This window comes from Zeugodacus cucurbitae, chromosome 6 (genome assembly GCF_028554725.1).
Source record: "Zeugodacus cucurbitae isolate PBARC_wt_2022May chromosome 6, idZeuCucr1.2, whole genome shotgun sequence".
Classification (NCBI taxonomy): domain Eukaryota; kingdom Metazoa; phylum Arthropoda; class Insecta; order Diptera; family Tephritidae; genus Zeugodacus; species Zeugodacus cucurbitae.
In genome coordinates this window covers 54,166,873-54,305,436 of record NC_071671.1, presented here as the reverse complement: position 1 = coordinate 54,305,436, position 138,564 = coordinate 54,166,873, and the positions used below count along the sequence as shown (strand labels likewise).

Genomic DNA, 138,564 nt, shown 5'->3' with positions numbered 1-138,564 from the left:
CTCTGGTTTGTGGTTAGGCTTTCCTTCTCACAATCTTCATTTTGTATTGGCCATTTGTTTTAACGCATAGTTAATTTCGATATTTAAATGGTAATTTAAAGCGTTTACTTAATAATATTAATGAACTGAAATAATTTTTATTAGTAAATTTAAGAATCGAGCGTAAAATGAGTCACTTAGTTATAACCACAAATTTTGGTTTTTATAGGAGAATAGGAATTAATTTTATTTCCAGGTTACACCTAGAAGTCTTTGGTGTTCCCAACCAAGTTCCATATAGTCCGATGGGCGTCTTTATTGACCTCTTTACTAATTTAAAAGAGGAACCGATTTTCTCTATCTATCAGTTTTTAACTTCCCAAGTAGACCCAATGTAGTTTAGAAAATCCTCTACACTATGGTCATCTTGTTTCTTGGGAAAACGAGGAACCCTTGGAAGTCTTAGGTCCAGAAAAGCTTTACAAAGATCGAACATATTAACACGCTGGAGCATTTCTGTTCCTGACGTAGTTGTTCATATAATTCTGGTATATTCGGGAACTTCGTGAGCGTCAATCATACACTGAAGATTGCGCATTGTAAGCTTCTTACTAGCCATGACATAGGAACTTTTAGTCTACCTCTTATTAAACAAAAAGCAGTTGATAACTGTAACCCAGCTGCTTGCGCGAGTTCTAATGATATTTAGGTTAATTATACAAGGTACATTTCTTTCGTTTAGGATATGATTGTTTTAATATTTGGGAAATAAGCAGAACTGTAAGACTAACCCACACGTACCATCGTCTAATGTGGAAGAGGTCACTTCAAAGTCCCTAAAACTAAATGATGACCAGTGAATTCTCGAGCGAATTAGTGAATTTCGACAAAAACAAAGGAAAACAAAGAGATTGCAACTTTAGGCATTAATAGGGGCCATAGAGTCCGCCTTCAGGTGACCACAATTAATCTTTCTCAAATGGTATATATAAGAAGACTCTGTGAAATCACTTAACACCACACTGAATAATGATTAGACAGAACGAACTTGAGATTTAAAACGCCCTTTTTATAGTTCACAAAATTTTTAATATAATTCTCCGTTCATGGAATGAGGAATCTCAAATTTATTTACTTTTTTGTTGCAATTACTTCACTGAACTCTGTACTTTGAATGCAAAAAACTCAGAAGAGTATTTGTATGTATGTTTGCATATTTTAAAGTCGAATAAATTTAATATTCGAAATCAATTGAATGCAGAGCGTCAAATTCACATTGTTGAGGTAGGTACAATGTAACACCTCTGAGAAACGACAAGTGTTTCAGCCACTTACCGCCATTCCAGCAGTGAATCACTTTATAACGAATACCTGACAGTATTGGATATTAGTAAGGCTGGTAGTTTTCCACCATTGTTACTACATTGCCGGTGAATCCGTAATATTCGCTAAATGCATACGGTGCTAAATATGTACGGTGAACTATGTATGTACAGTGTGTAGTACATATGTTCACAGCGAAGTTAAATAAACTCCCTGCATTTGTATATAGGGAAAACCTGGTTATGAAATTCATATGTAAATAATGTATGAACGGCATAATTGTTGAACTATGTATTGAATTGTTATAAGCTATGAATATGTAGACATTTGTATATATTCTATTTATACAGTAGTGAGCAAAAAATTAAAAATTCGTGTTTCCAGAGAATTTTAAAACTGCTATTCGTTGGCTGGTAAAATTACTCATAGAATAAAAATCACACGATTGCATGAATTGAAATGCTGTTTAGAAATCGTTGTACCAGGTTATGCCATGTACCTTTGTCCATGCATTACATATTTATATAGCTATTCATATGTGTATAGTAAATTTCGAAGAAAGATGTTTTAATACGAACTTACACATTTAATTGATTCTCTCTGCGTATAGTGTAAGTGTGCAGTCGATTTACTTATATATCTTCCATTCTCAAAGTTAATCTCATCTAATAATCATGTATTACTAGGTAACACTAAAATGGGTATGAAGAGGAAGCGTCATTAGATCTCATATTAATCAGAAATAACGCTACTTTTCTCGACCACCTATAAGAGATTAGAAACATTCTGTGGATCCAGTTTGTTTTCTCAAAAATGGAACAGCTGTAGAACGGAAAAGGTTGGTCCTTAAGCAACCCATTCGGCAGAGAGCACATCCATCTCGATAGATTACTGTTCTTTTAACCAGTTCTAGACATAATGTCGATTGATCAAAAGATTCGTAACGTTTGTCCCCTAAAGTTTATTATTATACCGCTTCGGATTCGTAAGAATCGCACTTGAGCAGCCAAAAACACCGCATGGATCAAGGAGAGTCTTATATATCGACAAAGCCACAAAATTTGTTGAAGTGGCTATTATCAATTTGAGCAAATTCGATTGGTACACCGATGGTATGACTACCGAGCTATTTCAACTAGAGTCTCCAAAAAGTTGGACAACGAACGTAAAAGCTTTATTTAATCACTTCCACTTTTAAGATATTTTTCAAGATAGAGTATCGTTTGGGGTCTAATAAAAGTTAGTTAGTTATTCAACAACAGGCTGATTTGTATCAAATTTTCATGGTCATATAACCATCGCTAAGATTTAAGAGCTAATAACTGAGCCGTCAATTTCGGTAACGGTATCTTCGTTCAAACAATTAAACGGTAGCAGTAATTTCGCCATTTTATTTTTAATTTTCGATTGTTTTCACCCAGTTTCCGTTGAATACTGCTTTGAAATGATTATTTTCTCATACTACTTGTATTGAATTAAATAATTGTTCAATTATCCATTTGATCTCTGAGCACACACAGAGTATACGCCACTTGAACGATGGTTACACGCATTGTTTGCGAAATTTTCCCACCAGATTGAAGGCATCTTTTGTTACATTAAGTGGTTATATAAGCGTTTTGATTTTCGCATTCGCCTCATCTATCATCTTTGTGGGAGCGGTAACAATACTTAAGTGAGCTTAGAAAGATAGGCCTTTTTTACCAAAGCAAGACTTTTAAGGCTTACAAAGTGTACTTACAGGTAGATATAACAGTGTCTCATAGATTATATTTATAATCTTATGCTCAAGAAATTGTAGAACATTTTTTTGTTATCCATGGTCTATATTGTGTTAAAGCACACAAACTTGCTTTCAAATTTGGCACATTTACAGCTATGCGCTCAACGTTTTCCGCTAAACATTTCACCCAAATAAACTCAAAATAAATTGAATGAGCACACAAACGGTTCTATTTATGTACAAAATAAAAGCGTTAGTTCGAGAATTTAGCCAAGAGACACTTTAGCGGTTTGTAATTGCTCAAAAGCACCAAAGAGACGCTTGATAAACATATTTTTCTCTGCAGACAGTACAACAAAAATAAGTCGCGAAAATAAATCACTGGAAGCAGTAAGCAAAATAGTTTATTAATATTGATGTTGTGCCAGGCAGTACAAAGCCCTAATCTTAGGAAGTTGGCCCTCGTAAAGTAACACCAAGTTAAGTGACCAAAAACATAACATAAAGTCATCAAGACGATCCGAGCCAGTTTTACTGCAGCGAACCGTCAAAGTGAAAAATAAAATCATAAAAAACGATTTTCTACCAAAATTAGCAACTTGCCCATTGGCAAGTTTACATAATTAAAATTGATATGGCTCACAGTTCAACGCAAGCCGGCAAATAAAACTCATAAAAAATCACTTTTTGGTAATTTTATAAACGGAAAAGTGTTATAAAATTAATATAACCGTAAATGTTATATTCACTCTCGTGATAAAACGCCGAATTTCGGGTCACAGTGGTGGATTTTGAAATATAAGTGGTTATTTGTTTATTTTTAAAGTAAAACTCATTGTTGGCGAAAAAATAACTTACGGTACGGAAATTATTTTCAATTAAGAGGTTAAGAGTAGTCAGAGAAACGAAAAAATGAGAATATTGAATAGTAATATGGCATTATTACACAATGTTTTGACTTGAAGTCGCGAAAATTGGAAAAAATATATAATTTCCAAAGTTATTGCTCTTTGTGTTGACCCAGTTCTAAAAAAAGGTCCTTGCGGTGACTACCATAAGTCCTTGGAGATTCATCTAAAATCAATGGGATAGGAAAAATAAGTTTTATAAATAGATAATCCTGGGCCCGATCGAAGATTTTTTGTTTTATTCAAAAATTAACAAAATGGCGGCCTTAGGAAAATTTTTTCTAGATTTTCGGGAAAAAATCAACAGTTAATTGGTCTTAAAAAATCGTAATTTTTGAGAAAAGCTTTGATCCGGCCCAACAGTTAATTGGTTCTATGAGTCGAATTTTTTGAAAAAAAACCTTCGTTCCGGCCCATGATAATTATGTATTCTAAAACCTATATAAATTTCATTAAAATCTACTGAGCGGTTTTCGAGTTACTGACTACCCCTAACCCCTTAATCGGAATTTTGAAATCAAAAAATCTATTAATTTTATTATCTTACTAAATTCAACAACATCTCTAGAACGCAGAATGAAGAAGTTGTTCACTGCAGGAAAACTGGGCTGTCATTCAAAACTCTAAACGCGCTTTTCTCAAAACTTTGTTTTCAAAATCGGTTGTCAAAATTTCCCGAAAACTACATCTGTCTTCTAGATACAATTTACAAGGACTTGGTATATGTACTATTCAAATATTATATTATTATTTCGGATAAAAGAGCTGGAAAAGTAGCGTCCTCACTTATTTTACATAGGGGTCATAAGCTGTTGGCTAGAGAAATTCTGTACTATAGTTCACCTTCAGAGACTTTATTGTCTTCTCCATCGAAATAAGGTTTGAGAAATCGCCTCGACAGCTTTATAATAAAAAGGCGCTTTCCGAAACACGATTTGTTGAGACGCGAAATAAGATACTGTTCGGATCTAATACAAAGGAAACGAAGTGTCAACGATTTGGACGGCCGATTGAATTACTTTCAACAAATCGATAGATCAAAATCTGAAATCATCAATTTTTGACGACAATTAAAGTTATCCTTACTCAATACTACAAGATAAGGAATTTTTAGGACCCAGCCGATGAAAATTCTACTAAAATAGTACTAGTTCTGTCGAAACAGTTCTTTATATGAGCGAAGAATCTTCAGATTTCGAACTTGTAGGATTCTTTCAAATTCTATAAAATATAAAATTAGATTACCACTTGCTAATAATGAATTAGAAACAAATAAAATACTACAATTGGTAGAAAAATACAATTGAATACATTTGTAAATATTCATATCTATGCAAATATGTGTACCTGACACGCACTTTAGGCAGATTAGCGCGAAGAAAAACAATTTAAAGATCGGAAAAGCAGAGAATTGCAAACAAGAAAAAACACAAAGATTCTTAAGTAAAACTGGATTAAGTACTTTAACGCCCTAATTCCGTGCAGTTCAAGTAGTGTTGGCGCCAGACGGCTACTCAATCAGCAGGTCGTCTCTCACCTAGCCAACTCTAGCCAATGCGACGGCCCGCATTGCAGCGACCGGCCTAATAGGATCAGACTGGTGCGTGTCCATCAGGTGCAGTGCATGCGGCCTAAACTCAAGTGGCTGCTGGCTGAGCTGAGTTGCGTTAGGGTTAGCAGTTAGTCGCTTGCGCTGCGCACTGCACTTGCTACCCCAGCGTGGCTTCGCTGGTTAGCGAAATTTGCTGAAAAACCTTGAGGTTTATTTAGCGCAAAAATGCACTTGCTGTAGCAAAGGGAAATGGCAAAAATGATTTCTGCACTGTTTACTTTCGCAAAAGGGTTTAGCTACGCATCATAATGCATTTGCACTTTTGCAACGGATCAGTGTGCAGCCCCCTTTCGTAAGGTCAGCATGCCATGCCGGGGCACTGTTTAAATTTGTTTACTTTAGTTCTTTGTTCGTGGGCACAGCCCTCTTCCAGCCTATTTTGACCGTTTTTGTTTTTCACTTATACGCCATTTTCGCTATTGCATTGTTTTTGTTTCGCTTAACTGTGAATTTAGAAATATTTTCTTTATTTTTATTTCCTGCAAATATTATATGGATGATTTTTTATTATTTTTGAGATGGAATTCGAGTTGAAATGGATTACATTAACTTCTTTCGGCAAAATATTGTTATTTTAAGTACTTTTAGCTGAGGTAAAGAGAGATTTTAAAATTTTCATCAAATATTTTAGAAATCATTGTTAATAATCATATTTATTCATCTATTTTGAAAACTCAAGCGATCTCTTGGACGAATAGGAGTTCCAAAGGTACGAAAAAAGAAGTAACGGCAGTATAATATAGAAAGTATTTTACATAATTCTAATTTGATTAATATTGCAAAACTGCCTTCAATCGAATCTATACAAATGTGTGTATCACTCATGGAAGGCCGAAATCGAAAGCATCGAAAACGATCCGTGACGATATCGAAATGACACACCGTCGATAAAAGTGCGCAAGATTGCTGAGACTATGAGTATCCCAAAATACAGTAAGAGTGATTTCAAATGTGAAATCTTGGACTTGGGAAAGTTTTCGATGCGTTGAGTGCCGCGTTTATTGATTCCAGACAACTGTGAGACCACATCGGTGTTCTATGCTGCTACACCCTAGAGACCAAGAAATAGTAGAAATAAGGGACTTTACCAAAGTCGAAATGATTTTTACTTTTTCTAGAATTCAAAATCGACTACTGTGGGAAAAACAAAACGGTCTCGGAACGGAATAATTTATTCGATATGACGCAGAATTGCTTTGATGAAGAAAAAATTTCTCTTCCATCATAACAACGCACCGATACATTGCTCCGTAGTCGCCACGGTCGCATAGGTCGAATTAGGCTACAAAGTTCGCATCCGCTTTCAGCCGTATTTTTCCACATTTAGTCCCGTGGGACTTCTTTTAGCTTCTAAACTTGTAAAAATCACTATTCGGACAGGAATTCAGCCGACCGAAAAAGTCCGAGATCAACTTTGAAGATATCTAGAGAACGTATTCCGCAGACGGATTAAAAAATAACAAGTACAGTTGTGCCCAGTACATCGAGCTAAAAGGATACGGTATTGGGAAATAAACCGCGACTTTTCCAGCACTAGCTTTACTCTTTTGTAGACCTATCGGACCACCATCCTACAATTCCCATCCTCCTATATGGCCCATTAAAATAGTTACTTTGAGGGAAGAAATCCTGAAAGTGAGCTCCTAAGCAACTGTGCTCCAAGTCAGCATGGATCGAATCACTTCGGTACAATAAAAAAAGATTTGGGATGGGAAGTTATTTGCGCACTGTTCATATGTAGCTAACGGTATTGCTTTATGATGAGAATTTAGTAACACGTTGAATCTCTGAAGCACATCGCTTGCCTCGAGTACCACCTTGTCATACTGTTGTTATCCGCGAATCACAACTTGTATTCTGAATTTTCGCTCAACAAATCATCAAACCCTGCGTAACTCAAAGCGCCTGAGCTCTATCCTGTTAACTTATTTTATATTAACCCCCCTTTGGAACCGCACTTACCTTAAGATAAGACTCATAAGCTTAACTCACAACCAACATCATTGTATTGACAATATATTTATTTCCAGCTCCATTGTCACCGACCACTAAAATCACTTACAGGTGGACGGAATTTTTATTTTATTGCACAACTAAATAAGTTATACATAAACTATAGTATGCTATACATGATAACATAATAATTTATGCAGGCGATATTGCCGCAAGTTCTCACAACAATTATACGCTGAGTTTACACTGAAACAAAGCAACATACTGAGTATGTATAACTCAACACTTGCTTGCTTCGTACCATGTATGTACATTGGAATTCTGACAAGGTGCGGGCTTACTCCGCCAATAAGCCGTGATGGAAGTCGTGTCGGTTGGTTATTATAGACAGACTACACTTAAAATACAAAATCAATTAGCTACCGGGCTTACACTGAACAACAGCGACACAGCTACCTGACTGCTGATGGATGTACTTACAATATACAACAACAATAATATATGAGTTGGAATACATGTACATATGTTAGTGTGTGTATTGGTGGTTCAATGAAGCGCCATGTCAGGCTGAGTAAAAATGGTTGGCCATTATCGGCAAAACTGCTGTGATTTCAATCAAAAGGAAATGCCACTAAAAGCTTCAAATCATGACTGGAAAATATACGGTACGAGCATACGAGTATATCAAAAGCGCTAGTCAGCCTGCCGCAGCGCCAGCTAGTCGGATGACTCTACACGCTGTTCAAAGTGATCTTGATATCGGCTTTTGAGCTACTGCGCACATGAATGAGTATTTTTTTCTTTCTATGAAATTATAAATAGATGTACATTGTTAACAAAAAGTATACATACATATATATAGTATATTTTATCTCTGAAATTCGATCAGCAAGCCAAAAAATAGGCAGTGAATGGAACCAACAACTAAATCGAAAATCCATTTAACAACAATAGCAACAAACAATATGCGGCAGTTTTTTGGGTAAAAAAAATTCCGTGCGTATGACGACCCAGAAAGCAACAGGTTCATATCGCGGCGAAAAGATCTTAGTGAACGATCAGACGAAAGTATAAACCACAAACCACTAAAATCACTAACATTTCACTAAAAATACAAAAAAATCGCGTTTTTGTGACACTTCGCCGTCGTTGTGCTTCGGTTGCTCAGTCAATCCGCGAGCCTCTCGGCAATTGAACGGAAGTCCCAAACAATTCATTGGTGAAATTATCTCTAACACAATAACAATGTAACGATCTTTAAATTGTGCAATCGTGCATAGTTGTATGCTATGTATTTTTTGTTGTTGTTGTTGTTTACCCCTTTTTTTTATTTTTGACCTTCATGTGGCGCTTTGTTGAAGCGTATGCGCTTAGTTGTCGAAATAAATGAGGTCGCCTTGGCATTTCCGTGCGCCGCTACGCATAGCGGACTATTATGTTTGTAGTTGTGCAGGATTCGAGCAGCGAGTGCTTGCATGAATGGAAAAGGGTTTTTGACAACGTCATCGTTGCGAGCATAATGCATAAACAATTTGTTGTACAACTACAGTATGTCAGTAATGTTAAATGAAAAAAAGATCCTGAGAGAGGTGCTCGGTATACAAAATTTTCTTGGTCTATAAAAAATATATATTTTTTTTTAAAGAAAAGGTGCTCTGTTTCAAACAGACAATATACGATAATATTTCACATTTTGTGAACCGGTTAATTCAGTATTGGTCTCGGAAAATATTTCAGACACGTAATCTGACCAAAATAGGGTAGTGAGAATAATGATTCAATCAGTCCCAGGCCACAGTAGAAACAGGTTTTGGTTCATGTTTTAAATTGTTGACTTTCCTGGAACCGGTTAATTCAGTATTTAGTGCGAAAAAGTCTCAAACAGCTAAAACTAGCAACTAAGATGACTTAATGAAAGCCTTGGTCTCCATTTGGGGATGATTTTCGTTCAAATTGGTGACTAATCATCTATCTTGACATTACTACTCGATGTTTTATAGTATTTTTGCCCGATTTCTATTGTTCATCATTTCTGAAAAATCATCCACACATCATCTCTTTTGTGACATCCCGATTATATCCCATTTTCGAATTTATCCTAGTTATTGTTTTTGTAATAAATATTACCTACACTCCGCGTGGAGGGAAAGAGCAAAATAATTGTCATCGGAGTCATTTGGAGAGGTCCATGAAATGAGCTATTATGACATGGCCGAACGATATTGTGTTAACTGGAATGGTTTCATAGGGTATGCAAAATGGGTGTATAGCGTCACGAGGGACCTTTTCCTTACACTCAGAATATGGATTTATTAGATCGGCTTTTAATCTGATTGTGTAGAAGTTGAATTTACCACAGCATCCAAAACCAAATTACGCTAAGATTATTATGGTTTCGCGAGCAATTCGAGCTCTAATTCGGCAATGATCTAACTATATTTGGATCGATAAGCAGTGATGTTATTGTTGTTAAAATGAACGTTGTATGGCACTGAAAAGTTTGATGTCGAGAGAGAGGCCAAGAGGTCGAGAAAGTCAACTCTTTCAAAACACTCATACAATAATTACAGTATTTTTTTGGAGTACTAATACGGTTAGAGATAAAAGTTTAATATTAATTAATATTATTTTTAGTACGATCCACTTTGTATAAGCGAATACATACGAAGTTCCCAAGAAAGTACTTATAACCATATAACGAATCAAATCGACTTTCCTGAGTAAGTACTTACTTATAGTGGTTCTTATAGCCTTAGGGTTTTATAGAGTAAATGTCTCCGGGGGAAAAAAAATTCTTACTCAACTTTGCTAAGGCGATTCGATTCCATAGCACTGAGGATATTTTCTTTGAACATTTTCACGAATACTCAAACACTGTGCATTGCTGGTAAGGGCTCAACAAGTGAACTTATTTTCTCACCTGTTGGATTGGGCGTGCGCGGACACTACACAAGTATTGTGTTGCTTGTAATTCTCAACTACTCAGCTTGACAATGGCATTTCAAGTGCACGCGCATAAAACAAAAACAACAACAACGAAAAATGATGTAAGAAAGAAAATAAAGTAATCGGCGAACATTACAAGTGTGCAAGATCATTCGACATTTATCGAAACTTCGATCAGATGGCGCGACGGATGCAAGCAAACGGATCGCGTTGAAGTTGAAGTAGTTTGAGTGGCATTAACTGACCTGAGCGCCTCATCACAAATACACACACACACACTCTCTCCCCTGTATATGTGATCACTTGGTCGTCTTCCAATGAGACACTTGTATAGTGTGGACTGTGGACGGACTTCCAAGTCATACGATTTAATTGTGCTGATGCCGCGTCAGCATATTTACAATTGCAGCAACAACCACAACAACCAGTTGATCGTTTGATCTTCAGCCACAGCAGTGGCAACTGCACAAACAGCAGCTGAACTCCGGCTCCATAATCAACATAATCGTAATAATTTTCAAAGTTGCTGCTGCGGATGCGCCAAACGATGAAATCAACTTGATTTGAACTGGATCGTCAGCGCCTGGCGCGGAGGAAGCTGTGCCAGCTTAGTCATTGTCCGCATTTTGTTGTTGTACATTTTTATTTACATTTATCTTTTCTTGTTGCTGTTGTTGTTGTCACCACTCGTACATATTTGTAGCTGTTGAAAGGCGTGTTATCCTTTTGATGTGCTTCCATCTCAATTAGTCGTTGTAGAGAAAGTTGCTGTGTTGTCGTTACTGGTGTTTTGTTGCTATTGTTATACGAATACATCTCGTAAAATCACATCCCATTTTTTTGATTACATTATTTGGTTACCCGATTTGCGTTGAGTGTTATGAAAGGATGTTAAAAATCAATTAATTTCGCCGACAAATCGGCTGAGGCACAAACCACTTATATTCATACTCGCCTTTTTGGTTTGATGAATGGTATGCATGGGAAAATTTTCTTAAGGGATATGAAATCTTAAATGATTTGTTATACTTTTTTGGTAGTTTAGTTCGTGTTGGAAATAATGTTCAAGAATATTTGGTTATATGAAAGCTCTGTGTAAATTTGAGTGCCGCGCGACTAAAAACAATCTGACAAGCGAAAATTTATTTTTTAACCGATATATTGCAAAAATAGAAATTCGACTGGTATAAACGGGACTAGAAAAATAATAAAGCTTTAGTAGTTAATGAGATACCAAATTTAAATGCGACAGAGAAAAATAAAACAAAATGCAAAGCAGAAAGTGGTCGAACAAACTTTTTATTGGCTTTTAGGTCTTCTCCACCTCATCAATAAAAGGTCCACTCCATAAGATCGCTTCTTACACGAATAATATTTTGTGCAAAAGATCAAAAGCGCTTAACTAATTCTAGGGTCAGATATTGAAGTTCCTTATCGTCCCGAAATACTTGGCGTCATCAAGCAATGGCGTCATTGTCGCAAATGAAGCTTACGACCGTATAGCATATACTCGTAGATCGATTCCGACTCGGAGTTTAGTTTTGACCACTTGTGTGGTATAAGGTAAGTTCAAAATGAAAAAGAAACAATATCGATCGGTGACCCAGCTTTTGTTTTTGGAAGAGAAAGCGTGGAACACTTATAACGCTGATTACGGTGTCACTTCTCATTCGATGACGATAAGTTTCAACATGATCGCACATCAGTATTCTATAAAGCGTCCAGGTATCTCAAAAACGGTTGCCATGAACATAATGAAAGTTCACTATCTCGTATTGAGGAGCATCAATAATTGAAATTTCTCAATATATGTAGTAAACTCTTAACTAGCATATCAAATAATTTCGATACCATTTTATCGCAGTATTTGACGCAATTTAAACGAAATCTCAGTTTTTGTATAGTTTTGTGACCGTCGAAAAAACTATGGATCCACTAGTACAAACCAGAAACCAAAGAACTGTTGGAACAATGGACTTTAACTGTTTCGTAGAAGGTGAAGACTGTCCTATCGGCCGCTGTTGTAATGACCACAGTTTTCTGGGATTCACAAATTCTGAGTACATCAACTACATACTTGGATTGGGTCTCTACTATGCTAACTGAACCGATTTAATGTCAAATTGTAGGAAAATGACACCATTTATTGAAGAAAAAAGTCCAAAATTCAAATTTCTGTCCTGACCACAGCCATATTGGTCGAATTAAGCTTTTAACTTCTGCACAGCGTATTCTGCGGATTTGGACCCGTGCAATTATTTTCTTTATCCAAATTTAAAAACTCTCTTGCCGGACGGTTATTTGAGAATGGATAATTATTGTCTACTTTGCGGGCCTGGAGCATTGCGGTGTCAAGCGTATCAAGTTAAAGCGATATTATAATGAGAAAGATATGGTATTTTTACAAAAATAGGTGAAGGCTAATCGAACCGCTTGTGAATCTGTTCTTTAACTTATTAACTTCAACACTTACATTCATCTATTTTAATTTTACTCTTCGCAGTTTTTCCGACTTCTAGAGCACCATAAGGAAAGTGACCCAAAAATGTTTAGCACCAGTATGCAAAACTATTTCCTTAATATTTTTTTCATGCATATGATGTAAATTAAAACATTATTAAAACCCTTTATGTATATATGTATGTGGATCGATTATTAGCTACCGTGGATAGTTAGCAATTCAGATTTAGTAGAAATATAGACAACCGTAGCAGCATATACAATATATTCCCACCTCCGCATAGTCAGTGCTAATAGCTGATCAGATGAAACGGCAGCAGGGACGATAACGATAGAAATTAATACCGATGGAGGCATGAAAAAGCATAAAGTAGGCGCTGCCAAAAACAGTAGCGTTTGCTGCTTGAATGAATGGTCTGAGTGAATGGTGGTGGCGCATACGGGAGTCTAATGTGCAACATATTAGATATTGTAAGTTGGCCAACATACACATAAGCAAGTGCTTGTGCCTTTCCAATCCTGAGGGTACGAATGGTGTTTTCCGAGGAAATCGCTGACTTGCTGCCGGTTGTCGAATGGAAATGCGTGGTAGCAAGTGTTGAATTAAGGAAAAAGTGGGCCGCAAGCAAAAAGTTGTTGGCGCAATAGCAAAACTAGTAGCGAATAAGCAGCAGTAGAGCCGTGTTGTAGCTAACAGTAAGCGCACAAAAACAAAATCCCAAACAAAGTGGCAACACAAGTTGTTGTTGCACGGTGGTTGCAAGGTAAGGAAATATGTATAACCTAAAAATCAAATAAAACAAAAGTCAAGTAAATGTGCATATGGCATGCTAATTTATGAAGTAGCAAAGCAACGACATGGATGCGGTAATTATAGTGTTGCAGCAGTGCAACAGCGGCAACAGCAGCCAGCTAAGCAGCAGCGAAAGAAATGTCGAGCAGGCGACTGACAAACCGACTTGGCAACGCAACGCACAGAAGCTGTAAGAGCTGCAATAGTAACAATAACAAAAACGTATGCTGCGTGCTTGTTGTCGTGTATTTCTTCAATGTTATGTGGTTTTTTTTTTTATTTTTTTTTTACTTTTTGCTATTGTTTTTGTTTTTCGTAGTAAGCGATGGAGTCTACGCCTTTTGTTGCATGTTAAACACTTGCACGCTGCGGTTTGTCCAGTTATTCAGGTGCGGCAATATTCGAGACTCGAAACTGTGGTAACAACAACAACAGCAGCGACAACAGCGTCGTACACAGGACCTAGCGCAATCGCAGGCACCGTCCGGTATACAAATTCAACTATTGGAATAACAACAAAGCATCTACTCTATATGCGCCAAAGAGCGTATTCATGTGTGTGTACGAGGTAGCTAAGGTCCTCCCCCCGGGCATTGCAATACACGGTTCAAAGTATATATGTAACGGGTGATTTTTTTGAGGTTAGGATTTTCATGCATTAGTATTTGACAGATCACGTGGGATTTCAGACATGGTGTCAAAGAGAAAGATGCTCAGTATGCTTTGACATTTCATCATGAATAGACTTACTAACGAGCAACGCTTGCAAATCATTGAATTTTATTACCAAAATCAGTGTTCGGTTCGAAATGTGTTTATCGACAAATTTTGTTCAGCGATGAGGCTCATTTCTGGTTGAATGGCTACGTAAATAAGCAAAATTGCCGCATTTGGGGTGAAGAGCAACCAGAAGCCGTTCAAGAACTGCCCATCCATCCCGAAAAATGCACTGTTTGGTGTGGTTTGTACGCTGGTGGAATCATTGGACCGTATTTTTTCAAAGATGCTGTTGGACGCAACGTTACGGTGAATGGCGATCGCTATCGTTCGATGCTAACAAACTTTTTGTTGCCAAAAATGGAAGAACTGAACTTGGTTGACATGTGGTTTCAACAAGATGGCGCTACATGCCACACAGCTCGCGATTCTATGGCCATTTTGAGGGAAAACTTCGGAGAACAATTCATCTCAAGAAATGGACCCGTAAGTTGGCCACCAAGATCATGCGATTTAACGCCTTTAGACTATTATTTGTGGGGCTACGTCAAGTCTAAAGTCTACAGAAATAAGCCAGCAACTATTCCAGCTTTGGAAGACAACATTTCCGAAGAAATTCGGGCTATTCCGGCCGAAATGCTCGAAAAAGTTGCCCAAAATTGGACTTTCCGAATGGACCACCTAAGACGCAGCCGCGGTCAACATTTAAATGAAATTATCTTCAAAAAGTAAATGTCATGAACCAATCTAACGTTTCAAATAAAGAACCGATGAGATTTTGCAAATTTTATGCGTTTTTTTTTTAAAAAAAGTTATCAAGCTCTTAAAAAATCACCCTTTACATATGAATATAGATTTTACAATAGGCGCTACAGCAAATGACTCGATCAGCGTTTCTTCAAAAGCATAAAAACAACAATTTATAAATACGTACATATATATTATGTGTATATATACTTCTACACATCATATGTTTAATATTTAGTTCGCTACTGTGTACTGTGTTTTTTATTGGGATTATTTACTATAAATTTCAGCCAATAAAGCGGATAAATTTTTTTTAACAATTTACAATTATTTTAAGCAAAAGATATAGTTCAGAGAACTTATAATCAGAAGAAAAAGATATTTGGTTACAATCCGAAAACTAACTAATGAAACTATATAGAGGGGGAGGGGGGAGAAATAATTATAAACAAGAAAGGAAGGGCTAAGTTCGGCTGTTACCGAACATTTAATACTCTCGCAATTTATTTATTTAAATTTATTTATATTATATAACACACAATTTGACATTTATATATATGGCATAAAGCATTCATTTTTGGTACGGAAACATATTATTAGAAGAAAAATATTCCGTCAGAATTTCTTCAAAATATCTGAGAGACTTACCTATATTTTGGGTAAAAAAAAGATATATGGGGCCTTGAAAAGCTATAATCCGATTTCGTCGATTTTTAAAAGGGCGATGTCACACTATAAATGCGGTATTTATGCAAAGTTCTTTTCTGATATCTTCACTAGTGCTTACTTTATATATTGTAAAGTAAACGATTCAAATCGAATTAAAAGTTCTGTATACAGGAAATTAGTTATGAACCGATTAAGCATATTTTCTCAACATAGCATTGGGATGGAAGAAAAATATTACAAATATTATTTTCGACTAGTTTCGGATATATGTTTTTTGACCCAGATTATAAAAATCAACGAAAAAAAATACTGCAGATATCTTCTTAACCTTACTGAATATTAAACATGTTTGCATATTGTGGACAATCAAAAAATATTTGTTTCGAAAGTTTGTTTGAAAGAAAATTTTGGAGTAAAGTTTTCGTTATATTTATTAACATTCTAATACTTAGTCCTCTCAAGACCCAAATATTCTATTGAAAGGTAAAGTTAAGTAGATCTCGTTAAGATAACTCATTAAATATTTCAACCACTTCTATATCTTGTTATTGTTTTGTAACGTTTATAGCATAATTGGTTCCTATTATTCCAGTAATTCTCAAAATTTCAGTAGGATGAAGACACAGATCAGATTAAATATTTTATTTTTGTATTGTGAGCAGTTTAAATTTCATGATACTACAAACAAAAAAAGTTAACAAAAAAAAAAATTATAAACCAACCATCAAATAGCTTAAGGGGTTGTTAGGTCGGTCTAGGGGCCACATAAAAGGCTTTCACTGCTACAAAATAGGTCTAATCTTCAAAATCTCCTTTTGAAAAGAGAACTTCTACGGGAAAATTTGATTTTAGGATCACATGCTATCCGAAACAAAATAGAAAAGGAGATATTACGCTGTATAAGACTCGCTATATATTTTGTGCTCAAAATCAATTTTTCTCAAAAAGTTATATTTGTAACCGAAAAAACTAAATTTAATTACCAGATAATTTTATGTGAAGTTATAGTTAAAATCCAAAAGGATACATATGATAGCCTACGCGTACCATCGTCGTCAGATTTTAAAATTAAATTTCTAGAAAATCCGCATTAAAAGTTTGGTATGCTGATGGCGTACATTATGAAAGCTTTGACTCGGTGATTGGCTAGGATATCAATTTTATAGCATTTTACGAATAATGATTTAGGACCCCAAAGTGAACTTTAAGCCAAAAATATACATTTTTTGAAATTCCTATTCAGTCTCAATCGTTACAAAAATTACTCAAAAAGCTATATTTCTTTATTAAAGAATTTCTAAAGTAGAATATCGTAATTAATTTTGGATGTCCTTGTGTAATAATTCAGTATTTTTCTTAAATTTGAATATTCATATTCCACTTTTAAGTTCTCAAAATTCTTGTTTGATCCCACTGCCAGCTTCGATGGAGGCCTATCGTTCTAGAGGTAACAAGACAACAACATGTTCGTATTTGCCGCCTAGGATAGCAATAAGACAACAAGCTAAAGCACAACATGCAACAAAATAACCACTTCTGACATGAACAACATCTAACAAATGCATACAAGCGCACACACAACACAACTAAACAGCGCTAAGAAATCGCAGCATCCAGCATAGGTGTGCACACCTACTCACATACAAACACCTAAACATATGTATAAATGTGTGTTAAACTGCACTGCTGTATGTCTGTATGAATGCAGCACTGCAAGCGGGCGGGCGTTGCACTACACAGCAACAACGGGAGAGCTGTTATCCTCGAGCGTTGAGCGCCGCCGTTGCCGCCACGTACCAAACATGCATTTAACTGGTAGCTAATGCAGCGCACTTTAATGTTCGCTGCCAATTGATAGATGGTATTTTGCTGCGAGCGCTACTTGTTGCGATAGTTGTTGCACTGTGAAGAGCAACAGCAACGGCAATAACAGCAAACAACATACAGTAGGGGCGTTAGCAACATGATTTTTACTCTTTCTTGTTTTGTTTTGCTTTCTTGTTACTTTTTATGTTTTTGTTGTTGATTTCTGCTTTGGTAGCAAAAATGTTGCTAAACATTAGCCGACAGAAACTTTTATTTTTAACTCGTCGATTTTTTTTTTGCTGTTCGTACCAAGTGAATATAACGAATTTACACAAAGATTTACAGTTAACTGCAGTTTAATTTTTTTTGTTGCCTTGCTCTCTGTAAGTCTATTTCTCCCATTTGCATATGAAATGGTTTAACAACAGCAATAAGAATATTTTTCTTCAGCAGCATCGCTTAAAAGGTAGCCATTCGACCCGAGTGCCCTTTATCAGTGCGCTTTTATTCTTCTTGCTATTTCACCTATAACTCGCTCGTTTAACGGTGGCTACTTTGTTGCTCATCATCATTTATTATTTTGCTTATTAAGGATATTCGTCGGAAAATGCCGTGAGCTGGATAACACTGTGCTTATTGCAGTACCTATAAACATGTATATATCTCTTATATATACATACAGATCTGTTAGTAAGAGCATGAATATATGCTTGCTGTTGCAATTCGTGTTAAGTGTTCGTACTGTACAATTTGCTAGTTTTAACCTTTCGCTAACGCCTACATTAACCTCAATTGTTGCGAAATGTGTAATTTGGCAAAAAGATTTCGCTGAATAAGGCATAATCACGATTTGGTGTTAGAATTCGTGTATTAAATGGAAATTTCAAGCTACTGCGAGGAGTTATGGAAATATAGCGGTAATGTTTTTTTTCGAAATTCTCGAGCTAGTAGGAAACTATTGAAGATTAAAAAGGCTTCAAAATGCTAATCTGGTACATTTATAATTGCTTTTCAATATTACTTTTTTGTTTAGAAAATATGTTAATTCTTACTATTTGTCGACCCAGCAATAGTTATGAAAAGCTCTAATAAGAGCCATTAAATTGAATAGAATTTTCTATTTAGGTCCGGTATGCACAGATTTGTTCGATATCTTGTGTCATTTCGAAGGTAATATCATAAAGTCACTCTCTTATAAACCCTCGTCCCTGTTATCAATAGATTGACACCGTGGCACTGTGGCACCGTTCACAAGTTTCTCTGAAGACAAATTATACAACATCAAAATCATTCGCCACTGACAGGAACAGGAATCCTTTGGTACCAGGTCTGGACTATAAGGTGGATGAATAAGAACGTCTGAACCAAGTTCACGAAGCTTCTGGCGACGGTTTTGATGTGTATATGGCCTGGTGTTGTCCTTATGGATCACAATTCCTCTTTTATTGGCCAAAGCTAACCATTAGTGGCCGATTGCTTTCTTCAGACGGGTCCAATTGTTGACATTATAGGTCCGAATTAAGACTTTGAGCACATAAGAAATCAGTTCACAGCAGATGATTCCCTGCAAATCCCACCAAACACAGAGCAAACCCTTACCTGAAGGTCAATCGTGGCTCGGTCACCATTTACACCGGTTCACTGCGTTTTCACCGCGACCGTTTTCGTTTGACGCTGTCGTTAGTGAACCATTTTCCAACATTACCACTAACCATCCGGTTCAGAAATGGGTCATTTCTACTAATCGAAGGGTGTACTTCGGTCCATGAAGTTTTTGTTTTACATTATCTCGTGTGGCACCCATAAATTGAACCCCTTTGTGTGTCCAGCTTAATTTAAATCGGTCCAAAGGGGTTTTTGTGCTATGTTTAGCTCCTGGGCCATCGCAGCGGTGCTTACAAGACTCGTCGGACTCAACGATTTCCATTATTTTATCGATATTTTTAACAAAATTCCCGAACGAGGTGCGACTTTGGTATAAAACCATCGGAACGGAATCCGGCATAAATATGCAGATCCATTAGAATCGAGAATTGAAGTCAGCAAGAATCACTGCCACCAAAAACTATCATACGACTGCCTCATTACCAAAACAACTTAGTGATTTTTTCTACAAACGCTTGCTGACATTGAACTTTTATTCAAATTGTATGAGCGCTCCGCTTACTTCAATATACTTAACGGCAGGAGTGGAGCTAAACGTCCACCTTCAACGCCAATGCTTCATCAACAAAGTCGTCGAAAGTCGCGACTGCAGCAGTTTGGCCTAACTTGATCCATATGTATATAAAACATTGCCACCGTCGTCCAATATCGCTACCAACGACAGCCGTCGCCGTTATGCGACTTTTACGGGTTTGTACATCCGTTTGTCATCTAACCGCAGGCTACACAACTCTTCATCCACCCAGTTTCTTTCGAGCTTCGGTTGTTGTTGTTGTTTGCGCAGCACTTTATGATCGCCCCACAAAGATGCCAAATGCTAAATAAAATTAAGGCGGCATGAAAAAATGATAAAGCAACAACAACAAAAACACAATTGTATGCAACAAACGAATTGGGGATCCATTGTATCGCCCGTTCAAAAGTCGCTGCGAGGCTGAAACTCGTAAGCGTTTTTGAAGACCTCCAATGCAGCACGCGATTTATTTCCATTGAAATGATGCAAAGACACAAGCGTTGAAGAACGGATGCGTTGCGGTGGCTACTAACCACCAACAACAATAACAAAAATATTTAGCAACAACAACACCACATACATAAGTTGTAGCTTCTTTCGACGGAAGCAACCAGATTTTTGGTTAGGTATCCAAGTATCAATGCGAAATGGGCATGAAATTCGCAATAAGCGGGCCAAAACGGCGCAGGCAGGCAGACGGTCGAACTCAAAATGCAAAGTAAACGTCTGACTAAAACGCCTCGAAGACAAGGGCGGTTCGCAAGGTACAACCCGGCGTATGCTGCGCATGCGTTAGCGCAACAGGACCAACCAAAGTCTCCAAGTTTTGTATGGCATACGTTTTGCTAATGGGGTAAGTATGCTTGGTGTAGGTATTTCGGTGTGTGTGTGTGTGTGCGTCTGTGGTAAGAGCGACCGAGCGCTTCCCCACGCCTTAGGGTGTTTTATTATCGGTTCTTTTATATTTTATTTTTATTCTGTGTTAATGATTTCACTTGAATTTGCAAGTTTTTCGGCTGTCTGACTCTCTCTGCTTTATGGCGGCAAACAAGCTACTGATGATGCGCCAGTTCCGACGTGTTTAGAAGACACTCATAGCTCCTATATAAGAATATGAAATAATAATTCGGTTTTAAATTGTAATTTTTAGGTCTAAATGAAGCTTAGTGGCCAAAGAATTGAAATGCAATGCTGAAATGTTATCAAACGGTTGTAGCTTGTCATAACGGTGGCGATTTTATAATTTTACTTTCCACCATTAACTCGTGTTTATTGTAAGTTTTAAAGCTTTGGATTAAATACTACTCTCAGAGTTAATCATAGATATAAATTTGAACTTGTCTCAAGCGTCTTATATTATCCAGTCGAACTCTTTTATGATCTCACATTAAACTTATGGTTTCTTTTCTCAAATATCGTGCTGGATAGTTGACCCGATTCGAGAAATTATGTTTTACTCTTTCGGTTCTCTAAAGCAGAAGAGCTGCTCTATCAGATTTTCGGATAAAATAAGTTGGTTTTTATAGATATTTGATTCTTAATTATTTAAAGTTACGTTTTAAAGTGTTATCATCTTTCATGATTCCAAGTCATATCTTATGATGGTATGGAATATAATGTCATTCTTTTTGCTAATATGCTTTAATTGGCTGAACGCTTGGTCCATTACTCGGTCTCTTTTGACTTCCTTACCTTTTGAAGATCAAATCTGAAAAAGTAAATTATGTGTTATGAAGTCTAATACAGTCCTTAGTTTGGCTTTACGTTTTCCGACAATAGCTGATTTTATGCCTTTGGAATTAACTCAGATTTTATCTGGCCTAGGATTGATATTTCGACGATCTAATTTTCTTTAAGTTGTATAATCTTCCATGTTGTTGTTGTTGTTGTAGTAACGATTATCTAACCCTGCCGGTAAGGAAAGCTTAAGCACGGTGCCAAGTGTAACTCCCACTGCAGCCGGTTCTACGCTACCGGAGTTGATACGGATATTATCCGGTCAAGTGCTGCCCTTTCGACGATCTAACCCTGTGCGGTTCGGTAAGTTTTAAGTCTATAATCTTCCATCAAAACCATTGGTGGTGTTACAAGATTGGCTGTGTTCTTCCAAAGATACTAAACGGTATGTACAATAATGGTTGAAGACTTGCTTGAATGTTGCGCTAATAGCTTTGTGGACAATGCTTTGCTTTGTTGTGTTCTCTTTCAAAACCAGTATCATTGTTATTTTCTTTCTCTTTATAACCTAAATATAGGATATTCAAAATGCGGTTACTTTTACTGACAACTCTTCGTGTTCTTCCCAATAGAACTTCTCGTCTGTTTACTACAACAGTTGTCTGACTGATCCCATGAAAGATCATATATATATTTTATAAGACTCTACCGCAAATGTTACTTTTGGTAAGACCGCTTCCGCTTTTTTTTAAGTTTTTTTTTGTTTCAAAACTGTCTAGACCCAAACTGTCACCGATGCACACTGCTGTCTGAATGAGAATCAGTTTCTTTCATATTTCTTACAAAAAACTTCATTAACAACAACAAACATGTAAACAAGACAATTCAACAATCAAACAAAGCGATCGTGTAGAACCCTAGCGATTATCAGCTATAATCCCTCAAAACACCAACAGTCCAACAGTCCAACAGCAGCAGCAGCTGATTACAAATTGAAAATTAAAAGATAAATGCATTTTTAATTGGAACACAAAACTCCACGTGTTAACAATGCATTTTCATGCAGCACGATGAGGCAACAACAATAACAACAATCGGAGTGGTTGCATGTGCGGCGCGCATGTATTTTACTTAGCATAATCTGTATGTAAGAATGCATAAGTAATCACTTGTAAGATTTTCTTTAAATGCTAATAAAATATAGATTTATCATATTTTTTCTGTTGTTGCATTACATTACAGATTTGCCACAAACACGCAAGCGCGTGCAACATGTTTATATGCATACTTATGTATAAAGCTTGAAATCTCACCAGCTTAGCGCAGCTGAATTGAAAAAAAAATTGAATTATGTGGCAACTCAAGCCGAGAAGAAGCCTCAATTCTGCTACAATCAGCCGTTTACGCAGCTGAGTCTTCACTTTGATTTCGCTGTGTCATTCTTTGCTTGACTTTGACCGCTGTTTGTGTTGTTCTTGTTATTATTATTATTGTTGTTGTTGCTGGCGGTGGTGTGATTAGTTGATGAGCAAACAAGTTAACATTTTCATTATTTGATTTTGAGTGCGTACAATTTCATTTTGAATAAGTGTACAAGGAGTGGAGAGGAGAGGAGCGAAGAGGAGAGAGGGTGCTTGCCACTTGCTGCTTGCTTGAGTGGCACCAAGTGCGCGCGTTTTAAGGTCTTAAACCCATGTGTTCAACGAATGCGCGTAACAGGTTGCCTAGACAAGCAATAACAACGACAACAATGACTTTCGAGTATTTGTATCTGGTGTAACAAGCGCAACAACACTGTTGCGCCAAGTGTCACATGCGTCAATGTGAATCGTAGCAAAGCTGCTGGCGCGTATCTTATTTTGGTTACACAACAATGAAAAAATTGTTGAAATAATATCCAAATAATAGAAATACGCATCTGCCATAGACTGCTTAAGAGTTTGAAATGAAAATTAAGTCATCAAACCACAACTTATCGCTGTCCGGTGTGTCCGTTGGAGTGCACGCTGCCAAGTGGTTGTTGCCGGCAATGGATCGTCATTAATGGATTTGTAGGATGTTCAGTAAACTTTCAGTTAGATTTAGTATTTTTTTTGTAGTCTTAACAATTGTATGTCTGTGAATTCTTGAGTTGAGTTGATATTTTTGTTTTGAGCTTAAGAAACTGACTTTTTTCTTAAAAAAATTTAGTAATAAAATATTGAAAATGGATTCTGTAGTGTTTGTAATTCCCAAAAGTTATTATTTCCCTTTAGTCAAGTTATTAAATCAATACCTATATTAATGCTTATTCAAGGATTGGTCCAAAATATTTCCATATTTTATAGAAAAAAATAAAATATATATAAAGACAAGTAAGGAAGGGCTGCGATCGGGTGTCACCGAACACTTTATACTCTCGCAATTTATTTATTTTACTTCATTAATAACGGGTGATTTTTTTGAGGTTAGGATTTTCATGCATTAGTATTTGACAGATCACGTGGGATTTCAGACATGGTGTCAAAGAGAAAGATGCTCAGTATGCTTTGACATTTCATCATGAATAGACTTACTAACGAGCAACGCTTGCAAATCATTGAATTTTATTACCAAAATCAGTGTTCGGTTCGAAATGTGTTTATCGACAAATTTTGTTCAGCGATGAGGCTCATTTCTGGTTGAATGGCTACGTAAATAAGCAAAATTGCCGCATTTGGGGTGAAGAGCAACCAGAAGCCGTTCAAGAACTGCCCATGCATCCCGAAAAATGCACTGTTTGGTGTGGTTTGTACGCTGGTGGAATCATTGGACCGTATTTTTTCAAAGATGCTGTTGGACGCAACGTTACGGTGAATGGCGATCGCTATCGTTCGATGCTAACAAACTTTTTGTTGCCAAAAATGGAAGAACTGAACTTGGTTGACATGTGGTTTCAACAAGATGGCGCTACATGCCACACAGCTCGCGATTCTATGGCCATTTTGAGGGAAAACTTCGGAGAACAATTCATCTCAAGAAATGGACCCGTAAGTTGGCCACCAAGATCATGCGATTTAACGCCTTTAGACTATTTTTTGTGGGGCTACGTCAAGTCTAAAGTCTACAGAAATAAGCCAGCAACTATTCCAGCTTTGGAAGACAACATTTCCGAAGAAATTCGGGCTATTCCGGCCGAAATGCTCGAAAAAGTTGCCCAAAATTGGACTTTCCGAATGGACCACCTAAGACGCAGCCGCGGTCAACATTTAAATGAAATTATCTTCAAAAAGTAAATGTCATGAACCAATCTAACGTTTCAAATAAAGAACCGATGAGATTTTGCAAATTTTATGCGTTTTTTTTTTAAAAAAAGTTATCAAGCTCTTAAAAAATCACCCTTTATAACAAACAATTTGACTCACATATTCGGCAAAGTCCATTGAAAGTTTGAAAACCCTAATATTTGGTATATGGGAGTTATGACTCGATTGCACTCATTTTTGGCACGGAGACATATTATTAGAAGAAAATATTGCCTCTGAATTTCTTCAAAATATCTGAGAGACTTACTTATATTTTCGGTAAAAAATTATTTCGAAGCTCTGAGGTCTTCATGTTCGATATATGGTGCCTTGAATACGTATGGTCCAATTTCGGAGATTTTTAGAATGGTGATGTCACACTATAAATATAGTAATTGTGCAAAGTTTTGTTCCGATATTTTCACTAGTGCTTACTTTATAAATTGTAAAGTAAACGATCTAGATCGACTTCAAAGTTCTGGTATATGGGAAGTAAGCGTGGTTGTGAACCAATTAGGACTATTTTCAAAACAAATCATTGGGAAGATATTATGTATCGAATTTCATTGAAATTAGTCGAATATTTTCGGTGATATGGTTTTTGACCCATATGGGGGCGGAACCACGCCTATTATGCTTATTATCCGATTTCCTCCATTTTTGGAGTGTAGAAGGTACTATCTAAAATAAACGACTTTATAGAGTTTGTTTACGAGATATGTACAAAAAATTTAGTAGGGGGCTCAAGCTCACTTTCCCAAAAAATTACATCCAAACATGCCCCTACGCGTGTACCAAGTTTTATCAAGATATCTCAATTTTTACTCAAATTACAGCTTGCACGGACGGACAGACGGGCGGAAAACAGACATCCGGATTTGAATTTTACTCGTTACCCCGATCATTTTGATATGTATAACCCTATAATATCTAACTCGTTTAGTTTTAGGACTTAAAACCAACCGTTATGTGAACAAAACTAAAAAACTTTGTTGCGAGAGTATAAAAATTCTCTTCTACTCTAAAGGACTTCAAAATGATTATATTTGATCATGACTGGGGTCAGGGCACAATAGACAACTGGTCGTGGTGCTTTCTTCAAAATCAATATCAATCTATGACTGGGGTCCGATTGGTTCACGATATATTAATTATCTAAGGGCCGAATACAGACGGATGGTTGAAAAAATAGTTTCAGTTTGTTTATCCAAATGAAAATTGGGATAATAGCAGCCAAAACAGGAGTTCCTTTCAGTAGAATAAAAACATAGATACCTTTCAGAAGTAGTTGAACCATTTTCACTATCATATATGCATACTGCTTACAAGATCATATTTGTTTAGAATTCCAGATCTTAGCTGGCTCCAGTGATTACCATCGATATTGAAAGTCTTAATTACAAACATTTACTAGTATGTATGTCCTCTAGGGTATCTTTCTCTTAAACCCGCTTCGGTCCGAATAGTCATTAAAGACTCAGTTGGCAGAGCAGATATTGTTCTCTAAGATATTGCTCTATCTCATAGTGAATGAAATTGAATTCTCACAATGTTTATGTTTATATTGCCATACTTTGGACTCAGAAAAGTTGAGACTGCCTACTATAGCTTGGGTGCGAAAATGTCATAGAAGCCATATTTTTTATTGAGAGGAGAGGAGGAGATATTTTGTTTTGTTTGCATTTGTCATGATACATATTAGCTTGGCTCGAATCTGTAGGAGGTCATCTTCATTAAGTACTTGTTTTTCTTTCCGACGTCAACCTTGAAGCGTCACTACTCATAATGCTATATTCTAGAGTAATTAGATAAACAGAGTAATTATATATATAGAAATAAATCTTCGGAATGGTAATGAATGAGGTTAAACTGGTCTTTGTATATAATTTTAATCCTGGCGCTACCTATAATAGAATTTTCTCCCAATATATGAATGTATAGAGACTGAGAGATATATAGAATTATATATTTGTTTTAAAATTTTCTGCAATCTCTTACCCAAATAGACGAATACAAAGCGAACGAACGACTTTTCGAGTATCGGCAAACGAAACGATAATCTAACAAAAGACGAATTGTATTAGTGTGTAATGAAATTAAAGCAATTGGAGGGTCATTAACAAATGCGAGAACAATACAGTGCACAGCGGGATAGCAAAATAGTTCAACTCACAAACATACATGCATATCCATATTGAAGTATGCTGTTAGTGCCTCAAAGCAGGTAACAATAAGGACTCTTCTACAAACTAATAGTGGTTGATCTTTATCACTTGTTCGTGGCTACGATCCTCTGTTAGGTTGTGTATGGCTAAGTGGGCAAAAGGTGTGCATTACAATGATGTCATTAACACTCGTCGGTGCGTCAGTGTTGTTGTCAAAGGAATGGCAGGCGAACGGAAATGCGAATGCGCTTGATCGGTAGTGATTGATAGGTAGGCGGAAGATAATACAGACACATATGAAAAAAGAAAGAAATAACTGTATGAATGTATTTAAGTATGTATGTATTATAACGGGTGATTTTTTTGAGGTTAGGATTTTCATGCATTAGTATTTGACAGATCACGTGGGATTTCAGACATGGTGTCAAAGAGAAAGATGCTCAGTATGCTTTGACATTTCATCATGAATAGACTTACTAACGAGCAACGCTTGCAAATCATTGAATTTTATTACCAAAATCAGTGTTCGGTTCGACAAATCGAAAAATCGACAAATCGACAAATTTTGTTCAGCGATGAGGCTCATTTCTGGTTGAATGGCTACGTAAATAAGCAAAATTGCCGCATTTGGGGTGAAGAGCAACCAGAAGCCGTTCAAGAACTGCCCATGCATCCCGAAAAATGCACTGTTTGGTGTGGTTTGTACGCTGGTGGAATCATTGGACCGTATTTTTTCAAAGATGCTGTTGGACGCAACGTTACGGTGAATGGCGATCGCTATCGTTCGATGCTAACAAACTTTTTGTTGCCAAAAATGGAAGAACTGAACTTGGTTGACATGTGGTTTCAACAAGATGGCGCTACATGCCACACAGCTCGCGATTCTATGGCCATTTTGAGGGAAAACTTCGGAGAACAATTCATCTCAAGAAATGGACCCGTAAGTTGGCCACCAAGATCATGCGATTTAACGCCTTTAGACTATTTTTTGTGGGGCTACGTCAAGTCTAAAGTCTACAGAAATAAGCCAGCAACTATTCCAGCTTTGGAAGACAACATTTCCGAAGAAATTCGGGCTATTCCGGCCGAAATGCTCGAAAAAGTTGCCCAAAATTGGACTTTCCGAATGGACCACCTAAGACGCAGCCGCGGTCAACATTTAAATGAAATTATCTTCAAAAAGTAAATGTCATGAACCAATCTAACGTTTCAAATAAAGAACCGATGAGATTTTGCAAATTTTATGCGTTTTTTTTTTTTTTAAAAGTTATCAAGCTCTTAAAAAATCACCCTTTATATGGAGGGCTGTAGGTAGAAAGTAGCGAAATGATTGATTAGCTATGGCAATGTAAATTTGCAAAAATCCTTCTGAGCGGAAATAATTTGGTTTTAAATGAGTAGGCTGTAGTCGGATATATAAAGTAAAGGCTTCAATATACATGTCCATTTTTATATCAATAATACACAACCTACTATTTTTTAAGGGGTTATATACAGTTAGACGGCCGAAAAAAAGTGAATTTTCCAGAATTTTTTCTGAGAAAACTTTTTAATTTATTGATCCAAAAATTTATACACATATTATGGTATCTTTTAACTGTATTTTAAGTCTTAGTACTAGTAGAAATATTCATTTGAAAAAGAGCTACAGCTAATCTCCAGGAGCTCCTCTCAAAAAAGACGTTTTGCGGTGACCACTATATCTCGGAACTGGATCATCCGAAATTAAAAAACCAAACAGATTTCGTTAAAATAATGTTAAATCTAGTAATTAATCGAAGGAATAAGCAAAATAAATTTTTTTGACAAAATTGCGGTTTCTAAAAAAAAAAATCGATTTTTCACCGAAATTTCGGCTTTAAATTGTTTATAAAAAAAAATTAATTACTAAAAAATATATTTAATAAGGTCGTGTTAAAATTTGAGACTAATCGGTCTAGCCGTTTTCGAGTAATGTTGGTCACCGACTTTGAAAACACCATTTTGAGAAAAACGCGTTTAAAGTTTGGACCTTGTACTTCCAAGCAACTGAAACGCCTTTTCAAATTTGCTTGTAACTTTGAAAATATACACCGGAAGGATATGAAATTTTCTGTGTGTATTCTTAAATATATGTACATTAAGAAAATGAAATAAAAAAAATTTATTTTTTGAAAATTCTAACTGTATATAATGAACAAATAAAGGTTCTTATCCAAATCCACATTCAAAAATCCTCAAAATAATTCAATAAAAAACAAATAATTTTAATTTCTCATTTTCTTCGGTTTCCATTCAAATTGGAAGGTGTGAACAGTTCGCCGTCGTCGACAAAAGTCTCGAACTCGCTGTCATAATTTCCAATAAATTTCATAACACCAAAAAATAATAAAGCAAAAAAAAAAAAACAAATTGAACACCGGACTTTGCATGCTCTTAAATGTAGTATAATACAATGCAACGTTGCTTTATTAACGCATCCTCACTCACCGCACCGCACTCAAGCGCCGGCCAGCAAGTTTTCGGTGAGTTTAGCCACCTTCACAGCATTTAGGGCTAGAGCTGTGCTCCTCATCAATTGAAAACGAACTGGCCTGGCTCGCATGCACACACAGCTGAAAAAGGATCGTGCACTTCAAACGATTTATACCGACATTGGCGCCAAGACCAAAGACAGTATAAATCATAAACATATCATTCATTAAAGCAGGCAACACGCATAAACACACGCTGTTGGTGTTGGTGTGAAATGTTTTTTGTTTTTAATTTTGGCGGCATTTGGAGACTTTTGTTCAAGTTTTCTGTGGCATAATTATCAGCGTTCCACACAGGTGAGATGAATGTTGTGTAGTATAGTATATAAAACTAATTGAAAATTAATATTTGTTATTAATATTATTATTTTTGTATTATATTTTTGTGGTTATATATTGTCAATCATAGCCATTTTGTACCGAATTCGAACTAATCCTTTGAAGAATTAGGCTAAGATTAAAAAAAAATCGATTCAAAACAATATTCAATTAGTAGAATAATGAAAAAAAATATTTCCCCACCCAGTGCTATGTAATTTTGAAACATTAGTTCAATCAGCATCAGCATTTTTCAAAACCTGTAACAACGATTGGCGGGAACTATCGTACCTATCCACTTAAAATATTAAGTATAACTTCATAGTAATATTATCGAGAAAACCTACGTTTTTTGTTATTATTAAAAGCTTTTTTAATTATTTAATACTACAATTAATTATTTAATACAAGTCGGTCATTTAGTGAAAAATTTAAGAAAAGCTAAAAAAATCAAAAAGTATTATGTATTTTAAAAACCGTTTTTTTATTACATTTCAGAAGGTTCGAGTTTTTAGAATCATCAAACATCGAATTTTGCCTCAGTAATCGCCATTTTATTTCAAAATTTCAAAATAAAAGTTGCATTATATATTCTAAAATATGTTTGATAAAATCTTCCAGAAAGAATATCTATTATTTTTTCTTAATCCAAAAAAGGCAAAATTAGATCAGTTTTAGGCGTCTAGACTGTCCTTACATCACAATTATTTCCGGTCAAAAATCTATCTGTCGTTGCTTTAGTTGTTCGTTTCTGCTAATTTCTAACGATTCTTTCAATGATTTATTTCTTAGATACTTATGTAAATACTTATTAAATAAAATCTGGAAGAGAGAAATTTAATGCCACATTCCTTATTTCCTGAGAAAATTGTCATAGTTATGTTCTTTAGGTCTATAGATTGACCTAGCTCCCTTATATGTTATTATGTTTGGTCAAAAATCTAGTATAATTGTCGTCCTTTCAGTTGTTCGTCTCTGTTGATTTCAATCATTCGAGACTCCTTCAGCGATCATTATATACGTTTTTAAGGGTGCCAAAAATGATAGGAATTCATAATACAATGATTTTGTTATTTTAGAATTGTAAAACTAATGAAAATATTATAATATATATTTTTCAGATCAATATTACATTGCTACAGTGTTGGACAAAAAAATAAAAACACTTGATCCAGTAATATTCGATTAGATATATATTTAGATAGCATTTTTAAAGCGGCTTTTGTCTTGAACTGGTACTGTTCTCATTTATTTATCCGTCACTGTATATTAAGATTTTAGAAACTTGTTTGTGAAGATTTTAACAAAATAAATTAAGTAAAAATTATTTTATTTTTTTACAGTTTTATAATTTTTTTTATAAAATAGTTCTTAGTTAATCCTCAAATGAAATTTTTTTAGTAAATTCTAAAAGAAATAAATTTAATAGAATATATTTTTTTATAATAATTTAAATAAAAAAATCTTGGTGTTCTTTGTAAAAATTATTATTTTCTGTAAATTGTAAGAAGTTAAATGTAATAAAATATTTTTTTTTTAATAATTTATAATTGTTTTTATAAAAAGAAATATTTTTGATTTTTTCCTTAAAATTTCTTAAACTTTAATAATGAAAAAAAAAACAACAATTAATAATGTATCATTTATTTATTCAAATAATATCATTTAATTATTTTCCAAGTTTATTGGCCACAAAATCAGCATAATTATATTAATACTAGTTATTTGAGTAGAAAAGCCAACTTTTCTTCATAATTCTTAACAATTTTACAAACATGCGTCTGAAATTAACGGCAATAGGTAACACTTCATGTTGAGGCTCTTACAACTGCAAAATCGGCTAAGGGCCATCCTCTCGCCATTAAATTGTCTTTAAGTGCACGCTTCAGCGCCGAGACAAGTGCCAGCGACACGACAACAATAAAAGGGAAGCAAATACTTATAAATAGTGAGCGCCTAGGTTTTTTCACAAAAATTTTATTTGATTTTTTTTTAATATTACCACACTTTGCAGGCGTCGAAGAATCTACAAAATTATATGCTTGAAAACTAAATTTGTCAAAGTGAAATAAAATTTTGTGGGCATATGCGGACTTAAGTGTGCACCGAAAGTCAAATGAAATGCCAAAATTTGAAAATAATTGCTTTTCGCTTTGCTCACCTATTGAGGAGAGAGGGCGTACACAACGCTGCACATGCGCATAGACGCACATCCGGTGCGTTCGACGTTGTAATATTTAGTTGTACTTTAGTTGATATTTTGTTGTTGTTTTTTTCTTGTTTTTTTTTGTCGCTTGATAGCCGCTTGCCTGCATATTATGTTACCCCGAAAATTTAGTTGTGTCACATTAAAAAGCAATTATCACCTTAAATTAACCACCGAAAAGTCATTGGAAGCATTTTGTGCGTACGGGCGTATGCATGTGTGTGTGTGTGTGGATGATTAAATGTTGCTCGGTTTTTCCTCCCTGGTGTAAATTGTTGTGATTGTGCAACTTGTCATAGTCAGCGATGGTCGTACATTATTATTATTTGTCAAAGCTATTATTTATTTTTTCAGGTGTGTTTTTTGTTTTTGCTCTTTTGTTATTGTCGAGAAAATGTCACTAACTTTGAAATTTTTTTAATATTTTTTTTTCATTTAATGGAAATTTTGAGGAATTACTTGTTGCTTGAAAGTAGTTGTGGTGATTTTTTTTTTAAATTTAATAATACTTAAGTACAACTTTATAAAGCATTATGCTCGAGCAAGCATACAAACAAACATGCTTACATATATATAAATATGTATGTATGTATGTATGACATGCAAATGACCCTAAAGGGTACACACTTCTAATTCATTTTAAATTATGTTGTACTTCAGTTAATACTTTTTTGTTATTGTTGTGCACTTTTTAATTTCACAGTTGATAATTTTCGCTTCACACCTAATAAATATGAAAATAAATATGTATGTATATATAACAATATACTTGTCTATTTAACGACATTTCAAGCGCTCACCTTCAACAGCTACACAGACTTACATGTATATACATATATATACACTTGTTGCTTACAAAAACAAAATGTTTCCCCAATTTTTACACTCTCGCAACAAAGTTGCTAAAGAGGGTATTATAGTTTTGTTCACATAAAGGTTGTTTGTAACACCCAAAACTAAACGAATTAGATATAGGGTTATATATACCAAAGTGATCAGGGTGAAGAGTGGAGTTCAAATCCGAATGTCTGTCTGTCCGTCCGTCCGTCTGTGCAAGCTCTAACTTCAGTAAAAATTAAGATATCTTGATGAAACTTGGCACACTTATTTCTTGGCACCATAGAAAATCGGACCACTGCCACGCCCACAAAATGGCGAGAACCGAAAACACATAAAATGCCATAACTAAGCCATAAATAAAGCTTTGGAAATAAAATTTGGTATGAAGGATCGCACTATGAAGGGGCATATTTGGATGTAATTTTTTTGGGGAAGTGGGCGTGGCCCCGCCCCTAATAGGTTTTTTGTACATATCTCACAAACCAATAGAGCTATATAAACCAAACTTTCTGCAGTCGCTTTTTTTAGCCACTTCTTAATACAGTCCAAAAATGAAAGAAATCGGATAATAACCACGCCCACCTCCAATACAAAAGTTAGGTTGAAAATTACTAAAAGTGGGTTAACTCACTAACGAAAAACGTCAGAAACTCTAAATTTCACATAAGAAATGGCAGATGGAAGCTGCAGTCAGATTTTTTTACAAAATGGAAAATGGGCTTGGCGTCGCCCACTTATGGGTCAAAAACCATATCTCAAGAACTACTCGACCGATTTCAATAAAACTTGGTTTGTAATAGTTTCCTTACATCCCAATGATATGTTGTGAAAATAGGCCAAATCGCTTCACAACCACGCCTACTTCCTATATACCAGAACTTTGAAGACGATATACATTTGAATCGTTTACTTTACAATAAAGTAAGCACTAGTGATGATATCGGTGCAGAACTTTGAACAAATACTATGTTTATAGTGTGGCAGCCCCATTCTAAAAATCGCCGAAATCGGACCATAGGTTTTTAAGGCCCCATATATCGAACACGAGGACATCGGTGCTTCTAATCTAATATTATGATTTCCAACTTTCAATGGACTTTATACAATATATATGACGCATATGTGGGTCAAATTGTGTATTATATAATATAAATAAAGTTAAATAAATAAATTGCGAGAGTATAAAATGTTCGGTTACACCCGAACTTAGCCCTTCCTTACTTGTTTTTTCTAAATTTCTATTTGTTTAACACAGTGTCACTTGTCATTTGTCAGCTCGTCATTTTTGATGGCGTTTTTATTATATTTCATAAACATACAAACAAACATACATAAAAGGCCATAAATAGCTGCGTGTTGGTGCGCTTATGGTTTTTGGTTGGCTGTCTACCGAGCGCTGAGCTTGTTAAATATTTGAACATTTTAATTTGTGTTGCCTCAAATAAAAAAGTTTTTTGTTGTTGCTGCTTTTGTATGGTTTTTAAAAATGGGTGTGAATTGTATTTTCAGTATCTAATGCTCATTGGGCGGGAAATGAGTTTGTCGAAAATTTTCCAACTTTTTTATGAATGTGATTTCTAATATTCGTCTAAATAATTTTAGTAAACTCTCGGCTTGCTCGTTTAACAAATACATTCATATGTGACACATTTGTATGTATGTAAGTAAATATGCATACTCATTTTGGTGCGTTATGAAAGCTTTTGGATGCTTCTGCGTACTTGTTGTAGGTACTGTAGGTGTTGTGCAAGTATTTAAGCACATAGCTATTATTTTGTTGTTGTTGTTTTTGACATTTGTGGGTAAATTAAAGTAATTAAGTAAATTTTTGATAATTTCGTTTGATTTGGTTGGCTGCCGTGAGCATCCAAATTATCTGTATACATATTTACATTTTCATGCATTTGAGGGTGTTTTCTTTTTAATTGCAGATGAATTCCATGACAAAAATAGAATACACAAATATTATGTTTATTTATATATACATAATTGTTTTAACTGAAGGACTTTCAGGTTTCTATAGAAACTTCACTTTCAATTTGTTAATTAAAACGCATCTAACATAAACCTCCGACGTTTGTTAATATTTTTGCAATTGTATTAGGTCTACAACTATGCTTCCGCCGTTTTCCAATAAATGTTTCTAGGGTCTGGTCGATTAAATCGATTTTTTTTTTATAGCGATCTTGGACATTTGTGTCAACATTAACCCAACAAAATATTTATAGAGATCTGTTTGCATCCCAAACTTATTCTCAACTGAAAATGTCACTTTTTGAGCCGAATTCTCGACATTTGCGTGAAATTTTGCTTTTCTTTTTGATTTCCAAGAAAAGTGCGGCTGAGGCTCATCGACATTTGTAACCGTTTTTATACAAAAAAAATTGAATTTACAAAAAAAAAACGGCAGAAGCAAAGTTGTAGACCTAATATTGCAGCACATTTACAGAGTAAAGCCATAAACCAAAAATTTTAAGACAAAAATGATGAAAATGTCAATTAACAGAATATAATATACCCGTATCTATTACTTAACAATAAAATAACGGTAAATTGTAACTTCATATTTTTGATTTGCTGTTCTTAAAGCTATCTGGCAATTGTTATGTTAATAGACGTAATGTTAAGTTAGTGTTAATGGTTATTATACGTATAGAATTACATAGGATATGATAGATAAAATATATTGAACATATATATAATAAACATGAATACTCTAAAACGTGAACATCCAGAAACGTGCATTTACTATTTTAAAACGTGAACAATATACGTTTCAATATTTTTAGCGCTGAAATTCTCGGTAATTTACAAGAAGGATCCAAATAAATTTTTTATTGCCAAATACACGATTGATTGAAAATGAAAAGACAACAAATTTTTAACTCATAAACGACACTTCTTCTGGAACTGGAAAAAGGAAAACACTGCGTTCTTCACGGAGAAAATAAAACCAAATGAAGCAGTTGAAATAAAGCTAGGCGTTGTTGTTGTAAGCCTCAGTTTCAATATACTATATTAGTCGATTACAAAATATTCCAGTAAGGACATAAAGTGCAGTAGAATAATATTCTAAACAGTAAAGACAACCATTTACTTTCTTCATAGACCTCCTGAAGTAAAATCAAGTAGAAAAGCCAGTACTTTTGTATAAGCACTAAATCTTCTTCACAAGAATATTTGCATATTTAAATAAGTTTTGAAGAAATTATATAATGTTTTATCAAGTCATTTTAAGAATTTTAACTGATTCAACTGCGGAACATTAGTAATCTCCTTCTGTGACAATATATTAATAGCAACGATGTGACTCGATACTTTTAATTTGCGGTATTAATTGTTTCGTCACAATTCCCTTTTTACTACCCTCACCCCGTCTATTCTCCTTCATTTTAGATGAAAGAATTGTGGATGTTTTATGTTAGAGAACAATTAAGTCCTACTTTCCTTTTTATCAAATTTAACCAAATTTCAAATCAGTTTTGCGTGGAATTGACTCTGAAGGAAGTAAATACAAAGTGGAATCCTAGCCAAAAACTAATGATTTTAAACAAAAACAGTATAATTATTGCTTAAAAATATTTTAAAGGTCATAATTTTACCTCCAACTGAGAAGCGAAGGAAAATGTGTTCAAATAGAAATCCAAAAAAAAAAAATCGTTATAAATACATCAAAAATGTTTTAACTTTACTTAGTAGCACTATTTGTTGATTACTTAAGTAAATGAATGACTGGCCAACAAAAGACTGAAGCAAAGAACTTGATAATAAATTTATTACTACCAATAATGATTATACATTTCAAAGCAATAATTAAGAGCTTTTCATTGAGTCAATAATAAGCGAACAAATTGCCGCCATTTAGGAAATATGGCATAATTGCAATGTACTATATAATACAATTCTGCTTTAAAAGTAAGCGAATGTAGTTCTAAGTTCTGTATACAAATAATAACAAAGGGTGCTCGATATAGTATTTATGCGAAATAATTTCACCACAACAACTCACTTAAAATGGGGGTATCACCGTTGGTTGCGCGCTACTCATGCTAGTTGTGTAATAAATGCACGTATCACTATCAAAATGGGGAGACAAAGGGCGTTGCAAAAGGCAACAATAACTTAAGGTGCAACATGTAAGTGAATTGTATATATGTATGTGTGTGTATATATGTATATATCATATTATTTGCATATATATAAAGAAATTGCCTCTTGGGGGTTCCCAGCGTCTCATAGTAGTGAGTAATTTAGTTTTATTTTTAATTTTATGCTTTTTTTTTGTTGCATTAGTAAGCGCTAGTACAGCGCTAACAATGAGTGCAATCGACTAGCAAGTAAACACACATACACTCATATGTAATATTAATATGACGTAGACTCTCTATGTGACAGTAGCATCATTAAGATTTAAGAGCTTTTCGCATGCGCGTTTATGCTTGCAACTGTTTTATGCACAGCTATCTAGTTGTTGTTGTTGTACTGCATAAATGAATAGAGGTCATTCCTCGGGCAAGGCTTGTTTGAGCGTAGCTATGTTTAAGTGCCTGTGAGTATGTGCTTTTAGAAAGTGAACCATTTTCTTCCGCTGGGCTGCCTGCAGTGGCAATATTAAAAGCCTTTTACCATTGAAAAAGCAGAAAAAATATAAAAATAAAAAAATTATAGCAGCAAAAGTGTTTCAACTCCCAGTGGCGAAAGGAAACACACATAAATACAAGTGCAACAAGAAAATGTGTGTTTGCTAATCACAATCACTCCGGCAGCCGTTCACTGCATAATAATGACGTTATGACGGTGCCAGAGATTGCAGTGCAACGGCATTAGAAATGTATATTAGAAATGCAGTTAGCTGGAGTTGAGTTTCACTTATTTTGCGGCAACAGAAAGTCGAATTGATAAGCATCGTCGATAAACTTAAGTACTTCATTACGCTTACTATTGGCTTAAGTAAGAGTTTGATTGCAATTTTAGTAAAAAAAAAAATTCAGAAAACTCGATAATATACTCAAAAGATATTGCTTTAATGAATTTATGAAAATATTGCTTCAATTAAACTGAAGATAATCGCTTGCATTTCCTTCATAACCAAATTGCTTAGCAAAACTAAAGACTTAAGCAACGAACTTGCTTTCATATGAACTCACTATTAAATAAATTATCTATAACAAATCAATCACATTGGGTATTGATACACTCAGCACTGAAAATGACACTCTAACACTGTAAAAAAAGTATAATTACTACGCGGAATTTAGTTTTTGTATTTTACTCGATTTCGTTGGCGTTCAAGTGTCGTCAAAGCACGTCAGTGCAATAAACAGCGTTTTGGGGCCAGTAGAATTCAGCGCTTCAAGACTCTATCTCTTCTAGTGACACTTAGCACTAATATCTGCAGCCGCAGTGCCTTCAATTTAGCCATTAAAATAGCAAAGCGTACGCGTGCAAGTCACAGTCAGCCATTGGCTGTGTGCAGTTGACGACCTTAGCGGTCAGCATATATTGGCGGCAAGTGCATGATGATTAAATAAAATATGTAGATAAAGATATGTGATATGTGAGTATATAAATATTAATAACAAAAAAATAGCAGCTGAAATCAAGCCATTCAACTTGATGCTGCAGCGGTTAATTGCAGTCTATGAAGACACCGAAAAGACAAATGCATAGGCATAACATGATATACTAATAGTGAATGCATAGTTTGAAGCACATTAGGGCGGTTTCAGGTGGTTGGTTAGGGTTTTAAGGATAAGTAATGAAGATAGACTAGTAAGTGACAGTTTTTGTTGTTGTAAAGTGTAAACAAAAATCAAAAAAAAATCCTATAATAATATTAGATATGAAATTATCAACATTCATTAATTTTTAAGACTATCTGAGGAAATTTTAATGGTTTAATAAAATTTTTTAGTTTTTTATAAAGATCCAAATCAACTATTTCTCCAGAAAAACCACACAGGGTCTGAAAAACTCACAATTCTAACAAAATTATACGTTTGAAGAAATTTTAACATTTATTTACTTGAAAAATTTTTGAACTTAATTTTTTTTTTTGAAAATAAAATAAAAAACTTCAATAATAAAAGCTTTTATTGTCACCAAAAATAAATATATATATAAAAAAAATATATATAAGAAATGTTCATAAAAAATATTCAAAATATTCAAAAATATTTTCCAAAAACTTTTTTGAAAAATAATGGAAAAAATATGTAATCTCTTTCAATAAAACAAGAACAAAAATGTTTTTGACAAAAAATCAAATAAATAGAATTTCAGGAATAATTAATTCAAAAACCGTTATTTGGGAAGCTTAAACAAAAAATTATGGTTACTTTAGCGGAATAATCAATTTAAATTACGATTTGAAGAACTGTTGTTATCAAAAATTTTCAAAACTACCAAATTTAAAGGTTCGATAATTCAAAACCTGTTAGTTTCAAATTTTTCAAAACAAAAAATATAACGGATTTTATGTTTCATAAGACAATTTCAATAAAGTACCACCTTAAAACTTAGAAATACCCTAAACACACACACATAAGCACAACACTTCAAGGCGATCCATTCAATTCACTACACCGCGCAACCGGGTGCCCGAGTCCCACCAGGCCGGCTGTGAGTGCAGTAAAACTTAATGAATGAATCCATCAATTCAGCTAAAAGCGACCGCGTTGCCGTCAAAAGCAACACCCAACAACAACAGCAACAACAACAAGCAACAAGAGAGTTGGTAGTAGATTATACTTACAGCGTCAACTGTACGCTGGCATTTTTATAACTGCATAAGCTGTACGCTGTGGTCGACGGAATGAATGAATGAATGGTTGGATTTACGCTAGCGGCCACACTGCACAGCTGGATAGCAGCACAACTTAAGTTGTCTTAGCCGCCGCGCCATTCAACGAACGAACGCGTTACAAATTATCGCGCGTGCGTATTGGCGACGCTTTGGCAGGCGTTCAATGGCAAGCCACGGAGCTATCTTGTATATACATATGTATGTATGTATGTGCTTTTGGTGATTGGCTTGGCCGCTGGCTGCGCGCATCTCCGCAAAGCGGCGCACATAAAACGAAATTGCCGTGCGACTGATACTGCTCCAGCAGAGCGGCGGCATAATCTCGCTGCCGCTTTCAATGAAATCATCGTAAAGAATGATTTATTTCAAATTAAGCATCGGCAATAAAGTCTCAGCAAGCTGCGCTTGTACCGCGCTAAATAATAAATAACAACAACAACCAGCGGGCTAATGAATTGACTAACAGCGCGCGAGTGTTAACGCGTTGAAAGGAAGCGCGGGTGGTCGCATCTTACTCGGCTTGGATTGAGTTTAAGTTCTTCTGATTTTTCATTGTAGTTTTTGTTTTTGTTTAATAAACTTGTTAAGACGTTAAAGACGACAGGATACAATTCATTTATCTTTATTAAAATAAAATGTTTGCATTGGTCAACATGAGAGTTTACAATTTGGTTATAAATCTTATAAAATTGGAATAAGGAAGAATATTATTTTATTTAGGATTTTTTGTTCGGCTCAGTTGTACCAAAAATATTCGTAAAATTTTTTGTATATCATACCTTTATTTTCTTTTTCCTTATTTTTTTCATTATTACATTGACAATCTTCATCTATGTGATATGTTTTGAAGAGGTTATGCTATGTTATGTTAGGTTAGGAAAATTGGGTTAGGGTAGACTCAGTTTAGTTAATCCGAGAATGTGATTGGCGTGGAAACCGTTTAGCCGGTTATAGCCGAACCGATGATAGCGCGCCACTCCTCTTTTTCCATTTCAGTTCGGCGCCAGTTGGAGATCACAAGTGTACCCAGGTCGCTCTCCACCTGGTCCATCCAACGGAGTTGAGGCCGTCCCTTTCCTCGGCTTCCTCCGGCGGGTACTGCATCGAACACTTTCAGAGCTGTAGTGTTTTCGTCCATTCGGAAAACATGACATAGCCAGCGTAGCCGCTGTCTTTTTATTCGCTGAGCTATGTCAGTGTCGCCGAATAACTCGTACAGCCCATCGTCTGCGGTATTCGCCGTTGCCAACGACCTGAGGACCATAAATCTTGCGCAAGATTTTCCTCTCGAAAATTTCTAGTGTCGTCTCAACTGATGTTGACATCGTCCAGGCTTCTGCACCATAAATCAGGACGAGAATGATAAGCTACTTGTAGAGTTTGATTTTGGTTCGTCGAGAGAGGACTTTACTTTTCAATTGCCTACTCAGTCAGTCCTACTGACATTGTTGGTGTTGTTGATGCTGGTTCCCAGCTATACGAAATTATCTACGACTTCGAAGTTATGACTGTCAACAGAGACGATAATACCTTTACGAAAAACTATAAAACAATTTGTTTAACATATAGAACAAATAGCTAGGTGAGCTCAAGAATTAAAAAAAAATCTTTCAACATTATCAATGAAATCCAAATGAATATTAAATAAATGAAATGTGTTAAATGGCTTAGTATCCAGTTCGGAATTTTGAGAGTTTATTGGCGTAGAAAATTATCTTGAGGAATTACCTTGTATTCGTTAAAATCTGTCCTCAATTTTGAATTATAGTGACCGAAGCGCTAGTGCAAAATCTTTAGTAAGCTTTTGACATTTTGAATTTCGCGGCTCTGTATAAAGCGCTACAGAGCTTGTATCTGGCAATACTATCCATCTTTCATCATCAAGGTCTTGACATAATCTACAAAACGACGCTATGCATGATTAGTTTGAATATTGCGTTCAATAGTTCTCGAAGTGGAAACATGGAGTTCCCTAACGCCGAAATTCGCGCTATTTTAAAGCTTTCCTTCGTTAAAGACAAATCCGCTAGAGAAACGTTCCGTGAGATTAATAGTGTTTTGGGGGATGGTATCTCTATCACTTCGAACTGCGGAGGAATGATTTCGACGATTCGATTTTCGACCATGGATAAGCCAGCCGACGGAAGAACTGTGTCGACGAATACTGATTAAATCATGGAAAACATCGAGTTAAACCGGCATGTGGCATCTCGTGACATCGCCCAGGAGATGGGGATTAGTCACAAAACCGTTTGAAACCATCTGCAGAAGGCTGGATACACAAAAAGGCTTGATGTTTGGGTGCTGCAGGATTTGACGCCTTTTGGAAACGAATCTCAAACGGAACGAACTCGAAACATTTTTGAAGTGGATGGTGACTGGCGACGAAAAATTGATCACATACGACAATATCAAACGAAAACGGTCTTGGTTGAAGGCCGTTGAATCGTCCCAAACAGTGGCCAAGCCGGAATTGACGGCCAGGAATGTTTTGCTGTGTGTTTGGTGGGATTGGAAGGGAATCATCGACTATGAGCTGCTCCCATATGGCCAGACGCTTTATTTTACCATCTACTGCGAAAAACTGGACCGCTTGAAACAGGCCATCGGTCAGAAGCGTACAGAATTAGCCAACAGAAATGGTTTAGTGTTTCATCAGGACAACGCCAGACCACACACTTCGTTGATGACTCGTCAGAAGCTACGTGAGCTCGGATGAGAGGTTTTATCCCATCCATCATATAGCCCGGACATAGCGCAAAGTGATTACCACCTGTTCTGGTCCATTGCGAACGCCCTTGGTGGTGTAAAGTTGAACTGAAGAGAGGCTTATGAAAAGTGACTGTCCGAGTTCTTCGCAAATAAGGGGGGGGGGGGGTGTATTATGAAGTTGTCGTCTAGATGGAAAGAGATTATCCATTCGATCCGATCATTGTTACACTTTTTATAAAAGCATTGAATACAGAGCAAAAAAGCGGAATGGAGATATTTGCCAACCTAATATTTATATGTAGATATATAGTATGTAAAAAATAGTTTTATTAAAAAAATTGGCTTTACATTAAAAAAGTGAATTTATGCATTATTTTGTGAGTAAAACAACATTTTCATCAAAATAAAATTCAGGATAAAAGAAAAAGTTTATAAAAATATGATTTTTTTTTACATTTTGAAAAATTAATTCAAATAATTATAAATAATATTTGAAATAGTTTTGCTGACATTTTCTCTAATGTCCAAAAACACCATATGCTTCATTCCTTTATTATCTTTATTTTAAAATTTTTATTTTCTCGACGCCCATAAACCTTAGTCACAGTAGCGTTTCCTGTTCAAGATATATTTAAGTAATATTTTAGCGCTCCTATTACACCAGCAGCAGCTGGAGTATACACTCGCGCATACAAATTAGCAACACCAGCAGCAGCAGCAATAACGGCGAACAAAGCAGCACTTTGCCAGTTAATTATGCCGTCAGTGAGTTATTTCGTTGGTCAAAACCGCATAGCATATGTAGTAGGTACACATATGATAGATGCACGAATACCTAGAAACGCGCTGTTATTTGGACTTAAATATGGACAACATGAAAAATATTTGCCAACGGCGATTTTTGTCATTCAAATTGCAAACGCCATTAAGAATTTACCGTATGTGCCCGACACACTTATTGCAACACACACAAACATACACATGGTAGTTTTAGTTTTTGTCCATATTTTTGCTAACTCTAGTGTTCATATATATTACTATTTTTGTTTTATTTACGTTTATGCCCGTTCGTTAATTTGTTAAAATGAAAAATTGCATGCCAACGGCCAAATGCGTTTGAAAAATAGAAAATATCTAGTAGTGAAGTAGTCTGCAGCTCGTTGGTACGAGTATTTATGGTTGTTTACACTTGCCTTAAGTAAAAAGCAAAAGAAAAACTCTTTGAGTTGAGCTAAATTTTTTGGAAGCTGTAGATGAAGGTTTTTTGAACTAAGTGAACCCAGATTAAGTTCTATTTCAAAAATAGAAGCCTCATTGAGATATTGGAATATTGAAAATTTGTCTAATATCCGTAAGGAGACATCGCAGATGCTCAGCAAATCTTTTAATAAATAGGAAAATATTAAAAAATTAAATTAAATTTCAAATTCAAAAATAAGCCACAAAGATATTTGAAAAAAAAAATAAATAAGAATACATTGAAATATCAAAAATAAGTAACAGAGTTATCTGTTATAAAAAATAATAATGATTTTTTTATTTTTTTTTTTAATTCAAATTTTTTTTAATTAATTTTATTAAAAATATGCTAATTTTAAGCTGCTAAAAATTGATATGACATACTAGCATTATAATTATAATTCCAAAATGAGGTCGCTGTTTGTATTTTTTCATTCACGCCGAATTGACCTTGAAGTTTAGAAGTCGTGCGCAAAGTTGTTTATCAGAAATATTATAATTTCCCCTCTATTTTAATTGCTTCCTTCAACGGTATTTTTTGCATAAAAATATTATAAGTTATATGTCTGTATTTCAGAATTGAGCCATTAAAAACGTATTAATCCGATAATGAACGGTTGCCATAAGCAAAGCACGAATTTGCGAAGAAAAATAAAAAGTAAAAGAATTTGCGAATAAAATATAAAAATAAATAATGAGAATTCTAAAATTAAAATTTAAGAAAAAATTTATTAGAATTAAAAAAAATCACAATGTCATTAACGGTTATGTGATATAAAAAATGAAAATATGTAAATAAACGCCTAATTAATGTTTAACAGGGTGATTCTGATGAAAAAAATATTTAAGAGATGTCCCCAAAAAATTTTAATTGCTTTAACTACCTACTTAAGATCTATATCTATAAGAAATCAATCAAATTTGAAATCATTAATCATTGGAGTTAACTCCAACTTCGCACAAATTAATTTCAAACGAATTATTTTTTCACAAAACAAAATACTAATTTTGACTCAACACTCCAATTCATTCAACTGATCAGCGTGACCGCCATTTGAATTTCATTCATTTCATGGCCACTTCCCCTTTCAACGCCTCAACATTTTCCTGTTCGCTAATATTTCACATAAATAACTTTTGGTTGTCTCTGTTGTTGTTGTTGTCTTGAACTTGACTACACGCTGCAATTTGTCTTGTTTGAAATTTGATGCTCGTATGTTGGCTGGGAGCGCCTGAGATTCGCGTGAATTTATGTTCATTTAATTAGGTGATTCGATATGGCCGTCAATAACATTATAACACTGGGTCAAGAAGGTAAGGCGACAAGTTAATTAAATGTGTGTGTGTAAAAAAATGAAACTCTTTTTACTGGAGGGAAATGTTAAGCAGTTTAATATTACATAATAAATAGCAACCGAAATAATGTTAATTTTTATTGGAGTATCTGCAGTGATTATGGATACAGGCGAATAATAGATTTCATAAGATAAAGTGAGGGTAATCAATCCAAATAAAGAATTATCAATTGTTTGTGAGTATGTTTCCGCGTAACTAGCTTTCAAATATTAATTTTCATAATTTAAATAAATTGTGAAATAGATCTTATTATTGAAAAAAAATTTAAGGAATATGCATAACCAAAAAATTAAAAAAATATCAGATATTTTTTTAGGTAAATTGTTTCTTTTCGTTACCTCTTGAAAAGTTATCAATGTATTAATCACATTGTATTTTTTCATATGCTGTTTATTGACATTTTTGAAAAAGGTGGCAACACTGTTTTTAATAAATTTAAGTCTTTGATAATATTTGACGTTTTGTATACAATTTTTGTTTAAAAAATTATTATTTTTTATTTATTTTAAAATTGAAATGATTTACAGTTTTGAGTATAGCTGGCAACTCCATACATTTCATTCTTACCAAACTTTATTAAATACTTTTTTCGAATACTAATAGAGTGATATTTTATTAAGTTTGCATATTTTTTATATTAATTACATACTTACTAATCTATTTTTTCATATTTTATGGTAAAGTTGGCAACTCTATAAAATGAATTTTTAATATGAAACTTGCTGAACGCCATTGGAGGGACTTCAATATTCATTTTATAGAAGGTTATTCAATTACAAAGCAATTAAACTCTTCATATGTTGTCTTTTTTAAGTATTTTGCTTAGAATTCTTCTGATGAATTCGAAAAAGTAAAAGAGTATTTTGCATAATTATAATAGGACTTAGGCAAGTTACTGTCTTTGGCTACGGATAGTCTCTACTATCTGTAGTGCTCTTTAACAATAGACAATTGCTCCTGCTTACTTTCTCACTCTCGATAACTTCCATCTCTGTGCGAAGTCTCCGCTTCCTTACACCTCTCCTGTCTTCTTACTGCCTCGTTTTACAACCAACCATTTGTCCCTCATTACTCTGACATGATATTATTCATTTGATAAATTGTATGCACTTCTGTTCTTCAAACATTCTTCTGGCAACCAACCACCTTGCTACATTTTTACTATGTTTCCAACGGCATTTCATCCTGTCGCCTTCATGTTGCCTACAAATGTTCAAAGCCATTCTGGCTTCATTTGCGTGCGGAGTTTAATGGAGGGCGGGGGAGTCTGATGATCAGCTCATACCTTTGATGTTGTTGTTGCTGTTGTTGAATATCATTAATATTATTGCTGTTATTGTTGCTTTTGCTACTAGCACCGCTGCTGTTGGTGGTGGAGGGTGTTTCCGCTTCCCTTTTTGACGTGTGGGCGTTTGCCGTGCGCACAAATTTTCCGTTCATTATGCGCTGGTGCTGGTGTGCACTCACTCTCTCTCCATTCACTTTGCCATTCACTAAGCTAGCATTTGATATTGTTGTTGTTGTATAATATAAGTTTTTTTCGTTGATGAAATGTAGCGCGCAGCGTGTGTGTGTTTTGTTTTTCGGTTTTTTTTTTTGGGCCGACTGAGGTCAGACCCTTTGTAAATTAATCGTTGCATTTTGGCTGGCTTCAATGAGTGTAATGAGAAATATATGAAAATAAAATCGATTAGGCTTCCGTTTCTCTTAAGTAAGTGGCATTTAATTATTGTTTTTGCTACTCTTACACCTTTGTCGTTGAGAATAGTTTTAGTTACTTCATATGAAGTTATATATAATTTTGTATTTGCTTATGCTTGGTTGTATTATAAATATAATCATATTTATTGCAATTTTATTAGCTTTATTTTTTAAGAAATGGGAGAGAGACGGACCAAAAGTCATCAAGGTATGTACTTGAATTGTCCTCTTCAGCCAATTAAAATAAATATTTACCATACTTGTTTAGTTAGTTGAAATTGTGGTTGTATTCTTTTACTGTTACAAAATTTTCGATTTCTTTTCCCTGGTATCGTCAACCGGCACAAATATATTTTTATCGAGCAAAATTTCTGTTAACATACGGAAAATTGATGCCACCAACGTTCTTCTGAAATCTGTAGTATACTGTAATGCTTTCCCTCGCAGAATTTGCTGGTTCATTATTGTCTTCCAACTAAACTTGTATTGATACTAAATTTCTACTGGATATCTCATTACGTTAGAAGATTTCGGTTGCCGTACAAAAATTAGAGGCTCACTTGACGTCTACTGTTATATCTACATTCCGGTATCCGTTTGAAAGATCGAAGCTATACAATGGTCACCGAACGCTGACCCTATATTTGTTTATCATTTCTATCCATTAGATTGTACCGTCTCAGGTTCAATCTGACGAAGAACGGATATGTATATGGTTTCTATGAAATTTTGTTTTCTCGTTCATCAGCCTTCAGTGCACGAAACAGACGACGAATTTTTGGCGTTCATCGGCGAATTAACGATATATAAATCTACAGGTTGATTCATTTAAAGTTTTTTTATAGCAAGAACTAATATGGTTTTAACCTCCTTATATTTATGGCAATTATTTCCGGAGTGGCATCCATGAAAAACTATATATTTTCCTAAAACCTTAATCCGTTGAGAGACAATAACGCACTAAGCGCACATGTCTAAAACAATTTCAAATCAAAATACGGAAAATGTATTTTCACTTAATACCAACAAATTATAACCGATTACTGTCGATATAGAACTAAAAAAATAAGTTTTTGCAAGTGTCACAATGAATAGCCGCAAGCGGTGCATTGAGAGAACTCAATTAAGCGTAATGGAATTAAATATATATAAACATATATGTTAAAACTAGCAGTTATTGAAAAATAAAGACATATACACATACATATACACATATGTATACACATAGAACTTCATATATAAAATTCCAATATTTAAGTTATACGATTTGTATGCATACAAGTTCCTCATAACTCGGTGGCACTTAAATATTACTTGCGGCCAATTGCAAACAGATTATAAATGCGACATTAATGTTGTTGTTTTTATTGTAGTGTAGTGCCGCAAGTGACGACGCCTTCACCAATGCGTTGTGGATGAATGAGCTATGATTAGACGGTAGCTGACTGGCTGTTCGTTGGTTGGCGATTGGTGGCAAACGCTCAACGGTCTACTGTTCACTTTAAAAGCGTTTAAGAGTGGAAATATTTTCGTATAAAATATGCCTTTAAAAGTGCACTAGTATGCAATTAGTAAATATTTAACATTTTTTATTAGTGCACTAATTGAATTGGAGAGCCAATAATTAAGCGCGTAGTTCGCGGCAAAATATTTATGCACTACTGTAAATAAATAATCAGTGATTAATGCTAGAGTTATTATTTAGTTTCAATATAAAAAAGCAGAAAGCGCTGACAATATTAGAATTGCATATTTAGTGTTTTTGTTGTTGTTGTTTTGTATTATACCAATGTATGGATACACCAAAGGGTTAATTAGCGTACAACGCGCACTCTGAACTGATATTGTTTTTGTTGTTTTTGAATTTACATTTAAGATTTAAGTATAACTCATAAATATGTAGCTACTTATAAATATGAATGAATGAATGCATGCATGCATGCGTAGTTGTTGTGAATTATATAGGAAAATATAAGACAGTCAAAAAAACCTGGTGCCAAGATGATTGATGGGCTCACACAAAAGCAAAATAACTTATATACATGTATGTATAGCAACCGTTAAGGCGTTTCAGTGCAGCTTGTAGACAAAATATGTGTATATTATTAGTGGCTTATTGGCGCGCTTTTCGACTTTGACAATCGGTTTAATTGTCAGCTTTTTTGTTGTGGTTTCTACTAAGCTGCCATCGTATGTTAGCATTTCAATTGTCAATAAAACTTGTTTGCGCTTAAGCCTTTTCAATATTTATTTTCATTTGGATTGCTAAGTAATGCACAAACCAGTTTCAAAGTAAATAAGCTGGTTCAGCTCTACAATTATTCAATCACTCTGCTTTTTTACATTGTTTATATTGAGTTATATATTTTGTTTATTAATAATATTTATAATTTATTCAGTTGCGAATACGTAGATATATTTGAAAATACTATCATTTATATAAATAAATAATAAAGCAAAAAATTACTTTTAAATATATAAAAATTATATAATAAAAATTATTATATAAAAATTATATATAAAGAAAATATTATATGTATATAACTATCAAAGAAGGATTATTATGGCATTATTACTTTTATTATAGAGAAAGAGAATAGGCAAGCATTATGTAAAAATTGTAAAATGTAAGCCATTTGACTTTTGATGAGGTTTTGAATTGAGTGCAGATTGGATACCAAACTGTAAAACGTCAATTCGAACCCAAAAATTTGATTTCATTGATAGTAAATACTTGAAAATCGGACCAAGGTTTCTTAGATTACTAAGAACACTTTCTGTGAGACACCAAAAGAGATAAGAAGTCTGTAAGAACATATTCTTCTTAACAAGATCCACTGAGAGAAAGTAGTTTGAGATACGAAAAAAATACTAAACTACAAAAATCTCTCAGTATGAAAAGACTTTTCATTTTAAGAGTGTCTTTAAAAACTTTAGAAAATTCTTAAATGTATTTTTAATGTTTCATTATCTCAATTTCTATTTTCACCAAAATTAAATGTATTTTTTTATCTTATTGAAGCGAATGTAACAATAAATCTAAAGGATATGGAGTAAAGAGCACAGTGGAGTAATGATTTACAGGATATTAATTTTTTTTGTTGTAAAGTGTTTATAAAATTGATAAAAAAAAAACAAAATTATACAATATAATATATAAATAATTTTTTATTTCTTTTGTAAAGCCCGTATATTAAACTGAGATATTTTTTTATTAAAAAATTAAATTAAATTAAATAAAAAAAAAATTATAAGAAATTATTCTTTTTCTTCTCACCATCAACCTTTTATTTATTAGTGAAACGGTTTTTTATTATAGTTTTCTGATAAAAATCACTTTTTGGCAAATAAATTAATACTTTTAAGTATATTTCCAATTATCGACCAACATTTAAATTAATTGCTTTATCAAATAATAAGAAGAGGTCAGTCAAACATCGAGGTATGGAATGCTTTAATAGCCGTCGCAACGTTACCTGACAGGCAATTTCATATTTTCGAGTTTATAACTTACGGCACTTCAGAAGAAAAAGCTAATGCAGTTAATCAACTTCTGGTAAGATAATTATCTCATTACCATTTCTGGATACTTAAGGGGTTACATGAGTTTCGGGGTTCGAAAAATCGATTTTTGTTTTTTTTTTTTGTCGATCCGAATATAGTTTCGGAGATACAGCCTTGGGAAGGTGTGCGCTCCAAGTCAGGTATTATTGTTACTCAAAACTTTAAAAGCGTTTTTCTCGGAGCCGTGTTTTCAAAATCGGTTGTCAAATTTTCTCGAAAACTACTCAACCGCTCTTGATGAAATTTTGCACAGATGTCCGAGATACAATTTAAACGTGCTTGAACGAAGGATTTTATTTTTTTTTCAGTTGCAACTATTTAAAAAAAAAAACCAAATGTCAAGCAAATTTGGCCGAAAATAGTATCTTTTTGGAAAAATTTAAATTTTTACGTTTTTGTCTTTCCTTTGTTTAAGCACAGGTTTGTGGTCTAACCTAAAAAACTTATTTTTGATTTTTCATTTTGTATGATTCTGTCAGGAGTTATGCTGAAAACGCGGACGCACCATTTTTTCGGGGGGCCACCGGAAATGACGTCACAATGGAGCAGTTTTAATTTTTTTTTATGAAAATTTCTGAAATCTGTATCTATAAGACAGAAAAAATTTGAATAAAATAAATAATTTTTTACATAGAAGAATAAATATTGAAAATAGGCCATTTGTTACACCCTATGCTTACTATATATGTACGTACAAACGCATATGTACTTAAGGGGTCATATTAAATTTATTTAATCAAAATCTTCACTATTGGCGTGTAATAACAAAAGCTGTATGAAAACAGTTATCAAAATTTTTTTCTTTTTTTAAGACTTTCGTTGCCTTTCAAAAGTAACATATTTTTCAAGCTTCTGTGCTCTATTTTTATTGAACTCTTTTCATATTACTTCACAGATTATTTCTCACATGAATCAAGTGTCAATTTGTTTTCCCGGCTACGCTTCTCTTTCAAGACTCATTTAACAGCTCTACATGTTGATAAGAAGAGCTCTTATATAGATTATTAATTATCAGACTAACACGCTTCATTTAAGATTTTTTAAATTATTTTTTATTGTTTATACTAACACACACTTAAGCTTCTTTAAATACAGCAAAGAATTTGACGGCATGACTTCAAAGGCTGTCGAATTTAGAACACCTGCAACCTTCTGTACCTTTGCGGCCCAAACAAGTTGTACCAGTTTATGTAACAAGTTAAGTCGACGAAATCAATGACTGAAAATGCTTCTGAGTTCTTTGTATGATGGCTTGAATGTCCGTCTGTGATATCCGGCGGATTAGGCTAACACAACGAGTTGAGGAACTGAAAATGCTGCAGTGAATATCCTCACATTGGAAAGACGGCTGGCACACAGTGGTTCAACTACTGGAATTGTAATCTAATTAAGAGAGCGGCGGCCGCCAAAGTGTGGCTCTGAAGTGTTAACTTCACGCGCAAACGCGTAATTTCTTAGATAACTTTCGTTTTGTTGTTATTGTTTTTGTGATTTTGGTATTTTTCACTTGCAGAATAAATTTTGAAGTGCTCACGCTGTTGTTTTTGTTGCTATTGTTGTATCGCTGTTGTGCGCCATTTTTGTTACGCTCTGCGTTGCGGTACTCACTCTGGCCTTCATTCACTTGTATGTTTGGTGTTCTTGCTGTTGCCATTCGTTTGTCTCGTTCTAACGTTATTGTTGGAAACGCGCTCGCTTGTTGTTGGTGGTGCGTTGTCGCTTGGAAGTCTCATGGAAGGGGGCGTTACTACCGATTTCTTATTGGAAGTTTACCGTGTGTTTAGTTGTTTTTTATACTGTTTGTAGTTTTGTCGCAGTGGTGAGAAAACTAGTTTTTTGCCTCAACACCCTGCACTCAGTACTTCATACTTCATATTGGAAACCACATTCACATGCTCGCTGCTGCTTCGGTGAGGGGTGGACATGTGCTTTTTTATTGCTATTTTCCACACCAACCTTTTGTTGCTGTTGTTTTTGTTATAGTATGTACTCCGCCTTTTGCTGGCAGTAAGGCAAATAAACCGTATTTGCCGACCGCGAACAGCGGCAGGTGTTGTCGTCACTAGCGTCCAGCAATAACAACAACAAGTGCGTTTGTATGCGGCACTGCTCTTCGTTGTTGTATTTTTTGTTTTAACTATTTCATATTTTGTTGTTTTATTGCGTTTTGTTTGTGTATTATTTTATTGTTGCTGCTGCAGTTATGTTTTTATGTTTATGCGAGCGTATTTCAGCTTGTTTTTGTGTTTTTTTGCTTGTCCTTTGTTTTTGTTGTAATTATTCTTTTCATATCTTGCAGACTTTTGGCGCCCTTTTTTACCATTCTCTTCCTCTATTTATGGCAACGCGTTTGGGCCATTTGTTTTGTATCGGCCAGCAATGTGCGGCTTTGAGACACCGACAGATGGCGCCACCAGCTCTAAAATGAACTGTGTCGCTGATAATTGTGACTTTAAAGTTGCACATATTTTTTTTTAATGGATTGTGAGGATTAATGAGTGATGCGTTGAATTTAAGTGTGGCCTTTTAAAAATTATACTAGAAACTCTACGTGGTTAAGGGAAATACGATTTCGGGTTTCCTTGAGGAATGGGAATAACCAAAAAAATGTTTTTTGCACTTTCACAGTATAGTTTAAGCTTTCTAAAAGATAAATCAATATTTTATAATATTTTGAAATTATTAGAAACCAATAATCCAATATGAATATTTTTGCATTATATTTGCGAACTCTTGCATTGGCCATAGAAGTAAAATTTCATACAAATTTTCTTCCATAAATCGAACTCTTCGACCAGGGCATAACATAAAATTTAAAATTTCAATATCGGGACACAATTCTAAAGGAGTTCCTCTATATCGTATGGAGACGAGTAAAAAATATGATATTACACTTATGGATTGTATAAATATTGTATCAAAGACATGGGATACAGACGTCAAGAGCCAAACAAACTGCAACAAACAAAATTCCAGAATACATATTTTAACGTATTTAAATAAAACGTTTTACGAAGTAAATAAGTCCCTGGAGGTCTCTCTAACCCGAAGTTTTTTTTGTGGATTATGGTGATTCGAGTTAGAGAAGTTCCACAGTATATATTTTTTATTATTTAATGGGTTTCAATAAAAAAACAAAGTATATGTAAGGATTAACCAAAGAGATTATACCAAATTATAACCTGAATCTTGTGTCATTACAACTCATCAACGAGCGATTCGGGCTGAATATGAAGTAGTGTCCGACCAATTTCCATTATTTGGCCAATTCCGATTAAGCAGTCGGACTCTGATGTTAAGGCGATAAGACAAAAAAATGTCTAAGAGATTTTAACATTAACTTCAAATGTAATAATAAGACTTTCCTTTAAACAAATTGTATAAAAAATTAAAATATGCTCCTAAATTAAGAGATATAATTGTGGAAAATGAGTCCTAAAAAATAACACGGTTTAAAAGTATAATTTATAAATAGAGAATCAGTCAAAAAATCGTATATATTTTAACACGAATAATTTAATTATATTTTAATGTATTGGATGCGTTTAAAAAATTGAATTGAAATTAAATAAAATAGACTCGGAAAGAGTCAATGTCAAATTCAAGGCCACTAAAGTCAAATTATTACACAAAAATTGCTCTAATTGGACTCATATTTGAAACGGATTAGGATTCAACACTCGAAATTTTCGAATTAATACCAAAAGAAATGTTTAATGCATAATATTGTTTCAAAGCTACCATACAATCAGCTTGAAGTATGTATTTAAAAACCCTTTCGGGGTTAAATATTATAGATAGGAAACTAAAAGGGAGTAAAATCCCAATTTAGTTAGATTCCCAAAAAAATATTTTTTCTCAGTAGGCAATATTAGATTTTCGATTGTTGCTAGAAAATCGAGAGTTAATAGCACACTAATCCTTTAGTAAAAAAAAATGTTCTACACGTAAAGGGTGCTTATTTTAGACGTATCATTTTCAATGAGGCAATATCTTTTTCGGATTTGGTCTTTTTGACAGCTGTTACTTGATTTATATTTAGTTTGGTTTGCCATTTCATAATGTATAGATTTACTCCGGCACAACGTTCGTTGCTGACATACAGCACCAATTGCTCCAAAAAGTTGTCGAAAATTAGACTCTCGGCTGGAATTTATTCGAACAATCCGCGGCGGTCACTTGTTCGAAATTATTCTTTAAATGACGAACCCTAGTCTTTATAAGAAAGCTAAATTATTGGCGTTTATTTCTTCTTGAAAACTACATCTTTATAAAGAAACACCATTTATAATTAAGTAAGAAAAGAGCATATGATGGAATAAAGAATAGTCTACCTATTTTCCCATATAAAACTAGAACAAAGTTAAATGTAATTTTTTAGGCTATTATCCTTACAGCTTAAAGGCGTGTTCAATAAGATCTTCTATATACATATGTATATTTGTATATGTATAATGGTAATACATATAAAAAAACAAAACTGTTTAAATTCAGTAAGCGTCTGTCATATTCATATATTCTTATGTGACCCCAACTGTTTTAAATTTATTTAAAAGCAAACTACCAAACCCATGGCACTCGCTCGCTAATTAATTAACATAACAAGTAACGTCAAACAGCATATTGCAACAACTAGGTAGGCAATAATGTAGTTCAAACACAATAAATTAAGTTTTAAACGTTCAGACTTTATCATTTTAATTAAACATTTGTAGTATCTGTGCTATCTTTGCTGCATTTAACACTTTAAACATACATACATACATATTTTTCGATTTTCGCGTTTTTCTTTTCATATACCCCCTCCCCTTGTGTCATAATATTTTCACTTGCAGTCATAACATTCAAGTAAAACGCGTAAATATTCACTCCAAATTTGCACAAATTCGCCATAAAAATAATAAAAAAAAGTCCAGAAGTAGAGAGCAAAATCCGAAAGCCAAAACGGCGAAGCAACAACAAAACTGTGTTTGGTGTTTGAAGTGCATAAAAAAATATGCAGAAAAAAATTATAATAATAAAAGCAGCAACCAACATCAAATTGTGACGACCAAGCGAATGACAGTGTGGCTGGGTGCTAGAGCGCCTCTAGCCGAAATGGTGAGAGAAGTAGCTGCAGTGAATAAAACTACTCACAGCAACAACGGGTGGGTGAGCTTTTGCAAAATTTACGAGAAGCAAGGGAAGGGAAGCAACACAAAAATAAAACGACAGGTTGGGGCATGCACATTGCATTTGGATAAGGGAGGTAATGCGGCGCAGCTGATTACAAAACTCCGCCTCAACAATAAGCGTACAAACGTGAAGAGACGAATAAATGCAAAAAAAAAACAACTGAGGTGCAAAAACAACAAAAAACACAAAAGCGAAGTACAACAAATCTACATGAGCACCCATGCCATACCAAATAGCAACAACAACAAACTGAAGAGTTTGCAGAAAAGGGCGAAATGCCATAAAAAAACAGAAATTCCATGCGCAAAACAAAGAGCGCGCATAACACCACGGCTAAATGTTAGAAAGAACGCGCAATAGCTGGCAAGCGCTGCGCATAAAGTACATGCGCCATGTCGCAAAGAACCGGTTGCGCCTCACGGTAGTGGAAGTGAGCACACAGCACTTGCTTTCAAAACAATGGGCGCTCTTTCCGCCAATTGCCAGTGCGAACTCAAAGCATATTTCGCTGAGCGCCGCTGCATGACCACCGCAGTCTAATTGGTGCGCAGCTGAAGTGAGTAGACAATAAATGTAGTAAGTATTGCTCTCGCGCTTACACTCATTGTATGCTTGCAGGGTCGTGTGGCCAGCGCGCATAACTGGAATATTGGCTAACTGGTTTTTCCAGTCTAAAAAGCCAGTTAGTTTACTCGCACTCATTCGGGAGCGTTGTGAATACTTGCGTTCGGCTCACTTGCACACGCGACAGCGACAAGCGACAAAATTTATGTGCGCTCAGCTCATATGAAACCAGTATAGCGTAGCGTTGCCTAGCCGGTCTTCCGGCTCGTTTGTTGGCTAACTAACTAGCTTTCGGACTGACAGCCGTCGTTGGCGTTGTCGTTCTCATCGTCGTTGTTGTCGTCGTCATCATCATCGCCATCGCCTTCGCATCGTGTTGGAGCGAGCAAAAGTAGCGTACAGCAACAGCAATAGCAACAGCAATAGCAACAGCGGTAGCGGCAGTGGTAGAGTAGCTTGTGTTCGCGAGCATATTTGCAGCGCAGCAAATGATCACATAATCACCTCGTACCTAGTCGTTCACGCACTTTGTTTGTGGTTGGTCGCGCGTACAAATCGTTCGCAGTGTCTCGCATTGACGGGTGAATTTACTTGGCTGCTGGTTTTTTGGTTTTAACTCGCAAATATACAAAAACGCGCTTTTTGACGTGTCTAAACGCCGTCGTGTTAACGTTGAACAAATACGCGCGATTATCGGCGGTGGACTAAAGATGTAATTTTATTTATTTTGCTGTTTGTGAAAGGCTGATAAATAAAGGAAATAAAATTGTGTGAAATTGGAAAAATCTCAAAATACCGAAAAATTTACTAGTTTAATTGGAAATCTTTAAATTGCGTGATTTAGTTGACTAAAGTGTTTTTCGAAGGACGGATTAAAGTAAATAGATTTCAGTATCACTTAGATGGGTTTTATAAAACAGAAACATAAAAAGGAAATTAATATCAAATACCATTTTCCATAAATAATAATTCATGAATATAAATAAAAATCTAACAGTGTTCAGCAAATTAAATTTTATGTGTTAAGAAACTCATTGAAAACTTTAAAATAAAAAATTTAAAAATTAAAAACATTTATAAGTGAATTTAAATCACTTTAAGTGATTTGGTGAGTAAAAACGTAAACTAACAGAATACAGTTTCAAAAGATTCTTATGAAGATTACACTATAATCCGAAGCTATAATTAAATCAGTGCTAATAAAACAACTTAAACAAATAACAAAAGATCTTATACACCATATTTTGACACAAATCCTAATCTCTTTGTGGCCCCCTCAGTTCATTCACCAAGTGCTTAACACCGCGTAAGATCGTAAATAGTAGTTTTGATAGCAAATTAAAATTGAAAAACAAAAAATTAAAATTTGCCAATCAGCAACAATTAAAAAGCTCACGTGTGCGTACAAATCCACGCTGCAAACGCGCTCCACCTCCTCCTCTCCCCGCAAAGCAGGCAACGAGTCAGTGCACCACCCACGCTAACAATTAGCAATACCAAAAACAAAGCACGCACACTTCTACACACACTAATATATAAATATTTTATATGTAAACGGCTAAGAAACTTTCGTTGCGCGTAGCATCCATGAACGCCGTCGCCGTTGAAAATCGGAAAATCGCTAATTGCAGTGCGGAAAGAAAAATGACACAAATTATACGCTAATTAAAATTGTAGACGACAGTGCGAGTGTAGCTAGTGTTAATAGTGGTATTGTTGTTGTAATTAAAAGAAAAATATACGCTGTTAAGCAAGTATTTAATACTGCATTTACTATACGACGTCAAGTGCGTGGCAATTGTTTACAATAAGAAAAACGATTTTTGAAAAACACAAAAATAAAATAACAATAACAGCAGTGACTAAGACATATAAAAAAAAAAACAAAAAAATTATTAATACAACACAATTTGATTTTTGTGTTTTTAAGTGAAAAAATTGAAAAAGAAATCATTAATAAATACAACAACAAATTTAAGTAACAAAAACAACTAATATTTTGTTGTTGTTTACTTTCGTGTGCACGCGTCCCCCAAAAAAGCCGTCAAAATTCTTGATAAAGTGGCCTCGATAGGCGCCAACACGCTTAACTTCACCGATTTAGGGAGCCCCTATGAGGGGCCTCCCAGCACACCACAATCCGGCATGGATGCACCCGACGCACCGCACACACCCAAGTATATGGATGGCGGTACAACAACAACGGGCACACCTGGCGCACAAATACCGGGCAAATCGGCATTTGTCGAGTTGCAGCAGCATGCCGCCGCTGGGTGAGTTTCACTTAGAAGTGATATACTTGAGTATTAGAGTTAAGGAAGTGCTGTAGCTTGTAGAAAAAATATTGTTATGGTTTCCGCGAACCATTAGTTATTTATGAATTCGTTGATAGGAAATCGGTTCGATAAATCGTTGCTTTTGCTACTGTATTTAGTTCATGTTCATGCCGCATTTTTTTGGTGTTTCGAAATGCTCAAATAAAACTCAATATTAAGTGATTCAGTAAGTTTGAAAAACTTAGAAAAGTAGAAAGGAATTCGAAAAGACTTCTTTCCTTTCAATACGGAAGGAGCAGACCCCACTCTTTAAAAAATTGTATAGCTTTTTGAATAAAAAATCTCATTTCAAATACTTTTAAGGTTTCAGCATGTTTTAATATTTCATGAACATGTTTTTTTAATTCGAAAATATAAAAATTTCTAAATAATGTTTGAAGTACCTGGATCAAATGATATACATTCAAAAGGTATCTTCGAATTCTGATAATATTTTTAAACGGAATAGGTTATCCTTTTCCTTTTCGCCGTTTTTTCCTGATTTTAAAACCAAAACCTCATTACGAATTTTCATAATTACGAGGCTTATCAACGTTCATCATAATACTTGTCGTCAACCCAAAGTTAATACGAAAACTTTTGAAAAAGTGATGACAGATTTGATCGAAAACGATCGTATTCAAATTTAAGAATAAGCTTTTTAGATCTTTTATAGATTTTTTCAATATACTTAGGTGTAATTATAAAGTATGTCTCAAGGAATCTCGCCCAAAAGAGCTAGTTTTTTCAGTACACTGTTGAATAAAGAACGATAGTAAAAGGGATATTTGTCACATCATCAGTTCAACTGCAATTCCCGTATTAGTTCCCGTTATCCAAACTACTTCCATCCGGCTCGTGCATTTATTTAAAGTGAGCACTGAAATACGATTTCTGGGAGTCAACCCGCCTTCGTTATTTCAAAAGAGTATTGTAGCGACTTTTGAATATTACAATAAAGATTTGCATTAAATACTATGAAATTACCTTCTTTTAACCAACCAGAGCAAATATTAAGAGAAAGTATGTGAATATCCCCACATCGAGATATATTTTCTCTAAAGTTATACCCATTCATAATCTAATCACTCAAAATATAGTTTTAATAATACTTGACAACAAAAAAAAAAATTTGGTCCTAACGACAACGACAACAAGCATATTTTTATGATAATGACAAATTCTCTATTTTGAGGTTTTCAATAGAATTACAATATCTAGAGAGATTCGTATCGGCTAAATTTCTAATTTGAATTTTTCAGTATAACAAGAGTCTTAAGGAATTAATGAAAGCGAAAATTAAAGAAATACTTTTATATATATATATTTTTTTTTTCAAATTGCAAAATATTTGGGTAGATATTAATGTATGAAACAACACTCACCCGATTTTATTCAAAAATATGCCAGCTCCACAAAATCTGCAATTAAAGAAAAATACATAATTAGAAAACAAATATTTTTCTTTCATTAAATGAAAAATTAGTTTATGTTAAAATCTAACACACGATTGATGAATACAACAAAACATTTATCAGCAAATGCGTCACTAAGTAAATAAAGTGCATATACCATTAAAAAATATCTCATTCACGAAATCTTGCCCCAAAAAATAAATTACACTTTACAGTCTACAGCAAAAACATATGAAAACAATTAGCGGCAATTAAAAAGTTTGAGGTACTCGCTGGTGTATTTGTTGCTGTTGTTACAGAACTAAGAAAGCATTATTCTTTGCTGTTGACAGCTTTTCTTAGCATACGCTCTTATACTTTACATATGGCAAGCCGTCAAAATGACAAATTAGCTGAATATTAAAGGTAAAAAAAATATATTTGCATGCGAAGGCAATAGCAGAAGTATGAAATATGCACATTAGACGGCTTATCAGTAAATCGGTGGTAAAACATAAGCGCAGGCGCTGCCATGAAAAATTGCTTACATACATATCTGTGTATGTTTGTATGTAGTAAAGTAGCGCTATATTATGAAATATAGCGGCAATTGCGTTGGACAAATGAGAAACGACATTATGGCCAGCAACAAAGCAAAGTGACCAACCAAAGAAAAGCGCACAAGGTCGACGACACTCCCATTGCGCGAGCGCTAAGGTGTTGGTGTCTGTGCGCTGAGTGGAGTTTTTTAAGAGAAATTGTAGAAAAAGCGAAATAAATATACAAATTAAGGAAAATTAAATTTTGTTTATTTATTTTAAAATCAAAAAAATCAGCAACAACAACAAAAAACTTATAAAAATGCTAGAAACCAACTTATTATTGAATTTTAAATAGTTCTGAATTGCAAAAAATAAAAACAACAACGATAAAATGAAAACAAAAAACAGAGTGAACTTTATTTTATTAAATTAAATTTATTTTAATTATTTTAAATTTTATTTTAATTAATTTTAATTTAAATAAATTTTGAAATGCAAGAAGAAAAATTAATCAATAATTTTATTTTGAAAATTTATGAAAACTAAGTTACTAAAAAATTTAATTTTTTCAATTTGGAAAAAAATTACAACAACAAAATTAAAAAAAAAAAATCATGAAAACTTATATTTTTTTAAATCTAAATCTATTTTATTTTAATTAAAAATCAATTAAATTTATTGTATAAAATATTCGCTTAATCAGGCAACCTCTTAAGCAACTTCCTAAACTGCCTACTTTTACTTACATACAAATACGTATTTTTGTATGTAACGGAAATGCGCGTAAATTAATAATAAAAATATGAAAAAGAAAATGAATATTGTGCGTTGGTGAACGCATCACCACTACAGACATACTATATGTACATACAAATGAACACTGCAACACCCCACATTTTTACTTTCGATATTATTTGCCACACAGTGTTGTTGTTGGTGTTATTGCTATATTTAATAAAAACTAAACTAAATAGACGACTCCGCATAGTTCGCGCCATAAAAATTCGTTTAAATTTATGAACTTTGCTTTGATGAGTGCCCTGATTTTTTGTGCTTTGTGCTGGCTGATACTTTTTTCAATTGCAATATAAATATGTGTGTGGGTGAGTATATACATATGTATATGTGTCTGTGACGGAAATGTACGTAGCGTGGCGTAGATTCAATTAAAACGGTTGTAAATATTCTGTGCGTGATTTATTTGTAGCGCAAGCAAGTCGAGGCCCAAACAAAGTATATATTATATTGTGAGTGTGCGAGTGCAAGTGCCACTAAATGTCCGTTCGTCCGTCCGTTTGTGTTCATTGACTTTTGATGTTGATTTTGTCGATTAGAATTTTGCTTCCTTTTGCATTGCTGCAAAACGCTGTGTGACCGGAAATGCTTAATTATTATTTTGTGCCCTTAATATAATTTATATACAAGTGCATGTATGTATACATATATCCATTTAGTGATTTTGTTTTCTTTACTTGAAATTGAAAGCAAATCTTCGTAATTGTACAATCAAATCGGAAATTTCCGATACTTACGCGCAATATGGTGTTTAGCATTTCATGCGATGGCTCTAAACATTAATTAAGTTGAAAATGTGTGTATTTATTTTAATGCGCTTAAGTGCAGAGTGTAGTAGTGGTTATAGTTTTTATGCGTTGAAAGTATAATATTTAAGAAAATTGCTATTCATAGTGTTATGTCGGAAAGATAATCGATCAAACACCCGTAATTAGTATGAAATTCCTTCGAAAGTGCTTTAAAATTTTATATTTTCAAGTTAGCATAGCTAGAATGAACACTAATGAAATCGGTGGTTAGTATTTCTTAAAACTTGAAGTTTGGAGCAATTAGGGCTATACGGAATACAACATTAGTCATTAGTAATACTTTAATTCACCTTGTTATTGAGACGTTTAAAGCTATCAAGAATTATATATTATAGCGTCAAATATATTTGATAATTATTTATCCCCCGTCGGATATACATATTTGTTTTTTAATTTAACAGAATCACATTCTACTTTCATTTTTAACCTTTACCGAATATTTTTAAGTATTAGTTACCATAATATCGATGAGTACTTTGTCACACTTAAGCACAATTGAGCGTTTGAGACTTTTAATAAGTTTTAAAGGGCTGTCGACCGTTGTTGTTGCAGGTTCAGATAATAATCTTCTTATTGTTTATAAAAAGCTCTCTTTGTTGTTAAAACTCTGCTTTATTCTGAAGCAAACAATCATTCCTAATCATCATCATTTTGTTGCCATATTGATTTTCATAATCGGAACAAGTTTATTCGAGTTGGGATCGCTCAGGAAATTATAGAAAAATTTTTTCTAAAAATGTGATAAGCTATCGAATTCACAAAAAAAATGTCTCTCTTAATAATTATCAAAGAATTATTATTAATATAATTTATTTATTATTAATTATCAATAGTTTTATATAAATAAATGAATTTGAAATTTTTATTTGAAAAAAAAAATATATACCGAAAATTTCGTAGTAAAAATTTGAACTGAATTCACTATTAGCTGCAGTGAAATCGATAAAAAAACACTATAAAATATTATTAGCAGACTTTTATAAAGATTATAAAAATATTATATTACTTTATAATATTTCCAATATACCTAACTATATACTACATAATATACACATACATGTTTATAAAAATATGCTTACTTCACTGATACGATGCTAGCAGACATTTTGTGGCTTTCGGTTTGTACCCGGCACGTATTGACCAACAAGCGATTGGAATACGTGGCAATTGCGGCTTTTGGTAGCCAATGCAAAGGCAGATCAAAATATATGGATTTTCAAGTATATATATGTATATAAATAGCTAAATTAACAACATATGCTGTATTTCATATAAATATACATACATAAATATATACTTATATATCAAAGTGTATGCACAAACATATGTCATGGCCATTTGTATGCGTGCGCGCCAATATTGCATGGCAGTCGCGTTTCCGTTTCCGTGTTTTCATAATACGCTTTTTTTGGCAAAACATAAATGAAAACCGCAACAAACTGACCATAAAACGAAAGAATCGTAAAATGAAACAACAATAACAAAATTGACAGCGCCCAGAGTCACAGAGCCTGCGGACAAGCAGGATTCATATGTGACTAGAGTATTGTAATGGCGCGAGAGTCTGAATGTGTTTGTAGATATGTACATATATATGTATATTCAAAGGTGTTTGCTTGTAAACCGCCATTACTGCGCGAGACGTCAGAATGGCAAGCCAAAACAGCCGACTAATCAATAAACTAAACATGCGAGCAACCGAAAAATAATGACCTCATACGGTTGCTTATATATTACTATATATATTTGATTATATATATATTTCTATATCTCTTTCTGTATATATTTGTATATATATTTATGTAAAATATATTTATATATGTACATATGTATGTGTATTTCCATCTTAAGTTTTATAGTTTCGACTGTCATGTGCTTGAAGAGCTACTACTCATTGTTGCTGTTGTTGGCTGTTTCTTTTCAAACTGAGCGCTCTTTTATTGTTTTCTATTTCAACTCATTTTATATTCCACTGCTTTGCGGCCATTTTTTTACAATAATGCTGCATTCATATGTATATTTTTTTACAGCCATTTGTATACAACGCAAGGTGTATACAAGTCGAAAACCGCAACAACAACAACAAACACCAAATGTGTTTAAGCCATTTGTCGCGGGTGCCAAATGACGCTGAGAATTTCTTGTGGTCAACTCAAGTGTTTCATGATTTTCATGTCAGCTGCAGCACCCTGTCATTTGTAAAAGCAAAGTTTATTATTTTTTTCAAAACGCCCACAATTGTTTTTGTGTATGCGAGGTGTTAGTACAATATTTATTTATACATAAAAGGATGAAGTTGAAATTACTAAGTTGTATGTTTATGAGTTCGGTAGGACATGAAGCATGTAAATATGTATAGCTAATATATGAAAAGTATATATGCTTATATACAAGTTCGATTTCATGTTTCAAATGCTTTGATTTCTAGGTTCAATCACATCCGAACAAACTTTTTGTTGCTGTGCAATCAAGCGTGTACAAGCTTGTGAAAATGTGGCTTAGTCGCAGCGTAGATGAAGTCATAATAAAGTTTCAGCTCGTTACTAAATAATGCATGAATTTTAGAACAAAAATGTACAACTCATACAAATGTACATACATATGTATGTATATGTAAAGTGCTTCTTCGAAAGCTACAATATTCAATGACTCGGCGGAAGAAAAGTTTGTGTAGTTTATTATAAAATAGTTTATTGTTTATAATTTTCAATTTAGCGAACAGTAAATAAAAGCGAATGTTTATTGAACGTTTGTGACTGGATATGCTTACACTCTGAAGGGACTTGGTTGTATAAATAAGATAGATTCAAACGAAATAGAAAATGCGGATATATAAATATTATATAATTTTAGGTTTATATATGCCATTATTGGTGTTATATATACCCATGATTATATCTTTTTCCTATGATTTGAAACTCGATATTCAAAATAATGTGTTATATAAAATATATATATTTATAGAAATAATATATGTACATCATGTTAATATTTTGGACCCCAAAAAATTATTTGAAAGATTTTACCAACTGTTATTAGACAGTTCAGAATTTAAAAAAATACAATTTCTAGATAAAACAGCAAGACATACACCACATTTTTAAAGCGCCATTTTGTTGTTCTTTATTTATAAATACATAAATCTCACTCTAAGCTTTTGTTTGTAGAAAAAAATTCAACAAAATATGAAAATCTACACTTTTATATACATAAAGTAATATATAATTTGAATATACATACATACATGTATTGTAGTTTCATTTCCTTTGCAACAGCGCACAAAATGTAGACACGCAAAGCTGTATTTTTCAAAATTTGTACAATTTTACAACTACTTTTTTGTTTTGTTGACAGCTGAATTCTTTGCTGTCGTGCCGTCACGCCTTAAAACAAGTTGTGTAAGAAATTCAGGCAACATTTGATTTGTATTTGGCACCAAATTATTTGCGATTGAAATGCGCAAAATTTTAGCTGAAAATTTGAATACGATTGCATTGTATATTTCTAAAACTATAAGTAAGGAGTAGAGAAACCTATTTACAAACATTTTATTTAAAAATTTTATTTCAAATTTTATTTCAAATTTTATTTAAAACTATTTTTTTCAAAAAATTGATAATTTTTTTGCGCAATAAAATTAAAAAATAATTTAACAAAATTTTAAATTTACATATTCAGTAAAAATTTTATCTAACTTATCCTTCTAATACTATGAGAATTCTAAGAAAATAACGTTTCTGCATTTTTTGGTGCCGTCGGAATACTAGAAACTCAGTGAAGTTATTCTAAATGAAAATATAACAGCTTATATAAATATGAGAAACCTTAAAAGCTATGAAATATTTTTTTTTTATTAGGAAAAACGTATAAAAAAAATTAAATTATATTCGATAAGAACCTCAATTTTTTTGTTATTGTCATATTAAATGCTAAAAATAACATATATTAATAAATATATATTTTTCGAAACCGTTTTTTTAGAACCATTATTTTAAAGATTTTCTAAATTCCATATTTTTACTTTACAGTTACGGTGGCATAAGCAGGGGCTATCAACATTTTGGACCACAAGGTGGACAAGATTCTGGTTTTCCAAGTCCACGCAGCGCCTTAGGTTACCCATTCCCGCCTATGCATCAGAATTCATATTCCGGCTATCATCTGGGCAGCTATGCGCCGCCCTGTTCAAGTCCACCAAAGGATGGTAAGTTTGAATGAAGAAAACATAAAAATATATACAAAAAAGCTATTTGTGATGAAATCAGCAAACGAACTAATATATAACTAAATAAAAACCCCCACAAAAATATAAACAAAAAAACCAGCAATCAAATGACGAGTGGCGCTGTCCCCAATGGCAAACAAAAGCCAACTGCAATCAATAAGCGCAAATAAGCAAATATTAACTTGGTTAGACAAATAAGCTTAGCCACTAGATGCAGTTAGATAAAAAAATGTGTCCGAAAAAATCGCCATTTTGATTGAACTTAAAACGACCAATTGACCTCTGTCCTCTTTGGCGCAATGTAATGTGGACGCGAATTGTGCAGCTGACATGCGAGTTTCTGAGAAATTTTATTGTTTTTTCTTTTGTTCAGTGCTCCGCTGGGAGCGCTACATTCGGGTGACAATTTGCAAGCGATTTACGTATGAATATTTTCTCATATGTTTACATGAATATATACAGTATACACCCGGTAATTGTAACTTATCGATAATAAAATTCTTTTTAGGCGTATTATTTTGCGATAGAGGATACTTTTGTTCGACAACTACTTTTTTTAAGTATTTCTATTACATTTTAGTATTCAAATATTCTGATATAGTTTTCAATTAAATTTTTATCCGTCTCTTTTTGTTTTTGTTTGTTTTGTGTCTTCTTATAACTGGACTTTCTTAAATATGCCATATTTTTACTGTAATAAATTTTTACTAAGGTAAAATACGTTCTGAGAACCACCGTTGATCCGAACGCTCAGGTTCCAATGTCAAATTAGTGAATATATCATCTAGGGAAAATAATCGTTTTTGAAGTATTTCTTTAAATAAGAACTTTACTAACCTTTTGAGATTATTTTTCTGTGTTGAATTTAATTTACATACAAAAATTTTTTCTAAAATCTTTCGAATGGCTAAAAAATATTATTTGTTGTTGTTTTTAGATTATATATGAATTCATTCACATTAAGAACATCAAACATCCAACAAACTTCATTTAAACTATTGGAGCCGCTTATAATATTACATAACATAAATAATTTACCGTTATGACACTTCGAAATCCAATTTTTGGACTTGAGAACATATAAATATTCTTTCTATTACAGTTATTAACCAAGAAATACAACCTTATTATCATATTTTTCAAACCAAGCAATCCTAGTTTGCTTTAATCGGGAGCCTACTGTACTTGATATTTTGTTTAATCTACATATGCATGTAATATACATATTAAATATGTACGTTTAAAGGTATATTTGTATGTAATATCGTCTGCACTAAAATGTCACGTGAGTCTCTATTACAAAGCCCCTTTTTGAACTGAACTTTTATTAAATTCACAATTTCTTGTTTTACCTCTAACTGTTAGTCTTTGACTTGGTGTTGTTGTTATTGTATTTACCTTGTCTTTGTGACACTCGAAAAAGGACAAACAAGATTTTTATCACAACTGTACGTGTGTTGTTTTTTTAACGGACCACTGTAAAGGACATTTCAGGCACTTTGTTGTTGGTTTTAATACCTTTTGTTGTTGTTATTGTGTGTAAACACGTTTGCATGCCTAATGATCGATGGACACATATAGTACATACACTTATGCCTCTATATAATAATGTATGTGCATATTGTTTTTGTGCGACCGCGGCCCAATGGGACACTCGCACTGGAGACTTTGTGTTGACATTTTCAACTCGAGTGTGTTGTCTGTTTATTATTTAGGGTTCCACTAGGTATTCCCTTTTTTTCCGTTATACCTATAGAGACATATCAGTTTTGTTCCCATGCATTTTTTTTATATATTTTATATACATATGTATGTTTGTGTGCATCCTTGTTTTTATGTCTCCTTTTCGAAACCCGAAAAATGGTGGCAGCAATTGTGTTAATAGATCGGTTAATTGTGCGGCCATTGACGCTATTATTCACTTTTTTACACACATAGTTATAGAGAGTTATGGCGCTCTTTTTCTATATTCCTTTAACTTTGTTGCTGTTTTTTCTAATTCAATAATCGATATTTCCGATAAGCTGAGACTAGTTTCTTGAACTGTTAAAGTAGCAGCTGAAACAAGATTTTTAATTCTTAAAATGTTTGTTGTTGTTTTTTTTTGTCAAAAAATCCCCTTTGGAGTTATGAAAAGGTAGTACCTTTTAGTCAGACACTAGGATTACACTTAAGAACTGAAGAGTTTCCGAACTCAATAACAGCATAAGAATGACTGAATTACAACAAAAACAATGATAACAACAACAAGAACAACATCATTCAATTGCTGTGATATTGTCAAGCGCGCTTACTTTCTGCTGGCGGGTGACTTCTCGAGTGCTCGCGCCCTCTCTGTGACAACAATGAAGCGAAAAATCAAGTGAATTAAAGTTGACGCCAAGCATGAGCGTGAATAACGCGAGCAAAAAAAGAAACTTCAACGAAGGTAAGCATACCATTTACAGCGCGTGAAATGGACAGAGCAGCTCAACAGTTTTAATCTTCGATATTTTCAAGAAAAAAGCCGTTTTCATCCCGCCAACGACCTAACACTGCGCTGTGATTTAATTTCTGTAGTACACTTCGATGACTGCTTGAGTTGATATACATGTAAAAAACAGAATGTCTCACCATTTCGTTGTGTGTCTCTCCAGTTTTGGTGTTATTTCAAGTGTTCGCAGGTCGCCTGCGCCCACATTTGCCTCAGCTGCTGATTCTCAATTAAATTCGGGCCCATCGTGGTCGAGCAGCGGCGGCGCAACTCATTATTATGCCGAAGTAGTGTGCGACGGTGCAGTACTTTTTCAATGCACTGTTTCATGCATTTAATATGCATTTGTTCAAGAATTTTAAATAAAGTTTGGTTGAAAAAAATGTTCCAAAATAGCCGCTGCTGGCATTGCCTTTTGCGTAACTGTGCACTTTTCGGTTTTTGTGAAGCGCTTGCGTCTTGTGCGTTCTGCTGTTCAAGTTGTTGTTGTTGTCGCGGGTGTCAGCCCATTTGTGGCGAAATGACAGTCAACGCAAACACTTTCCATAGGATTGAGTAGACAATTAAGGATTTAATAAAAAAATAATCAAAGAAGGCAACAAGCGTCTTAAAAAGAGTAGAAAACTAAAAAATAATAATAATAGATAACGAGGAATAGTATATTAAAAAATATTTTGATTAAAAATTTAATACTAAAAGTTAGTTGAATTCCCTAAAACATTATGAAAATTAAAGAAAAATTAGTGTTAAAATTGATATGACGAAAATTATTCCAACGTTCCTTATGTAGTGAGAAAATATTGCAAATTTTTTTATGGATCCAAGTTTCGATTAGCAAAGCTTCTGAGCTGAAAAATATCAAATAATTTTGGATAACGTGCTAACGAGTTCATAATTTTATCTATCATCCATACATGCCCACAAAGTTACTCTCTGACAAGCGAGATAAAGAGCTTTCTTTTGTGAGATCTAATGGAAAGTATGCCTGAAAACTCGATAGCGCTCTATTCTATGTCAAAACTCCAAAAGAAAACAAGTAAGGAAGGGCTAAGTTCGGGTGTAACCGAACATTTTATACTCTCGCAATTTATTGATGTAATTTTATAAAGACAACACAATTCGACCCATATATTCGGCATAAAGTTCAATAGAATAACGAAAATCATCATAAATAGTATATGGGGACTGAGGTAATTCCTAAACCGATTTCACTCGTTTTCACCACCAAGATACAACGTATCGAAGACTATACGCTCACTTAATTTAATATTACTTATAATTAGGTATATGGGATCTGGGGGAAGTTATGACCCAATTTTTACCATTTCAGGTACAGAGAGAAACTGTTATAAGAAAAAAATTCAGAGGGAATGAATTACATTAAAATATCTGAGGGATTTACCTATATTTTCGGTGAAAAATTAACCTTAGGCACTGAGTTCTTCATGTTTGATATCAGGGGCCTTGAAAAGTCATGGTTCGATTTTGACAATTTTTCCACAAGTGATGTCACAGCTCAAATACAGTATTTGTGTCAAGTTTTATTCCGCTAGCTTCATTGGTTCCTTATGAATACATTATAAAGTGAACGAATCAGATGGAATTCAAAATTGGGTTATATGGGAAGTAGACGTAGTTGTGAACCGATTTCGCCCATATTCCACCCGTGTCATCAGGGTGTCAAGAAAGTGTTATGTACCGAATTTCATTGAAATCGGTCGAATAGTTCTTGAGATATGGTTTTTGACCCATAAGTGGGCGACGCCACGCCCATTTTCCATTTTGTAAAAAAATCTCAGTGCAGCTTTCTTCTGCCTTTTCTTATGTAAAATTTGGTGTTTCTGACGTTTTTCGTTAGGGAGTTAACCCACTTTTAGTAATTTTCAACCTAACCTTTGTATGGGAGGTGGGCGTGGTTATTATCCGATTTCTTTCATTTTTGGACTGTATAAGGAAATGGCTAAAAGAAACGACTGCAGAAAGTTGGGCTTATATAGCTTTATTGGTTTGCGAGTTATATACAAAAAACCTATTTGGGGGCGGGGTCACGCCCACTTTTCCAAAAAAATTACATCCAAATGTGCCCCTCCTTAATGGGATCCTATGTTCCAAATTTCATTTTCATAACTTTATTTATGGCTTAGTTATGACACTGTATAGGTTTTCGGTTTCCTCCATTTTGTGGGCGTGGCAGTGGACCGATTTTGCCCATTTTCGAAAGCAACCTCCTCAGGGTGCCAAGGAACATGTGTTCCAAGTTTCATTAAGATATCTTAATTTTTACTCAAGTTATCGCTTGCACGGACAGACGGACAGACGGACGGACAGACATCCGGATTTCAAATCTACTCGTCATCCTGATCATTTATGTATATATAACCCCATATATAACTCTTATATTTCTTGGTGACACAAACAACCGTTATGTGAACAAAACTATGATACTCTGTGCAACAGGTTGCGAGAGTATAAAAATGGAAAATGTTTGGAAATAGACTTTAAACAATCACACAGTGAAGTCGGTCTCTATAACTCAGTTTTTCAAATTCAAGCCTGTTTCTAATTCTAATAACCTCTCACTGAATATGTCTGAGAAAGAGTAAACTGAGCTTGTTGAACACTTCACAATCAAAAAATATATATTATTCACAATCGTTGGCTATTATGAGCGCCAAGAAAATAATTTAGGTTAGGTTTTATACAATTTTACATTATATACGTATTGAAAAAAAATAATGGCAATTTTTTTTTCGATACACAGAGTAAGAAGAGCGCCAACTTCAAGGGTTGACTTTAAAAAATTGGTTTCTACAGCAATAAAATGATTCCCTGTATTTGAATCTCTTGGTATTTATCGAGAGCAGACTATGATCGGATCACAGAAACTGCTTTTATAGATAGATAGGAGATTTCAAAAGCTCAAGCAAAAAACTATGTAACCTATATATCGTTTATATCATTAACGGTCTCTAATTCATATTACTCCAAAAACAGTCTTCAAAACCATTTACATAATATGTATTTTTATATTGAAACAACAACAACAGAGCTGCAAATACAGCTACTGTATTCCTATTGCACCTGTTCATTCATATATCATTCTTCATTCGAAGTTCGAATATATAATACATTTTCAATGTTTTTGTTATTGTAAAAATTGACTACCTATAATTGTCACCAAATAATTATAATCGATCGTTTAGTGTCCGTTCGATTGGCGATTAAGTCATGCGTTACACTTTTCTAACCATTTATAATTATTAAATATATGCATATTTACAACAAAAACAAACATACAACGTCCTGCTGAAACATTGAAACTTCGAACTGCTGCGGCTGTCCATTGGCTGCGCTTTCAAGTGGAAAGATGAATTCATGGTGATTACATGCAAACGATTCATCTTTTCTAGCGGCGTTTACGATTGGTTTTCTGGTTTTTTTTCGGCTGCGTTTATTTTTTATCAAGATGTGTGTGTAAATATATATTTTGTGTTTTAATTCTTTAGCTATTTTTCGTGTGCAATCGCAGTTATAAATTGTGCCACGTTTTTTGTGTGGTGACATAATTGCGCGCTTGACTGTGACATTTTTATTTTGTTTGAACTTTTTATAATTTTTTTTTTCTAGTTTTTTTATATTTTATTTAACTATCGATGTATGTGTATGTATATAAATAGTCTATCTTTTTTCTATTGCAATTTTTATACACACAAATGTATGTACATATGCATTTGTATTTTTCATCAATGTGCGCCTGATTTTTACATGGTTGAGCAGTTTTGCCGTCGCTTTTAGACTATTTGAATTTTTTTTTTTCAATTTTTTTATTTAAAATTTTTTCTCGATTTTTTTATTTGAAATTTCTAGGTTTTTTATTTAAATTACTTTTAGTTTTATCTTTGTTTTCGGCTACTTTTTGCTGCCATGCAAATATACATACTTGCAATTCTGTTTTTGTAGCTATGTAAATAAATACATCACACAAGCGCAAGTCAGACACTGAAATTGCTTTGTTTTCATTGAATTGAGACACAAAAAAGTAAAGCAACAACAACAACAAAAGCGACAGCGGTGAGATTCGCAATTGTCATTGTCATCGTCGCTGCCGCCAACACGAATCGACGATTTGGCAATCGCAAAACAATTAACCTTGACGGTGAACGTGGACAAAGCCACTTAAACATTGGAGTGCAAGTACATCTTATAAGTATATATGTACATATGTATATAGACATATATTTATATAGTAGACACATATTTACTTTCAATTGTTTACAAATACATATACATTTTCATATGTAAAAAGGCAAATTTATTCACATGGTTGTATGTCACAAGTTCATTTATATGGAGCGCTAGTTAAAGTCTATGACGTGACTTATTCACTCTGTATTCTACGATGGGAGTGGTTGTGGGCGTAAGTAAAGTTTTTGTCGTCGTATTTATTTTTTGTTAGAAGTTTATACTTATATTTTTACTTTTTTCTGCAACTAATCGAGGCAAAATAAATGTTTGTTCAAAGCTCTGTACGGATTCTTATTGATGTAAAAATAAATAAATATTAAAAATTACAACAAAATCAAAAAGTAACAACAATTTCTCGCATTATACATTTCATAATTACCAATTAGGTTGGTTACTCAAAACAAAAACAAAATAATGTTTATAAAAACCGCTGATTTGTAATACATAAAATTCTATGAATACTACTAAAATCAAAATCTTGTATATAAAATATTTGTGCTGAGAGATGAAAATATTACTTGAGAAGAAAGTAAATCCTAATGGGAAACACCTGAAGTTGATAAGAGGTCATGTATAAGCCGTCTTCGTTTCGCCATTTCTCTGCTCGTTATATTTGAGTACCGCTCTCTTGTCAAAAAAAAATTACTACCGAGAGCAGCAGCACAAATATTTAATTGAATAAAATAAGATAAAGTGTATAACCGCTTGCTCTATTATTATTATACCAATTTTTTGTATTTAATCAAGTTGCATGATCGATTCGCTAACTTAAAGACTGGTCCAATCGAAGAGAGCTTCTATCAGTATGCAAAAATCTTCTTGGTTTTGTAGAGAAATTATTTATTATAAGACTTTCTTAAATATTTCTTTTAACTACTCTTTAAATAAACAAAAAAAAAAACATTTTATATAAATAAACAATACAAAAAATTAAAAAAATAAAAAAAAAATTATGATATTTCTTCAAAAATTTAAAATACATACCTAAAACGGCGCCGCTATATTTAAAATATATTAATCCCTCAATTAAAATTACAAAAAATAACTAATTTAATTAAAATTATCAAAATTCTTCTCACTTAACTGCCTCATTTCTGCTGCCACTGTTTAGCATAGCGCTAATTAAATCAAGAGTTATGGCAAACAACAACGCAAACTATAAAATCACACATTTTGACATACACACACATATACAACCGATTTAGTATATAACGCCACCAACTATACATATTCTCGTATATATACATATATATATATTTCGTACCTCATTTAGGCAGAATGAATGAAATTTTTTTGTGCGGTTTGCCATAATATTCTATTATGCTATTATACAGCCTTTGTCATTTTATTGTTGTTGTTGCTGTAATGAATTATTGTTCATGTTGCACATTTGAAGTGGACAACCCGCGGCGAACGACACAGTGGGCAACTGTCAATACACACATAAAAATGTCAGCTACTAATTTCTCGTGGGTTTTCAGGTGTTCCGACTTATGCTTGAATTATGCTTTGCTTAAACAAGTTATGATTGTGATTTTTGGTTGTTATTGTTTTTTCTACTACTGTTCAGTTTGATTTATGTAAATTTGGCAGTGAGGTGAAAGAATATTTTTTTGTTTCTGCAACTGTTCGTGAATGAATGGATGTGGAACCAGTTAGTTGAATAAATTAAAATCAGAATTTGAAAATATAAAATAAAATATTTTTGAAGTATACTATTTGAAATTAAGTAATTGGATACGTAAATAAAATTAATTAATTAATGAAATTGAGTTATTAAAATTTTTAGTAGAATAAAAATACAGGGTGTGTCATAGTATTCATGAAAAACGTAAAATTTTAAAAATATTTTTTTTTTTTTATAAATAAAATTAAAAAATAAATCTAAACTTTTTAACTTTAATAATTATGGTATTTATAAAAATTAATTAACAAAAATTAAAAAAATGAAAAATTTAGTTAATTAAATTAAAAAAGAAAAATTAATTAATTAATGAAATTGAGTTATAAAAATTTTTAGTATAATAAAAATACAGAGTGTTTCATAATATTCATGAAAAAATTAAAACTTAAAAATATTTTTTTTTTAATCCGAAATATTTATAAATAAAATTAAAAAAATAAAACTAAACTAAAAAGTTTAATAATTATGGTAAAAAAAAAAAAAAATTAACATTAATTAAAAATTTGGTTAATTAAGTTTTTTTTTAAAGAAAAATAATTAATTTTTTTAAATTATATCTAAATATTTAAATAATATTCAAAAAATAAATTTAAAACTTTTTTACTGTTATTAATTATTAAATAATCCATCAATTTTGCATGACTGCCGTCTTATATACCCACCAACACCAATGCTACCGTATGTATTTATAAAGTCACACTTTTGTTGTTGTATGTAACAGTAAGAGAGCTGTAATTAAAATTTTGCTTGCCACAATTTGTTATTACTTGCTGTAATTGGATAACATGAGACCCCGCAGAGTGTTGTGACATTGTGAAGGCCAAATGTGGAGTTATGTAACATAATTTTTTTTTAGATATGGATATTATATATGCTCATCTACACAAGCTAAGAAGCTAATAATTTCCTAAAAAAAATCACGCTATAAATATATGAAAAACTAAATATATTTACAACAACAAAAAAAATTGCAACAATCTACATGCAAATTACAATTTATTTACTTACATACATACCGTTCAGCCGTCTGCCAATCAATTTGTCTAATCATCTAACAATTAAGTGGCTGTCGATTTGTTTAATAATAGTTTTACATATTGCCATAACGGTTAATTACAACTATTTACAATGAAAATGAAAAGTGTGAAGAGCAATTGTAGTGAATGAGCGGCTCATGAATGACCCAGACAACTTAAATATGTAAGTTTGTCTGTATATATTTGTAAATAGTTGACAATTATTAAATTATTTTGCAATTTTTGCTTTATTTAAGTGCTTATGCCACGCACACTACTACCAGAATACAACAAAAAAAATAAAATACCAAAAACAATAAATATATAAGTAAACTATTAAATTACATTGTGTATATGTGTGTTGGTGTGCGTTTGTTTACATTTCGAGTGCTTTGAACTCTGATTTTAATGAATGCAATTAAAGTATAGTGAATCCGTTTGGCTGTTGGCGATTTGTCTTACTCGGGTAATTGATACGCGTATATATATGAATGTAGGTAAAAGGAGGTGAATGAAAGTGTTGTAGTATCTTTTAACTGGGTTAAAGCTGCAGACATACATACGAAATAATTGGTTAAACATTGTATTTTTGTGTAACGGTAAGCAAAATATTTTTGTAAGCTGTAAGTTTCGTTATTACTTATGCTGAAGACTTTGTGATATGGTTTAACAAATATAATATATATAAATTTTAATTACATAACTATTAGTTTAATTATTTTAATAAATTATTTAATTACATGTTAATATTTTTTGTACTTCTCATTCTAATTTATAAATATTTTTTTATTATTTTTCAGATTTTTCCATATCCGATAAATGCGAAGATTCCGGTTTACGCGTTAATGGTAAAGGCAAGAAAATGCGCAAACCGCGCACAATATACAGTTCATTGCAATTACAACAGTTAAATCGACGATTCCAGCGTACACAGTATTTAGCGCTGCCAGAGCGAGCCGAATTAGCGGCGAGTCTGGGCCTTACGCAAACACAGGTGAGTGAAGATATTAAAATTTAAGAAGTCATAAACAAAAGGGACGCATGAAATAAAATTTAATGTTTAATTTACATATTTAATTTAAATAAAATAAAATAAAACAACATAAGAAAGAAAAAAAATAAACAACTAAAACTTAAATAAAAAAAAAACTTAAATAAAAAAATAATTATAAAAAATAATATTAACGTAAAAACTTTAAAACTTATATAATATTAAAAAGCAAAATTCTGTAAAATAAAAATAAATAAACTAGAAGAGATAAATTTAAAAATAACATAATTTATAATTAAAAAAAAATAAAAATATTATAATTAATTCAAATATAAACTAGAATTAATATTATATTTAATATAAATTAAAAAAAAAAGAATATTGAGCAAAAAAATGAAAATAGAAGAAAATTAAGTAAAATAAAGATATAAATTAAAATATTAATTAAATTTCAATATTTTTAAAAAATTATAAAAATTCAGTGTATAGTATTTACTACTTCGCTAAGTGATCCTAAATTCTTAGTTTGTTTAAAGCTAACATCGATTACTTTAAGCCAACGCTGACTAACCCAAATTTATGTGCCATCGATTTTTTAGCGTCAGACTAACAAGCTAACTTTTAAGCAGTAAACAGTTATTGGGACAGTACTAGCGTGCTAGTTAAGGTCTATGTTTGTATGTGTGTGTGGAAAATTATTCCTGGTGTCTAAGTAGAAAATGTTTACAAAACAATTAAATCAAGGTAAACAAAAGCCAAGTGTTAGCGCAGTGCAGCAGACACGCCCATCTGAAGGCCAATGTCCCGGTCGACAAATGCAAATCTTAAACTTAACTTTATTTGCACGAGCAATGGTTAATAAATATTGAGAAAAAAGGCTGGGATACAAAAATGAATTTAAGCGAAAAGCAATAGTAAAATTGTAACAGAAATATACTCTGTCTATATACATTTTACATACATATGTATGTGTGTTTGTGTGTTTGTGTTGGAGCGCCCGCATATAAATTTGTCCGCCCTTCGCATGCAAGCCGCGCAAAGAAAAAACAATCAATAAACGACTTCCGCTTTCGCTTAACCAAGAGGGCGGTTTTAATTACTGCCACAAGAAACAATAAAACAACTGTAACACCAACAACAACTACAACTATTTTACTCAAATAACTGCAAAGCGCCAGCAAAAGAATTAAGGAAGCAATTCAACATCGCATTCAACTAAACAGAAAGTGTCGAATCGAACGGAGTTTCATATTGCTAGAAAGGCCCGCGTCTCGCGTCTTCAAGTGCCAGCTAGCTACAATAGCTTTCTTTATTGCTTTATTCACAGCCAAATAAAAGCTATAAATAAAATAAATAGTCCAGGAGGACAGCTGGCTGGCTGACTCGCTGGCCGACGTTTGGAAAGTGACCACCAACACAAACAACAACAAGAAGTCAGCGCGCGATAATTCACTCAAGCTGTAGCGCCACAGCTACCACAGTAGCCGCCGCGTTGATGAGTGGACAAGCAAGGAGCTGCGCTGCAGTTACACCCTTTATGCACTCATAAATTAATTTTTTGTGTTACTATTTGCTTTTGGGTTGGTTTTTTGGTTTGTATTGTTGTATTTTGGTACCCCTTTCGGTGCTCTTAGTTGCATATTAACCCTTCAACGCCCGGCGGCTATGCATTTAATGAGTCAGTGCAATGGGTGTTGCCGCGCAAACTTTCACAAAAAATAACAAATTATTGATTTAAGCAATTTTTCAGTTGTCCCCTGTGAAGTTGTAGGCGCTTTCTGTGCGATTGTCGGCGGCTAATTAGCTTGTCTTTGTCAATGTGCAGGAATGTGAGTGAAGAAGGTTAAGGAAGAGTTCTTGAAATTTTATGTGTATATTTTTGTAGTATACAGTTATATATTTATGTATGCACCTTAACGGTGAAATGTCAAGCGACTTAAACAGCTCTGAAAACTGTTTCATATAACTCGAATATATATTTTTTACATATTTGTATCAGACAATACTCTATTGACAGTTCGTTTTGTGCTCTTTAAGTATTATTTTTCCTCGTAGTTTAAATGTCTTTAAGGCTGTGCTGTCTGTATTGCATCCAGTATTAAACAAAATGTTTTACTTTTTAAAGCGTTCTCAGCCAAGTTCTCGCCCGAGGTTATGAGGTTAACATGCAAATTAAGCAGTTTGTAAAGAAATGCAAATATATTTGAAGAGAAAGCAGGCAATTACACTGTTAAAAACAGTTTTTTGCAATTATTTAAAATATTTTATAACATTCATATATAAATATTTTAATATAAAACTTTTTTGGAATTTAAAACCAGGTGGCAACTACAAAAATGCACTTATTTATAATCAGAAAATAAAACAATATTAAATATTTTTTTTTTAATTAAATATATAAAAAAGGTGGCAACTCTGTCCCAACGTACGTCTAATACAAGTTTTCGTCTATCTTTCAATTTTGCATAGCATATATTCAACTATTACTTTATTTTCAAACTATTTTTTTAATTAAAATCATCTGGCACCTCTAAAAAATATTTAATTTATTATAATTCGCTCCTTATGGTTTTCAGTGAGCTACGAAAAATAGCTATTAAATTCTAATAATTTTTTATATTCATTTCATTTGTTTTAATTAAAGACATGTGGCAACACTACACTTTCATTTTTTTCAGAATCCGTTCCAGCTAACTGCTTTCAAATTAAATTAAATTGTTTAATTTTCAAATTTCAAAAAACCATTTCTCACAGTGTATGCCACAACACAAAATCACACGCGCCCTATGGAAATGGAAAACTTCATATTACAACAAGGGGGAGTCATTCTGCAACACCACCCTGACATATCATATACTAACTTGCATGTCGTTGGAACTCAGCCACAGACAGTCAGGCAGCTTGTCTATTTACCCAGACTGACTAAACACAAAGCGATCTCATAACAGTCCCACAATACATATCGTAAAACAACAAAAACAATAAATGCAAAATAAAAAAAAAAAATATTGAACTATAAAAAACAGTTGTGTGTGCAAAGAACATGCAACACCCACGCGCTGCAACATGGTAAATATGTATGCTGACGTACGAGAGAACGAGTTTGTTAGCCCTTGCCAGCACTTTCTTCTGCTTCTTCACCAAGAACACAATTTTTCGCATGTCGTTGAGGTGTACCGCAGCAACTGGGCTAACTATTGTGTTTCGAAGCGAGCGTCAATGTGGTGTTTGACTAGCTCGTTGACTCGCTAGAGTCGCTAGATTTGAGTGCTTTGTTGTTGCTAGTCAGCAGTCAAGACTGTGGCTATCAAACAACTAAGTAACTTGTGGCATACTAATTCAATTAGGAAGCCTACGCCCACAACCAATAAATATATTTTCGAAAAACAAAGCGAAATAACGATCGTTATTCCAGTTACAAACTGCAATGGTGTGTGTGTTGTTGTATTTTCATGTTTGCTATATTGTATGTGTGTTTGTATTGTGTTTTGTTGGTATGGAAATGCATTGCATTTGAGCTGTACTGCACTTGAATGCACTTTGCTGTACACTTCACTCATACTTACTATGGTGCCTGAGTGTTGCCACAAACTTGTGACTACTTGTACTTGTATGTATAGTTTTTGTACACACAGTAAGTTGATTTTGTTTGAAAGGCATAGTACTTCAAGCTTCAGTTGACATTGAAGTAAATATTATTTTAGTTACTTTAGAGTTTTGGTTGCGTGAGAGTTTTTCTAGTTTCTATAGAATATTATTTTTTAAGCATTTTTTTACTTCCTATAACAGTGGTTTCCTTAAAATGAAAGCTTAAAGCTTTCTAAAAGCTTCTAATTAAACAAAACTATAAAAGAACACACTTACAATTATATTAAAAAGAGAGTTGCAGTAAATGAAACTTGTTTCCTAAATAAGCTTAAAGCTCTCAAAAAGCTTTTGAAATCGTTTTTGTAGATAAAAATTACTTAAGGAAACTTTATTAAACCTTTTTAGTTATCCACATATAAACATAAAGCTTTCAAAAAAGCTTCTAGGATTAGTTTAACAAATCAAAGTTTGCTCTTAAAGCTTCATTTTCATTATAAAACTATTTCTGAGCTATTTTTAGATAATAATGTAAACAAAATTAAGCGGAAATATAGAAACACATTTTATTCATGAGCTTAAAGCTTTCAAAAAGTTCCCAAAACACTTTCGAAAATCAAAGGTCATTCTTAATTTTTCATATTCAATATTTAACATGGAAGATATACTTAGTTAATAATTTAAACATTATTTGAAAAAAGTTTTAGAAATAAATGGAACTTTTATGATAATTTTCAAGTTGGGGTCTCTAAATTTGTTTTACTTATCTAATGTGGGTATAAAATTACGCTCATTTTTGGATAATAATATTAAAATACTATTTTGTAGTAATTATTCGATATTTTTTAAAGTTTTCTGAGAAAAATTGGAGTCTTTAAGACTCTTAATCTTAGGCGAGGTTACCTTTCTTTCATAAAAATAATTATTTTAATGATGAAATTTGAAAAAAAATATTTTAAAATAAAATAAAGAAATCTATCATTACTTTCATTTTAGCGAGATTAGCTATTTGTCTTACGTTATGTTTTTATATATCCATACGTAATTACATATATACTACCATTAAAATTATTTATTAATACGCAATTTAAATCCATTTGCATGCATCTACATACACACAAGCATATGTAGTCCATGCACTTACGTAAAACACTGCTATTGACCTTATCAGCGAATTAAAATCTCAGCAGCAAAAACAAAAGCAAAAAGCGAAGCGTAAATCTGCGACGTGTCATTCGTCGTTGACTTGTGAATGTCACAGCGCAGCGCAACAAATCAAATTAAAACAGATTTCGTGGCAGTCGAACACCTCCAACACCAGCGTCGCGCAACCAGTTCACGCCGGCCGCACGCGCCACCCGCCAACCCCTCTCGCACCGTCTCGCTATCTCTCATGTCTCGTGGGCTCCCCTGAGCGTTGCATGTCGCATTAGCGGCTAAAATGTGCCTTTAGCTGCGACGATACAGCAACAAAATTCAAGCCGTTGCATGTCGCAAGCTTAAACATACAACAAAAAGAAAAATAAGCAAAAACAATGAAAGAAACTCTAACTGGAAATATGCACAACAGCAACACTTTCGCAATATGCCCTGCAGCGGGCTAAGCTAAAACAATGAGGTTGCATACAGCAAGTAAAACAACAACAGCAATAACAACCAGCTGCGCATAAATTCAACAACAACAGCGAAAATATTAATTCACTAATCTGCAAACAAAATCAAAGATAATGCAAACAATCGCACCAATGTTTTGTGTATGTGCGGCAACAACAACAACAGCTTTAATAACAATTTACAGCAACAAAAATGCGGTGGTAAACAACAACAACACTGTTGCTTTAAACAACACTGTTGCTCTATGTGAACAATAGCAACAACAACATTATGCACATTTACAACTACAACAATTACAAGTACAACAACAACATCTGCAATTCGAAACACAATGTCAGCCGCAAGTGACGAAAGAAAACTCGTTATCCGCCTGCTGTTTGTGATATCTCGTTGATTGAATGACGAATATTGGTGAGACGGCGGTGGCGGTGTGCGGGTGTGGGCTGACTTGCCGGCTGGTCGGCCATCACCATGATCATAATTTGAATTTTTCTACATGCATTGGCTTGTTCGTGAAAATTAAAAATTTTGAAAACTAATTTGTGAAATTTGTGCATAAGTAGCTGTTAGCAAGCAACAACAACAACAAAAATATTAATATTTATTAAATATGAATAAATCCGTAAAAACTACTGAATTCTAGAATTTTCAAAGATATTTAAGACTTAAATTAAAAAAATATTTGCTTTGTTTAAACAATTTTTTTATAGAAAATCGCTAAGTTTTTTACTAAAATTTATAATTTTTGCATTTTTTGTAGTTATTTAATAAATTAGGGAAAAAAATAAAAAATCAAAAGAAATTTACAAAAATAATTTTTTTTATAAACAAAATTTTGTTAAATCGAATTATTATTATTTTTTTTTAATCTCAACTAATTTTTTTAAATTCGTGTTTTATATTTGATAATATTTTTTGCGTAACAAATAAAATATTTATTTTCATATTTGATGATTTAGAAAATTTAAAAATATAAAATATTTTTGGAAAAATAATAAAAAAAATATTTGTTTTTAAATAATTTTGAGTTCTTACACATTTAAAATATATAATAAATATAAAAAATTATTATTTTCTTTTTTCTATTGAGTCATAGTATATTTTTTCGAATAATATTTTAATTATTTTAAAATATATAAAAAAATAAAATTAAAATAGCTTAATTTTTATATTTAATTTTTTGGGACATCTTTATTTATTTTTTTTGTTTCTTAAATTGTTCAGATTAAAACACAAAATAATATTATAATAAAATTAGTAAAATTTTATATGATTTTTTAAGGCCATAAATTATCAATTTTTCAAAAAAATGTAACCCAAACTTCCTGCCACAAGTGACACATTATTATTAATTTATTACCACCAATAAACTAACCCAAAATTCCTGCCACAAGTGACACATATTTTACGCATTTTATTTAATTACATATTTTATTTGTCACTGCCGCTACGAACATGCTTATCACAATTTAAAGCCAATTGCGTTTTATTATTATTTACTATTTATTTTAATTTTAATTACCTACAACTTAAACCAAATTGAGGCAAAGTGAGTTGAGTTGATTTGAATTGAGATTGAATTGAGTGACACACCCCAAGCCAGTTGAGTGTGGTGGATGCAATAACATTGCGCAGCAGCAGCAGCAGCAGCTCGCTAGCCATGCTCCAAATAACGACTACTCGCCACCTCTTCCTCGCGTGGAAATTGTCTAACTCTAGACAGATAGCAGCGGCGACAACAAGCCACACCTACTACAGATGTGTATATATATGTATATGAGAAACACTTGTTAGTGGCAACAACTTGGAGCAGAGTTTGTTATATTATTCATGTATTTATTTATATATATATAATATATGTATATTAAATATATTTATGTACCGCGAAGCGCCTACAACAAGTGACCGCGAGCCAGCAAGCAATCGTGTACATTTTCGAAGCGCAATTCTTCAGCTGCATTTATGCGACACATTTAAGCTTATCTCAAATCGCAAATTGTTAGCGCGTATCTCCTAAGTTATCACAAGCATGATGTCGCCCAAACGATATGTACTACTCGCTGCACAGATAATGCATAAATACATGCACTTTGTTGTACTTACAACAACAACAAACAACTTTGCGCGACAAGTGCTTGAATACTCATATCAGCAATGCTTTTCTTGCTGTTGGCCACCGTTTTTCAAATTTAATTATGTTAATATTTTTTCGCACGAAATTCATCGGGGACCTGTAAGACTGGGAGAACTTGTTTCGTAGTTACAAATAAATGCAATTTTTTTCTCTATTAATGTAAATAAATAAATTCAAGCACATCGCGTATATATCTCCAGTTGTCTCGTCAGATTCTCGTAAAGTATGTTTTTAGTAGTAAGCGCAAAAGCTAGAAAAACCCCACCAACCGGGGATTTTCAAGAAAGTGCAGCACAACAACAACCACTAACTACAACTCCAAGCCAATTTCTAAGCTGAATTTATTGTTATTGTGAAATTGGCATAATGAGTTCCCAGGCAATACTACTGACCGGTGAAAAAAAAATACAATGGTATGCTGCTAACCGCTTATAAGCCAGAACTTTTATAAAAAAACATTATTAGCATTAATAATGTGCACTGTTTGCTAAGCAGCTGTATGATTCAGCTAGTCTCCAGTTTAGACGAAGTAGAAGCGTTACTTGCATGTTTTGTGCAGCGCAAAGTTCAGCGTATGCTTGCTGCTGTTGTTGTTGTTGCTAATGACACGGCTACACTTTGTGATTCTAGAGAAATGAAAGATCGTGTCATGTTAAGTAGACATGCCCATTCATATTGCGGGTAGCAGTATCTGCTATGAGTATTAATTACAAATTATAAGTAACATATGTATGCAACACACAGGCACACACACACACGCCCAGCACTTAGGAAAGCGGCTGCTTTTGAGGCACTCTATTATTCGTTATTAACATAGCTTAGTTGTGATTAATTTATTGGCTACTGTTTTATATTGCATTATATGCTGAGTGCACAAACAGAATATATACGAGTGTTTAGTTAGTTAAAGGTATTTCCCCCTTGCTTGCATGTTTTTTATAAATTTGTTGCTTCAAATTGTGAAACTAATTTAAAATGGATGCATTTTGATTTAGATTGATCTCTTGACATTTGAGTTATATAAATGCTGCATTGCTTTGCAAGTGAGTCACAAAAGTACACGAGAGAGAAGTTAGTTTATTGGATACTGTAGAAAACTGAAATGAATCGGTAAAAAAACATTGAAATAAACAAAGTCTTTTTTTTCATATTTAGTTCTAAAACAGGAAAAAAGGTTTGGAATTAAAAGTTTTTGTTTTTCAAAAAACGAAAATTCCCGTTATTTTTTGAACACACCTCGTATATAGCAATAAAATGCATTTATTCCATATTTCAACTAAAAATAAAAATATTACTTTTTTATAAAAAAGTCCTGAAATATTTTTAAAGGGAAAATAATAATAAAATTATATAAAAAATATTTTTTTTTATATTTTTTAATATAATTTTTTTATATTTTTTAATATAATTTTTTCCAAATTATTCAATTTGAAGAAATAATTTTGAATATTATTTTTATTGCCTTTTTAAATTAATAAATTATATAAAAAAAATTGTTATTTTTGTTTTTGCACAAGGTAAAAGATCTACGAAGCAACCCTGTTAAATTAACCATTTAAGTTTATCTTCATATTGAAAAAAATTGAGTTTTAATATGACTTTAAGAGTTCTAAATTTAATATTCGAAAAAAAAAATTGAAAAAAGTCTCAGGTGTTGAATAGGGCAGTTCTATAGGGGTCACAATTGGATTTTCGAAAACGTTATTATGTTTTTATTCTCAGTTTTTGATAACTTGGTATGGTATTGAGCTTTCGTTAAGCCAAAAGTTAAAAAAAATGTCAACTCTGTAACAAAAAATTTTTTAGCCGAAGTTTCTGTTAGCCTATATCTATAAGTCAAATAGTCATGATTTTGAATCCCGTAGGGGGATCAATCTATAATCTAAAACATAACTGTAAATTAATATTAGTATAAACTCGATAATTAAGCATCCTTTATATTAGGTTTAAATCATGATCCCATAGCAAGAGATACTATTAGCATAAAATTTTGAAACGTGGGTGTGATACCATTCTCTTCCATAAATCTTTAAAATAATTTTAATACTGATTCTGCAGTGATGTTCCGCACGAATTTTGGAGCTCCTTACTGTTTTTATTGTTTAATATCAACTTACACATACTCAAGCATAGGATTTTTTCCAATCTCCTATGACAGTATATCTCTCTATAAAAATGCAAATTTTCATCATTAATCTGCTTATAGAAAACACAGCTGGCTTGCCTTTATATATGTATGTATGTATACAAACAATTTAGCAAACATGAAACTACTTTACGTACTTGCATGTTAAGCATGTAGCTAGTTTCAATCTCTATACTCAAAGCAAACAATATAAAAAAATTTCACTCTTCATAAGCCATAGCAACCCATAAATGAGGCGTACATTTGTATATACATACATACACACATACATACATATATATTTATCTACGTGCGACTAGTTGATTACGAACAAATGATTACAAGTGTGGGTCAAGCACATTTCGACCCACTTCCAGCCAACAGCCAACAGCAGCAACAACTACAATATCTAGCTTACCTCACAGATGTTCCCATCAAGCTGCTACAGCGGCGCTATATGACGCTCATTGTGACGATGTGACGATATGATATCGCGTAGAGCGGCACAAAGTGTCGTAAGTGTCATAGATCGCGACGCTTAAACAATCACAGCAACGCCGGTGGCAACACCATTAATGTGGCGCATGTTGTACATGCGTACTTACATAGCAGTATATACTTATATAAATGTTTGTATGTATGCTCGAAGCAATAAATATCACGCGAGTACCAGCATCTGAAGTGCGTACGTATTTAATTCGTAGTTCCTGTATTTGAGCGTTTGCAATAAAAAAAATGTGTCTACGCATTCTTTAGTGGTTTCATTTAGGATGTGCTTACATACATACATACACACACATTACTTTAGTTTAGTTGTTGGTTTTATAGTTTTCTTCTTTTTTTGTGGGGTTTATGCGTAGCAAACGACACGCGTTGCCTTACTTTTACTATCCGGCCGCTATAATGCTTTTTTTTATATAATTTACATTTTATTACAACAACAAAATTGTTGTTGTATTGCTACTTAAAGTAGTTAGTTTGTGCAATCGTTTCACACCACTTAAGTATACTGAAGCTTTTATTGTAGTTGTTTTGTCTTTCTTAATTTTTTATCACTAGTTACTTTCCATCATTAGACCCACTAAGCGTATTAGCGTTGATTGCCTAAAGTGTTCTTCAAGCATACATACATACACATGTGCGCACATACATAGACGTGAGAATTGCTAGCAGAGCTCTTAATCAATCTCTATTTAACCCACATAAGTTTATACATTTCTGGTATGTTTGTCAATGGCTCTAAAATCCCTACTTATTTGATATATTTTATAATAGATTAACTTGTTTATGTATGTATGTATATAGGTAATATAAGATTTCCACCCAAATGCTTCATTATTTAACTGACTTCCCGCATAATATGTTTTATCAACAGCGCCTGCTAAGGAGTAGTCTGTTAATTAACATTTTCGTCTACTCTGCTATTGTCTTAGCATACTGTTCTGGACTTTAACATTAAATTTTGTATAACATAGCAGTAACAATGACATTAATAACTAGTAAATTAAGTAAAGGAAGAACTGTAACCCTTAACAGACTTAGTTAATAGTTAACAGAGTACATATGTAACTCTACAGAGTCAATGTTATTTTATGATTTAGTCCAAATGAAATCTTAAGGATATTGTTTTTTGAGAGTAATACTGTAAGAGAAAGAGATCTCTTTAATGAACTTGTAATGTGTTAACATTTTCGAGATTGTAACTCTAATTGCTCTATTAATCTAGTCTATGCTCTCCGAAGTAATTAAAGAGGTTATTTTGGGAATTTTTATACCACAGCTCATGCATTTAATGCATCGATACATTTAAAATCGTAGGTGACTACCCTAGTATTCTGAACTGAAATAATTGCTGTTTAGTAAACTATATAACACTCGGCTGGATGTTGGCAGAAATCGGCTTTTTCCAGAGGTTGAGGTATAAAAAAGTTCAGGAGTTTTCGAAGTAGTCTCCAAAAGTAACCTCGAGAATTTCGGTAGAAGTATCAAATCATTCTTTTTCAAAAGGTTGAGAAATTAGTCAAAAAGCAATTTCTCCGTTTTTCGAAGTTTGCTCAAAAATCGAAATATTTGCCATAGAATTATTAATTGAATTACAAAAAAAATCCAAAAATATGGATAAGGCCTACATTTGTATCTTATTTCAATAGTGTACTAAAATTTTTGGTCTAGATTACATGACCGGTGACATAATTTGCCTATTTATTGGAACTTCGAAAAAAATATGTTTCGAAAAATTTTTCGAAAATTAAAATTTAAAAAATCTGTTGTTATTGTGATATTTGTCTAGAGAAATAACGTTTTTCAATTGGCTAAAAGTTTTGAAAGTATTTTGAAACACTATACGGAGAACTATTAACGTAAAGAATCTCTTTGGGACCATCAAATGCCAATTATTTGTAGGTTATTGAAGTAAAATTTTAAAAACTTCTAAAAAAACTTAACTCAAAATTCGAGAATATAAAAAATATTAAAAAAAAAATGTCTGCTCAAGTTTTGTTTGAGGATTATATACATATGTACATATCTATTTTTTAATATTTGCTTACATTATTGCATTCACTGGTTTCAAAATTAAGACATTTCTCAAACTTCAGTTCAGTTTATATCAAAAATCTTGTAGATTCATACACTCATATATAACCAGTATCAAGAATACATACAGATATATTACCAGCTGTGCATGATGTATGATGTGTTGCGTCTGTCGGGTTTGAACATCACTCAGCTTGTTGTTAGCTTGCCAGCTTGCGCGTTCTTGTCATGTCACTTTGTTGTTGTTGTTAAATATTGTTATGTTCTTATTTTGTTTTTGTTGTTATTGTTGCTTTTTTGCAACGTTGTAGTTGATCATGTTAAAGATTTAAATGCGGTCAGCAAGTTTTCACTGCTGCTCGCTATATTCTTGTTTACAAGCCTCTTCGCCGCTACATTTTTTTCACACTTTAGTTATGTTTTATTACAAAAAAATATATATATTTTATTTACGCTGCATACAAGCAACGCCTTGGTTGTGTATTTATTTTGCATATTTATTTAAATCAAGTTGTTCTAGTTTGTTGCTTGACTTGAGCACCAGAATTTGGACAAGTTTTTTTGACATACGTGCTAATTGTTGTTGTTGTAGCAGTTAGTCAGTTATATTAGTTATTTGTTGGCAGCTGTTTGGTGTGCAAAAATTATAAAAAATATTTGTAAAATAAATATGAATAATTTTTTAAGCAACATTTTATTTAACTCTAATATGCAATGCAGCTGCCAAGCGCCTGACAAATACATCTGCTTAAATGGCATTTTTGTTATTTTTCACAGTTGTTGCTTTAGATACTATATGTTTCGTTGATGCATGCCACGACCGTTTCGTTTGCGCCACAAAATTTCGCAGAAGGTGTACACCGTGGGCGATGCGTTTGTCTGCTAGCTGATGAACGTCATCATAATGAGCAGACACGATGATGTTGCTGATGATGATGAGCATGCGGCAGCAGCATAATGACGTTGTTGATGGCAGCGATGACGTACTAGGTACGTTGCCAGGCGCGCAACACACACCGGTATTGTTTTAAATACAAACTTTTTTGTTGTTTTTGCTTTTTATCTTTGCCTTTGTGTTTTTGCTTTTGTTTTGTTCTTTTACTGACATGCCGCTTTTGGCAGCGTTAGCGCCGTTTCGTCGACGTTCCGCCACGGTTTAAATCAACTCGAATGCTTCAGTGTCTCTCAGGCGATTTCATATATATGTATATATATACGTATATACGAGTATATTCAGTACCAAGTCTGTTTTAATCAGTTTTATTTTCATTCACTACGTTACGGCCCACTTTTGGCCTTTGCTGTTTCACACTGGTTCTGTGTACCGTTCAGCTGTGTTGTTGTTGTTGTTCTTGCTGTGTTTTTGATCTTTTCATAGTGATCCTGATGGGCTTTAAAATGAACAAAAAGAGCCTCAAAGGTATTTCTTCACCCACAAAACACGCAGTCAAAATGATCAAAATGCGCCGATATGCGCTCATAAACACGCAGTTTTATCATCAACCAGCCCCAAAAAGCGCAAATATCAAGACGCAGCCGTAAGTCGAAGCCCAGTGCTAATCCACTGACATCAAAAAAAATAAAATGAAAAAGTTTTCAAGAGAATTTGCTGAAATGTTCACACGATCCTGTCAGCTACACCCGCTGAACTGTTTACTTTGCTTCAAATTTTTTTTTATATTTAAAAAAAAAAAAATAAAGCTACAACAAACACATGAACATAAAAAAATCACTTACAAACCGGTATAAGCCAACTGGTGGCAGTCAACACACTCGAATATTGGGAAAAAAAAATATTTATATGTATACAAATATAAGCCAGCGCTTTTCAGTAAGTTCTCAAACTGTAATTATTCAATTAGGATCACTTTCGGTGCGCGAGACGTTTTAAACGCCACATTAACTTTTCCACAAACTAACACACCACACCACTCCGAAGCATACCGGCTGGTCGGCTGGCTGGCGGTGCGCCTTCAACGCTGCCGCGCCTGCATTTCCACTGCAGCAAATTTATGTAGTGCAACAACATGTAGACGTTTGTCGGCCGTCCATGCATTCCAGTAGTTCTTCTAATTAATATTTAATAATGGTTTATGCCATTCGATGCACATTTTCGTGTACTCACTCGCATATGAGTATATAATTTTCGCCATTAACACGATGGATGTACGAGCGAGCTGCGCTACCTAGGCCTTCAGCGAGTAGACGATATATGCCCAGTAGCGGGTGTTGTTGTTGTTGTAATTAACTGTTGATCAATTCATGCTCATCACGTGATCTTTTATGTGTGTTTGTTATCGCCTTGTTTGTTAGTTACGAAGCGAGGTTCGTGCTTTGGAAATTGTGTTCGATTAGAAATTAGTGATTTATCGATTTGCACGATAACTGCCTTAGAGTTTAGTGGTGAACTTAGTACTTGTATTACAATGGAAATATTGAACTTGATAGATATTTTTGAAGAAGATTTGTCGAGCCACTTTTAAAAATTCTGAGGGCTTCCTAGGGTTTATCAAAGAAGAGGAGAGTTCTAATTGTCATCATTCCGCCCGGAAAAATTGTAAGATTTGTATGAGAAATATTTTATAATGTTATGAACAAACTTTGAGATTTGAGGTTATATATAAGCTTGAAGTTCTCAATATCCTTGAGATTAAAAAAGTTAGTATAAAGACGAAATAGAGTAGTTAAGATATAATGTTGGCTAAGAAATGGTTTCTACTGTTGTCTTGTACCTAATCTTAATTAATTTTAAGAATGAAAGGGAGGTAAAACCTTCAAGAAAAGGTATTTAGTTTCAATTTCCTGTAGTTATATAGGGATGCTTCTTCTGGTACTCAAAGTCATTTCTTCGAATTCTTCTGGTTGTAATTCTACTTATAAGCGAAACTGAGGATAATACTAGGTTTTTCAAAAGTCTTCATGAACTCAGCCGCCAACAATATACATACATATATATGTATATAGATAAAAATATTGCTCGTAAATACTCTAAGGAGCACTCGTCTAATTTGAATATTCAAATTCAATATTTTTACAGCCAAAATACTCGAGAATGACTACACTTGCACTTTTAAATATATCTTCTCTACTTCATATATACTTATATATACATATTCATCCACACATATTTCACCGCCAGCGTATTCACCATCCTTTCAGCAGCAGTTGGATACTGCATACAACAGTGTGTTGGAGTGCGAGTTTGCCTTTTTCGGGTGTTGCCCAGGTTCCTTTTTTCGGTACACCCTCAGCCTTTCATTATACTTGGAATTTTATTTTTGATTTTGCTTTGCCGCTTAACTTCTAGGGCGGCCTACTGCGCGCATCTACCTCTCCACCACTGCTCAGCGCTTGCTTGCCAGAGCTCGTCAGCGCGCGTCACTGTGGTAGGGTCTCTACGCCATGCTGTTGTGGCGAAGGTCCCTAAAGACACTACCATGCAAACGTGATTTAACATAAGTTCATATATATATATTTATCATATACATATATATGAATATTATATAAAAAAGCGTCTCGTGTTGATATTGTGACGCACTGACGTCTCTCTCGCGTCCCACTAAGCCCCTCGCTGCCAGTCATCGCGCTGTGCGTCCACCTACTGATCGATCGCTTACGTCTCGCTCGCGTCTTTTTTACACTTTAGTGTAGTTTTTGTTTTGTTCGTTTACCCAATAATAAAATAATAATTATTGTTATTATCGCGTAACTGAAATCTCATCGCACGTTGCCTCTTTTGAGTCGTTTTACCACCTTCTTGTTTTCATACTGCAGGGAATTCTCTTCTGCTGCTATGCTTTAAGTAGACTGCATATCCATATGTAACATATGTTTGTATGGGTTCGATTCTCAGCTGTTGGCTGGATTGGTAAGCGGGTGTTTGTGTTTACTTATTTGCCTCGAGAAGCAAAACATATGTGAGGCTGGACAAATTGGATACTATTTATTGTTCATATATATCTGGGAATATATATCATATATTTTTATTAGAAAAAATTAAAAAAAAAAAAACTTTTTTTTGGAAATATATAAATTATCTAAATTTATAATTTATTAATAAATAAATTTATTAGATTAATAAGAAAGGCGTTGCCACCAGTACAAATATAAAAAAAATATATTTGTACTATATATATATATATTTGGCGCAGGAACCGCTTTAAGCGATTATAGCCGAATCCACCAGAGCGCGCCACTCATTCCTCCTTTTTGCTTTTTGGCGCCAACTGGAAACACCAAGTGAAGCCAGGTCACTTTGCACTTGGTCTTTCCACCGGAGTGGAGGTCGTCCTCTTCCGCGGCTTCCTCCAGCGGGTACTGCATCAAATACTTTCAGAGCTGGAGTGTTTTCTTCCATCCGTACAACATGACCTAGCCAGCGTAGCCGCTGTCTTTTTATTCGCTGAACTATGTCAATGTCGTCGTATAAATCGTACAGCTCATCGTTCCATCGTCTGCGGTATTCGCCGTTGCCAATGTTTAGAGGACCATAAATCTTGCGCAAAACCTTTCTCTCGAAAACCCCAAGAGTCGTCTCATCGGATGTTGTCATCGTCCACGCTTCAGCGCCATACATCAGGACGGGAATAATGAGCGACTTATAGAGTTTGATTTTGGTTCGTCGAGAGAGGACTTTACTTTTCAATTGCCTACTCAGTCCAAAGTAGCACCTGTTGGCAAGAGTGATTCTGCGTTGGATTTCAAGGCTGACATTGTTGGTGTTGTTAATGCTGGTTCCCAGATAAACGAAATTATCTACAACTTCAAAGTTATGACTGTCAACAGTGACGTGGGAGCCAAGACGCGAGTGCGCTGACTGTTTGTTTGATGACAGGAGATATTTCGTCTTGTCCTCATTCACCACCAGACCCATACGCTTCGCTTCTTTATCTAGTCTGGAAAACGCAGAACAACTTTTTTTATTAATAAAAACCAGTCTAGCTAATGCACATCTGTGAATATACATATAAACGTCTTACATATTTTCATTTATATAGTTAGCTTTTTCGCGTTCATTTCCAAGGAGGCAAGTCAATCTCGAATTGAGATGCATTAGATAAAAATGTAATTAATGCAGCTCTGTCATCGAATAAACGACTAAATAGTTGCTGTTTTAGTCAGCGATTTCAGCGCGCTTGTTATTTTGTGAAAAATCACATTAATCGAGACAAGTGTGGGCGTTGTTATTGTAGGGTGGGTGTGTAATATTGAGGAAAAATAAAATTTTTTATATAAATTATGGACATAAATATATATTATTTGATTATTTAAACTTTTTTAGAAAATTTTGAAATTGTTTTTAGAAAAAAAAATTAGTTAAAAAATTGATTTTTTTATATACCGTTTTTTGTTGTATTCCTTTTTCTTTGATCAATAAATTATTATATATTTTTAATAATTTTTTCATCTTAGTATAAATATAAAATTTTTTTTAATGATAAATATACAAATCTCCGTATAACTGAAAGGGTGACAGCTGAACATTTAACGATACTGAGTACCGGAAAAACATGACCAGCCATAACAATAATGAGAAAAACTAAAAAAATCAAGTTTACAACAAAAATCTAAGAAAAACCTAGGGAGAAAAAACGGACAAAATTGAAAAGGGAGCATTTTATTTTTAAAATTGCTAACAAATTGGTCTTGCGGTGAGGGAAGAAAAAAAAACAAAAAAGGGTAAAAAATGAAAAAAAAAAATAAAAAATTATAAATAGATAAAAAAATTAACTTCAAATGAATAGCGAAAGAAAGAAACACAATCATAATTTGTAATTGTTTTGGTTTTATGCTCAACTAAGTACGCTTGGACGCTGTCAGTTTCAAAGACAAGTAGGCATTTTTCCACTTTTACAAACTGTTTTTTTTCGCTGCTGTTGCTATTGTTATTGTTTTCATTTTCACATGACAATATTTTGTTTACCATCATTAATGACATTGTGTTGTTGTTGTTGCTGCATTATTATTAAAAGTTTTTTGTGTTGACTTTGCTTGTTTTGAGAAAATCAGAAATATTTTTATGATGCGACTCGAATGCAACAATGTGGAACGTCACGTGACGTGAGTGAGCACATTGACAGAGATGGCCGTGCCATTGTTTAGAAACTTCACAAAGAGGCCACATGATGAACGACAAATATAACAGTAGCTGTAGTAAGGGAGCGCAAACATGAAGTTGGCTGAAGTTCACTCAAGTGTTGTAACGTTGTTGCTGTGGAATGCAGTGTCACACGCAAACTCACATAGCGCGAAGCGGGGGTTGCTGCTACTGCGCTTGTTATTGTTGTTATTGTTACGCACTGCAAGTGAATTAGGAAAAAAAAATAATTGTTTCCATTTTTCCGCCGTTTTTATTTTCAATTTTATGAGCGCATTGCGGTCATTTCATTGAAAGCATTATAAATACATAAAAACGCTTAAATCGAAGTTAATTTTTTGTTGTGGCACATTGTTGCCGATTAATTGCATTAGAGGCTAATTTAAATGTTGGCAATGGATTAAATGCGACATTACAATTTAAGAGACCACTGTGTGCACTAAAAGTAAAAAAAAAATATTTGCTTCTTTAGCTTTAGCTCGATTTCTACCCCTCTCCTTCCCAGCTTTTAGCTTGAACCAGCTTAATTGGTGTCAAAATTCAAATAGCAACAACATTTGACCACACTAATTGGCATCACATTAAGCAAGGCAACGCAAGGCTAATAAGCTTGTGGCAGAAAAATCAAGGATATACTATTGCAAAAAAAGACTTTTATACAAACATACATAGTATGTAAGCGTAAGCAAGCACTTTTATGTGGCATCTGATTTCAAAATATTAGCAGACATTGGTTGCAGCAACCCTCTATGTGGCCTTTAGCAGGCGGTTCAATGAAATGCAAGTAGCTTTTACATATATTTGAGTGAGTTTTCATGTACATATATGTTGGTATGGCATATACATATGAAGCTTTGGAAATTCTGATCTCATCGTCAACCCTTACTCATTGATTTTTGGTTCGGCTAGCTGGACATGTTGCTGGCATCACAAAAGTTGTTTAAGCTTTCGGTTTGAATTTGATACATTTCTGCGCAATTAAAATATTAAGGGATCAAAAGAGGAGACTATTAATATAACAACAACAGTTTCAAAAAAATTTTAAATGAAATTCTAATGAAATTAAAAAAAGCTCTCAAAAGCTCACAAAAGCTTTGTACTAAAAACACTAAAATTTTAAGCGAACAAATATAAAACTATTTATATAAATTACAACAGCATATTTAAACATTTTTTAAGTAATATTATATTAAAATATAAGAAAGAGCTCAAGAAAGCTCACCAAAAGTTTGATTCAAAAATAAAACTTTTACTATGATAAGCTTTTTCCACATAAAAGTAGTTTATTTTTTAAAGAAATTTCCGATTCTTAAGTATTTTCTATTACAATGAGGTGTAAATGTAAGACTCAGCTGCTTCCCATGGGCTTTTTTTTACGAAAAAGTTTAAAAAAGACACATTATTATATTTCATCTTTCAGTTCTATGTTGTGTTCACTCTCTAAATACAAAATTCAAATGTTTGCTTGACTAACGTTTTTATTTTTAAGCCTTCGATGTAGATACAAGAAATGCTCTAAGTGTTAAGAAAAAAATTGTCTGCAAAAATTTTGATTTCACAATTTATTGGTGGCATAAAAGTCAGAAAATTATGTTATTTATATTAATTTTAAATATATATATATTTCAAATCAAGTCTGACCACTTTTTAAATATAAATGAAGCTTTAGTTTTTCGATTTCCCACACACTGGTATGGCTTTAGACATAGACTAATATGCATTATGTAAGCCACGTCAAAAATAAAATATAAATTCGCAACAACAACAATTTACAATTTATGGATACAAGTTTTTCCACATTTCCTTTGATATTTTTGCAATATTTTTTCAAAAACAGAAAAAAAGCATTGCACAAAACTGCAAACTGAACGTAGCGGATATGTCAGACGTGGCAACATCCGTTCACTGACAGGTGATAAACATGCATACATACATATGGATATAGAAAAGCATGGATTATATACGTACATATGTACATATACATATATATATATATAAAGTGAAATACTTGATATACATATAAAATGTAGTAAATACATATACATATATTTGAAAAAATATAGTAAAGCTTAATGTGAACTATAAGTAAATATATATGGTATGTATATAAATCTTTTCACGCCAATTTTTTAGCTATAAGGTTTTTCACTTTGTTCACGGAGGTTGCTTTATTCAAGTCATTGTATAATTGTTTTTAATTTTAATTTTTTTATTTTTTAATTTTTTTTTCAAATATTTTATTTCTCTACAGCTTTTGCTTTGCTTTTAGAGCTTTCGATTTTTTATATATTTTTATTTTATTTTATTTTATTTTTAGTTTATTTATTTTTTTTTTGTATCTTTTTTTAATTTTTCAAACGCGCAAATTCTCTAAGCATGAAACAATATCAATTCCGAAAACTTTTCCCATGCACATTTGCGACGCTATGTCCCACCAACAATGTGCCACTAAACGAATTATATATCTATATACAAGTCTACATATGTCTACATAAACATACATATACACCTGCTAAATGCCTTTGTAGCTCAAATTCCATGCCGCCTTTTTTACGATTTCTATCAACAAACAACAACTTACTAACAACTTGCGCTGGCACACATGCAATGCGCCATAAATATTTAGCATGCAACGAAATTCATTGCTATAAAACCTAAGAGATTAAATCTAGAATCTAGTTGAAGCAGCAGAAAAAAGTACAGCGGAAAGCTTGAATCATCAGCGCTGAACAGCTAGAAGTATGACAAAGACGCTGAAATGCTGTTGTAATATGTACAACAACAACAACAAAAACATTAATAATAACAACAACTAAGTATAGCTTTGTAGTAACCTTCATATTTTGAAATTCTAATTTCATTTTTTAAAACTTGCATTTTTTGCTGAACAAACTGTTGCCTTTTGGCGTTTTGTTGACGTTCACTGTTTGAAAGCACTATGCGCTCGTATGTGGTAGTGTTTGTGTGCATTTAATTTAATTTTTTTTTTTTTTATTTTTTTCATTTGCTCTGACTCACATTGCGAAATGACAGTATTTGTTTGCTAAGCTATTATTGCAAAATCGCAAGTATAAAAAAACAACAACAATATCTGCAACTGTATATATATGTATGTAATAGCAACACGTTCACCATCATCAACACGCCAGCCGCCGGCACGGACGCTGAATACAGTTGGCGGCGGCAACAACATTTGATCAACAATTGTCAAGGTGAAATTCAGACTGACTAAACGAAACAATAGCGAGCAATCGCATTCGCAATGCACAAACAAACAAACAAACAAACGTAAATAAATGTATATATAATCATACATATATATACAATCATCATGTATAGCGTACTGGCTTTAGTTACTCTTGCTAAATTCTAGCGAATAAAGCTTGCAAGCAGCCAACGTCGAATGTCAAACTTCATTTATGAATATTCATTTGCTGGCATTTTTGTATGTTATTATTGTTGGTGTTAGAAAAAATACAATTTAAATGCTGTTTATTAAATTTTATGACGCGTCAGAAATGCAGAAAATACTCAGAGGTACACAATAGTAACAATAATTCACTGAAAGTGTGTCTCAAAGGTGTCTTAATTCAGGTGTGGGTCCCAAAGTCCCCCATGACTTACTTTGAAATTTCGAAAAAGAAAAAATAATCTAAAAAATATGGCACATTTAGATTTCGATACGATAAAATCTAGTAAAAGGAAATCGAATCACGCCAAAATAATGGATTTTTGAATGAAAAACATAGTTATAATATTTTCAGGAAAAAAAATACAAATTATGTGCAAATATCTTTAAACAGTCGCAAAATAATTACTTCCAAACTTGGAGTACTATGACTCATGACTATAGTATTAGCTCACTAAAATTCAGCGTTGGTCTCTTACAAAAAAAAAATTAAAATATGAATTTAATACAACATATTTTATAGATATCACAACACTACTATTTGATTATACCAGTCTAATGCATTTATACCAGTTGTAAGTTCTATTCGCCACTATACAAGTGGTGCGCACTGTGCTCGAATAAAATTAAATCACATATCAAAGCAATAACAACGTTAACCGACCATGTTATACCAGTTTTAAGCATTTATACCAGTTGGAAGTTCTATTCGCCACTATACAAGTGCTGCTCACTGTGTTCGAATAAAATTAAATCACATATCAAAGCAATAACAACGTTAACCGACTATTATACCAGTTTTAAGCATTTATACCAGTCTTCTGTGCGATTTAACGAACAAAAGGTTTTTTTTCTTTCTATTTTCAAACCATCACAGTATATATATATATGTTTATTTCAAGATGTCAATAAACTAATTAACTGATTAAAACCGAGAAAATATGTAATTAGTTTTACCACGAAAGTGCAACACTTGCAACCCGTATGAGCATACCTCAACTTACTAACAAATTAAATGATCAACAAATGGCAACACATAAATGCTGCAGTCAAATGCTCTCGCCTTCTACAGAGTGTGTTTGGGGATTTGTGGTTATGGTTGTCAAGATACGGCATTTCGATAGCGCATTTTGTGGCAAAACAGCAGATGAAAGCGATTGCAGCGAACAACTGGCAATACAAATGCATATGTATATATATGTATGTATCTATGTATATATGTATTTAATGCTAAAAAGCCTTCATTAATTTATGCGTAAAAGGAAAAATTAAATGCGAGCGACGTTAAATAAGTGACAAATATGCACTTGAGAGTCGTCTCAAATGCGCAAGAGTCAAGTTAAAAGTGACAATAGTGACACACATACCTACTAATTTATGTGCAATATTAAATCGAATGCAAGAAAAACTAACTAAATGCAAAGTATGTGTTTGTAAGTGGCTATAAAAGTGCACCAAAAACAACAAAGATGCGCAGGAAACGTGCAACGCTGAACGCCGCTGATAGCTGCTGAGCGAGGCAGTTCATAAATTTTGTGAGTAAAATTGCTTTTTTAAAGTTGCCACGCATAATGACTGCAACCAACTGGTAATGTATAGTGTGAAAGAGCATACATACACTTGTGTATATATGTATATGAAGAAACTTACATATCAGCAGACTTGACCAGAGCGATCTTACCATCTTCTGTTGCTTTTCTTGCAGGCTTGTTTGTTTACATTTGCCATTTGCGGCATTATAAAACATACATATTTATATATGTATACTCGTATAAACTTATTTATGTGAGTTCTCAGCAACCAAGCGTCGCCATAATCTCACGGGGCAAAATGTGAATGTGCTTAAGAAACAATAAATATGCAATTAATCGATCAAGATTGAGCTGCTGATTGCGCGCGCTAATGCTCACACACATTTCCAATGCAATGCTGTATACGAGTATGCACGCATGCGCACAATAAATATGCGTAATTGCATGCATGTGTGTGTGTGTGTGCGCGCGCGCGTGAAAGCAAGCAGTTACACTTTTTACACACACTTCCAATGCGCGTTGCCACATATTACCCGCCAAACGGTAGCCGCTTTCGGTCGTACGTCGTCTCATTACGCGCACGATTGCCATCGCCAACCAGCAACAGTTGCTCACATACTCACTTATACACTTGCTTAAATGGCAGCGTGTAAAAGTGAAGCGCAACTCCAGCCGCAACGTGTGCTCGCAACGCTTTTCATTTGCGCTCCTAATGAAATTGCAACTCGTCGTCGAAATTGCGCGCGTGTGTGTGTGCGAGTTGCTAGAAAATGAAGTAGTAAATACAATAGCGAAAGGTAAAGTTAGATACTATAGTAGCAACAACAAATTAGCGCTTTAAAAATGCATAAATAAATAGCGATAGCTATCCAGTTGGTTTAAGTTATTTTGAGCAAAACGGTGCGCATGCGCAACTAATGTCTAAGTTACTTGGACGAATTTAGAAGTCTGCACAGTGGTGTTAGATTCTAGTAAGACCCATTTTAAACTAATTGTATTATACCAGTTTTAGAAATTCATACCAGTTGTTTGTTCGATTCGCCCCAATAGAATCTTTCAAGCTCTGATATCGGATAAAAAATTATTGCATTGCAGAACAATAACGAAGTTCACCACTTGATTAATTAGTTTAAACTAATTAATACTAGTTGTTTGATCCATTGGATACACTACAAGATTTATAGATTTTCTCTCACGCAAAAAGTAATTACATATAAAATCAACACCAAAGTTACCCAATTGATTATACCAGTTTAAATAACTTATACCAGTTTTTTGTTCAAGCCGTCACTCTAGAAGATTTGTATTCTGCAAAAGAAATTACATATAAAAGCAACAACAAAGCTGTCCTACTCATTAGACCACTCTAACGAGTTTAACGAGTAACTTTTTCTATTCGCCAAACCTTATCGAACTACCAGCGGATTTTTTTTATTTTCAAAAGCATTCTTTCGCCTTCTAACTTCATTACCTATACTATTCACCACTGTGCATCCACAAACACTTTGCTAAATTACCAACAAAAAGACAACAAATTACTACGCCAACCTAAGCTCAGTGAGAAGAAATGATTGCTTAATCGTGAATTGTGTTCTAAGACCCAAGAACTGAGCGACTGCCGCAAGTGATGAAGCGCGCCAATAACTACATGAAAATCGAAGAAAATCGAGCCCATACACATGAAAACTACCAGGCCGCTCAACTGACTACCGACTGCGAAGTATATGTGTAGAACCGTAACAAAGTTGCTTGCAGAGTTGTCCAGTTGCGTTGCATCGCTTTAAAAGCTAGAAAAGCGGCACAAATGCGCGCGCATGCGCACAACGATGCGCGCATTTCACCATATGAAGACATAACATGGCCATATTAAGCAGCACCGCGACGGTCAAGTTGGCGATAATGAGCACTAAAGACTTTAACGAACGAAATCACTGGAAGTGATTGCAATGCTATTGGTGTTGTTGCTAAACTAGTTGGCTGATAATATAGTATAGTTTGGTGTGTAGCTTAAGCTTGCTGTACACACAAATTCCATGCGCATAAAACCAATTGGTAGTACTTAAGCATTACTTAATCATAAATTCTGCAAATTGAAAACATAAATTCCTTACTGTATTTGCGCGTGCGCATCGTGGGTAATCGCTTAATCATGGCTAAGCCCTTTGTGTGCAAGGCAACAAATGAAGCGGTGATGAGCTTAAGTCGCTGCTAGTTTCTGGAATCGTTTTTTTCATCATTTATTTATAAATAAAGCATTTAGCTTAGCTTTGTTTTTGTTGTAAACGCATTTGTAATGCTTTTGCGCCCAAATTGGTGTGGCTGCTGCAAACCGTTTTTGGTCTTTCGCAGGTGCAAAACGCAACAGAAATCCCTCTCCAATCCAAAGCTATGTATGCTTTGCCCATATGCTTTTGGCTAATGCACACACGTGTTTGCCACAGTTTCGTAATCGCTGGTGCAAAAAAAACAAGCAGAATTTGTGAAATATAATAGCTGCAATTGACACCAGCGCGCATGCCAACGGCGATTGGTTGGTTGGCCAGTTGCCTTTTGGTGTGTTTAATTGACTTTGCGTAAATTACTTAATTCTCTGTAAGAGGACAGTCGATTTGTTAATTGCTTTTAATTTATTTTTATATTTTTTTATGATAAAGGGTGTTTTTAGACAAATGGTTTTCAAAAAGAAATAAAAGCATATCATTTTAGGTTATGGTCAAGAATTTAGCTTTATTATAAAGATAAGAGTTTGTCATGAAGTTTCAAAAATGATTTTGCGCAAATGACCGCCGCGGCTAGCTCGTATAAATTCGAGACGTGAGTTCCAATTTTAGAACACTTCTCTTGGGTTCGAATTTTTCACAATTAAGATCATTCGCAGAAACAGCTAGTAATCATTTACTGCTAGTTCCGTACTATAAGCTGGATGCATAGGAACATCTTAAAAATGGCCCCGAGCTTCAAGCGAGCGTGCTTTTATTAGACCTTATACAAAAAAAAATCAGATGAGGTCCTTCACCTCTTCCATATGAAAATCTACAACTTCTGCACCAACCAAATCACCCGCATATAGCCGCACGTCAGCAATAAAACATAGCAACCGCCTATCCGTCGCCGCATACGCACAGCAATATACGCAGCAAGTAGACAAGTAAAAAAATATTCATACCAGTTTGCGCGCCAGCAATGCGCTTATTAAAAATGCATTTATTAATTATGCATTATTGCTTGGCGAACTTTGAGCCGAAGGTGCATAGCCATACACGCAGCGCCAAGTAAATATTTTCATATGTTTATATTTAATAAAAAGCTGACAGCGACAACATGCGGTTGATGGTGATGAGCAAGTGACGGCTGTTGGCAACTTTTATGGACTGAAAGGGTTTCATAGACTACTAGCGCAAAGACAAGAGCGCGTTGCATTAATATTTTATGATAATACAATATTTATAGGAAATGCGAGGTGTTGTTGTTGCTTTTTACTTGTTGCTGTTTTTGTAGTTTGAAAAAGTAGTTATGCTTATTAATAAATTATAATTGTGCACGCAATAAGAAATAACTTGCAAAATAATTGAATTTTAACAAAAAATATGATGATTTTTCATACGGAGACTTTCGAAGTAACAAAATGTTACGCATACGCAGTGGTCTACTCACTCACTCAGCTACATATGAACATATAAATGTAAAAACACGCATAGAAGAAAGAAAAATTATTACACACAACTACTCAGAATTCTGCCGACCGTAGTCTTTGTGTGCTGGCAACCCTTTTTTGTTGTTTTTTTGCTCACGAACTTCAATTGCGTCTTGACTGACTGTCACGGTTGACGGATTACGCAATGTTTGATGTACGCGCAAAGGCGAACACACGGAATTTCGCAACGTAAATCAGTTGCAGGGGCAACAAAAAAGAAGGGAAAACAACAACAAACAATAAAAATAACATTTCAAACATTGTTGTTGAAAAGGCATTGCATGCAATGTGTTTTGCTTTGTTTTCGCAGCGCAACTCTGCTATTACTCCATTATTAATATTATTGTTGTACTTCTTAGTAAGCATGCATATGTGTGTTTGGGAGTTTGTTAGTGAGGGTTTGCGATAGTGGGTATATATAATTGCGGGTATAATGTAAGAACCATTCACATATGAAAAAAACACTTGTTGTAGTTTTTTCCTGCGCTGTAAAATGTACGCAAGACATGAAAACAATAGCAACAACAACAAAAAAATCAAAACAGTAACAATGAAATGAAAAACAGTAATAATTTAAACGCTGAAAAGAAGGAAGCGTGTGTAAAAACTTTAAAAATAATAAATAAAATATGAATTAGACAAAAAGGTGTATAAATAGTGCGACATAAAAGTATGTAGACAGTAAAAAAATTAATAGAATTCCAGTAAAATTTCTTTGTGTTAAAATAAGCGTCAAGACAATACAAAATTCGTAAAAAAATTCTAAAAAAAAATAAAAAAAGAACGCACAACAATAGCATGTTGTGGTAATTTTTATAGAGCTGCCCACTCTACATATTTCTACCGCTTGTGAGATGCTTAAACACGCAAGAGGGTCGTGCGTACATATTCAGTTGCATACATACGGTTATATTTGTATGTATATATTTATTTATAACAAGATGGAGCTATATATTAATATAGAAAAAATAGGAAAAAATACATATTAGAAAATTAGAAAAAAAAATTAAATTCAAATAAAAAATGTTTAATTTATTATACAATATTTAAAACTATAGATTAACATTAGATTTTCATATAATATATAATTTCATATATTTGTTTGGAAATATATTTTTTACGATCAAAATTTTAAGCCTTTAAGCTACATAATAGATAGTAAAAGCTCCCAACGCAATCACTTAAAAAATAATGGGGAAAGCTTTTGAACTTGGGAGACAACAAAAAAGCACTAGAGCTTCCACTATAAGCAGTTAATCAAAATAATATTAAATCAGTTAGGTAATTTTTACCATGCTTATTGTCTCTATGGGCTCCCCAGTAAAGAAAATATAAAAATTTATATATTCCCAAGGAAAAATATCTCCAAATATCTCCACCCATAATGATCTGAGGCATATTTTATAAAACAACAATAACAATTAAAACAACTAGAGCTACAAAAACATCTGGAACTTACAAAAAATCTTTTTTATTACCAATTTTAGCAATAATAGTTATCACCTATAGTCTATATAAGGAAATTAATAAATCTCAGCTGGGTCGCGTAATAAATAAATAAAAAAGCGACTATATAAAGTAAAAGCAGAACTGAACGCTGCAGAACTTGAGAACTGGAGTGGTTGAGCCACTTTGTACAAATCTTGGCTAAAAGAACATCTAAAATAATTAAAAAAAAAAAGATTTTTCAACTGCGAATAGCTTATAAAGAGTCCGGCGAAGAAAATGTATTCGCTTGAAATTAATTTCCGGAAAAAAGACTTTGAAACAAAAGCTTAGTCAGCTGAATTTTTAAACGGTCTTAAATGGAATTTTTTGGGGCCCAATTTTTGTAAAGTCTTAAATTAGGCGTTAGAAATAAATAAAAATAACATCAAAATATATACATTGGGCAGCTCAAATTTCGAAATTCTTTTAACAAGTTTCATAAAGTTAATCCAATCAGAATTTACGATATTTAAATTAATATAATCACTTTCACTTTTATGGAAAAATTTCATTTAGATTCTTTCTTAAGTGTGGAAATTCACCCTAGTATAATGAACAATAAAACTGAAGATGGCTGCCTTTTATTTTTATGTTATGCCTCATCCTCTGACCTGAAGCCAAATAATTAATTAAATAACCAAATTTTATAATAACTTCGTATTCTCTTTAATTGAGAAATAAATCAGTATGAATTATCTCTTGCTCATATATTCAGGAGTACATAACCACACACATACACAACACACTTCACACCTTACCGAAAGGTATCAATTAAACTGCCAAATTAAATTGAATGCAATGCATAAACTGCAAGCGAAGCAAGATCGAATCGAAGCCAAACAATAAAAACGAAGACACAATAAATTTTCAGCTCATAGCAAGCGCATAATGCAGCTCTAGTAAAGCACAAGCTAAAGATCTAGAATTGAACTTGAAGTTTATAACCTCTAGCGCAGCATAATGAAGCGCTGCGCATGCGTTAACGCCTATTTGCCGCAAATGAAAAACAAAAACAATAACACCAACTGCACAAATAGCATGAAGTGCCAAAGCAACAATGATTGCAGTTCAAACGGTTGCGCTGGACAAACTATTTAACACGTCAACATTAGTAATTGACAGCGCAGAAGCAGATGTAGCAACAACAATATTAACAACAAAACCATAATAAAACGCAGCTATTGTGCAAGCGCTATTACAATTATGCGCCGCATGACTAACCAACGTGTGCTATATGGTATCGATGCTTGCTACGCATGCGCATGCGCGCTGCTAACTCCGCTGCACTAGTGCTATGGACGCTCAGGGCAAAGACAAAGACGTGCTGTGTCTGTTCAACTTCAACTTGAATTCAATGTGGGCTAACCTTGCACGCACATACATACCAACAAACAGTTTTAAGCGTCTTCTGCACGCACGCATGCGCAATAGTAGACCATAAAATCAATGCCGTTCATTTCGGTTCATTCAAGCAAATGCTCGAACTGCCACAATGCCATAAGTAACGCATGAATTCGATATTGGTTGTTGTTGCTGTTGTTATTTTTTTTTTAATTTTTTTTTTTTTTTGCCCCGCCAGCCCATCATCGGTAATCAAGCAATCGTTTAGTATTTGGCAGTAAATGTTGTTGCACATAGCTGCCGATTGCACTGCTTGCCTGCCTTAACCTGCAACTATTTGTGGCTCCAGGCGTGCTTCCTCTACTTCTACCAACATTTTTTGTTGTTGTTGCTTTTGCTTTTTTTACTCGCACATCTTTCACCTTTATGCCGTGGTTCGCCTCTGTGGCGTGCTAATAGATTTTCCTATTTGGCGCGCGCTACAAAAATCAACCGATGCTGCAACAATAGCAACAACAACAACAAATTTAGGTGGCAACTCATTGCATACCAAATATGAGTACTTTAGGGTATTTAAAGCGTAAATGTGTTTATCTTGTGTGGCAATAATTTAACGATCTTCTACGTATATGTTGCAGTGTTGTTGTTTTTGTTGTTATTTTTTTTTTTTTTTTACTGGTCTCACCCACTAAACGTCTTCGCTGCATATCTCTTAAGATTGTGGCGAATGTTTCGACGGCTTGCCACGTTTTGGGGCAGTAGAAGTATGAAGTAAAAGAAAAAAGTAAGAAAAATTAAAAAAAAAAAATATTGAATAAAAAACAAAAAAAAAATTTAAAAAAAAGTTGTATTGAAAAATCGTAGCAACATCGCAGCATTGTTGCTTGCATCAAGAAAGCGGTGAATGTTGCTGTTTTATGTATGTTCATTGTTGTTGTTGTTGTTATATAGCCGCTAGTCAATCAGCTTGCGTTTGCTTGTATTTGTTGTTTGTGCTGTTTTGTAGCGGTAAGCACACTTTTTTGGCCTTGAAGCCTTTGAGGGTTTTCTTAAAGGTTTACTCCTCGTTTCTGATTTTCAACTCGTTTTTCTTTTTCTTCGATTCTTTTTTTGGCTCCTTCCTTGCTTTGCGCTTGTTTGTTATGGGGCCAGAGCCGCAATGAAAGGCGTTACCAAAAACAGCCTTTAACGTTTTTATTTGGAAATCGTTGTTGTTGTTTTTTTCAACAGTGCTTGAACTTCCTTTATACTTGCTGCGTGCGCTTAGCGGTGCTTTATTGCAAATGAAAAAGAAAGGCATGCAAAAGGCAATACAAATATGTATGTATGTATGTGTGTATATAAATCTATATATAGTTCGTTGTAGGCATTGACGCTTCACTGTGCGAGATGCTTAAAATGCAATAACTTTGATGTGCTGATATTTTTATTGAAAAGGAAGGTTTGTTGGACTGCAATTAGTGCTGCAAATCCCGTTAAAGTCGCGGAGATCATTTTAAACGGGTGTATATTATTCAAACAAATTTTAGCATAAAGACTATTTAGATATTGATGACAATTAGGTTTCTGACTTTTTTGTTTGTATTATTGAACAAATCCACATTAATTGATACACTTTCGGGATCGAGTTCGTTGCTTAAGTCTTTTGTTTTGACTTTTCAGTTCTTTACTATCAATAAAAGTCGTCTCAATATATAAATTATTTAAAGATATTATGATTTTGCAATGTTGATAAAAAACAAAAACAACAACAAATTTTTTGTAATGAAAAATATTATTTTCGAATTTTGAACAAAAAAAATAATAATAAATCAAAAAATTAATGTAGAAGAAAATTTTTAATAACTCCATTTGGTAGTTTATTAATATATATATTTCTTTAATCCGAATTAACCCACGATTACTATATGGTAACGCAAAATTTATCCCTATATTTTCATAAATATCTTGAAAATTTCACTATACAACTACAAACTACGCTGGTTTTTCGAATTTTCCGGAAAATTTATATATTTAATATAATGCATATCAAAACAGATTTCATTTTCGCACTCAGTCGGTCAAAATAGGTGTATTTCATTTCAGAAAACTCTGTTCTGGGCAGTACCGGGTTAAAGATATAATTAATTTATTAATTCTAACAACTTTTCGAAGTACCAAGGTGTCAAACAGTGCTTGTATATTCGCTTATGTTAAATTAAAATTACCTTGAGTTATTGGATGTTGGGAACAGTCGCTAGAATATCAGACTTCAGTTCAATTTGTTACAACAACAACAATTTTAAACAATTTATATATTTTAGTTGACTCACCGAATATCTGAAAGTAGAAAATTAGACAAAGTAAAAATCAGTAATATTTACAATAAAAATGTTTTTACTTAAATTAAAAAAAAAATAATATTATTACTAAATACATATATAATATAAATAAAAAAAAAAAATTTAATTTAATATTTCCAATCAATAAACAATTTTTTTTAAATATATTTTTTTATATAAGATATGTTTTATATTTTTTTCTTTGAAAATATTTTTTCTTTAAAATTTGAAATTCTTAAAAAAAAACTTTTTTTAATTATAAAAATTAACTTTTACAAAAAAGAAATATTTTTTTTTATAAATATTCATTAGAAAGTAAATTTAGGAAGAAATTGGGGGCTTTAAAGACAAATATTAGAATTATGCTCAATATTTTTAATTTATTATTATTATTTATTCGAGTTAATATATATTTTTTTATTCCAAAAAAATTAAAGCACAACGATAATAAACAAAAATAATAATAAATATAAACCCAGCAACAGCTTCTATACATTTATATAAATATATAAACTCTACAGCTAGTCCGCTTTAATACATACATACATTTGTGCACTATGTGCCACTTGAAAGAACTCACTAACACATTTTCATACATATTCATAATCATAAAAACAAATCTGCGTCTTCAAGAATTGGGTTATCGACAGTGCGTCATCTAACTTTCCAAAGAAATAAAAGAACAACAGGAAAAACCACTATATTACACAAAAAACTACAAAAATAATACTAAAATAATGAAAAAATGAAAAAGAAGCCATCAAAGATTTACTTGTATAAACAAATCAGAAAAAAGAGCAAAAAATAAAAATAACTTAAAACAATATATAAAAAAAACCAAGCGAACTTGAAAAACAGCCTGTGCAGCAAGCGCGCGCATTTTCAGCGCTGATAAAGATCTGGTAATATCTGACAGCAAACATGAACGCCACGGCGACACAGCAGGCACAGCGAGTGGCGGCAGAAGCAGTAGCAATATCAAATGTTGTTTTACGAAATAGCAGCAACAACAACAACAGCAACAATGAAACGGTGGCAAGCAGTGAATAAATCAAGCGTTTGGCCAGTGGAGTGATCGCCGGCGCTAGAAAAACGAATATTTATGAATGATCACAAGCGGGCTGTGCGACAGCGTCCATGTCTGGGTCAAAAGGGCAGCGCAGCGCTTAAAATGGATAGGCAAAAATTAGCCAACACATTATGTGCATATGTCTTACGATACAAGAAAGCGACGCGCCGGTGACGCGCGTCTCACTTGTCGAACGCGTGTGTGAACCAGTCAACTTTGGCGCGCAGCATGACAAAATAGCCAGTGACTATTAAAAAAACTATATGAAGGTTAGCTTGTAAACTGCCATGCAGCAATAACAACAACAACAAAATCACTACAGCAGCGCGCCTGCAGTGCGCGCTTCCTAAATATGAAGTTGAAGAAAAGAACGCGCGGCGCGAAAACTCATTCATGCGCGTTTGACCGATTCAACAGTGTTGTAGTTTTGTTGTTGTTGCTTTAGCGCTTTTGCTTTATGTGCTTATTTTTAGTAAGCGCGCGCTGCTGCTGCTGATGATGAACAACTTCGGAGACAAGATCATAAATCAAATTTGTAATTTTTTTCCAAACAGAAAGTTGCTTGTAGCTGTTGTTGTTGTGATTTTAGTTTTTTTCTTTGTACGACTCTATGTTGTTGGGCTTGAACGCAAGCGTATATACATATAGCAACAACAACTTCGACAGCGATTTTGAAAACCTGCATAAATTATAAACAAGCGAAGATATATATATATATATATGTATATGTATAGGCACATCCATATAAGCCACATTGAACGCGCGCGCGCCAAGCTTGTAGCGGACTGTTGCTGACCGCGGCGCGCAGATTTGCGTCAACTGATAAAATCGTGTGCGGCGATACGCATTGCGAGATGCCAGCGCTGTTGCAATATTATTGTTGTTAGTGTTGTTGCTATTATTGTTATTGTTAATATCTGTTGCTGTTTAGTAAGTGCCAGCGCCACTGTCACTTGTAATTGTAAGAAGCGGCACACCGTTGCGGCGGCTACCTGTGTTGCGCGGCAAATCGCGTACATAGCAACAACAACAACAGCAATAACATTGAAAGTTATGACATTAAATGCTACCAGCAGGCATTTAAAAATCAAACAAAAACAAAACTCCAGCAGCTTAAACTTTTACTCGAATTTATGCATGCAACAGTTGTAGCGGCAGCCGCGCGCAAACGCAATCTTCGACGCCGTTATTTTAAAGTAGTCACATGAAAAGACTGCGCAACACAAAAACCATTTCATTGAAATATTTATAGAAATTTTTGTTGTAGTTGCTTTGAATGTTATGTGCTTCCCGAATGTGCCACAGGTGTTGTCCGGCCGCTTCTGTTCAAAGTGGAAAGTATAAAATATATCAATGAAGCTTGGTAGGTTTCTATAGTGTATAACGGTGAATATAATTCTCCTTTAAAGCTGTCCAAAATTCTGAGAACACTGGATTAAAGTTGGCTCTGTTGTAAAGTAAAAGCTTCGAAAGCTTTGAAAACATATAATGCTACATAGTCTTCTGTTAAAAATTATGCTCTTGGAGAAAATTATGAGGAGATTTATTAAATATGAGTGTATTAATAGAGGTAGCTCTGTTGTAAAGTAAAAGCTTTAAAAAGCTTTGAAAGGAACAATTCTAAGGAAACTATCTAAATACAAGTATTTTGATAAATTTGGCTATGTTAAGAGGTAGAAGCTTTAAAAAGCTCGAAAGCTCTGAAAGCTTTTATTTTTCTTGATCTTATAAATCACCTGGTCTAGTATTTATGCAATTGTTAAATCGTCTATTATAGGTTCTTCGGCTAGTTTTTACGAAGAGTGATGATATTTACGAACTCAGCAGAGGATTCTGTGTAAACAATTTTGTGTGTCGACTTTTAAGGTCCAAAAATCTGAAAAGAAAATCTGATAATGGATACAATTTTTGTATAGTTCCCTTGCTTGCTGGATATTTCCTTCGGTCGAGTTTCTTCGAGTCGTGTCCGGTATCCAAGCAAAGTCAAAAAACCCTTAAAATATTTCACAGTTCACATGCAAATTTAGACACACCGCCTGTTGCATAAACGCAGTTACATTTTCCCTCATTTTAATACGTCATACGCCCCAATCGTCTAACTGTTTTCTACGCCTCTACACCTCCTCACACTCGCCCGCTTGTCTGCCGAACGGTTGTAAATCATGCGCCAAACGAAACAACTTTATTATCACCACAACTAGGTATTGACAACACCCAACATAAAAAGAGCAGCAATAAAAAACGAAAGAAAAAGAAAATAGCAAGCAAAGGCACCAAAAGCTGACACAGCGCCATAAAAAGTGCATAAAGAAAAGGCATTGTAGGCATTGTAAAAAAATCACAAAAAAAATATCACAAAAACTATAAAAATTTATTTCGATTTTTGCCGAAACACGAAAAGGAAGTTACCAATAACAACAAAAACTAGAGGCTAACAACAATTTCGCATGCCTGAGAGTCTAACTGCTTACCGCATATCGCCAAAACAACGCCCAAAAGCGACTTTCACACATGCAAACATACAAATATACATATATACTCGAGAAGGCCTCGAGCCCACAGCCCACAGTCCGAAAAATGCACAAATTCTAAATAGACTGGAATTTGGTGGCTTTCACATTTTAGAAGACATTCAAGCAGTTTTGGCTGGAACGACAAGCATGGCATGGTATTAGGAAACAACAACAACAGCAATTCTTAGCAATAAAAATTACGAGTACGAAAGGCTGTTAATAAATTTATGGCCCAGTCTGCATGCTGTTGCGTTGTTGTCTTGTAGAATCGTCCGAGAGGCGGAACTGTGCTGAGATGCAGCGCAAAGCCGAAACTGAGCCACAACTACAGCTAAGTAAAACTAACAACGGCTAATAACAACAACAACAATAGCATACAAAAAGCAAGAAACACATCTCAGCGGACTCTCAGCGGTAGAAGGAAGTGCAAGCAAATGTGACAGCGTGAAAGAAACCGCTAAATGGTTGTTGCCTCGCCGCCGCCATTGAGCGACATTCAAAGCTCTGCTTGGTATGCATAGCAAAGCTTGTTGGCTTGTGTTTTTTTTCGGTTTTCAACAATTGTTGTTGTTGTTGCTTTGGTTATTGCCACAATGTGTTGCACATACTCGGCCTTTGGCCATGTTAACGAGCCAAAAGTGGCGCATCTATGCGCTGTTAGTTGGCAGCCTCCGCCGCCGTTGCAACGTCCAGCTTCCAGCTTCGGCTTGTTGTAAACGCGCATTCCACGCTTGTTTGGCGTTTCATTCATAAATTCCAACATTTTCGTACAACAAAAAAATTTCGTTGTAATGCCAAAGTTGGTCCAGGATGCATGTTATGTTGTAAAATGTGGCGGCTGTAAAGTGTTGGTTGTGGTGTGCAAATAGCAGACCATTCTTTTGTTGTATGGTTGTATGTATTGCCTAATGAGGGTCTAAATAAATGCCTGAAAGCTCGAAGGAGAGCTTGTGAGGCGTTAAAGTTTAGCTTACAGCTTTGAAATAAGCTGCAAACTTTCGGAGAGCTTTTAGCTACTTTAAGCTCAGTTCAATCTTTGGGAGCTTTCACACTAAAATATTTTGAAAGATTGTTGGGTATACATATATACATATGATTATACATATATCTAATATGCAAAGAGACTTTCAGAGAGCTTTTACTGTATTTTGTAAAGTTAAATTGAACGGTAAAGCTTTCACTTATAAAATCAAAAAACATTTCGCAGTTGATAATGTTTTTGTATTTTAATAAAGTTAAAACTTTAATCGCACCTAGGATTATTGGTAATTTAAGGGCGTTTTTTTATAAAATACAAAAGCTTTCACATACAAATAATTTAGTTTCCTCCATGATAGTGTAGAGTTATGTATTTGTATTTATGTAGAGTTACACTTTCAACAGCTCTTATTACTCAGATTTTATGAAGGTTTCTTGAAAAGCTCACAAAGTTTATGAATTAACAGAGCTTTCATGATAATTGAAATTAAAAGCTTTCATAAATTGTATAATTAAAGTAAGACAACTTCAGAGTTGGCAACGATTATTGGGGTCAATGAAGAGAATGTGCAAAAAAGAATATAATATTATCGAAGCTTTCACGATATGTGGGATTAAAATAAGTTCACTCCAGAATTTGCAACTTTAAATTAAGTCAATGAATGGAATGTGCAAAACTTATCGTTTAACTTCCTCATAGCTTCGATTATGAACAAAGCTCTCGTAAACAGTAGTTAGCAATAGTTAGCTCCAATAAAATTGAGCACATATGTATTTGAGTTCAAAATGTCAACTATTAATTCAATTAATTGCGATTAATTACAAATCGCACAGATGACGCCAGCGAAATGACGAAGCGATTATTTAAGTGATTGTTGTTTTATGTATTATTCAACACAATAAAAAAAAAACACTAACTTCCCTATAGATTCTTAATTGAAAGTAGATACAAATAAAAAACCGAAAAGTACCAGCCTGATTGACGCGATCGAGGGAGACACGATATTTCGCTTAGAATAATTGTGACAAGTTCAGTTCGCCTCTGGCGGTTTAATCAAGCGTAAAGCCGACGCCGCAGCGAGTTGAAACTGTATTAAAATGCTTAAATTGAATTTATTTACAATTGACTACCGATTGCCGATACCAGTGACTACCCTCTTTTTGCGCGAATTCAGCGCACGCTATTTCCCTCTCTAAAAAATGCGATCACACCACAAGCGAAAGTAAAAGTGTTGTGTAAAGCGCAAAAAAGCGTTCACAAAAAAAGCACCCCAAATCACAACTTCGCTTACAACGCCGGCGCAATAGTTGCTGTTTGGCTTAATTCATTTTCATTTCGGTTGTCAATTCATTTCAATTTGAGCAAAATGTCAATTTGTCAGCTTAGCGATCGCCAGCGCCATGAAAAGCTAGACAGACGGACATATGTATGACAGCCCAGGCGGGCAGTTGAACGTCAGTGGATCTGCTGTAACAAGCTGAGCGAAGACAAAACCGTAGATATACTGGTTGGTTGTCAGTTGGTTGATTGGACATGCGTATATGACATATGGCTTTCAACTTTTTTCATATGCGCATCGTGTTGTTGTTGTTGTTTTTTTTTGTTTTAGCGTTTGTTGGTGGAAATTAGCATGTCAGTGTGTCAGACGTGGATGTGAATGTGAAAGGAAGGAAAAGTTGTTCTTGAAAAAATATTGGAATTTGCTAGCATAAAGCGCCATCTACAGTGAAGCTTTTTATGAGTGTCTAAGAATATTTTTTGAAAGCTTTTTAATTCATATATTTATTAAAAATTTAATTATCAAGCTTTTTATAGCTTACATAACAGAAATTCGGAAAATTCCTTGGTATTTCTGATTATTGTAAATCAATAGAAGAGCTTTCACTAAAAAGCTCTAATGGAATTATTTCCCTTTTGATCATTCTGTTTTGTTTAAGATATTTGAAGAATGGAAAGCTCTGTAAAAGCTTTAAATAAGTTAAAGCTTTCACATAAAGTTTTTGTCTATATTTTTAAGCGTTATACAAAGCTTTTGTAAACTCTACCAATGGTAAGTTGTTTTGCAGTTAACCGTTGTTTAAACCGCTATAATTTTGACTGCAAATATTTCTGAGCTTTTTTGAAGCTTTCACCAATTATTAAAATATTCATGTATGAAAAGTTGGAAAAGAGTATTTAAGTGAAAAAGCTTTTATAAAGCTTTCACCACTTAAAAGTTAAGTATGAGCTTTCATTTGAGAAAAAAAGCCCAAAAGTAAAATTCTAGTTTAACTTCTAACATATCAATGAAAAATTACAGATAAGTATATATTTTCTACTATTCCCACTTATACTGTAACATATGTACTTCACCATATGTACTTCCGTTTTATACTAGTCACTGTAACTTGAATAAATATATATATATATATATATATATTCATATAAAATCGATATCCTTTTAACCTACATACGTTCGACAACTCGCATATGAAGTTAGAGGTTTGACCGCTTTTATTATACGCATGTATTTTTGTAAGCATGTCAACTGCCGGCGCACTACCGATGCGAACTTTTTCCTGAGCTGCTTAAAAGCGAAAAAATTGTGGTAAAATTGTTTTCAGCGCACTTTTTTCTAGCTAACTTCTCGGCTCGTACGTACGTAGCCGTGTCATTGAGCGTTCTACAAGTTGTTGTTGTTGCTGCTGTTGTCGGTCGCATGGCATCGTCACGATCACTTCCGCAATATGTCATACTATATAATTTATGTGTTGCCAGCAACAAAGTAGCAAAGAAAAAACAAAGTTTCAAGCAACAGTCAAAAGGCTAACAACTAGCAACAGATTACCGACATTTATGACAGCTACACGAATGAATGGCGGGTATTGGTGTATGAGTACATTGAGCGAGTAGAGGATGGCGCGCAGTAAAAGTGCAACTGTCCATCACACACAAGTTGGACTTGGCGGTACGCGGCAGTCAAGCTGTTTAACATGCTCGTCGGTATGGTCAAGTGTGTGCCACGTCAAGAGGAACGGCTCGACGGACGGACAGCTGGCTGGATAGGCGAGTCTGGTTGCGAGATGATGAGCAGACAGCCAAATAGACCAGCGAGCTATGCTTTAGTTGGCAATGAATGAACACTTGTTGAACGAGCTGCCTGTCCCCGTCTGTTTGCCTGTCTGGCATTTGGAAGTGTTGGCCTCTTTGTGATTTTGTCATTGATGATCTTGTCAAAAAATATGTGTTTTTTTATTTAGTGAAAAGGGCGAATAGGAATTTATGGAGAAAAGCTGACAGCAAGTGGAAAGGTGGTAGTCATAAGCGGGACATTTATTGATTTACATAGACAGTAGAAAAAAAAGCTCAGAAGAAGTAAGCTGAAAAATTTACAGTTAACAAATTTACAGCTATGACAGACAGCGCTTATCCTTGTCTATTTAGCTATCTAATCGCAAAAGTTTAATATTTTCCACAAAACAAATTTGTCAACCACAAAATATCACATAAAATTTGGTATGTTTATTTGTGAGCTTTTAAGCTTTCATAAACACATTTTCAATTAGCTTACTAAGCAATCGTTTTGTGTTAGCCATTTGGTCAAATAGCCAAATGAAGGTGTTTTACGTTCACTTAATGGCGATTAAGTACATGTGACACTTAAGCCGGTGCAGCTATTTAACGCTGAGTGTGCTGAATTTTGCAGCTATTGAGCCAGCGCTATTTGCTGGCTATTTGCAATCAATAACTTGTTAAGCGTAAATTTATTGGTTTGGCAAAGCCATGTAAAATAATCGCATTGACTTGTGAGCGCATGCGCGCGGGTTGTTTGCGTGGGATTTTGATGTGGGTATGAAAAAGAAAAAAATCAATAAGGTGGGAATTTTTGAAATTTATACTGTAACGTTTTGTGGTACATAGCGACAGGTTAAAAGCATAAAAATGGCATTAACAAAGTAACATAAAAATTAAAAGTAAAATATTTATATTTTTTATTTTTTTTCATTACGCAGCATACAGTTTTATGTTACATTACGTTAAGTTATATTGCGTTACGCTAAGTTATATTACGTTACGTTAGGTTAGGTTTAATTTTATTTAAATTTATTTGTGTAAAGCTAAGTTATGCTACGTTATGCTTAAGTATTTTTCTATTACGTTACGCTAAGTTTATTACGTTACGTAACATTATGTAACGTAATGTGATTACGTTATTACACTTTGTGTAGTGCTAAGTGATCTTACGTTACGTTTAGTTATTTTTATGTTACGTTACGTTACGTAATATTATTTTTTAATTTAATTTCCATTTTTTTAATATTATTAAATTTTTTATCATCTTAAATTTTACCTTAATATCAAATAAAACTCCTCAAAATATACATTTCGTTACGGTTTTATCCATTTTGCATAACTTAACCGTTAACTGCTCACAACTCATTACATAAATTGACACCATTAAGACAAAAACGGTTAACTCAAAACAAAAACCAACAACAAAAACGCTAATCAAAATAATCATAAAAGAACAATGGCGCTGGAAAAGCGACTATGAATAAATATTATTAAATTCCGCTACTGAATTACACAACTGCTTTAGTAAAAAAAACTAAAGTGAAAAACCAACAACAACAAAACTAAGCGTGTGAAATTATGCGAGCACCTTTTTTGCCAGCGGTTTTCACCGATTTTATTATGCATTCTCAGTGACTCGCAATACCGTCATTACCACTGAGCGACTGTGCGCCGGCCACTAGGGGGACTTTTCTTTAACTTTTCTCGCAAAGGGCAGTCATTTAGTTGTTTTTGTATTTGTTATTAATTTAACTTTTGTGTGTGTTTTCATTTGTGACAAACAACAGCAATTTGCCAGCTCCAACTATGACGTGCTTGTAAGCAACTACAACTACAACCACAACAACAAACAATCACATGACGGCCCACTGAGTGGACCTGCCCGATTTGTTTTGATGATTCCCATCGCCCGTTCGGGTGTTTAATGTCTTTCCTATCGCTTAGAAAAATCTCCGCATAAATAAATAAAAACCTCGACAATTTTTATAATTTGTTGTTGCTGTTTTTTGGTATTTCATTTTCTAACTCAGTTGTGTTTTTTTCGTTGCTCCCAACTGTGCACATATTTTGCGCTTGGCAGCTCTTGCGTAACGCCGGTCGCAGCGCCCAGCTACATGTATACACAATTCTTTACTAAAAAAAAACTTGAAAAAATTAGACAAAAACTCTAGTAAAAAGTTAAAACTCACTCACAATGACAACAGCAACAGCAACAACAACGACTATGACAACACCTAACGGATGGCCAGCAATTCAAGCGTTGTAAGCTTGAAATCTTTTTATCTATATACAGTCGCAGGCATACACACTGACATTTTTATTTATTTATAATAGTTAGAAAAAAGTACTTATTGTGAAATCTGTGGTTTGCCGTGAATGAATTTACTCATTCGTGAAATTCTAAAACGTTTTGTTTTGTATTTGTATTTGTATTTTTTTATTGTTTATTGTGACTAGTTTGCATTCCTCAAGCTGTAACTAAGTTTTATTACGATTTTAATTATATGGAATTGATTATAAAAATCACTGTCAAAGTCAATATCATGGGCGAAGGGTTTGATAGGCATCATTGCGTTTTGCTATTTGATGGAAATAATTCAATAAATTTTATTAAAATGGAAGTTGAGAAAATTATCAAATAATTTTCTTTTCTTCTTTATTAATTTTTATATTTTTATTATTATTTTTTTTTAATGTTTAATTATAATTTTGTTTAAATATTTTTTATTTTTTTGGTAAATTTAATAATTTATTATCGTTTAGTGTAAATTGGTAAAGTTAGGTTAGGTTTCTTGGAATATTTCACATCACTTTATTATTTAAAGTGATAATAATAGTATCTATTCATATTTAAATCATTTAAAAACCCTCACACGTTTACTAAGACAATAATTTTTACTAACAGCTAATTCTCCTGGATATGAATCCACCTTAGACTCACACCAGTGATACAGTCAAATAATAAAACCATCCAAAAACTTCGATGTGAAGCAAGTTTTTTTAACTAATCATGTGGTTACTAAACGAAGGATCATCAGTTTATAATTTCATGTAGGGTTTACTTGCTACTTTTTACCTAAATGTTATTTAACAGAAAATGTTAAACTTAACTTTTTGCATTATTATTGCCTTAACTTGGTTAATATTAATCAACAATTGTTTGAAAAATACCAAAAAATTCTAACATTGACTTAACAGAAAGTGTTAACCTTAACAGAGAATTTTAACTTTCACTTAACATTATTAAAATATTATACTCATTATTGTCTCAATTTTGCGAACTATAACCAGCGAATGTTACATATATAACAGAGTGAGCAAAAATTTGCTTAACAGAAAATGTTAACCTTAACTTGCCACAATTTTGAGTACTATTACCCTTGCTGGGTTAATAAGACTTTGCGAATGAATAAAAAAAAACCTGAGTACTTTAACATTGACTTAACAGAAAATGTTTACCTTAAAAGAACATTATTTCCATTATTATTGACTAAGTTGTGTTAAGGTTAACCAGGTTTTATCTAAAATATAACAGATTATTTTAACATTAATATTAAATGTTAAGATTAATATTGAATTAACAGCATAAGATAAACTTAACAGAAAATGTTAAACTTAACAGAAAATGTTAAAAATAACATTTCGCAATTAGTTATTTTTAAAAATATAACAAAAAATTTTTAACATTGACTTTACATTCTGTTCATTAACATTACAGCCTATGTTAAGTGCGGTTCTGTTAGGGGCAGATGCTTCTATAGGAGTTTCAGCGTTCTAAGACTACTATATTGATTTTTTAGTTCGTTTAAGTTATTTAGAAGCTTATTTATTATTATGTTCCATTCCAATTGGATTTCTTCTCATTTAATTTATTTCAGTATTTACTTCATATATAACTTATATCATCAGAGAATAAAACTTCAAATCAGTACAGAATTATCTAAAAGATTTATTTTTATTTTTTTCTGTAATGCAGTAAGAATCACTATTTCTCCACCAAAAAAATGTATGAGAACCAGTTCCATCGCAGTTGTTTTTGTGCATTTTTATAGTCCATACGAAGTTGCAAATCCCCGATTAAACGGCGTACAGATCCATCAAATGTGCTATTAGTGTGGATTTTGTAGCAATGAGCAGACAATTTAATGGCCAAAATGCATTGCCAAGCGCGCTACCGGTTAAAAACACTTAAATAACCAACAACGGTAGCAGAAACAACAACATAAATTCAAAAAAAACAATAACAGCAACACTTAATGTGTGGTTTATAGTGAAATTGGCAAAATAAAGCTTCAAATTATCGCTGAAGAAACAAAAAAAAAATCGATTGCAGCATCAAATACACGCTTCCTTCATGCTGCTAATGTTGGTAATGGTGTGAAACAACAACAACAACACACACAAATACATACATATGTATATGAACTGCGAGCATTTGCACTTTCAGGCAGACTTCTTGAGACGTTCGAAAAGCGCTGTGGCTTGTTGACCTTGAGCATTTACGAGCCGTTATGATTGTCCGTCCACAAATTTATTGTTGCTTTATTTAGATTATTTGCAATCTTTTGCATAAAACTTGTTGTATTTTGTTGTTGTTTTTTTTGCTAAATTAACCATTAGAGACGTTTTCGTAAATTGCTTGTTTACAGTTTTATGGTCGATTATTTGTTGGTTTATTGCTATTACTTTGCTGTTGCTGCTGTTTGAATTTGAATTTGAATTACAGTCACTCACTCACTCGCTTTGATTGCGCCGTTAGCCGGTCAGCTGGTCGCACCGACAGTCATTCACTTATGCACTCACAGCTTAGCTCACTTGGACGTCACTTGGCCGCGGCGCAGGCTACGCTCGCTTTCGAATCGCAAAATCGCGAAATTTGGCGGCACTGGCTAGCTTGAGCCAAAAGCGCGAAAAATAAAGTAAAAACATACAAAAAATAAAAGACAAAACAAAAAACACACTGCAACGATCATAAAAATATTTTAAACTGGCAAAAGTCAAAAGTGAAGTGTAGTGAGTTGAGTTGAGTTGAGTTGAATTGAAGTGAGAAACAATGCCAATAAACAAATGCATAAAATGGAAAAAAAATAAATTAAAAAAAAAACAACAAAAAACACAATATACAAGTAGCTGCAAACAATGTTGTTCGCTATTAAATTAACAAATATTGAAAGTGTGGTAAGATATCAAATATATTGGCAGACTTGGCATGCAATATTTTTTTTGTAGTTGTGGATGTTAGGGGCTTAGTGATGTAAAAAAAATTAAATTTATAAAACAAATTTTAACAATGTCTCAGCTATATATGTATGTATGCATTAATTATTACCCTCCATTAATCCATCTCTGAAACTAGTGTCTAATATAAGGTCTAGTAAAAATAAATCCACTTTTTTTAATTAAATTTAAGGTTTTTTGGTTTAGTTAGAATGATCTAATTTAGGTCAAATATGCACTGGTTTGTTCGATAACTTATGGCCATTTTGAAGATAATTTCATACTATCACAGAAACTCTTATCCCTATTGGCCTAATACTGGAACAATCAATTTTCACAAACTTCTTTTGAGGCGAAGTCTTCACTAGCATGATCATTCACCGTAGACAAAAACAAGTCCTAATTACTTGGTGACAGGTTTAGACTATGAGGTGGATGCGAAAGAATCTCCCAACCCAGTTCCAGAGCATCTGGCGAGTTACTATCGTTGTGTGTGACCTGGCGGCCTGATGGAAATCCTCTCCTATTGGCCAAATCTGACCGCTTCAGGGAAGTTTGCTTTCTACAGACGGTCCAATTGTTGATAGTATAGGTTCGACATAAGAGTTTGGACGTCAGTGCGCATCTCATAGTAGATGATTCCCTACTAATCCTATGCAACACACTGTAAAACCTTCTTGCCCTTCAATACTGGCTTGGGCACCGTATACGTCGGCTGACATCGATTCGAACACAATCGTTTCCACTAGACATTGTCGTAAATAACCCAGCATCCAAAGATCTGCTTCAAAAACTAGTCAAAATTGTTCCGATTCACAGATGGAAATTCAGTCTATGAGTTTTGGCACCCATACATCGAGTTTCTTTTTGTATCCAGCCTTATTTAAATTGTTCCAAAATGTCTGTTGTTTTATGTTTAGCTCCTGGGCAATCGAATCAGCTCTTACTTAACGATCGAATTTTTTAACGATATTTTCGACAATTTGTTTCAAGAGCCTGCTGCATCTTTTACATCAAAATTATCGAAGTGGAAGAGTCGACGCCGAAATTATGCATGATCAGCTGTGACAGTATTAGTACTACATTCCATTCATATCTCCTACCGCTGGGCTTGTGTTTACGCCTTTATCGAAAAGGAAAATATTATAATATGTTCATCTTAACTATTTTATTGTTATAGAGAAGTCTTTAGAAAGAATTTAAAATATATTTTGAAAAATGTTGTTAACAAATATTTTTGAAAGCGAAAAAAATTTAGCCCAAATAAAATTCAACAATATTCTGCTTGAAGTTTTTTCATCAAACCGCATACAAAGATTTGACCTACAGAGATTCTAAAATGACAAAGTTTCGGCAAGATAAATAGAAATTATGGCTCGAGTGTAAGAAAAAAAGCAAGAATAAGTTCAGTAGGTCATTTTATGCGTAATTTTTTACGCATTGTATGAAGTAAAACACGTTCCCTTTTGTAAGTCAATTTCGCTTAATGTCGATTTAGAACATAGCACGCGCTTTTAAGAAACAAAGTACAAGCGATAATTGTTACAGAGATAAAAAAACACAGAACGTCAAAAATGAAATTGAGCTACTGATTTTTGGTTTATGTGTGTAAAAATTTACATACATATCTAAACATATATACAGAAGATATGTTAAACAGATTTTTTTCTACCTCAAACTTGTACACAAAATGTTGCCAAGAGCCACTTCAAGCAGCACGACAACTTTTTCCGCATAAGTGCGCTTCTATGCTTGTTGTTGTTATAATTGTAGATTGGAGTTGCCTTGCTGCTAAACATTTGATGCGCATTTGATGAATTGCTTACTGCCAACAGACAAGCAATAACTGTGCATAAGTTTGTGTGTGTATGTGTGCTACGAACGCTACACTTACTGCTATAATGGCTCAATTGTTGTTGTTGTAAAATAAAAAATATTATCTGTTGACTTTCCAGTATGTGCTGTAAATTTTTCGAGCTGAAGCTGCTAGAGCGCGCCATGTTGTTGCTATAATTATTTTTTATTACCAACAACAACAATAATAACAACAACGAAAGAACTGGCAAATTTAATGAAATTGAAATTTCGCTCAAGCGTCTGCATAACTGTATAGCACTATATATTTTCATTCAGATATATAAATATACATACATACATATACATACAAATGTAGTTATATATGCATATTTGATAGATAGATAGTTTATACAGATTTTCCGGCACGTAATAAATATACATATTTACATATATATAATTTGATGCAAACGAAAGTGGTTTGACTGAAATCGACGTTTTTTTCTCCATCTCCTTCCCCAACATCCTCGACTCTACTGTAGTAGCTGTGCGTCTTGGTAGAGCGAACGCTGGTCGTCTATCAAGCGAAAGTGGTTTCTTCGCACAGCAGCAGCAATCATAAAAGCAAAGCGAGCGTAGGAAAATTGTTGCAAGAAAATTGCCAGTCGTAATAAAACGGCAACAGCCACACGAACTAACACATCTGAGTGTGTATGTGTGTAGTAATGGCAGTTGGTAGCGTTAACAGCTGGTAGCGAGCGGTAGGCCATTTCCTGTAACAAGTAAAAGTGTAGAAATGGCAAGCCAAAGCAGGAGTGCTTGCGTATGTAAGGCGGTTGGTCAAGACTTTCATTTTATTTTAGTTTTATTACAACAAATTTTTTTATAATTTTTTCTTATAATGTTTTTATTTATGACTTTTTCAATCATTTTTTTTTTAATAATTTTTTTTTTAATATTTTTTGTTTTGTAATTTTTTTTTTATTTTTTTTTATTTTTTTTTTTTTAATTTCTCATAAAGTTGAGCTTTCTGAAAAGCTTTTCTTTCACTTGCAGTGAATTTTTTTTCAATCTAATTGCTGCCAGCGTGAGTTTTATAGCAAGCGGTGTGTTAATGCAGCGCTAACACACACATTAGATTTAATGCGTCGGCAAAAATCTGCATTTCACAAAATGCTACACTGTTATACAAATTAAATAATCGGCTGCGGCGTTTAACCAGTTTTGATATGCCGTTGGCCAGTTGCAGAGATTAGTCGGTAAATGCAGCGCTCGTAGATAAATGACTATTATATACATACTTATACATACTATAAGTTTACATATATATATGTATATGTACGCATGTAGGTATGTCTGTATGTATACATTTATGTATATTTCCATTGAGCTATTTTTGTTCAATTTGCCTGACCACCAGCCACACATCTGAGCACTTTTCACACGTTCCGCTTTTCTGCGCAATCGGGCAAATGCTAATTTACATTGAAAATTATTAATTCACAGGCAAATTAATTGCGTCGAAAATTAGTTATATAATGGAAATCGATAATTTTTGTTCTTTGCGTAATGTGTGTAATTTCATGTCATCGATATATGCATATATAAAGCAATAAAGACCTTCACAAGAAGGTGTCTGAGTGCCCAACTTAAGGCGACCATTTTTGATGTGAAAATATTTAATATAGAAAAAAAATAAAAATGGATACAAATACAGAAAAAAAAACAAAATATATTTAAAAATATAAAAAAATAATAATACATAAAAAATATTATTATAATACTTAATGCTTTCTAAGAAATTTTAATGGTTGAATTAAAAACAATTGAAATAAATTGAAATGTTTCTTAAAAATTATCTTGAACAAATTTATTTTATATATAAGTATTAAAAAATATGTGTTTTTTACTTCAAAGTATTATAAATTATTTAAAATATTAACGAGTGGCGATTTTTGTTTAAATTTGCTTAATGAATACTCAAAATTATTTTTTTGCTAATTTTATGCTTAATTTATTATTTTTTTTTATATTTAAATATTTTTGTTAAAAAAAAAAACATTTTTTGTTAAAATACTTTTTAATATTTCTTAGATTATATATTTTCAAGAAAATAAGAGTATTTAATTTTTTTAAATCATTTTTAATATTTTAGATTTTTTCATTTAATTTGAAAATTAATATTCAAAGTTTTTTTTTTAAATAATTGAATCCATACACTTTAATTTAACATTAAAATTACTTATTCTCGTAAGCCTTGAAAATCATATGAGCTCAAGCTAAAATTACTGTACAATAGTGAAAGTGTTGCCTACATTTGGGCGCCAACCGGATAAATTAGAATTTTGTGATCATTACTTCTCTTTAAAAAATAGCATTATTGCGTAAAGTCTCTATAAATATTGGAACAAATCACACTTTACATAATTTCATTTAATTTGTCATATCAGATACAAAACTATCCGATTCTAAAATACCAAAAAAACAGCTTTTTGGTTCATCAATCACCATTTCTTACGATCTTTACTCGTCTAAGCTTCCATTTTTCTTTAAGTACCATAATTTTCTAATTTTTCGAGCTTACACATTCATCTCTTTCAAAGCTCACCTTTCAACAAACCATTAATTTCAACAGCTTATGACATTTTCCTTTCAAATCTTTTACTGCATTCAATTAATTTTGACCCACCTGTCCACTCAAAGTCATAATTTCAGCTATTTTTCACTTCAACATACATAGTTGCCGCACGACAGCAATTCACATTTAATCTCTATTGAAAAACCATTTGCCACAACAACAAAAACAAGTCATTTCTCACTCCACTCAATTGTCCGCACAATTTCCTTATCAATGCATTTGATTTTATTTGGCATTAAGTGGACGCAATTTGTTTTGGAGTTGCCACAGTAATGGGTTGGAATAAGTTCAGTGAGGGTTCAGCAGAGAAATGAAACAAATATTTGGTATTTTGAAAGATAAATATGCGATTTACAATGAAGGTTGTGGAATATATAATTTTTCTATATGCAAGTGAAATGCTTTACAGTTGCCAGATCTGATGAAAATAATGTTTAGCTCGAAGCCTAAGTAACAGTGCTTTATTTAAAGCCTTATGAGTCCATGAGCTTCTATTAAATTTCAATTTTTTTCAAATTTTTTTATAAAAACAAAATTAACAATTATCGACTTACTTCATTTTTACGTGAAACACTTGCCGTTTTGTGAACTTCTGCGCATATTTGCAACTATATTATTATGTAAAATGTTGAAGACAATATTTATAACCACAAAACCCAAGCAATTTAGGCCTTCACCCGCGTTCGCAGCTACTTTCGAGCAACTTGTTTGGCCACAACTGCCATACGGCGTTAAACCACTGACGCAGAAGGCATAGAAATTAATTCACTATGTCATGTATTATTGCACAGTTGTTGATATATAATTGATATATGCGTTTATATGTATAACTTCTTACAGACATACAAATGCATAAAGATTTAATGTTTAAATTTGCATTGATTTATATTCATATTGAGGTTGCAAGTTACTCGTTTATTGAGTGAGTGCTGTGCTAACGGTTGTGTTGTTGTTGTGTGTATGTATTTTATGTAAGTGCTGTCATAAATGTTAAGGCGTTGTCTGATTCACACGCTGTACGTCGAATTGGTGCAAATAAATGTGTGAACTCGCACAGATTTCAAGGAATTTTATGCAATAACTTTGCAGCAAATGATAAAGAATTTAGAAGAAACCGTTATTGGCATAAGGTGTATGAGTAGAGAGGTTTTAGGAGGAAGGAAATATAACAATTTTATTTTTGGCTTAAGAGCTTGAAGTATGAGATTTGATATTTTCTAAATTCGAAACGCAAAAAGAAATTCTCTCAAGAAAATAATTTAAATAAATAAAATCCACATATGAGCCTTGAATCTAATATTTGGTATTTTTTTTTAATCAAAATGAAAAAAAAAATTTATAGGGAAAAAATGAAATCAAAATTAAATAAAGTGAGAAAAATTTTTTGTTGTTTTCCCAGAAGGAAAATTAAATTAAAATTGAATAAGATGTAAAAATATTTTTTGTTGTTGTTTTTCCGGATTTTGCATCCTTCAAAGTGAAAAAAATGGAAAAAATGTTTTTGTAGGAGACACAGTTAAATTAAAATTATGGAATACATTCTGTTAAATGAACAATAAAAAATGTGTTTTATATTTTTGCAGATTGCTTTTTCAGTGTAAATATATTTCAAATTTTTTTATTTTATTTTTTATGTAAAAATATTTTTTGTTGTTGTTTTTCCGGATTTTGCATCCTTCAAAGTGAAAAAAATGGAAAAAATGTTTTTGTAGGAGACACAGTTAAATTAAAATTATGGAATACATTCTGTTAAATGAACAATAAAAAATGTGTTTTATATTTTTGCAGATTGCTTTTTCAGTGTAAATATATTTCAAATTTTTTTATTTTATTTTTTTAGTATTTTTTTGTTTAATATGAAATATAAAAGTTTTTTTTGTTTTTTTTTTTTTTAAATTTCTTCATTTTATAAAACGCTTGCCTGGTTGCTAGTAAAGTCCATGCAGTAAATTTTGTTTCTAAAAAAAATAAAAAAAAACTAGCAAACCACTCAAATTAATGATCCAATAAAATTTAATTAACGTTACATAAGTGCAAACAATTAGTTTTATACAAATGCATAAAATAGTTTCAATGTAAAGGCTACTGGTATAGCGTTTATATATATATGTATATATACCAATATATATATACAAATATGTATAATACATATATATGTACGAGTATTTGTGATGAAAAAAATTTCAATGCAAGGCAATAATTTTAATTTTATTGTTGTAACTATAAATGCTGCTTTTTTTGATTGTGGCAATATTATTTATGAGCGGCCATTAGCTTTATTGTTAATAAAGCTATACATGCGTATGTATTACTCTTACATACATAAGTACATATACCTATGTATATAAATTACAACATCACATATTTAAATACCACACACTAAACAATTCATAACTTCAAAATATAAAAAAAAAAAATAATTCATTCAATAAAATATTTCTTTCCACAATATAAAAATCCCAAATCAAAAAAAAAATACAATAATCTAATCATAATTTATAATAATAATTTAACGCTCGAATTATTTATTTATTTACTTTTTAATTAACACGCGGAGGTGTTAAATGCCGACGGCATTTTGTAATAAATAATTAAAATTTCAATCAATGCATTAATGAACAGCGCATTTATTATATATGTACTGTTATATATCTAGTAGACATGTAATTTGTGGCTTACGCATATCATTTTTGTAGCTGTGTGAGTTTAACAGGTGTTAGATGAAAATACTTAATTATGCAAATGGTGTTTTTCACAAGTAACGGTGAACTGTCACGTAATAATTATTTATTTCATAATTGTTATTTAATTAATATTATGTTGTTAAATATTTTTCAATGAATTTTGAGAAAACGTGTGGTATTTCACATGAATCAACTAATTAGTACAGGCTGTTAAGGTTTCGAAAAGTACTTAGGGGGTTAGAAAATACTTAAATATTAAATTTTTAAATAAAAATAATTATCAATAAAATATAATAAAAATCATAAAAAAAAAAACAAAAAATTAAAAATTTAAATAAATAATAATAATAAATTTAAATTTAAACAATAATAATAAATAAAAATTATAAAAAAAACAAAATTAAGTTTTAGAAAAAAAATAATAATAATAAATTTAAATTAAATAAAAAATTATAATAAATGAAAATTAATAAAGAAATAAAATTAAGTTTAAAAAATAATAATTAATCATAAAAATATTCAAAAATAAAAATGCTAAATAACTTAATTTGCTTTCTCTCTATTTTTAGGTGAAAATCTGGTTCCAGAATCGACGTTCGAAGTACAAAAAAATGATGAAAGCTGCACAGGCACCTGGTACCGGCGGCGGTATGCCATTGGGTGGCGGTCCAAATCCTGGTCAACATAGTCCAAATCAAAATATGCACAGTGGTGAGTTTTGATATTTTATTGAAAACAAAACAATTTTATTGAAAGTTTTGAAATTTTTTTGACAGAATTTGTTTTAATACTTTATTGAAAAGATGATAATAATATTTGAGAATGTTTTTAAATTTTTGAAATTTTGTTGACAAAATCTGTGCTTTTAATAAAAAAAATTATAAAAATTGAATTAACTGAATAAATTAGTCATGAAATTAATTGAAAAAATTGAAAATTTAAAAAAAAAAATGAAAATGAAATTATTAAAAAAAAAAATTAAATAAATAAACTAAAAAAATGTTTAAGTTTTTCTTGATTCTATAAAATTTTAACCGATTTTTAAAAAGTCTATCTCAAAATCATTGCAGGCGGTAATAACGGCGGTGGCTCCAATAGCGGCTCACCATCACATTATCTACCTCCCGGACATAGTCCGACGCCATCGAGTACGCCTGTGTCCGAATTATCACCTGGTAAGTTTAACAACAACATAAAAATAAAAACTAAAAGCTTTTATTTAACAAATAAATAAGTTTAAAATTTAATATAAAAATACTTATACAAAAATAAATATGTTTAAATTATTATTGATAAAAAAATATTTTTTTTAGTTTTATTTAATATTTTTGATTTTAATAATTAAATTCAAAATTTTATTTAATACAAAATTTTGAAAATTTAATTAATAACGATGTTGTTAAAAAAATTAGTTATACAATTTTTTTTATCAATTTTTTAATATTTTTTCCTAATAAAAATTGTTCATACTATTATCAGCTTTGACAATAAATTAATTCTCTTCAAATTTCCTCTATTTTTTCACCCTCTTCGCTTTCTAGAATTCCCTCCAACGGGTCTTAGTCCGCCTACGCAAGCGCCATGGGATCAAAAGCCACATTGGATCGATCATAAACCACCGCAAATGACGCCGCAGCCACCTCATCCAGCGCCACCACATCCGCAAACGCATCATCACAATCCGCCACCGCAAATGGGCAGCTATGTACCGCCACAATATTGGTACCAGCCCGAGACGAATCCGTCGTTATTAACGTAAGTAACATTATTAACTTTTTGAATTAAAATTTTTGGTAAAAAAAAATTAATTATAAAAATAATAAATATAAAAATAAAAAAAAATTAATTTTATTATAATTTATTTAAACTTTTAACTTTCGATCGCCATAAACAGCGCATATTTCACTAATGATACAGTGTTCCCTCTCATACCAATTACAGGGTCTGGCCAACGGTTTAACACCACCATCACCACCACCAACTACAACAACAACAACAATACATACACCAAACCGATCCTATTTTCATAGATAATTCCAATGCGTATATTTAATACAAAATACAAAACAAAAATGTTGTACACAAAGAAAAGGTAATTTAAAATTTTAACTAATTGAAAAAAAAAAAATTTAATTAATTTTAAATAAAGTGTAAAATATTTACAACAGCTGTAATTAAATATTATAATTAATAATTTCAATACATAATTATATACATATATATATATAGTAGTTGCGTGTAAGTAATTAAAATAAGAAGCTAAGATGAATTTAATTACAATTACTTATAATTATTATAAATAAATTTTAATTATAAATATATATAAACAAAAAAAAAACACAAATAATTAAAAAATAGTTGAAACTTTAACAGTTTAAAAAATGTAGTAAACCCAAATTAAGTGCTGAAAATGTTGATAATAATTAATTAAAGTGTGTAATTAAAAAAAAAAAAATAATAATAAATAAATGTAGAAAACATGAAAAAAAGAATTAAATGTTTTATTTTGTTGTATATGGTTTATGTAGATATTTTTTATTTAATTTTTTTTGTCAAACGCAAAAGAAATTTTATTAAAAACTATAAAGAGTTCGCCGCTAAAATATATGAATATATATAAAAAAATACCACTATAAAAATCAGTTAAAATCAGATCTCAGTAAACTTATAATTTCGCTCCAGACACCACATTCTTCATTTAAATAAATCCGAAAAAATAATTTCAAATAATTAAAAAAAACTGTAAAAAAACTGTTTTTATGTGCAATATTATTTTTAATGCAACACATAAAAAATTAAAAAAATTCTTTAAAAAATAATTTGATAAAAAATTAAAAAAATAATTTGAAACAAAAAATAAAAAAAAATAATTTGAAAAAAAAAATTAAAAAAATGGAAAAAAGTTTGATTAAAAAATTTAAAAAAAATTTAATTAAACAATTTGAAATAATTCTAAATAAAAAACTGATTAAATCGACATTTTATAGTTACCGTTGTTTTAGTAGAAGCGTATAAACTTGTGTATAAAAAACGTAAGTAAAAGCAAGCACGAAAATTTTGAATCCTATTTTTTTAATTGAAACTAAAATTTCAGCGGAAATATGTAAAATATAAAATAAATTAAATAACTGTAAATTTTTGTAAAAAAAAGAAACTAAAAATATTTAAAATAATTCGATAATAAATGTTAAAGCCTTTAGTTAACAAAAAAACTGTAAATATAATTAAAATAATTGCATTACTTACATCTAGGTAATTAAGGTAATTTAGATTACATAAGTAAAGTGCGTTAAATTATTACTAAATAATTATGTAAAATTTTTCCCACTTTCCTGTAGACGATAGGTTTAGCACACAAAACATAAAAAAACATTTTTTTTTTTTAATTCACAATAGCAGAACCTAACTACCTACTTATTTAAAATCAAATAGTCGCTATCAATTACAAATTTTCTCAAACAGACCAAAAAGCTAAATAAAGTCAAGTTTTTCAAAAAAAAAATACAAATAATTAAAAAAAAAAATATTTTGAGTTATTCCCTTTTAGCAAAAAAAACTGTGAATCCACAAACAAAACTAGTACACCCTTTTTTATTTGAAAACCACTTTTTCAACAGCATTTAGCGCTTAGTCAGGCAAGTAAATAATTAAGCATAAAAATAAATAAGTTCAACATTTTCGAAAAATGTTATAAAATGTGTGCGAGCATACCTACATATATATTAATGTAAAATTTTTGTTGTTGTATGTAAGTCATAAAAACTTTTAAATAGATCTAAAAATAATATATATATATATACATTTCGAAACGCTAAACTTAGTAATTCTGTAATTGAATTTAGTACTAAATTATATAAATAAATATATATATATAGTATGTATAGTATATATATATAGCAAGTGTGTCGTAAAATTGTAACGAAATGAAACAATACAAATACAATAATAATTCGTATGGAAATAAAAATTAAAAACAAAGAAATTTTAAATACAAAAAAAAGTGTTTTGGTTTTTCTTGAATAAAAAATAAGAGTGCAAAAGGGGTAAAAAAATGTATTTGGTGCTTTTTATACTCTCGCAACAAAAGTTGCTAAGAGAGTACGAGTATAATAGTTTTGTTCACATAACGGTTGTTTGTAGGTCATAAAACTAAACGAGTTAGATATAGGGCTATATATATCAAAATGATCGGGGTGGCGAGACGAGTCAAAATGAGAGGATTGCTTTCGAAAATGGGCAAATCGGTTATTTGTATATATCTTGCAAACCATTGAAGCTTTATAAACCAAACTTTCTGCAGTCGGTTCTCTTACGTACCCCACCACACAACATGAAATTATTGGAAATCGGATAATAACCACGCCCACCTCCCATACAAATGTTAGGTTGAAAATTACTAAAAGTGGGTTAACTCACTAACGAAAAACGTCAGATACACTAAATTTTACAGAATAAATAGCAGAAGGAAGCTGCACTCAGAGTTTTTTACAAAATGGAAAATGGGCGTGGCATCGCCCACTTATGAGTCAAAAACCATATCTCAGGAACTACTCGACCGATTCGAATGAAATTCGGTATATAATATTTTCTTGACACCCTGATGACACGTGTGGAGAATGGATGAAATCGGTTCACAACCACGACAACTACCCATGCAAATCAATTTTGAACTCCATCTTATACCTTCACTTTATAATATATATATAAGGAACCAATAAAGATAGTGAAATAAAACTTTACACAAATACTGTATATGATCAGTGGCATCAGTTGTGAAAAAAAATTTAGAAATCGGACTATAACCTTTCAAAGCGCCGAATATCGAATATGAAGAATTTTGTGACCCATGGTAATTTTTCACCGAAAATTTCGGTAAATCTCTAAGGTATCTTAATTTAATTCAGAGGAAATATGTTTCTACTAATAGTGTGTCTCTGTACCAGAAATGGTTAAAATCGGGTTATAACTTCCCCTAGCTCTCATATACCTAATTATAGGATTTTCAAATTGGGTAAAATTGTATGTTATCTTAATAAGAATATATCAACAAATTGCGAGAGTATAAAATGTTCGGTCACAACATAACTTAGCCTTTCTTTACTTGTTAGAATTATAATTTTTCCTACAGGGATAGCTAGCAAAATAAACATATCTACTTGACATTTATTTACAGTATATTTTGACAAATTACCATGGGAAGGACTAAATACCGGCACCACCTTTAAAAGTACTGGACATTCCCATTGGCCGTATATACTTGAAGTTCTGTTCAAACACTAAATTCTAAATTAAGGGGTTAGGGGTAGTCAGGATTTAAAAAAAAACAATCAGTTTTTTAATTTTTTAAGTCTTAAAAATATTTTCTGAAAATTTGTATTACTGAAAAAGTTTATCCGATAATAATTTTCGAGTTTTTCGACAATTAACAAAGAGCGCTCGGGCACTCCAAAGGATCGCGTGAAACTATAAATACGTTTTTTTTTCAAAACTAAGTTTTTTGTACTGGTGACAACTGTAACTCGAAAACCGCTTAGTAGATTTTAGTAAAATTTATACAGCTTTTAGAATACATCATACTCCTGAGCTCGATCGATGTTTTTGGTTTTTCAAAAATTTCGATTCTTTAGAACCAATAAACTGCTGGTTTTTCCACAAAATCTAGAAAAAAATTCCTAATCTTAAACTAATAAAGCTAAACTAGTAAAAATTATGCGTTTTTTTAAACTTAAGTGATACATCCATCCAATAATTTCCAATTTTCCTCTAGTTGAGCTTTCGCCCCAGTAAATTATATAGGCCTCGTTATTATTAGACAATCGGAAGAACGGACCTACGTTTTAAACGGATTACAAACGACAAAACGGTTCTAAGAATTACCATAAAACCAATTCAAATCAGTATACGATCTAAATCTTCAAGGTAGACACAGGAGTGGTTCTCTCATTGAAGTAAGACTCCCAGCTTTTAGAACATTTATAAATAAGTCATTATGGTAATTTATAAAATTTATGCCATAGGGTTGTACGTTTCTCTGTTCCATAAGTTTAATGAAATAAGACTAAGTTAATAAGCCTTAGCCTTGAAAAAGGGAAAGAAGGGGAATCAACTAAGCATTGCATTCTCCAATTCCAACCATTTCTCAGCCTGAGGTTGTTTACCTTGGTAGGCACACCTTTGGCGAATCTAGCGAGGTGGCTAAAATTGAAATCAAGGGACTCAATAATTTTGTAATGGTTTCCAAGCGCTTTGTTGAATCTTTTTTGTTGAATTTGTGAGGGATCTACACCTGATTTGTTAGTGATTTTTTGGTATCACAAAGCGCAGTGCTCATAACTGTCCAACTGAGATCTTCCTGCATATGCAGATATATACCTAGTGACCTAATATTGGTATATGGAGAGAGATTATTTAGAAATGGAAAAATATGCTGGTTCAGTTACTATTTCAACAGAGAAATAAATAAGAAATAGAACAATCCAAAATTGATTGAATAAGGATACTAATTGCCTACAGAGAGCAACTATTTAGATAGTTGATTTTGGTTCATAGACAACTAATGCGGAATTAATGGAAGTATTCAATTGAAAGACTAGGCATCTGAAATGTATAGTATCTATCATTACTTAGGTAATCTACTTTATTGATTATGAGTTTTGAGGTAATCCTTGGCCTCAGTTAGGCTTTGAGGATAGTAAGGAAACAATATCTATATTTCATTGTTAGCATCCAGCATTTACAGGAAACATGCGAATAACTTGTTGGGTTCTCAGTACAAAGTCCTTAAAATAATTATGTACACGGAATGACGCCTGATACATATTCCACTAGGGACTGTTACTTTAAAAAATATTAATAAAACCATTTGGGAACCGCATCAGCAATAACCGTAAATCTCCCCATATATTTACAAAAACAGTGGACTTTTAAACACATAACTCGCCATAACAAAGTTCACTGTTCTCTAACCGGACTTAGAGTTATCATACCACATCGTAAACTGCAGAATTTGTTGCTGCTTAATTCCAGAAAAATCATTAAATTACACGTATTTCTTTACACTCTACGAAATCTCGCACGCTATGGCCAACTGATTATCACTAATCGTTAAGAATCTCGAGATTTTATTGCTTAACAGGTATGAGTATAATCTAGGGGATTATCGCACGTCACTTAGTAATAGTAATTATTGACCACCTGTGATAGAATTTGGCGAGACAAACAAAACAGCAACACCAAGAAGGCAAAAAATCATTTCCCAAGCTACATACGATTAGGAGCAACATTGACAGCTGTTCCTACTGCTGCCGGTCCCAGGATACTTAGAAAACAATTTTACAGGCACACGCGTGAACTCGTTAATTGTTATTTGTTAATTGATAATTGATTAGCACACATATGTATACACATCCTTAGAATATTGTATTGTTCAGCATAAAATTCAACTGAATCAATAATTATGAGAGCAATTTGCCAATAAAACACTCGCTTGAAGTGAAGTGCCAAGCAATCGCGACTCAAACGCATCAATTTGTTTGTGAATAAGTTCTTAAAATAATGATTCTAATATATGTAACTAAAAGAAAAAAATAATAAAAATAAATAATTGCATTAAACAAATCAAATGCGCAACACCAAAAGGGTGGCAAGGTACTATGATACTTACAATGTATATGGTATATATCAATAACAACAAGCAGTGGAAGCAGTTCACTATAAATTACTTGGGTGCTCCACTTAATATGCAACGCGCTCGTCAATTCTATAGTGATTTAACAAATTGTTTGGCGCGCATGCGCAGCGCAGTTGGACGAGAAAGTAAGAGGAGATGAGCGAATTAATGTGCGCAGTTTGTTGTAGTGGTAAGAATGTGGTTCACTAAGGTATTTGAGTATGATATTTGTTGTTGTATACTTATATATATACTTACATATACATATGTATAAATATATATATATATATATATACCTTACCTCAGTTACGATTTACCTATTATGATTGACTTTTATTATTAAATTATCAGGGCTGTAGTGTGGCAAATAGACTGCAAACACACATGCAGCACATAGATATAGATATAGAACAACAATTGCCATGTGCGGGCTAGCAAAATCAGCTTCGAGCTCCTATTACTAATGACTCTTCCACCGAATTGGGGTAGCGCACAGTCGAGCACGTGTCTGCAATTGTGACCGACTTGGGCGCTACGAGTTCATACATATCACTGGCAAACTAGTGGAGTCTCTATGATACACTCACACATATACTTGGATAGTTGCCTTCTCCTACATATAGATGTATAACCAGCTTGATTGCGCGCACGCGCATTGATCCGTTGGCTTTGATTTGCAATTTCATAACCACAAAAGGACACGCCGCACAAATATGGCAAAAGTGTAGCAATGCGTTTGCGATGCGACAATATACTCGTACATACATACATACAAACATATCTAGCAACTGACGGACTGACTGGCTACTGGCTCTTGGCTACAGCTCCAACCAAAGCAACAACAACAAATTTAACATAGCAATCATGCAATATGTTGTTGTTGCTGTTATTCTTGTTTTTGTACTTAAAGTGCAATATCTGCGTTTCAGTTGTGTGTGTGTGAGTGTGTATACTTGTAGTATATGGTCAAATAGCTTGGCGAATAATTTACTAATTAATTGGCAACAACTCAAATTGTGTGTGGCATACAAATTAACTAGCTGGCTAGCTACTGCTGCCAATAGTCAAGCAGAGTAGCTAAAGCCATGCTATGTGAGTTATGTACCTGCGACTATGTAGTATATTGTAGTATTTTTGAGGTGGTTACCCTTTTTGTAAAAAAAATTATCGCGAATTCTAAAATAAATTAAATTATATTATATATAACGGTACTCAAACTTTCATTCGAGAATAACTGCCAAAGGCTTCGGAGTTTTTACTTTCTAACTTTTCGATTGAGCCTATCGGAACCGCCGAGTCCTACTGAGATTTTTATCTGAAGAGTCAGAAAGTAATAAACCCGTTGAAATTCTTTATAGAAAGTATACAACTGAGACGTTACATACGATCATTTTGAAGATTTTACCTATTTTACAATCTTTGGCCGGATAAGAATATGAGTCCGTTTCGGTTCGGTAGACCCGATTATAATGTCGGTTGGGACATCGGCTGCTGTTTATAACATAGGTATATAGGTTGCTATGGGCCTTCAAAGTGGTAATCTCGGTCCTTCTCGGCAGATGGATTTCTAGTGATTATACATAGAGCCTGGAATATCGAAGGAACAAGAGGCCTAATCGCAGAGAAGGATATAAGGTCAAATTTGTGTAAAAGGAATTCCGGTTCTTACTAAGTATGACTACATTGTTTTTTTCAACAAGGATCTGTGGATGCAATTTGTTCTGTGCAAAAAGGTTAAACTCGGCTCGACTTCCAGCTGCGTCTTCAGTTCCGAATATTAAGAAAGGTCAATGAGTAGTAATACGAATCCGAAGACTATACGGGATTCAAATTTTGATTTTCATCTGGAAGTACTACTTGGTCCTGACCACGATATCAAACAAAATGGCTTTGTTATCCTTATTTTAGAATATTATCTTTGACTGGATCGATTGGCAATTGATATCAAAATTAGACTAGGTAGTTAGACTAAGTACCCTGCCCAACAGCCCATGTATTCGAAGCCCTTGGACGTGGTTTAAGCTTAAATAGCTAGCGATCCTAAACTGATATGTAATTTTAAGGCAGTGTACGACGCATTAACTGTGTCTACTGTACTTCCTTTTCACAGAATAAGGCATCTATCATCATCTGTAAATACGTTTTTACTGTCATAAGACCCCTTCACATTTTAACTAAGAATTGTTAAAAGTTTCAGAAAAATGTAGCTGTTAAAAAGAAATCAGAAATCATTTGAAGACCTATAATAGAATATAAAGCATCGACATGTATTTTTCTTCTTTAACAACATCATTATATTTTACATTGTCTTCGCATTTAATGGAGCCACCATCCATGTTCAAAACTAGGGAAACCATTTATAAGTATATAAATAATTTTCTTAAATAGCATATGGAAACCCCCTAAATAAATATTTTGTTTCAATAAAAACTTCAATGATTCCCGCCAATCCATCAATGGCATTGCTAACCTCCTTTGTCTTTGCGACAATTGATCTATAAAAATAAAATAAAATACCCACAGCCACTCAGTTACCTTTCTAGAGCACACATAATTGGTAAGTATTAAAGCCAATTTTTTAGAAATTTTAAAGCTACATACTTGCATTACCAGACGAGCTGTTAGACGCACGCTTCTTGGCCACTTGAAAACCCTAAGTGACTGACTGCA

The 138,564-nt window shown here is 33.1% G+C and overlaps 1 protein-coding gene across 4 annotated transcripts; it reads left to right on the top strand.

The window, feature by feature from the left end:
* The first annotated feature begins 56,335 nt into the window (after positions 1-56,335).
* On the top strand, positions 56,336-132,085 carry Dll_0 (homeotic protein distal-less). Of its 4 annotated transcripts, none has more exons than XM_054235080.1 (7): positions 56,338-58,186; positions 65,797-65,972; positions 76,212-76,405; positions 128,795-128,936; positions 129,275-129,400; positions 129,767-129,980; positions 130,143-132,085. In XM_054235080.1, exons 1-7 carry the CDS (start codon positions 58,059-58,061, stop codon positions 130,183-130,185), a joined length of 1,023 nt encoding a protein of 340 aa, XP_054091055.1. In that variant the 5' UTR covers positions 56,338-58,058; the 3' UTR covers positions 130,186-132,085. The 4 variants fall into 4 exon arrangements, with proteins under 4 accessions (XP_054091058.1, XP_054091055.1, XP_054091057.1 ...); XM_054235082.1 differs by having other exon boundaries at positions 56,341-58,186; positions 130,167-132,076; XM_054235081.1 differs by having other exon boundaries at positions 56,346-58,186; positions 129,296-129,400; positions 130,143-132,072.
* The last annotated feature ends 6,479 nt before the right edge of the window (positions 132,086-138,564 follow it).

Bases quoted from the DNA above. Each gene is read 5' to 3' on its own strand.
- Dll_0 (XM_054235080.1), top strand. From the start codon at position 58,059: ATGGATGCACCCGACGCACCGCACACACCCAAGTATATGGATGGCGGT. The intron at 128,937-129,274 runs GTGAGTTTTGAT...ATTTTTAAAAAG, and splicing joins AAATCAAAATATGCACAGTG to TCTATCTCAAAATCATTGCA. The intron at 129,981-130,142 runs GTAAGTAACATT...CTAATGATACAG, and splicing joins ACGAATCCGTCGTTATTAAC to TGTTCCCTCTCATACCAATT.